We start from the raw sequence: 125,087 nt of genomic DNA on the forward strand, positions 1-125,087 counted from the left end.
TGTAATTAATTATAATTAAAAAAAGGGTGGGCAAAGATCAAGTCAATTTTTTAGGCCCTACCTCCTTTAAAATTTGAACTGAGAAGGCATTATAAAAATAAATGGGAAATTGCCAATTTTTTCGCTATTGAAATCAATATATACCACTTATCTTTATACATTTCTTATAATAGTCAAACCCTCTATTGGCACAAAAAAAATTATGGATAATTCACTTGAAATTTGAAAAACTTTAAAAAATCACAAAAAACATAAGAAAAATATTCTATTATTAATTTTTTATTCACTCTAAACAAATATTTTCTTATTTTTACTACTTAGATTTTTTATTTTTAATGTCATTAATATGTTTATTTTTAATTTATAATAAAGATGAATAAAATTGAATTTAAAAATAAGGTTAATGTTATAAAATTATGCTGACAGAAGAATTATTGGCTATTATGAAAATTATTGGGGAGTAAATGGTATATATTGATTTTAGTAAGGAAGAAATTGACAATCTCCTAAAATAAATTTTACCAACCATAATATAGTTTTATCTATAAATTACTATGAGTTCATACTACTGAGAGTTAGATATCAAGAAATTTCTTGTATGTACCTATTAGTTCTAATTTCTTGTAAAAGTATTTTTTTATATGGCTTATACAATAATTATCTAAAGTATAATATATCTAGTCACAATAAATTATATGAGTTTATTGTTAGTTTATGTCTAAAATAAATATCAAAGGTTTTTCTTTGACTAGAAAAATACTTTTACACAAAAGGTATATGAGATATCAACTACTCTCAAATAAAAATCATAGTTAAACATATATATTAATATCACCATATATTTATATTAAAATGAAATAGTTTAAACTTTCTTCAAACCAAAAAAAAAATTATTGTCCGCTATTTTGGTAGAAATTTTGGCATCCCCATGCATGCATGAAATGTTTGATGCTAAAGAAGAAATTATTTCCATTAACCTTTATTAATGCCAATGTAAAAGTAAGCACCACCATAGTAAAAATCATTGTGAATTTCTGTCAAATGTCAATTGTTGCATTTGTGTTTCCGATGCAGCATCTCTTTGTACATGGTCGTGTATAAACGTTAGTACTTAGCCTAGAAAACTAGGTGGAAATCTCAGACCTTCGTTTCCTCATCATTCTGTTCATTTGCTGCAACTTTAATGTTGGCCTGATTCTGTTTGTTCTTCTCTGGATGTTCAAACTCAGCTAAATTTGCAAGTTCCTCAACAGCTTCAACGATGGATTCAATCCGAGAAGCAATTTCAATCTGAAATGAAGCAAAACTGACCATCGAAATCATTCCCATCAGAGGGATTGCAGCTGCTGGTTTGGAGCTTATTTTCTCCGTTCTCTTATTTTCAGAAGTTCCAGCTTCTGAAAGTGAAAGTGATTTTAAGTCATCTTTAAGCTCCTTCACTCCAGCATTCATTTCTTCAACTAACAAGTCTATGGTTGACGATTTTTTCATTGTCTTGATAATTTTCGCTAGCTCCTTTACGACCCTTGAAGAATTAGAGCTTACTCTCAAGCAAGTATTGCAGAGAAGCTTCTTTATAAACTCCGGAGCCTGCTTGTTGATATTGCAATTGTTAAAGCTTGCATTAGTAATTGTATCAGGTTCTTCAAGAAGTAGTATAATTAATGAATGAATATGAATTGTACTACTAAGCGACTAGGGTTACCTGGTTCTCTGAATTGATGCAGGCATTGAGAGCCTCTATGCAATAAGCACATCTGCGGACTGCTGCTCCAACTTTGAGGTATTGTTTCCAAGGATGTCTGAAGTTGAAGCGGCCATGGGCAGGCTCCCATCTAGCAAAGTTGGCCTATGTCAAAGCAAGGCCATTTTTATAACTTCAGTCAAAGATTATATATAAAAGTAATGAAGTGTATATCCATTTTACCAGTCCTGTCACATACCATAGATTCTTCTGTTGCCTTTGTATTTAGTACACATTTGTAGCCTAGAAATACTTTTTGAGCTTCTCCCTCACAATCAGTTAGTCCCCCACTACGATTAAAATACTCGGCTACAGAACCTGAGATGATAGTGGGAAAGAGGAAAGACATTAGAGATAAATCACATGTACCATTAAAAAACTATTGCAAAGTTCAGAAAAATGTGTATCCAAGTATCCAACAAATTATAGCAAAAGTACCGTCTATGGAATTGGCAAGTTTGTCCATGTTTCGAATGATTAGATTATAGAGATCCTTGCCAGCCCAAATTGGGCGAATAAGCATGCTAACAAGAATGCACAAAGAAGTTCCAATGACAATGGTGGATATTCTTTGATGTGCCATGTTAAATAGTTTATCCACGCGATAACCTGATACTGTGACTAAGCTGAAGGTCAGGATGAAGATCAGAGCACCATAATCAAACCGGGCTTTTACTGTTGGAATAAATCTTGAGAAGGTAGCGGCAGAAGCTGGATTAAGAAAGATGGCACAACTTGAGTCAGTTTAGTTGTTTAGATGCTGCAAAACGAGGTCTTTTATTATGTGTAAACATAAGTAAACACAGACCTAATAGAAATAATGAGGCTCCAGCGATTAGGGGTTCAAGTTTCTCTCCTGATTGACTAGCAATCCAATGGACGCCAAGAGCAAGAAATCCCGCAAGGAGCGTCCCAAATACTCTGTTCAAACATTTAGCTATAGTTGCTCCTGCAATTGGAAAAAGTTTACGTTAGCTGATATTTTCAATGACGTCGAGCCACTTGAGTAGAAGAGACTTACCAACAGTGTTTTCAAACACAACCACAACCGTCATAATTGCCCACATGGCATTTCCTCCAACACCTTCATACAAAGGCCTCGTATAGTAAAACAGTGAGACCACAGTCAGTGCTATCCCCACCTTAAGGCAATGGATCACTTTTCTTGGGTCATCTACTCCTAGATCCCATGCTTTCTCGAGGAATCTCCATACTTTCAAAACCAACCCTCCAATCATGTTCTTCACGCCAAGCCAGAGTCTGCTGGCCAGGCCTGCCTCGGGAACCAACGTCTCCGATGAGCCATCTGCCACCCTTATCTTCCATTCCACTCCATTGAACACTTCCTTCTGACAAGCCATTTTTGAGAGGTGATAGGCTATGTGTGTTAGTTTTCTAACGGGGATGTTGAAGGTTTTAGTCCCCGGACACCCCGATACCATGCAATGGGAGGTTGTTGCTTGTATACTCAGCATGTGTATATATATAAAAAGGAAGTATACGGTATCAAGCACTAGCACTCATTTGTCAAAATAAAAACAAGAATAAAAAAGAGTATTTCAATGGCATGGGGATTCTAGAACCGTTTCTTGTTGTTTTTGGTAGGTAAGTTTGGCATTGTGGGACAGGTGGCCACCATCAATCTCTTGCGAGTCGTGCATACAGCATATGGGCATATGTTAATATAAATATACCTAATTTATCTAAACCGAAATGCAGAGCCAAAAATCCTGCAATTCTCGCTATTTTTAATTGAATCTTTATTCTTTAATATTTGCCTTAGAGCCTGTTTGGTATGACTTATTTAAGAGTCATAAGTGCTTATTTAATCGTATAAGCACTTTTTAAAATTTTTTATGGTGTTTGGTTATTTTTTTAGTTTAAATAAGCTAATTTACCTCTACTAGGAAAAGCCTAAAATTTGAAATTTTGGGAGTAGAGGTTATAAAGCTTTTCTAAATATATATAATATAAAAAATATCACATAGTTTAATGGTTCAAAAGTGCTTTTTTTATTGACAACCAAACACCCAATGACTTTTTGTCCAAAAACTCTATTGGTATAAGCTCTACTGTTATAAGCTCTATTTAATAAGCTGTACCAAACGGAGCCTTAATATAATAATATGTTAGTTTAGCCCAAGAAGGGGTCACTTGTACTTTTCAAAATTTCATGAGGTAATCAATCACCTAATATCCCGGGCAAATCGTAGATTTATGATTTAGTTTCCAAGCAAAATATTTCCGCTGTTCATATATTCCTATATTGCCTGCCTCTAACAGCTAGATAAGGAAATTACGAAGAGCACCGTCTGAAGAAAAGCATTAGGCATGATGATGACAATTCATTGATCTTTGTATGTTATGATAAGAGTTATCTTCTTGTTGCGCCCTATATGTTGATGAACTTGAACATATCTCAATGCCCTTGTGGCCCCGTCTAATTTTCCTCTAACATATGCCCCAGAGTAATTTCGTCCAAGCATTTTATTCATGTGACATAAAAAAGAAAAAAAAATGCTACCTGCATTGATCAGAAATTGAAATGACATTTGTATGTTGTATGATCAATCTTTCCAGCTTCTTATTTGCTTACTATGTTCGATCTTTCTGGCTTCTTATGTTGGTATTTATCTCATGAACAGAAACATATAGATTTTTTCTCCTCTGCACGACAGGTCCTCAACAAATTAGCTCATAAATCCTAATCAAAGCTGGAGAAGCTATTGATTTTCACTAGAAAATTAACTATAAAAGCTCATAACCCACGTGAGCACGCCGTGTGTTTGCACAATAGGGCTAAAATTTTAAGCTAATTTTCTCGAGATTGCTAACTTTAGAACCTCGTCATCTTCAAGTTAAGTGAGGAACCCAAAACGGGTCAGCAATATTTTTATGCACCATTACTTAAGAGGAGTACTGCGTAGACAAAGATGATAAAGTTATTATAAATTTGCTGCATGGAAAGCGTTAAATATTCCTTTGCAAATTAGGTCATGAGTAAGACAATCCAGGAAACCCAACGGTTTGATTTTTTTGGTCCAAGTGGGGGGGGGGGGGCACTATTGTTTAAAATAGCATTTCAGTTGGTCTCTACGCTGATTTCACTTGAAAATGGTCTCTACGCTGATTTCACTTGAAAAAGGAGCACTTATCTCTCTTTACAGTGCTGTGCTGATTTGAAAGGCTAACTCAACTATCAAAAAAATGCCTTTAAAGTTCACAGATTCTCACCAAATGTGATTATCATATGCTTACTATGGTAATTTACCAGAACTCATACATACTTCGGCAAAAGTTGATAATGACACTCAACCCTTATGTCTTAATCAAAGGTTGAATAAGCATTAACTGCCTTCACTGTTTCTGCATTAGCTACATACCTTTTTTTAAATATATTTGCCCTTGTTTCATCTTGCGTCTTAGTCGGCTCTCTTAATAAGCTCAAATTCATATAGTGAAGGCAAGCTGATAAGTATGTGTGTGTGTGTGTGTGTATATATATATATGTGTGTGTGTGTGTGTGTGTAATTTTTTATTTTTTAGTTTTTGACCATGAGGTATCCTGGGGAGGGCCCCAACTGTGGGAGACACCTTTAAGCCCGTACTACAACCCAAACTAGAAGTTCCCGCTCGAACCGAGAGGCACAGGTTCTCCCAACAAAGACGACTTCCCTGCGACTCGAACTGGGGAGCAAACCCAGTCAAGCCACTTAAGGGGATTCCATTGCCAGTGGAGACAACACTTTGTTGGTTGTGTGTGTGTAATTTGGTAAGAAACATTGGTACAAAATGATGAGGCATTTAAAATTGATAAAATTACCAATGCGTATCATTAGACTTGATAAACTTTCCACTAAAGTTTGGAAACTGGAATTGGAACACATTTTGATAATCAATTAATCTAGCATGATTACAAGCTTAGAAGAGTTTCTTTTCATAACAATTTTAGTAAAATGAAATCAAATAAAACAGTATTCGTATGTAACATTCAGATAAGGGAGAGCCTAAAATTTTTCATTTGTACTTATGAAACAACATGTAGGTCAAAATACAATTCCATGGTTAGCCTACAATTAAACTTTGACTATCAGTTACAGCATATAAACACACTATATATGGCAAAAACAACCAAAAAAAAAAACATACTATAAATGTTGCAAGAGAAATTTATATCATGGGTTTTGTTTCTTGTGAAAGGGAGGCTCCAACAAAAACCCCTTCTCCAATCAGGACCATTTGAGTAATCAGATTATATATTTCTTGCTTTTTCTTTGGACGCATTTCCTATACAACAAGACTACATCTTCATTGCCAAGATAGCTGAAATGGAATGAAGAACCACCATTGCCCTCTTCGGCTGCAGCTCTTCAATTTTCAGAACACCAATCACAGCAGGCCCTTAATAAGTGAATGCTCAAGGTGTATCTGAACTGTTTTTTACTTTGCATTTGATCATTGAAGTGTTCAGCTCAACTGATAGGCAGCAAAGGTTGCTGATAACTGTCTAGCAGAGGAATCCTATCATCCATGGCATTATTGGCTTGATTCATTGAGTTCATTCCACTCATGTTTGTTTGTTGTAGAAGCTGGACTAAGGACCAGATTATATCCAGCCTTGTTATATGCTCTACATTCTTGTTTTTCTGTAAAGCATTTTGCAATCAGTTTATGAGAAACTAAATTGAAGCCATGAGCCATATTAAGATGAAAACTTGTTGCTTTCTTGCTTACCTCAACAATGAAACGTGCCCATATCTTATCCTCTCGACGTTCCATCACTCCCTTCCAGATATTCAACCCAAAACCCCTAATCATATCTGTTATTTCAAGAAAGAATCCTCTATCCTCACAAAGCATCTGCATTAAAGTTGAGAAAAACGAAAATCAGTATGCAAGTTTTATGTGTATTAGATAATAAAAATCTTCTTGTCCCTCTCTCATACCTCTATAAGCATTTGGCGGGGTGTGCTGAGGTCCTGAACTATTATTGGGCAACTCAATGTTGGACCCTCAACCTCACATGCCCATGTAGCACAGCCACCGCCACTATGACCCCCTGTGCTGTTGTCTTTCAAAACAACTTCATTCTCCTTGTCAATAAGCTAAAACAGGATGCAAATTTTATTTCGTTAGTGAACAATGGAAACCAGATCTAAGCTTGTTTAAGCCTGTTGTATAGCAAAAATAAACAAACCAATGTTGTATAGCAAAAATAAATAAACTAACCTTCGGTTCTTCAGCTTCTTTAATCTTATCTGCACATTGTGTTATGCTTTTTAAGAAAATCATGTGCTTGATTGTGAGATCCAACAAACAGTCAATGCTACACTGTTACATCAACAAAAATGAAATGCATTAGTTTTCCATTTATACAAAATATAGCAATGTTGTAAAGGAAACAAATTAATTCTATGTAATGGTAGGGCTTCTTTATTTTCCAGACTTTAATATTTGTACCTTTGCACCATTAGGGATGATGTCTCTCAACTCTTTGAGACGATCTTGGATCTGCTGACGGTCTTTGGGCCTTGGCCGTGTACTTTCCCCTGGTCTAGCTCTTTTTTTACTGAGTTTCATGTGTTTCTCAGGCTTCTGAGGTGACACTGCAACAGCATTTTCAGCATTGATGCTATAACTATCATCAATCCATAAGCCAACCTGTGACTTTGGAAGAACATCTTTTTTCCACACAAGATTGTTTGTGTTCTGTTTGTTATGGACATCTTGCACCAAACTAATGCTTCCAGCAGAGCAAGGAAGTTTTATCCGCTGAACTTCATTACCGTTAGAGGAAGAACTTTCCAATTTCCTTCTTTTAGGACTGAAAAATTGATCCTCTAAACTACATTTAGCGATAGTACTAGGATTAGTCGAACTACGTAAAAGCTCTTCAAGCCTTAACTCAGAGAACAATCCTTTGCAGGGGCCAGATGCAGAACCAACATCCAGCTCCGTAATGCACTCTGACATATGAGTGCTAATAGCAGAGTGATCACCGCTTACTGCAGGCTTTATGTAATCTTCCCAACATTCCCCAATATCAGCTTGTGCACAACCAGAATTAAGTCCCAAACCAACAAACAGATCATTTTCCACACTATGAAAAAGCTCAGATTTCGATTGTCCATTGGCTAGGAATGCATCAGTAGTTGAACTTTGCACTGAACTACTCGGATGCATGATTGGATTGACCATTGTAACATCACCCTCAACCATAGCATAGGAAACTGGAACACCTCCTGACAGTAAGAGATTATTACACATAGTGGTCTCCATTCTGTCAAAGCTATGGTCTGGTGAAGGAGCAAACCACTGAGATATATCATCCACTGCATGGGAGCTTGAGAGATCTACTGCAAAATCTGACAATTTAAACTCCTCTGTCAATCTGGGTAGGTTATTTGCAATCTCAGGAAGTACATCTTCAGTTTCAAGAAATATTTGAGAAGAATGCTGGTTGTCCATCATCTCCCCTGAGCTGGCTATAATAGTTTTTCCCTTGCCAACCAATCCCTCTGTGCTATACATTGAAGTGAACATTGACTCCTGGATCACACTTTCAGATATGAATGGTTGCTCAAACGAAGTCAAAATTGAACCTTCATCACTCCATGTACTAATGCAAGGTGTATTGGCAACCGAGTTTTGAACAGAACAAGTAGGCTGTAAAAAAACCTGCTGGCACTGAGTATCGGGATTATATGGTGACAGGACTTGAGCTTCTTGGCCAGCTGTTTGTGGTTTATTATAATTATAAGATGAGTTGATATGAAGGGGACATATCCTTCCATAATCATTCTCTGATGAGCTCTGATCTGCCAATGAGCAAGGGTTTCCCATCACCTCCCTAGAGTTGCCACCATGAGCAGATGCAAGATTCTGAGTATAGGAACTCCCAGGTGACATTAAGGAAGCAAAGATTGCATTTAGATCATAGTTTCCACTGTTTAAAGATTGTGGCGTGTTTTCCAATTGGATAACCCCATCAAAATTTTCCATCTCTTGAAACAATCTTCTTGTCTGATCCAAAAACTCCAAGTTCTCCAACATCTGCAACAGCAACGCCTTTACAATCAATCAATTGCATTCAACCATGCCAGAATTATCTCTGTAGCTTAATTACTGAAAGTGTAAGTTCACATTTGAATCAAAATAACCATATAAACCAGCTGAAAAAATGTACATAGTTCATAATAGGATCTCTCGTAGTAAAGTGCAACCCTCCATCATGCATTAATGACGATAGAATTAAATACACACATCCCAAATTCTGATTATAAATATACTAACCTTTTGGGTGGATCCAAACTGCAGCACTCCTCGTGATTCCACTGGGACTACTGCAATTGTCTGTAAACAGCACATAAATGTAACTAATATTGCTGATGGCATGGATGATCAATATTCAATAATATTATATCATTCTCTTTTGCAACAGAAGCTACCTGTATTCCAAATGAAAATTGGCCATGAAAGTCTGAATCACTCTGTAAATAAGAGGAAAGTTACAATTTAGTACATAAAAACCAGCCAGCATCCACTTTTTCTAAATTGACGGATCGAGTAAAGTAAAGAACAATTTGACAAGAAGTGGTGCTTGTGAGCTAATTGACAATAACTGATTTAATTGCTATTCAAATAGAAGTAATCGCTGAATTACCAGAAATACATCTTGACTTCTAGCAAGGGAGTTCCATCCTCCACCACGAGCATCAGAGAACATCCATTTGTGCTTTCCAGTGATAGCGACTTCACCAATTATTCTGCATTAAGCAATAACATCGAGATCAAGCCTTTGAAAGTCCTTTCAAATGCTACAGCTTCAAAAAAAGTCAAAACCAAATGATCTTGCAAGTGAATTTTTGGGAAATTAATAGTTGAAGAAGTGACCATAAGAAAATTAAACATACCCTTCACCCAGCGCGTGAGCCTGTAGAAGCATACTACTGACAACAGTTGCCATTCGTTCATCATAGTAAGCATCTTCCAGAGTCAATAACCTAAACAATCCAAAGGTGAATACACATTAAAAGATAGAAAATAAAAAAGGAATAAATTTGCTAACAATATTAATCATTAAACAACTTTATGTTTGCTTCGAGAAATTCTTTAATCTTCATAAAAATGGAAGCAGTTGCTTGAAATGTTGAACAAAAAGTATAGTCCTTACTCCTTGGCCATGTTATGCAATCTTATAACAAATATAAAGAAAGCAGTTTTACGTATTTCCTCAGAAAGAAATATATAAAACAAAAAATTTGCTAAGAGATCTGAATCCACAAAGAAGAAAATTAGGGACAGAAAACCAAGTCATAATCAAAGAACACATATCAATTGTTCACGCTCCCATTTTCTCTCCACATTCGAAATTCAGATGAAATTTGTTGACTTGCATACAAAAGTTCAACCTCGCCTCATGACAGCTAAAAATTTAAAACAGTATGCATGTTTTCGGGGGGGGGGGTGTGGGAGGAAAAAACTCGTGTCGTGGTGTCGTAAGAAAAATTAAATATTTGTTACAAACTTGAAGCCAAAAGGCAGCAAAAGTTGGAAGAAAGCGAACAAAAGAAACAAAATTTTGCAAAGACTTACATGGAGTTTCGCTTATCAAAACACCAAAATACACCATAAGACCACCCACTACAGCAACATAAACTCTTAAGCGTCCTCTTTAGAGCCGAACCCATTTCTGCTTCACCCATTACACCAGCAAAATCAAAAGTTCAAGACCCAAAAACTCACTTCTTACAACCCCATTAACCGATTTGACATCCGAGTCAACCAGCCAGCCAGCCTCCTTAATCACAACTGTTTTTTCAAAACAAAGAACACACTTTCCCGCACTAAAAAGATAAAGCCAAGAAGTATGGAACGAGATAAAAAAAGAATGTGGGTTTCTGAAAGTAAGTTGCAGGAAGTTGTTTATGTGAGTAACTAAAGAGTTTGTATGTTCATAATAAAAAGAATATACATATATATATGGATGCATAAAGTGGCTGAACTTAAAAAGCTCGTTTTGTGACACTTTTTTATATACAAGAGCAACTAAGCAAGTGAAGATGAAAAAGCAGAGTTTTCTGGCCTAAATTATTGAGTATGTTTTTCTTTTTTCAATTTTTTTTTGTGGGGGGGGGGGGTTAGTGGACAAAAAATGAAATCTGATCATAACAGTCTCGATCTTTGAAGGGGAAGAACAAGACTGAGATCTTCAACATTTAATATCTCTTGTCTTGTGCTTTGTTGTTGTCCGGTTTGATACTTTGATTTGTCCCACCTCGTATGTTTTTTTACCGGCTAAAACCGGGAATGGCAGTTGGTTTTCTCTTTTGTTCCCGTTTAATATCTCACGATAATTTTATAATCTCTCGAGTCAATTACGTTGGTAGATTGAATAATAATATGTGCAAGATTTGTTATCTTTTTTTTTTGGTCATAATGAGTCGAAATTTGTTTACGTATAATAAGATTTGTTAGCTTTCGATTTACTCCTTCTAAATTAAATGTTGATGATCGGTATTAGATACACTAGATTTCGGATCGATTACGGAAGAATTGCTATGCTTTATAATATATATATTTTTCTTTTATCCACGAGACTTTATTATGTTTAATTATGATTTAAAGATTTTAATAGCCTATTACATTACTTGTTAATTCAGATCTTTGTATTTGTTGCATTTTTACTGTGTAACTTTATGGTTCAAAGATTTTATTTGGGGGTGCTAATGATTTTGTCATAAAAGCTGAAGAATACTAGCTAATTTATGTAATCTAATTATTTGATGGTGTATTTATCATGTTTGATAAAAGACAAATAGATTAAGAAGAATAAAATCTTTATAAAAAAAACAAAATCAGAAAGTATGTTGAATATTTGTTAAGCCAAGATAAATAATCTTTGCTCATTTCTATCACTTTGATATAATAAAGTTCTACACAAAATCTCATCATAATCAAGATAAAAAAAACACTTAAAATCTTCAGCCACTATCTAATCTAAGTTCAAAACAAAATTGTAGTGATAATAAATAAATAAGTTTTAACATTTAATACGAAAAGGTCGAAGCCCTTGCACATGGCTCGGAGTCGCCCATCCGAGCTTTTAACCCCAACAGCGCAACAAATCGAGTGCATGGCTAAGTGCAAGTCAGCAGCTCCGACTCGTGTAAGGCTCTGGGAGTGGGCGGTGGGACTTTGTGGACCCAATTGCTAACTTTTTCTTCTTTGATAGCGCGTGCTCTCACTTTTAACCACTTAGATTTTATAGTAAATCAACCTTCTAAACATTCATTTTCAGATAATATCCACACTTTATAAAATACCAATTTAACCAAAATAAAATAATAATTCTTGTTCAGTGAAACTTTAATCATTCTCTCATCCGTGCATGTATTTTAGTGTTGTTTTGTTGCCAACATATGTGCATATATTTTAAATTTTATAAGATAAAAAATTTTACATAAAAGAATAAAGAAATTCTACAAGGCAAAAAATAAAAAAAGGTAATAAAGTGTATAATAATAATTCACATATTTTTATTTTATTTCCGAACAAATTTTAATTACTAACAGTTTATAGTTGGATTTCAAGAGAAAAAAGAAAAAAAAAATGAGGGCTTGGGCATAAATTTTGTATCTCACGCTCCCAGGAAGGAAGTAGTGGCGGCAAGCGACGGCTAGGGAAGCGTCGCCGCCGAAGAACACAGGAGGCTGGGGTGGTGGGTCCCACAATTGGGGTTGGGGTGGGGGGGTGAAAACAGAGGGACTGGTCCCCACAGAAAGGTTTTTGTGGGGTTTGTAGGGATCATTTTCTGATACCACATTCTGCCATTGCCTCCTTTTCCTTTCATTACCCTGCCCTCCTTGCCATCGATCCATCCCCATTTTTATGTTTTGTGGGAATTTGTAGCCTCCTCCTCCTTTCCTTTTTTTTTTTTTTTTTTTTTTCTTGCTTAAACTTTACTCATTTCCATTTTCCTCCAGTTCGTTCATTATGTATATAAATGTTAAAATCTTAAGTAATAAATAAGAAATGTGGCCAATTGTGGTGCTGCTGGTGGGTGCAAGTCCCTGAGTGGTCTAATGGATGACAACTACGACGGATTGTTCTACCTAAAATGGAAAGCAATGAATTTAGACTGTGACTTTTTGTCTCTGCTGTTCAGCCCTTAAATAAACGGGTAAATTACGCTGTAATCCCTAAAATTTAATCATCAATTGAATTCGTAGTTGCTACATAAAATTTAATATAATAACAAAAATATGTTTCATGTCATTTTTAGGAATAACAGGACGAACTGAGAAGGATATATGCCTTGAAGAATTTATCCTATAAGGCCCTCTTTTGATATATATATGTATATATGTATATATTTATTTATATAAAGAAAAACTAAAAGCAGAGAAATTGTTACTCTCAATTTCCATATATCTAATATCATGATTTTCTTTTAATTAATACCGTGCTTACTAATCTTACGAAAACATATTTGTATTATGATTTATAAAATGAGTAATACCCATTAAAATAGTTTATCCAATCTTCTCAATGTTAATGACATGACAACCAACAAGCGTGTAGATCAATTGGTATGAGAATGTTCTAATTTAATTAATCATTGTCTTTAGTTCGAGACTTGAGAATGCAACTACCTTAAAAAAAAAATGAATGACATAACAAGATTTGAGGTTAAAATTATAAAATGAAATTCAGTGGAGGCCATAATGGAAGCTAGAAGTGAATCATTATTGAGGTTTATGCCCTTTACACCTAGGCAATTAATCGATATCTCAACTTCAAGGGACAAAGCTTTAATCCATCATATTAGCTAGTAATGGTCGTGTTCCTGGACAAAATAGGAAAAGAGTTGCAATGTGGAATGATTTGCCAACTTCTATTAAGTTTGTTAATATAAATCTCCATGGTGTTTTCTTTTTCTTTTTCTTTAATCTCAAATTAAATGGCAGCTGATCATTTAAGTTTTGGGCAGCATGTTTCCAGTTGCAGAACTGATTTCCTAGATAATGAACAAGCAGCTGAATACGAGCTACCATCTTCATAAAAAACCTAAAAGCTCAACTTCTCTTTCTCTCTTTGAAATATATGTAGGGTATCCAAGGTCCCAAAATCCCAAAAAGCTTAGGGGAACATGCATTATTCTTCATAATAGGATGAAAGGAATGTTTGGCACTACTGCAAGAAGTAATGGGTCCCCTTATATATTCCATGATCTTACTCTTAGTCTGAGAATCTTGACTAATTTAACTTCTAATACCAACCCCAATATCCCCTCAATTACTCTATTTCATTTTCTTCTTTTGCTAAGCACCATTCGCGATTTGTCATATCCAAATGATGAAGACGAGTCAAATCCGAACCTGAATTTGATAAACACATTCATTCAGCTGTTAATTTGGTACTTAGCATTTGCAATAATAAGGTCTGGTTTTAAATGCCCTAGCGCTAGTGGTGCGATTGACCCACAAGAGATTGCACCCTGTACAATAATACTTGGGCCCTTAGCAAACACAAACGCTTCAAAATTTTGAGCTATAGCAGAAAGCTTATGATTTTGTCTCCTTGACACTGCACACGCTTCATCATAACCGTTGAGAAATTAAGTCAACTGCGTTAAAAAGCTTTGCTTTCGCTTTTGTTTTCCCACTTTTGTTGTTAAAAAGAGAGATATTAAATCCAGTGGTAAGATTTTATTGTTCAGAAGTTTATTAATTTAACTGTTGGATTGGGGACGATTTAAATCAAGTAGTAAGAGGTCCTACATATATGATATCATTAAAATGAAGAATTGAGAGATTACTTGCTTAAACATATAATACATGCTTTGCCTTATAAAGAAAGGCAAGGGGGCCAGGCCAGCTTAAGGATATATTTGGACGAAAACTATATATAGTTGAGAGCTATTATGTAATGCTATCTCTTTAAACCATCAGCAGCACATCTTATAGCATTTTTCTTCTTTTAATTTACTTTTTGAAAGTTTTGACTTGCAGTAAAAGGATCTCAAGTCTCTTCTGCCACATTTGAATTAACAATCGTATATATAAGATTATTATTATTTTTTGGTTGTAAACCATCCAACGTCCTGCAACCGCATTGGGCCTCGACTAATTCAGATTCAGGGCAAGGCTCTTTACCCCTCTCAAATAGTGTGTTTAGTGGGGATCGAACTTGAAAGCTCTTCCGACAAACTCAGTCTACGCTGCCAACTGAGCCACAACCATTTGGTCGTATATATAAGATTTTAATCAAAGTGCACTCCGTGGCGCATGATCAAGATTTGGGATACGGAGATGCGTTGTGGGATCCACAACATTCTGATTTTTTTTTAAATGTGTGGATAATTATTTTTTAATGAATATATATAATTCTTTTTTAACGAATATATATAATTCAATTTTAATGAATATATATAATTCATTTTAACAAAGTGAAAATATTATTAACAAATAAAAATATAAATTGTAATATACTAACAAACAAAAAAATCTCTAATGAATTGAAATATGTGATTTTTAACATTTTTGTGGCATCCACACTTTTAAAATTGTGAGAATTTCCTCATTAGAGAATAAGAAGAAGATGAAGAAGAAGAAGAAGAAGAAAAATCTCTAACCATATTAAAGTTAGGGATGAGATAAAAGAAAATAATGCAGACTATAATATAATGTATTTTATCTGGTAGTGTATTAAAATATATAAATTTTTTGTCTTTTTTCTTTTTCCTGAATTTAATATACCTAGGGACCCTTGATTTTATATACACATACTTTAATGAATTGGGGGACAAACTAAAAAAATAAGAAAAATACATATTCTAATACGATGTAGGTTGTCTTGTGTGTGTGTGTGTGTGTGTATAGCAATTAACCAATTTTATAATCTAGGAAAATTATCATTGCACCACCTTTATTTTGTCTTATGTTCATCCAACCACTACAAAATTCTAACATGTACTTTGTACCACCTTTCTTTTCACATTTGTATCAACTTGTCACTTTTGCATTAACACTATTAAATAATTTTAATAAAATGACAATTTTACCCCCAAATAAATTAAAAGACCATTTTATTTTATAAAAATTTTAAAAAATAAAAAAATATAATGATAAAAATATCCCTAAATTTAATAAAAATAAATCCCAAAATTAGAATTTTTATTTTTAATAAAAATTATTTTAATTTAAAATTATAATTATAAAAATAATTGCAAAAATTTGGGATTTAATAAAAATCCCCTAAATTATTAAATTTTTAGGATTTATTCTTTTAAGAAATAAATTCAGTTATTTTAATAAAATTTTACAAATTCATAAATTTTTAATAAATAAATTCATTTATTTTTATTAAAATTTTGTAAAATTATAATTTTTTTATAAAAATAATTATTAAAATTTTGTAAAATTATAATTTTTTATAAAAATAATTATTAAAATTGTGTAAAATCTAAATTTAGTAAAAATCAATTGAGCACCTCTATTTGAGATTTATTTTTTATTAAATTTAGAGATATTTTTATAATTTTAATTTTAATTGTAAAAGTTTTTATAAGATAAAATAGTTTTTTAATTTATTTGGGGGTAAATTTATTATTTTATTAAAATTATTTAATAGTGTTAATGCAAAAGTGGATAGTTTATATAAATGTGAAAAAAAATGTGATGCAAAGTACATGTTAAAATTTTGTAGTGGTTGGATGAACATAAAGCAAAATAAAGGTGGTGCAATGGTAATTTCCCTATAATTTAATTATAACATCAACAAACAAATATCAGTATCATCTTTTAGATTAAAACTTAGGGTAAAATGCTTGTCGATCAAAGAATCAATATGTTGACTTTAAAAAGAGAAAAAGGGAAAGAAAACAATATACGTAGCATGCACAAAGTCAAAGGATATATGTGTGTGTGTATAGCTATGATAACAAATAATTATACATCATTTATTTATATTGGATACCATTCAACAAGAATTATAAACCCAGCTTTGCTAAGATCATTAGATTCTCCTGGAGAGTCATCATAATTGGCATTTTCAAATAAACATAAGTATTATTTGCTGCAAAGTCTTACCCATATTAATCGCCAAGTATTGGATAAAAGGTGTTTAGCAACTTTAAAGTGGATGCAAAAGGTATGCATGGTTCAATCTTTATCAGCTAATGTTGATTATTAGCTTTTAATTTTAGTTTGAAATTTTTCTTCTTCTTCATCATAACTAATAATACATTATTATTATTTCGAGTTGTGGCTTCGTATGAAAGGCATTCTCTGTACGTATCATCTGTCCCGAGGAAAAGGGCATAAGGTTTTGTCACTATAGGTGTGGCTTTGTATTCTTTCTCTTGAAAAAAGCTTACAGGGATGACGGAATCTCTCTGTCTGCATTGGAAGCCAAAGCTGACAAGCCCAAGACAGGCTTTAGATTCTGCTTATTATTAAAGTGTATGCATGCCTCAAAATTATTGATCACCTGGAGCACTACACAGTCTTAAGCTAAACTTACGCAAGGCATTTGCCGGATCTTTTTTTCAAGTGTTAAGGGAAGTAGTTGACCGAGTGCACGGCACAGAATTGGGCTTGTAGCTGTCGCAGTACGCACTCGGGAGGGCCAAGGGCAAGAGGAAAGTTATACGTACATTCATCAGTTATCACCCTCAACTTCAATCCAATGGCATTTATTAGCAAAAGTGAAAGAGTTTTAATTTAATGCAGCTATCAACCACTAATGAACCAATCATGACTTTGCTCGAATCAAGGTGAAGGTGGTCTCCTCTTATCTGCACGTCGGCCCACAGATGAATCATAGGTCCCCCAGCTGACGTGGACCCCATCCTCGGAAACAAACAAAAACACTTTACTATTCCCACACCAGAGAATGTCTACGCCTCTAACCTTTGCGATGCAGCACTTGTCGGCTCGAAGTTCTAATCCTCTGCGCTCAGTCACTCCCACTAAAGGTTAAAAACACTTTTGTTCCCTATCATGGCCAAGCCCAAACATCAAATTAATTCTCTAAATAATCTGTGATTACCAAGCTAAATGGGTGCCCCGCCGTTATATTTGATTTGATCATCAATCAAATATAATTATAGGTCTGATGATGAAATTCAGGAGCTTGGTGTCGCAGACGATCATTCCCTGGCTGTGTTGAGCTTGGACACTTCATGAGCCTCCTCGGTATTGATCAGGCACAACAAGCCCTCAACCATTACTTAGTGCACGAGAATCAAGAACTGGACACGTGGATGTTGATATTCGAATGGTGAATGACGGGTCAATCAGACGGCGGTTATTTTGAGGGCTATATGTCGGTGATGAAGGGGACAAGTGGCCGGACGGTTCAGATGTTTGTTTTTTTTTTTTACTGCAGTTGTTTCCTCTAGAGAAGCGAAGCGAGGGGCTCACAGTTGTACATGTGTGTGGGGACCACAGAGCAGTGTTGTGCCCATTTGATGTCCTTTTGCCACGTCATTCGTCATGGTTGGTGATATGATAACCGTGTCAGATTTTGATGATGGCAACCATACGTAATCACTCGCAACTTTCCTGGCTAATCATCCCTATGAGACCGTGACCAACGAAGAGAAGCCTCCTCGAACCAGTTGAAGTTCGGAAACAACTACTTCCACGTATGTAAAATAACATTCATTCGCTAGTCACAACTGCTACCCCAATTGCAACTGGGCCTGATTATAGAGTAGGCCCATGAGAGATTCCATTAGCACCCTCTATCTCTATTGACATCCTTGTAGCCACTTTCTCCCCATTTACAATTTTAACCTTTAATTTGTTTACAGTTTACACCCTATTTTCTTCGGTTTTTTTTATTTTTTTTATTTTCATTGTTAAAACAAAGTGGGGAGAGCTGTTGTTGTAGATGCAATAAGTTCATAAGCCACCGCAAAAAGGTTTTTAATTATTAAGACTGCCATCAAAATGAGATTTGAAAGTGCCTTTTAATTATTTATTTATTTGTTTATTTTTTAAAGGAACATAACCTTTACTAGACGATAAGTTAGAGAGAGAACCCAGTATTAGGGAAACACCATTAACAAATTTCTTTCAAGAATTATTTAATTGATGTTTCAAGAAAAAGAAAATATTTAATTAAGAAATAATTTAATTTTAAAGATATTCAAGACCGATTCCTCATTAGAAATCCGTTTCCATTGCAATAGGTTAGAGAATAAGTTTCTACCCTTCAAAAATAATTCATGGAGTTCTTATTATTAGATAGAAGTTTTATTGAAAATAAGACATATATAAGGAGAAGTTAAATTTAAGAGAACCATGGTTTCAATTTCATCTATCATCATTGATAAAAAAAAAAATGCTAAATTTATGATCATTCCGGAAAATAGCCGATTTACCTTGAAATAAAAATAATAGTGAAGGGTTATTTGTGAAATTAACAATGGGCGTTTTCAGAAAAGATGCATCGTTGAATATTTTTAATGGGTATATTTAGCAAACGGGTTTTGGAGGGATGCTTTCAGCTCCACTCTACGCATAAATGAAACCATTTTAAATAACCCTGTCTGGTTTACTTGAGTGGAAGATCGGATTCTGAGCCCAATGGTATAACTAACTGGGCTTCGCTTCGGCCTTGAATCAACAATTATTATTGAAACTAAAATCGACTTCTCAACGAAGTATTGGGTGCTTTTTTAACCCCCGATGTTCTTTCATTTTTACTAATATTCTCTCATATGAGTCAGTCTTTAAGTTTGATGAATCATAGAGACACGTACAACGTACATTCTTCTCCACATGTGACCAAGAGATCTAGTCGTTGGCGTCACGCTTATCATTTATATGATCAATTATGTTACTTCGTAATTTATTTATTGCTCAGTTTTATTATTTAAAAAATTGAATGCCACGTGATTTGAGAAGGTAATTATTAAAATCCTAATTTGTAAAAAATTATAGCGTTGATTTATGTTTTATTAGTTACGAAATTCTTATTTGTATTTATCTAAGTAAAAGCCCTTATTCAGAGACGATAATTGTTTATTGCGTATTTTATAGAACATTATAGAGGTACGCATTAAAAAAATAATAATAAAATTGATTGACTTCAACTTTTATTTGATTTGTCATTTGATTCATCACTTGTGACTTGTAATATGAACATATCAATTATTTTATTTATAAACGAAAATTAAATAATTTCGGATCCCCTTGCAACTTGTCAAGTTGGTGAAAACTACGAGAGACGTCAACCTTGATGTACTGTAACTTTGATTCTATTAACATAAATTGACTACATTGCTTTGAATCTCCAGTAAATGAAAAAAAAATAATTAAAAAAATCGCTTAAAGAAAAAGGATTCTAAGGTTTGAAACTCGTAATGCTAACACCACAGAGAGTAGTGAAAAGACTAAAACACCAGGTAACTCCAAAAGTGTAATCGAATTTGGCGCGTGATACTTGGGTTTTTTGTGTTATATTTCAAACGAATTGTTTGACTGTGTTATTTCTCTTTACGCGGATTGAAAATGGGTCATTCCCTCGGATAATTCATCCAGTCACTTTCCGACGAACTGGAACTGAACTCAAAATAATCGTCCAAACCAAAACCTAGTATAGCAAGTGTCACTCGTGTTCTTCACATTTTGAGATCACCATCTGGTTATCTTCGACCGTTAGATTTGCTTCTTTACGGTCAGATTCAAATCCGTTAGTGAAGTGAATCCAACTGCAGCCACTCTACGGTGAGTCTCTTTTCTGTGTCTCAGTTATCGGGTTTGTGAATTTCTGGTAATTTCTGTGCCTTTCTATGCTGAACTAATTGGTTAGATAATTTATTTATTTTTTCAAATTCCAGTTTATCTTATTATTTCTAGATTATTTTTTACACATGGCATTTGTTTTCTGTTTAACATTTGGTATCCTCATATTTGTAGCAATATAATATAAGTGTTCTGTGAATTGATGAGTAAATGATAACTTGGGGAGATAATTGCTCCGTTCATCGGCTTTGTAAATGAGAATTCGGCTACTAATCATGTTAGCTAAAAACAGATCGAACTGTTTTCCGATGAAATTTAGAAGATGGTATTGTCATATTGAAGGTAATCGGCTATTCTATGGCGATTGGATTTGTAACTATTAGTTTCCTGTAAATTTCGGGTATTGAGAAAGAGTCTCTGCCTTTGTGGACTGGTGGAATTTAGAAGAATAAGTGTATGAAACCTACCAACGCATGAATGCGCTGCGAGGGATTCAGGATACTTTTGTTTCCCATTCTTCATGTTTGAATTTCATTGAAATTGTTGCATTGATGTCCATGAAGCTTTTATCCAATCTGAATGACTTCATGGGCATGGTATGCGCTAAACTTGAGATAGCTTGAATCTGACTTGAATAGAACTCATTGGCCATTGGGATTTTCACATAATTAAGTAGAATTATCAGAGTACTGTTTGCTTCAACGGCCTTGTACATAAGTTTTTCGCTTAATGTTGTGGTGGTGGGAGTGTCATGCTTCGAGAGTGTGGCTCACATAATTTCCATTCGTATTGTCAAGGTTTGGAATCCTGATATGTTTGCTTGTCCTCCTTTTCAGCTGCTTCTTTATTTGAACATTTGGTCTTTCTGTTCCTGAAGCATGAATTTGTTGTTCTTGTTCTCCACTCATGGACATTACGGAAGTGGCCAAGCCCTGTAAATTCGATGATCGGACTACTAGTGATGTCATCGTACGCCTGAGAAACTGTGAAGGAAGACCTGATAAGTTCTATACTCACTCAAACATTCTTATAAATAAAAGCAAATTCTTTGCAGATCAGCTCACCTGTTTCAAATCTGGTGCATGCATTGAGATTCACTGCTCAAACTCTAATTATGATTATCATGTTAACCTTCTGAGATTGTTGTATCTCCCGTCTGACTTACTTTTAGAGTCTTTGGTATCTGTTAAATCTGCTGTTGAAATTCTTCAGTTAGCAGTTCAATTCGACTGTGAAGAGTTAACAAAAGTCTGTGTTCAGTACTTGGAGGCCATTCCTTGGGAGGACAAGGAAGAGGAGATAATTTTAAAAGCAGTTTCGAAACTGGGACAAGTAGCCATGCCCATATTGGCCAGGATCCAACCTGTTGATCTAAGGGCTACTAAAAATGTGTTTGTTTCAGCAGTTCGCTTTGCCACATCCATTGGTGGGCCAGGTCCCCCATTTGTTGACGATCTTAAAACCTCCGCTCAGGAACAAGTTGAATACATGCTAACCAAAGATGCGGAGACTCCATTAGTTACTGCTGATGATGAAGTAAAATCAGTGATGAAAATGGGCCTTTCACAAATCTGCTCTTCATTCGAAAAGGGACTATCTTCCTTGCTTTTGGAGCCTGACCTCACATCAGGAACATTAGAGGATAAAATAATGCACGGAGTATCTGATGTTGAATGGATATCTAACATACTTCCCAAGATGGATTTAATGAAGGACTTTGTTTCTAGCTGGGCTGAAATCTCTAGTAAGATTTTGGTGGTGGTTGAAGACAAGAAACTCGATTCTTCCATGTGGGGTTTGAAAACAAAGGTAATTGAAATGACTGCCAAAGTTTTGGAAGCAGTTGGTTATGGTAGCGTAATACTCCCTTCACCATGCAGGCTAAGATTGCTAAAGACATGGCTACCTTACATAAGGAAGATGAAGCCTCTTTTAGACTCAAAATGTAGAAAGGAGACAGATTTTCCTTACAAGATGGACGAAGAGCTTTGTGAAAACATAGAGGCAGCAATTGTCCAGCTAATACTGGCATTGCCATCAAACCATCAAGCCGATATACTAGCAGACTGGCTGAAAACCGAGCAGGTTAAATATCCTGATTTGAGTGAGGCCTTTGAAGTGTGGTGTTACAGAACCAAGTCGGCAAAGAGAAGATTGTTAGAAGGAAGCTTGGATAGGGTTGGCAATACCACCCTTAGCCTTTGAGCTATTGTGCTAATGTTGTTGTAAGATTTTTTTTTTTTCCTTTGGTGCAAAGTTTCTTATAATCCCATTCAATGTAGCGGCAACATATTATGTCCTATTTGATTATTTTGTTTCAATTTCAACGTAGTTTCTCCATGCATGAATGATTCTTCCCAACATCATTCAATAGCAGGGCAGTTTTTTGTTGTTCTTTATGTGTTTGTTGTTGGGTGACGGGTGACTGGTGACTGGTGGCAGGGAGTTGCTAAGCCCACCGACCTAATTATGTTTATAAAATTTCAGGTAGGCTCCGGGGTAGAACGATTGCCCCAACCTCTGGTGGCGTCCTACTTGATTCCCTCCAATCCATAGACAACTGGTTGGTAATGGTGCCTTCCTACTCTATTCGTATTGTTGTTGTTCTTGCTCATTAAGTTTTGATTTATGTACATAGAAATATGAATGGGTGCGTGATAAGCTGCTACGTGTTAGCCGATCATTAGTTGGATTGTGGGACGTCAGCCAATGGTCGGGGAATATGTGATCTGTGATGGCCACACCCGATCAAAACTATATATAATATTTAGAACACAACATAGAACAATTGTAATACTCAGTCATTCCTTATTTTACAAACCCGAAAATGCCAAAGGAGCACCACGGGGCGCGGGCGCACACTGCGCACGGCACACGGAAAGGGCAGGAAGGACTATTAATTAAAAAATAATGACTAATGACAAACAAAACAAGGGATATCTGAAATTTTCGGGTTATCTGACGACTGATCCATCTCTTCTCTTCCACCCTTTAGTTTAATCAATCATCCAACTCACCCGTCTCTTAGTCCCTATCTATAGTTCTATATAAATAAATAAAGAAACAACAAATACTTTTGTTTTTATTTTTTCTTTTTCCTCTGAAATCTGAAATCTGAAACGCATACATCATCATCGTCATCAGATTAAAGAAGGAAAGAAAGAAAGAAAGAAAGAAAAAAGCAAAAAGGTATAAATAGTGAGTAAGTAAAGAAGACGAAGAGAGATTGAGTTGATTGTTAGTGAGGAAAGGAGAAGAGAAGATGTACGTAAGGACAGTGCCACCGACGGATCTGAACAGGAACACGGAGTGGTTCACGTATCCAGGCGTATGGACGACATACTTATCCATTCTATTCATATCATGGCTTCTCGTTCTTTCTCTCTTCAATTGCTCTTCCGGCATGGCTTGGACCCTCGTTCATCTCTCTCATTTTTTCGTATGTTCTCTCTCTCTCTCTCTCTCTCTCTCTCTCTCCTTGTAGTAGGTCTTTCAGATCCCCTTGGAATTGTAATTTCTGATTTTCATAAATTCCAAATTATATATTAAATTACTTAGAATATTAATTTTTTTTAAAAAAATTGAAACGAATAGAGCGTATTTGTGATGGATATGACCTAATTGATTGCCTACGCCCGTGAAATTGTTGAAATTATACATATAGGCTGAGGTGATAATTGGATAACAAAACAAATAATTTCTTCTTTGATTATTCGATTCGATGCACACTTTTAATTACATATTGTTGTGCTGCGTAGAAACAAGGGCCTAATGTTGTTTTTGGAACCGAATAAAAGATTGTAGAGGAACTTGATGTGTTTGTCGTCACTTGCATTATTGGTGTTTTTTTTTCAGGTTACTTATCACTTCTTTCACTGGAAGAAGGGGACACCCTTTGCCGATGACCAGGGGATTTACAACGGCTTGACCTGGTGGGAGCAGATTGATAATGGAAAGCAACTCACCCGCAATAGGAAGTTTTTGACTGTTGTACCTGTTGTGCTGTGAGTGCCTCCCTTGTTCTCCTTATCCAACTCTTGGAATTGCATCTCAAACTTGATAAGGAATTATTGGATTTCCATTTTTTAAGATATTTGCGTATTAGAAGATAGACCTGTTGGTTATACTCTATCTCTGTCCCGTCAACTGGTGGTTTCATTAAATGGTTAGAAATACGCATTATTTGATTGCTTCTTCTGGTTCTGCATACCGTTTAGTTTATTTTTATAGTTCATATGAGTTCATCATTGTGTCTGGTTTAAGGATTAGCATCACAGAGAATTTTTCTGTGGTCCAAGGGGCAAGCCACAATTTCTATCACCGGCATCTATCCACCCATTTGGCCTGCCAAGTTGGATTTCTTTACAATAGGAAGATGAAGCTTTATAGGAATCTGAAGGGCATGAGTATTGGGGACTGTTTCTGACATTGGGATAACCTTCAAATAACGCAAGCGTTTGCGTAGATGAATTGAATTTGATCTCTGTTTTTGGCCATTCGTTTGATTTCTAGAACCTTGTTACTCTCAGTCATTTTGACATTTTGACTAATCCCTCATTAGACAAAGCTTCTAGCATCATGCTTTTTATTCAAGAAAAGAATGATTTATCAATGTAATCAGTATTGTAAAAGCTGAAACATCCATGTGGTCCTGCAATTCTTTGCTTTCTTGTGATGAGTTGGTCCTTTTCTGTCTTCTCGAGTGAGTAGAGTAGTAATGGAGAAAAAAGTTTTTGTTGTATGTATATTTTCCTATCTTATAGGTTCTAGCTGAAGTTTTTCAGGAGTTTCTTTTTCTTAAATGAGAACTGTTACAACTGGATGCATAAATAGCTTGCCTTTGGCTTACCTACCTAAATAAAAATTACTCATTCTACTTAAATTGGTTTTGATTGGATTTTTGGCAAAGGAAAATTTTGAATGTGTTGTGTCTATCAAATTGGCCAAAATATATGCATGTATGTATGTATGTATGTATGTATGTATGTATGTATGTATGTATATATTTTTTCCTCACCTCTTGTTTCATTTGGCAGGTATTTGATTGCCTCACACACAACAGACTATCAAAATCCGATGCTCTTCTTCAATACACTGGCAGTTTTTGTACTGGTGGTTGCAAAGTTCCCAAACATGCACAAGGTCCGAATATTCGGGATCAACGCGGATCATTGAACTGCTGAGGGATTTATGTTTCTTTAATTTAGTTGATAGGTTTGATCATTTTGTTGTTCCAATCTAATGGTGAATGGTGATTTCGCAGTAGAGAATCAAAACTGTGAAGGCCGCGGTACTTTTTACATGTGTAGTGAATACATTATACGAATACGTCCCTCCATTACCAAGTGGAAAATTTGGTATACTCGTCTTTATTTCTCTTTGCAACTGATTCATATAGATGGATTTTGGCGTTAAATGATTGTCATCTATTATGAAGTGGTTTTATCCTCAAAATAATGGGCCCTCTTCTTATCTTTTCCTTCCTCTTAGTAGTTAAGCCTCGCATTGTCTATTTGGTCAGCCTTTTACCGTACTAAAAGAGTTTTTTTTTTTTTTCCTCCATTTTTCTTTCTTTTAATATCAATCTTGCCTTCACGAAAAGTTTGGTACGTAACTGATAGTCAGATACCTTGGCATACTTCTAGTAGTTGGTTGGTTGAAGTTGAACATATGTCAAAGTTGGGTGGTTGGCTAATAATTTTCTTTAAAAAATACTCGCACGTTGCTGTTGCTCTTTGTCAACGAGCCTAATTATGCGCTTAGCTAGTTAGCTTCTTGCGTTTGTAGTTCGATTAATAGCCAAAATTAAACAAGGGGACTTAAAACGTTTTTGGCTCTGAGTAACTTGTGAAGGAAGGCTAAACTGGATGCATTTGTCTTCAATTTCACGTTACTCAACTTGGAGGGTGGTCACATACACACTCACACAATTACGGAATTACCCCACGTATCATTTTCAATCTCAACTGAAAAACATGCTGTAAACCAACAGCCTCTCAAAATCGAGTAGCATATATTCTTCTGATGTAAGATTAGATTTCGGCTATTTGGACACTAAGATATTGTTTTCATAAATTAACGCTCCTGATGAAATTTAAGAATTTTCATGCAACACTGTGGCGATTTAAATTAGGTGTTCAATCAGTAAGGTTTGAATAGAATATGTTCCGTGAAAAAGTTGAATAAGACAATGAACGAGAAACTTAAAACTTAATTATAATGTTTTAAACGAAATGGGTAAATAATTACAAAACTGATAAGGTAGTTCAAAGTCATAATTCAGATGAACCATACGGGCAACAACCATATGTATTAAAGGTGCTTTTGCCATATCTTCTTCCACTTCCATTTATGCTAATCTTTTCCATATATAGCAGCCTTAACTTGTTGAATAGTTTTTCTTTCTACTTTGTTATTTATAAGTCTATTATATAATCTTGATCTTTAATATCCAAAATGGTACCTCAAGTTGGACCCAAATGTGTTAGTGTTGGTGGCTGCATATTCAAGTTTCCCAAACAGCTCATAAAGAGAAAGCAAATTAGGATTGGCGAGCAGACTAAAAGAAAAAGACCCCATTATAGAGGGTGGCATTGGTATAGCTAACATATTGCCATGCACACCGAGTGGCTTACAGCGAAGAACAAAAATGAACTAATAATATACAAAAGAAATAAATAAAAAAAGGATCTTTAGATCTGAATAGACGATAAATGTTTGATATTAGAAAATTAGTGGGGTGAATTATTCTTCATCACACTTGCCGAGGGGAATGTTTGTGGGGTCCATTTTTACGACCAAAGCGAGAAGGGTTTGTCAGATCTTTCCCAATCGCTTCATTATTATTTTTTTTTTAAAAACAAAGTGCTGAGGTGGGCATGTAATGCAATGATAGTCTATTTGCAATGATGATGCAATGTGAGGGAGTCTTCAAAACTATTTGGATATAGAAATCAGTAGGTTTCGCTTTTAGGTTGAGGCAGGTTTAGTGGTTCTAATTAACACACAGTTTTGAAGTTGCTTTTAATTCAATTTCAACTAGCTTCCTTTATGGATTATGACAATGTCATGTGCATAGATCAGTTTTCTTACCTGGCCTTCTTCTTCTTAAGCCATAGCCAGCTTCATGAGACTACTAGCTTGTTTTAATGCCTAGAAGAATCTCTGTGCCTGTTTACAAATTAAAAGAAAGGGAAGAATAGCAAAATATGGAGAGCATTCAAACCTAATAAACAAGGCTTATAATTTTCACCCATAAAAGATTTAACTCCTTACAAACTTGAACATAGTACATTATTTTTTGTGCTAATTAAGCCAAGAAGTGACACATGATACTGGGCAGTTGCCCTTCTGCTTGCTTGATCTTTAGACATGAAATTATTAAAGAGCATATTGCATGCCCTAGTCTCTTGATCTACTTGTTGCCCTAAAATTTCTGGACTCAGCTAGCTTGTACGTTGTATCATCATTAACTACACAGTATCTCATGTCACCCCTTCTGAAGCCAACCTAAAATAAGCTTCGAATCCCCACCATTAACAAAGACTAAAGAGAAATTAAGGAAGCGGCTGCACAGAGATTGACAAGGTGAAAGAAAAAGAGAGAAGAAACCCGATGTATCCTATGATCTGTTAGTAACGAAGAAATCCAAACCGAGTCATGCACCCCACCTTAACAATAAATTAATAGAAAGTTAAAAAGAAACCAAATTAAGAAGAAATTAACTTAAATAAAAGAGATCCCCCCAATATATAATTATTTTCCTATCATCATAGTATATATATAAATATATATTGATCATGATGATCATCCTTTTCATTAATTACCATGATCCTCCACCTAACATTCCAGTCCAGTACCCTGAAGAATCTCCATGCTCTCTATTCTGCTCCATATGATCACTTGTGCTTGAAACTTGTTTCAAGTCTTCAAATGGAAACAAAAGCCTTCCATTATTCTCTTGAACACTCTGATGATGAAGACTCCCATATCCACTTCCAAGCCCATCTAAAGAGAAATTTAGGGTTGGTTTGAAATCTTGCATTGGAAACCCTGGTGCGTAAACCGTGTTTGGATCCGGTACCGGCATCGGCATGAAGGAATTCAACCCTCTTGATGAGATTCCAGTTAGCAGCTCCAAAGCTGAAAGCTGCTGGGATGAAGTAGTAGTGGTTGTTGTCGTAGTTGATGAAGATATTGGAATTTGGCTCTTGTTGTCAATATTGGGTAGTTGAACCAGTTCAGAGAAGCTCCTATAACCTTGAGTAGTGGCAGCTGGGAAAGACAGGTTAAGATCTTCGCCATGATCATGGATCTTAGGGTTTTGATGAGGATGATGACTTGGTGGTGTAGCAGGATCAGGAAGCTTTTTAGAAGATGATGAAGATCTTTTGTTCTTCCTTGAACCACCACCTACAGGAATGTTTCTCAAAGACCCACCCTCAGTCCAGTACCTTCTACAAGTCTTGCAAAAATACCTAGGCTGAGTGAGACTATAATTGTTGTAGTAACAAAACTTTGTGTTAGTTGAATTGCACCTTGGGCAGTTCAAAGCTTGTTCCTTTTGGGGCCTTGCTTTCCTCTCTAAAGCAGCAGCAGAAGCAGGCTTTGGGCATGTATTTGTCACTATCTCTTCTATTGGTTTCACCACAATCTCCTTGTTAAAAGGAAAAAAAGAAAAGAAAAAAAAGGGGATCAAACAAAGAAGATGAGCTCTCATAGAAAGATTAAAAAGAATAACAGACAAACGAAACAAACCAGAAACGAGTTAGCTTCTCTTTACACGTTTCAAGATTATATCATCCCAACATAAAGGAGAAAAGAGAGAAAAAAGAAGAAAAAAAACTTTTTTTTTTCCTCCTCCTGGGGCTTATAATAACATAGACAAAAGAGAAAGATAAAGTGCGGGGGAAAAAAAAAAAAAAGGTTGAAGAAACTGATAAAATTACAAAACCCAATTGAGTGGGGACTTGCACTAAGCCATGAACAAAAGAAAAGTAGCAAATAAACAAGAAGAGAGAGACCATACATACAAATTAAGCTTTTTATACCTGTGGCCACTGAGCAGTATCCATGGATGTGAAAGTGAAGAGATTCAAGAGAAGAGCAGAAGAATTAAATGGTAGTTTTGAAACAGAGAAAAATCAAACACTTAATTTTTCTTGAAACTGATTATAAAAGCAGGAAAAGGAATGTTTTGTGATGGATTTTTGTGTATGGAAGTTCTATGTATCTCTCTCAACCTTTGCTTTATGTGCTGTCTGACTCTGAGTGTGTCTGTGTGTGTATATCATATATGAAAGAGAGAGAGAGAGAGAGAGAAAGATGGGGCATTTGTCGCTAATATATATTATATTTGCAAATGTAATATCCCATCTTAATTATTTGTCATTATTTTATTCTGAGTGGGAATATTTGTCCAACTATATATATTATTCTACAAATACACATAATAAATTCAACATGTACATATGCATATGTCTGAAATGAACAAACTTCGAAGGTAGGTTTTTGTGTACGTGTGGTACCAGTGGCTTAATGCAAATCGTATTCTTACTTCTCTGACCAATCCATACATGAATCAGCAACCCGAAGATTTTCTCGCGTCTCCGGTCTCCTGCTTTAATAATTCCCACCTTGTGTTCCATTGAGGCTTCGTTTTTCAGTGTTAGTTTGCCATCTTAGTCGTCAAATTTAAACCTTGTCAGTGCTGGATAGACACTTGCAAATTAGCTTTAGTAATTCGGTATATTAACCATACTCTAAACAATAAAGTCTAACAAATTAAAATAATAACATATAGCTTTTAAGAGGGCCATCACCACCTTACCATAATGCCAAATAGAAGCCTAAGTGGATAGAGTTTCATCTAGCAAGTGGCTAAATTCCAGCAATGATATTATTCGTTAAGTAATTATCATTTGGCTTTAATAGCACAGTTCCTTTTTTTTTCTTCATATTATGGCTTATCTCTAAAAATAATAACAAATAACCAGCCGCAGAGCCACTAAGGGATAAGTGGGGACAATTACCCCCTTTTTATCCAAAAAATTCAGACGACATGTTCTATTAGATTACCTAAAATCATAAAGTTGCCCTCTTATATTGATTAAATACAGTAATTTCAAGTTCAAATTTATTATAAAATTAAACAAATCTCGTCCATGTGTAATTTATCAGTCCCATTGCATAATTGAATGTCCAAAACCCAATTTTATCTATTAAAAACAAAGCATAGAATCTAATTTAGCCAAAATGTCAGACTTAATATTAAGATTCATCTAGTGGATGATAGAAATATTAATTTTATTAGTTATGAAATTTACTTTTCAGTAAATGAATGACTCATAACAGTTGGAACTTATGTTAGGATTCAATAGTTGGGATCCCTAACGTTGTTTTAATATTAAAAATCCATCAAAATTAAATTAGTAATCCAAAAAAAATAACAAAATATCTAAGATCATATGTTTGCTCTTTAATCTTCACGATTTGATTCCATTCTCTGAAAGCTCTGGTTTCTTCAAAAGGTGTACGTAAAGAGTAATACTAATAAGATTTTTTTTTAAAAAAAAAAAGTAGTGAAGTAAGACTGTAAAGTTTTTATTTATTTATATTTTACGTCACTTCTTCTGTCTCCACTGATTTAATTTTTTGGCAACGCCACATCAAATAACTTTTACTTTATAGCTAATGGTATTTACCAAGTACACATAAATTTCCATTCGACTAGTAGAACTTTCATTTCATAATGAAAGGCACCACACTATAATACAAAACGAAATCTAAGTCATAGATAACACATACAATAACAATGGTGGCCTCTTCCCATCTGAAAAATTTTGAGTGACATGAACAAAGTAATTAAACTCAGCAATTATCTGGGCCCCAATGCTTGAATGCTTTCTACCAGATGTGATTTGTCACAAAAATACAAATTAATGTAGTACAAGCGCTTTATGCGCGAGGCATGGAAAGCACACTCATTGCAGCTATGTGCTTTTCCTGGTAACATGCAAGTGAAAGCAAATGAATATAGTACAAAAACAAAACTTGAAAATTCTTCTGATCACATCTCTTAGGAAAAAAATATCTTCAAAAGCAAATGTTCGAGCATGCATGCATGTGCGTTTGCGTGTGTGTGTCTGTGTGTATGCATGCAATTAATATCGTCCGTCAACAAAATTAACAGCAACAAAACAATTATTTAAGCTTATATTAATTATATATGTAGCGTACGGCCGGCCATGACATTAAGTTTCCTAGAAACGAGAATGGCAGCCAAAATCAAACCTAAAATCGTATGCATTTATAGTAGAACACACGGTCGTTGAAAGTGACTTGACTGCGCCAACAACCGGTATTACCGTATTACTTAGCCTTCAAATTAAAAAACGACTTGACAATAAATTGATTCTACGAGCCTAGCCGTGAACCTACCTACTAGGGATGTTAATACCTGGATTCAGACTAGATCCGAATTGATATTTTAATATTTGTATCCGCATTCGGATTCACAAAAAAAAATAAATAAATAAATTCGTATTCGCGTAATATCCGTGCGGATTGCAGACGGATTTTTTATATAATTAGGTTCACATAATAAATTCAAATATAATTTAAAGTCCAATAAATTTATATAAGAAAATCAAATAAAATTCAATTATAATTCAACACCTACAATAATATAAAACAACCATGTAAATCCACAAATAAAAATACACCATAAATCCATAAACAAAAATATCGCAACATAAATCAAATATAAAAAATAATATAAATCACCACAAATCTACAAGTAAAAACACCGCAATTTCATATGGATTTCATTTAAAACTATCACAAATAAAGACACCACAAATCCACATATGTTTTATTTTTTTTTCATTTAACTCGTATTTTTATTCAATCGGATCAAGATATCCGATTTTCGAGATGCACTTGCATCTAAATTGGGGTCCACACAGATATTCAATTTTAATATCTAGGTCCGTATTTTTTAATGTGCGGATCCAGGCTATACCTGAATTTTTTTTGCCATCTCTACTACCTATTTACATTAATATCAGTGCTTATTCATGCTCATATTCTAATTTAAAATCCAAAAGAGTTTTTAGAATATATCAAAAATATCATATCAATTATATAACGAGTAAGAAAAAATATTATGATATATGTATATTTGTTTTGAAAATCACCATTATGGCAAGTAATGATTATATTAAATTTGACTAAACATGTCATACATATATTAATTAGTTGTATTACCTTTGATGTATTCTAGAATTTTCTCAAAAGAGACTGTAGTTTTACATCTAAAAATAAAAAAACTTGTTACTGCACCTTTTTCCATTCACTCATTATCGTGTCTATACTTCAACCAATTATAATAATATGCATACTCATGTGATAAATAGTGAATGAATAAAAAACTATACTCCAAAAGTTAAATATGTTGGGCTCTTATTTTATAGCTCTATTGCGACATAGTCTATATATGTCTGGTCATTTCGTTATGACACACATACGGTTTAAATCCCTAAAATTAAGCCGTATATATTTTCATCACGGTGGAAAGAAGGCTTTTCTCATATTGCACACATTGCTACTTGAACTTATTTACATACGTCAAAAGAGAGATTGTTTACCATCCGATTAAATTTAATGGCGGTTCATCATGATGAGAGATAAAACAAATTATAATCCGACCGATTCAGTTTGTCTCTACTTATATTTATCGGATCAAAATTGAATCGAAGTGAACAAAAAATAAATGTACACTCTAAGCATATACATGCTTGATGACCTTGCAACTGACAAAAATTGATTGATCTCTCTCAGTTATTCAAGAACAATGCCCCCCAAGTTGTCAACAGAAAGGCAACATAAGCACTTCACGAGCTTCGAAAAACTGTACGTACGGACTGTTCTATTAATCTCTACCAAACGTTCCTTAACCGATCACATGCACAGTGTTTTTTTTTTCACTTGTCACTTAAGATTTCAATGGTCTGGGCACAGTGTGCTGCCTATGGCATGCTAAGTCTCCCAAAATTTATGCAGTCACATCGTGCCTGTGCATGATTAAGCGGTCGTGATTGGCTCGGTTACTTCTCGCAATCATGGTGTTGATCAAGTAAATGGGTCCTCCCACCCATCCACCGTAGTAGGGCCACGTGGGTTTCTTTTTTAACAAACCGCTATAATATCAGCTGCAAGTCATGGCCCCTCACTCTTCTATTTATGACCTCTCCAACTTCTCCTTAAACAATATAATTTTAACACGCACACGTGGAGTCCTTGTAATGGCCTGATTCCATCATAATTCTCCAAGCTTTAGGAAAGTAGAAGCATCATTAAAATACATCATTACTCACTCACTAAAGTTTGTTCATCAAGCATTGCCAAACGGTTCGTGAAAATGTTTAAAAGTGCGTTATACAAAAGCATTTTTGAATTTCCAAACTAAATGTCGTCAAGTAATTGTTGCCCTGGACATATGTCGAAGGAGCAATCGATATGTCGAGCACGCAACTCATGAGCGATTTTGATGGCTGAATGACAAACGATTTTATGTATCAATCATTTATCTATTAAAATATATTTTTCGGAACATTTATATTTGAAAGTTGGTAAATGAACTATCTTTATGAATCAATTACAGTTTTTAGCTCTTTGTATAAATTTTTTAAAAGTAATATGTATATGTATGTATGTACGTACGTAGAGTCTTGCTAAGTTACAACTTACAATCCTTATAAAATTCAAGTGGATCTCACTTGAATGCTGCAACTTTTTACATGTTTTGAAGGTATTATAAATTACATGAAATATAATTAACAAAATCCATCTATATATATATATATATATAGAGAGAGAGAGAGAGAGAGAGAGTAATATTCTAGGGAGAATTTCGAATATTAGTAGAGGTAAAATCGGTGGTGCCGTCAGTACAGAACCATTTAGTTGAGTAGAGAATGGCGGCGAATTGAAGCCGTCAGATGTGGGACATCTTTAATGGTGGAGGAGAGGACAGCGTCAACCGCAGCTACGCAACTCGTTCGGCTAACGAAACGTGTCCCACAACAATGTTGACGCTACAGAGAAACCCCAGTCAGACACCCAAACCAAAAACCAAAAAAAAAAAAGCGAAGGTGCAGCAGCGTGTGAAGTGGGCGGTGGTGGTGGCGTCTTCTGGGGACCACATTCAAAAAATTTCATGCGCGTGCCAAATCAAATCAATTTCAATTCCTACCCAACGAAGTAAGGAATCTAATTGCAACCGTCTGATCACAAAAAAATTCCCTTCAATGACCTACCTTCTGCTTCGATGATGTCACGTGATTGGCTCCCTCATTGACGTGGACCGCATGTGCTAGTGCGTTCCACGTCAGCAAAACACAAAATTTAACCCCCCAAATCACCAACTTGATTGGCAGTCCTGTAGACATACATTCTCTCGCCCTTTCACCAGAGTTCCCATACGCGCATCATAAATGGTCAAATTGATTAGATTTATTTCAACCGTTGATCTAGTCTGTGGGAGATTTTGACAGGGTATCCACCAACCGCATGTGTTTGTGTGTGTTTATATACAGGCAGTCTTTAAGGTATATTTGTTATAATTCATTATTAAATAAAAATAACGTGAAAATATAAGTACCAATACCATACAAGTAGGTTATGTATGTAAGACCAAAATTATATTTGTACTTTCTCTGTGTGTGTAGTAGAATACGTTTGTTTTAGTAGAGAGTGTCGCGTAGGGCCATGGAGGGATCAGGGATGTTGTTTCCTGATCGGTTAGATCTACGAACGAGATGAAGGTGGAGTGTGCGTGTGACACGTGGCAAAAAGAATTTTGAATAAGTTTAGTGGAGCCAAACGCGGCTTTAAGAAGCACTATAATTGCAGACTTCCAGTAACCTAAAGGCGGGCGCCTCAGAAAAGGGCCCCATCACATTACCTCCATATTCTGTAAACAGCGCGTAGTTCTTAGGAGAAAGTTAAGGAATTTAAAAGGAACAATCTCCATTTTTGCATCTTAAATTTCGGAAAAGCATAATTGACCAAGTAAAAAATTATCCCAATCAAGTGTTGGGTGTATAAAGAAATGAAATAAAAAGAAATAAAGAGAAAAAGAACAATGAAAAAAGATTACTCGTTAAATTAAATAATAAAATTGAAATCAATTATATTTTTATTTTCTTTCTATCTTTTTTATTTTTTTTATTTCTTTCTTTCTCTCTTCTCTCGTATTTTCTTCCTAACCAAACAAGCAAGAATCTTGAATTATTTGTGAAATTTGTTGGGATTACAAAATTTGAAATCTTGGAAGCACGTGCTGCCTGCAATCAAGTTCATGTGGTGTGTTTTGGTTGTCTTCTTAACAAGTCTAACCATTTATTAGTCCGGTGTTTCTTTTTAGTGTTCTATGTTTTTTTTTTTTTTTTGGTGGAATTGAATTTTTAGAACTCGTATGAAACGCTTTTCTTATATATGTTTATAACTCTCTTTCTGATGAAAAATTACATACAATAGATTTTTAATTAATTTTTATTATCATTTAAAATAAATTAACTAAATTATTTTTCATAATAAAATTCTTATTATTAGGTAATTCATTTCTTTGTTAATTCAAAATTATTTTGATTTTGTTAAAAAAGAAACCATTACATCATATATATTAGAATTTAAAGCTAGTTAAAGTTCATGATTTGTAAAGACATTTTAGTTTAATTAAATTCATATTTTTCCTTTCATTTAATTTCCTCTAGCAATAGAACTTTGATTGCATAAATTGGTATTTATAAGGATATCATAAGGGTGTGAAAATTATTACTCTTGCGTGTGTTGTGGAAGTTCAGATTGTTTAAAGCCCTTATATCCATGCTACACCATAACATAGTCATCAAGATAGTGCGTATAGTACTTTTAATTGTAACAAATAATATTAAGAATCCTAAGGTTAGGACTGTTGTTTGTATCTATACTAATATGGCTGTATTTTTTTGATAAAATAATTAAATTCATCATCAAAAAAATAAGTGATATATATAGTTGAAATACAAATTGAGAACCAAACATTACGATCCCTATCACTATCATATTGTATTATGATTCTTTTAGTATATAATATGTGATGCAAAACGAGTTCAACTGTTCAAACTTCAAATATTTTGGATTGACCGATAATATATTACGACTAATTCAAATTTAAGTCCTATAATAGATATCGGACTAAAATATCACTAATTCAAAAATATAATAAAACCAAGATCCCCACTCTACCACATGGTGTAGGGTGGTGATGTCGACCTCCCAGCAATAGAAGAAAAGCACAGAATCCATAACGATAATGAAATGGTAAGAAATTTAATATATATCGTTAATTTTAGAATTGTTTCTTTTTTCCCCTTTTATAAGGATTGCTTTTGTTAGCCAAACCTAGAGCATAGATGTTAGGCAAAAACTTTCAGCGGTCACTTGGTTTGGTGGTGCTTGATGATGAATTGAATGGATGAAATGCCTTGAGGAAGTGAAATCCATTATCATTCTTCCCAAACAAGGCAATGAATGCCTTTCTGGACCACAAAGACAAAACCCATGTTGCTAGCCCCTCTTCAATGTTGGCAGTTTTAAAACTACAGTGTGTGAATTTCCCATTTCTTTGAATTCTCTCATTGGAATTTGGGAGCAGGAAGACTTTTTTAAAATGCAAGAAGTTTCCTATTCATATTAATGCCCCGGCTCAACGATCCTCTTGCATAATAATCCCAATGTCTCTTTCGTTTCATGGTCCTTTCGAATATCACCATCAAAAAGAATCACGAAACACACCAGACACCACCACTCTCCCATTAATAAGCATAAAGTCAAAGTCAACAGAGTCATCGAATTAACATTTCAAAATGTGGCATTGGATGAAGGAGAGTATCATGCATGATTATCTCCCGGGCCCGATGGGTTTGTGTTTTAGGCTTGAGCCAAGTTTGATCCGGGCCGAAGATTGCGGATCGATAATTTGCACGAAGACCAGCTGCGTGTAGCCATTGGAAGTGAAAAAAAGCCACAGGTAGTGTTGTTCTATCATCTATGGCTTTTGTCATTGTGCGACAGAAAATAACATTTTGGAATGCGACGTTATGTCTTGATAACCACAATAAAATAAAAGCAATTGGTCGGTCGGCACTTGTGAAAAACAAGCACAGGCAGCTGCGCAATTCAAGTCCACACTCCACAGTTGTGTCATCTAATAAGGTGCTCTGTATCGAGTACGAAGCAAAACAATCATCAAAGTCCCACATTCTGGTTTTGCTCCCATGACCCCACTAGCCACCGGCTAGCTCTTCTTTCAACTCTTTTTAGCAATTGGGAAGATTATTCTTACAAATAAGCCAGCCGGGATGCTGTTGAATGAGCCCCGGCCCACGCCACATATATGTATATCCACTTGTGCGTTGTTTATTTCTTTCATCATCATCATCCACAACGTGCTGATTTTTCATCTCTTCATTTCTAGTTGCAAATTGCAACTCTTTGAAGTGCTCTCTTCTTTAATTTTATAATAAGCATACCACCACCTCTTACTTCTACCTAAAAGGATCTTTGATTCATCAAGTCATCTTTCATCAAATAGATTTATAATTGGTCGGTTGCCAATCCAAAGGCAGGAGGTGATGCAATCGATGATGCCAACACAAGCCAGCTCAATATTTTAATTTCCTTTAGGTGCGTTTGGTACATGTATTGTATTATGCTGTATTGCATTATTTTAATGTTGGTGTATTGTATTATATCGTATTGTATTAGCATTGTATTATAATAATACTGCACAATGTTTGGTACTACACTGTACTGTAATAAATTTTTTGATTAATTTAAATTAAATATTATACTATATTATATTATATTAATATACTTAAATTGTATTAATATTTTATATTATTATTAATTTTAAATTAATATTATTCATATTTAACTATTTATTATTAGTTATAATAAATTATAATGTAAAAAATAATATAATATAATAATATTGAATAATAAATTACATGTTTATTAATCTATATTAATAATTATAATATAAAATTATAAAAATAATATTAAATTAAAAGTTATATTTAATAATAATTATTATTATTATTATTATAAAGCAAAAGTCAAAAAGCAAGGCTCCAGCGATAGTTGCAAAAGCAAAAAGGGAGAGAGAAAAAAAAAACAAAACAAAACAAGCAGTAGTTGCCACATTAAGTTAAACCCAACTGTGAGTCGGGTTTAGCTAATGCGGCAACAGCCGCATTAGTTTGGGCTTTTAATGTGGTGGTCCTGTAGTTTTTTATTTGCCAAACATGAACTTGTGTAAAATTAATACAATAAGGTGCTTTAATACAATAACCAAACAAGCCCTTTGTGTATAAATTAAAGACAGGTTATTATAATAAGTATTACATAAATACCCCCAAAGACTTGACACAAATATATACGTGTGCGTGTGTGTATAAGTTCATACAAAAATACTTACTACTGTTTGTATTCAAACTGAGGTTAGAGATGGAGATAGCGGTAGTCGGCAACCACACTCCAATGCTCAAGTAAGATTTTAGGTGATAAAGTAATGGCTTCAAGGTCCAAGGGACCTTAAAGCGTTGGCAATAGCATTTTAAGCTCTTGGGAAGAAGAAGATGACACTAATTTTTTAATAATGAAGAAGTTACTATTTTTTGGAGAAACTCTTGGTCTTTTGTGGGGTGTGTTTGAGGATCCTTTTGGTCCTTTTGGTCCTTTTGAACACTTGGAGTTCATTTAATGGCTAATCATCCCTTAAGTGAGGTTATTTGAGTAATTTGCCTTCTAATCCCTTAATGGTGACACCCATGAGCTTGGGATGTAAGAAAAACTCCAACCGCCTTTTTGTATTTATAGTTGGGCATGTGGTAGTCCTCAACCTTACTGTCCTGCTTTTTTTTCAAAGGATAACAAAGGAGAGCTGAGATGACTTTCTCTCGTTGCTTGGCTAAAGAAGTTTCTTACTAACTCTTTATTCTTAGCCAAAAGAAAGAAATTTTTGTTTTCCCTCTTGATAGTGTGTATTGTTCACGTGTTGGGTTTAGCCATAAAAATCTAGGTTTCACAATATCCCTTGATATTTGGCTTATCTCCTAATTTTCTTAAATGTCGAAGATTGTGGTGCTATATTGTTGAAACCATTGTTCAGCTAGTCCAAAAAAGAAGATGAGGATAGTAATAAATTTGTTGATCATCTTGAGGATTGAGATAGCAAAAATCATCAAATAATCACATGGTTCCATAAACACATCATAACAATCTATTCATGTCTAGTTTGGTTGGTTTGACACAACCAAATTATTCTTGCTCACTGTTATACCACCACAAATCTTTCATATTACTATCAGTTCTTACTTTTAACTCTACATTAGCTTAGACAAGAACATGATCAGTCAATTGATGACTTTCACTCTCCTATGCAATTCATTTGGGATCATTGGCACTTTATAAACTTGAGTGGAATGATTCTATAGATGTAGAAAAACTCTCAAACTACCAGGATCGTCAATGATTAATACAATTTCTCATGGCATTACATAATAATTTTGAACCCACTTGAGTAACCTTACTTCATCATACTACATTGCCAAATCTTGATTATGCTATTGATAAACTTATCTCATATGAAACTTGTCGAGCTAACTTATAGTCTCATCTTATTGATACAACTATGACAACTCATCAATCTAAACCACGTATACTATTGTGAACCTGGTCACATTTTACTTGATTGTCTAACGAAGCATTGGAGATCCTGTTAAAAAATTAGGGTAGGCCATCATGAAAAATATTGTTAAAAATAAAGGTCAACAATTTTCCCCTAAGGATGCACTCTCAAAAGTACCCAACTCTTTGGTTTTGTTGCTAATGATAATTGATCCACTTAAGCAAATTTTGAGTAATCTTTTCTTTCTACATTTATTACTGTTAGTGACTCAAAATTCTTTCTCCAATAATTTTTTCAAAAATCCAATAACACATCTATCTTTACATCATAAATTTTATCAGGTAATTCATCTTGGTACTTTGATTCTACCTGTTGTAATCATATAACTGCTAATCTTACTATATTCACTTCCAAATCTATTGTCTTCAATTTCACATGTTATATATATTGCTAATGGATCCTCATGCCAATAAGTCATATAGGCTATGTCTCTGTTTGTAATTCGTCTTCATCAAACACTTTTCTTAATTGACCTTAAATTTATTATCCATTGTTCAACTATGTGAACTTGGTGTTAATGTCATATGCACTCCATCTGTTTGTTTTGTGCAAGATCCAAAAAATGGGATAAGCTGTAACGTGGCACAATTTCAGTCGTTCAAAATTAATTTAGATCGAAGGACTAGCAATTCTTCCAAAGGCTTATGAGTATCTATAATCCAAATTTAACGGCCCTTTTTTTTTTTTTTTCGATTCAAGCATAATGAATCGAGGTATTTACCTACAAAACACAAAAAAAACATACTTAAAAACAAATAAAAATAGACAATTCAAAAAATAAGTTAGGAATTTATAAATGTAATGAAATCGTTAGTGTTATCAACATTTTAAGTGAAAAATGATAATTTTAACTTTTATTAAATGTAGTGTCAATCAATAGCTCAAATAAATAGTTTTAGTAAAATTATGAAAAGCCAAAAGGAATTATTTAAAAAAATTACCGAAAACCAAAATTAATTATAAAATTTTTCAAAATAACTTTCAAATATCTTAAAATTTCAATAGATTCGCCGCCGCATATATATTTTTATTTATTTATGTACATTTATCCACACCCGTTTGATTTCGGAATCAAAATCCAACGCTTATTATTTCGTGTCTGTTACATACATTTGTATGCAACGTAGCCGCAGCTTCAAAATGAAAAAAAGATAGCTAATTTTGCTGCTGCGTTTAGTTGAATAATACTATTTAACAAACATTCCGAAATGTTTTTATTTGAAGGGTGTAAATGAAAATTGGACAGAAGCTGCCATATTTGAATTTGACCTGCATTGATTGATTAGCAAGTCTCCATGGTTGACCTCAATTTTGCTTAATTCAAATATTATTATCATAATTATTATTGAATGGAGGGAGAAACTCAACCGAGACTCGACTCATAATAACAATTTGATCATCAAACTTAAGCCAAAATTGACTCACGCCCGAGGGCTGCCACTCTTCGTGTTATCATTGATGATGATATTATACTTCCGTGTGATATATCACACTTTAATTATGAGATCGTTACCTTTATTTACAAATACAACACCTCGTTTAAGCCATGATATTCGATCATAATAGCAACAAGAGAGCAACAAAAATGACACCTCCTACTATATTTTTGTCCCACTTATTTATTTTTTTTCGTCACTCTCCTGTGCCGTTACGGTTAAATATCAATTTTCTCTATAATTACCATGAATTAGTCGGTGTAAGCAACAAACTAAGGAAATAATGGCTAGTAATTGAATTTCAACTAAATAGTTCTCTCTTCTTTCTAATTCGAGATATTATTTTTGTTAATGAATTTAAAATTCTTCTTAAATCTTACGAAGTTCTACAAACTACTTGGGAAAGGAAAAAAATTATTAAAAATCAAAAGACCGAGTCCACTGAAAACGCTCAAAGTCAAACCCGCGAGTTGACCTTATACTTTTATTTGTTGATGGGGACATTTTGCTTATTTTCATTTCACGAGCTTCGAGCCGACGCAATTAATTCATTTCACAATTCACAACCTCTAATAAAAGAACCAATTTGAAGTTAAAAATATTATTAATTAATTAATTAATTAATTAATTAAACAGACCGACGGGTAAAGCAATGCACGCTCAAGAGTTATCGGTGAAAACAAAAAAAATTAGAAAAATAAAAACTCCTCTCAAAAGAAAAATAAAAAAAAAGTAAACCAAAAAGTCATGCCCGAATGAGACCAAAAAAGTACCAACCAACCAACTCAACCAACCAAACCAAACCAATCGACAATTACAAAGTACAGCCCAAAGAATTTTCAATTTATATTTGTTTTCGTGTTACGGTAAAGTTGAATGAAATAAAAGAAAAAGAATAAATACTGTCAGTCAATCAATCCATCTTTCACTTCGATGATTTTCTTTTCACCACCATCGTTGAGGACGTTTCCTTTTGCTGTCTTCGCCGTCACCTCGAAACCGAGGCTCTTTGACCTTTCTATTCTTTGATTTTCCAATTAATAAAATCCATACACGGACAGATACAGTGCTGTATTTTTTTTTTTCATTCAATATTTTTTTCTAAGTTCTGTTTTTATGTTATGCTTTGCCTCTTCAAGTGGGAACTGGGGGGGCTTTCTTTTGCAAGGGAGAGGTCATTTCGGAGGTGGGAATGAACCCTTTTAACATTTCCGGTGCGGGGAGCTTGACTAGAATTTTTTGTTGACCCAGGTCAGCAAATCACTTGCTTGTTTTGTTTTTTGATTCGATTTGCTTAGTAATTTTAGTTAGATGCGGTTGAAATTTTTGGTTTTGTCATTCTTGTGAGCTGTTTAATATGTTACAAGATCTGCCTACGTTAGATCGATTTTATTTATTGGGTTGTTTTTCTTCTTTAAGCGACCGTGATATCTGTGTTATTTAATTGGAAAGTTTGTAAATTGATAGATAAAGTTCCCTTTTTTATACATATTTTGATTCAGAAGTTAATGGGTTGAGCCTCAATTGCGCGAAATATGGCGGGTGTGTCTAACGAAGAGGAAGAGGAACAATTCTTTGATACCCTTGAAGAGATCTCTTATGTGTCTGATCGTGATTCGGATTGTTCTGAGGGCTGTAGTTCCAGTGTTGACCACCTGGCCGACAGTGTTCTGTGTTATTCACAGTCTGAAATTTGGACTGGATACCCTCGAAGTGTTAATGAGAGGCGGAGTAAGTTCTTAAAGTTAATGGGCTTTATTTTGGATCAAAGTTTGATGAATGCGGAGGATTCAGAGGATGAATCACGTGTTAGAACTCAGCTGGATGTAGATAGAATTACAGAAAATAGTGGGGCAGTGTTAAGACTTCTGGTTTTGGAGATGACATACACTTCAGTCAATCTTCCATTTCTTCCAAGTTGTGTGAAGCACCCGAAGTATTAGAACATTTTACTTTGAAGGATCATGCTGCGTGTAGAATCGATGACTGGGGCAAGGGAGCGGACTTGGTAGTGAGTGACAATGATCAAGATGAGATAGAGATAGAGAGCAGACTGCAGGAATCAGGTTCAAGTCAATCCGTTAGTTTTGATGAGTTTCTGGGAACACCTGGGTCATCATCATCTTTTGTTCAGCCGCTTCCGAGTAGACAAGATGAGGAGTCAAGGGATTTGGTTGATGCAAAAAGGAAAGTGAAGAGGGGCTGGTTGAAGAAATTAGGTGCCATGGCACGAATTATCGACAGACATGGGAGTGCTACTCTGAAGCCTGGTGACCATGAGTTAACCTTAGGCCAAAGGATGCGAAGAGTTCGTGTACATCCAGTGAAAAAACAATCAAGGGAACTATCATCCCTTTATACAGGACAAGAATTTCTTGCACATGAGGGGTCAATTTTGACTATGAAATTCAGTCTTGATGGACAATACTTGGCAAGTGGCGGGGAAGATGGCACGGTGCGGGTGTGGAAGGTCATTGAGCATGAGAGATTAGACGGATTTGATGTTCAAGACACTGATCCTTCATGTCTATACTTCACAATCAATCACCTTTCCCAACTGATTCCTATAGATGTAGATAAAGAGAAAATAGATAAGACAAAGAGTTTGAGAAAATCATCAGACTTGACATGTGTTGTTTTACCACCAAAGGTCTTCCGCTTATTGGAGAAGCCTTTGCATGAGTTCCAGGGACACAGTAGTGAGGTTTTGGATCTCTCGTGGTCTAAGAATGGGGTCAGTGTTAACTTGACTATATTAATTTTACTGGGCTGATGCATTCTATGATAAAACGTCTAGGATTTTGATGTAATTGAATTATAAGACTAATGTTGCTCATATCTTTGTTGTACTCACTGCAGTTTCTTCTGTCATCCTCTGCTGATAAGACAGTTCGTCTTTGGCAAGTCGGAATTGGCAGATGCCTGAGAGTTTTTTCGCATAATAATTACGGTGAGCCTCTTATACTTTTGTGCACTTCCACCTAAAATGTGTGTGGGAATAGGTTGATGTTAGTCATTTGAATTGCTGCGATATCATTTCTCTCTCATGTTATCAGGTTGATATGTTAACACTGTTGTCATTAATGCAGTGACTAGTGTTGCTTTCAATCCTGTGGATGATAATTATTTCATTAGCGGTTCAATCGATGGGAAAGTTCGCATCTGGGAAGTGCGTCGCTGTCAGGTTGTTGATTACACCGATATAAGAGAGATAGTCTCAGCTGTGTGTTATTGCCCTGATGGAAAGGTTAGGCAAAATTCTGCATGTAATTTCTGTTAAAGAAAGTGAAAAATTAAATAGAAGGTTTTTGTTAAGAAATCTCTTTGCTATATCATGGCAGGGCGGAATTGTGGGTACGATGACTGGCAACTGCCGTTTCTATGATATTAAAGGTATGCAAATATTTGACTTGTCGACAACTGCATATTTGTTTGCATTGTTAGGTCATTGAGTCATCTAAAATAAATCAAAGTAAGATAATGTTATTAGATAAAGAATCAGTAGCTTTTTGCTATCATTTGATCACGTTTTGTGTGGCAGATAATCAATTGTATCAGCAAAATCAAATTTGCTTACAGGGCAAAAAGAAGTTACCAGGCAAGAGGATAACTGGCTTTCAGGTGGTTAAAATCTAGTTTTCTTATTTTATGTCGATGTGAATTAATTTGTCTAAGCTTTTTCTCATTAATTTAGCTGGAGATAAGACATGTGATGGTTATTTCATCTTCTAGTTTTCTCCAAGTGATCCCAGCAAAGTGATTGTCACGTCTGCCGATTCACTGGTCCGAGTACTTTGTGGGGAGAATGTCGTTGGGAAATTTAAGGGTGGGTTATGTTGTTCAGAATTTCACATTCATGAGACCTATAAAAGTTTTACATTTTTAGAGTTCTTTACAACGTGGGTTTCTGATTGTTGACTTTTAATTTGTTTCCTCTTCCAGCATCAGCTTTTCGAGTTGCAGGAAGCCAGATGTTTGCAACTTTTACCTCAGATGGGAAACATGTTGTCTCACCCAGTGAAGATTCCAACATCTACATCTGGAACTACTCGAACCAGGACAAGTCCTCTTCTCGATCAAAGAGCATTTGGTCCTGCGAGAGCTTCCTATCCCACAATGTTTCGGTTGCTATCCCTTGGGTTGGCTTGGAAACCACGGCTGGAGCACTTCCATCCCCAACATTTGGTGAGAAAATGCAGAGAAATAGCCTCAAACAGAATAACCATCAAAATCTAGAAGGAGATTTAGACCAAAACATGCCTCACTCTCCATCGGATTGTTTCTCGCATGCACGTGATTTTTTTTTAGAGTACATGACTAAGAGTGCAGCAACTTGGCCTGAGGAGAAGCTTCCAAATGCAAGTCCAAAGGCGGTTTCCCTTTCACCTCTCTGTAAATCAAAGCTAAAGCTTTTGAAGAGTGCTTGCCAAAGCATTTTAAGCAATCCTCACTTGTGGGGTCTTGTGGTTGTTACGGCAAGCTGGGATGGACGCATTAGAACCTATCTGAATTATGGGTTACCTATTCGTATTTGAGTCCCCTAACATTTAGCAATTCTCTCAGGATTTTGCTTCGGTTGTTGGGCATTTCGAAGACAACAAATGATATATTCATAAGGCTCGTATGTGCATGTGCGGTTCCAGTACAGATGACAGATAAGAGAATATCTTTTTTTCTTTAAGACATCATTAAATGTACAATTTCAATCCCTTCCCCTTTTTCCTCTAAAATGTATTCTGGCCAGTTTTTCAAAAGGTAGCTTCTGTATTCGTAATGAAATGTATCCCCATAGGAAGGTTCATTATATGATTCTTTGATTGGTTGAAAGATTTGTTGGTCTTCAAAGTTTAGAAGCCTGGCTCTCGCATCAGCACACGCACGCAGAGAAAAATGTAAAACAAAAGCCAAAAAAGTAAAAGAAAGAGAAATAAAAGGATGTGGTTAATATTTGATTATGTGGAATGTTTTGGCCTTTATATAACAATACAGCTCTGACGTTTTTGTTTTGTTGCCTACTCGCCTGGCGGTTCAAAAGCGAATCTAGAGTGTTCTGCGTCAAAGTTCAAACTCCATGCACAGACTTGATACCGACAACAATAATGTAAAGACAAATAATTAGACTTATGAAATCCCTACAATTTATTGTAAGTCGACTGACAAGCACTTTGACAAAGAATTGATGTTTCAGAAATTACCAATACGATAACCAATCGATGAATTGACTAAGCTTCAGAATGCTGGAATGGAATTATCCCGAACTTAACGAAGCTCCAACTCGTCTACCAATCAATGTAGAGAATCCTGCTTCATTCATAGACTTTGTTCCTCAAGAAAATAAACTGCTACTGCTAGATGACATTTTTTAGGGGTACCATCAACACAGCAACTTGTCATTCAACTCTGATAAAATTCCCTTCCTTTCAAGTATTATGCATAATGTACTGTTAGTTTCTGTCAAGGGTAAATACTGTCAAGGGTAAATAGTTTACTACGCTCCTTTGCCAATTACCACGACATGGTATCACCATCACATACTATTACTATGGCGGTGGACACATTAGTCTGCCATCGCAGTCCGTCTGACTGCACTGCTAGTTTCTCCATACAAACTAACCAATATTGAATGGGAGAACTTAATAAACAAAATTGCTGGTCTTCTTACATTAAAAAATCTTTGCACCACATAAATCACAAGCCGAAGAGACAGAGACATACAAAATTTCTTATGGAAATAATAAATAATGAGAACAGTATTTACAGACAAGATTCACATAATACACTAGTGAACAAACATGTGGATTTTTTTTCCAACCTAGAACGGCCATAAATCACCCCAGAGAGATTTCTTGGCCAGACGATGTAGAGTAGGATTCTTACTGCGTGTGAAGACCAGATGTTGAAACGAGCCCTCTGACCCATCCCTTTTGATTGATCGACAAACATCCATCGCAACCTGTCTCCCCCTTCGAACAGGACTGAAGATAATCCTTCCCCAGCCACCCCCAAGATCAGCAGGGATTGTTTCTTCTTCTCCCTTCTCTTGATCTTTGTCACTGTCAACAGTGTCATCTTGAACTTCATCGGACTCATAATTAACCAAATCCTCTTTCTTACATGGCTCTACTTCGGCTTCAGCTTGTAGTCTAAGTAGATCCTCTGTCATGGCCAAAAACAAAATATTAAAACTCAAAAAACTTGAAATAGTTGAGTTTACTGAATCACAAAAATTTTTGTGGAGGTGGGAGGGTGTTGTGGTGTCGTGTGGTTGTGCAGAGTGCGTGAAATCTACCATAGTCAATCTCAAGATCTTCTGGATTTCTTTTAGCATGCTGCTCCTTCAAAGTATCAAATTTCATGCCATCAAGAGGCCAACGTTCCCTGATTGAATTAAAAATGAAAGTGAAATCACAAGCAAAATTCAGAAAGGCAATGACTAATGCTAGTGAAAGGGGATCGGGATAAAATGTTTGCAAGAATTACTTAAAGAGAGGTTGTGTTACATTAGAGGATAATACTATTCACAAATTTTGAGCACTGCATTCAAGACTACAAACCTTGGTCTTTCTCCTCGTCTGAAGGCAACAAAACTAAATTTTTCATCCTCAAAGCCACGTAAAGGCTCACTCTTCGAACGCTACCAAAAAAAAAAAAAGAGAACGAAAGAGAGAAAATATCAACAAACAATAAACTCTACAATTTGATGATTTGACATAAAAATAGACAAATAGAAGAGGGAAAATTTTTTGATGTCTTGTGAAATACCCTGACAGATTGGAGAAACCTATCAGCAAAAGGCGGATTATGACAACATTAATCAGTTAGAACACTAATATCACTTTGCAGTGATCTTCCAATCAATTGGCAGGTCACTAATTTGCCATGAATGCTACTTTGTTCTCAATATTGGCGTTTCGACAACATATAAAATATGTGAACCTTGCATGAGTAGAGCACATGAAGAATGGATCAAGAAGACACCTTGTATGCACGCTGTGATGTTGTCCTCTGCAAGCGCTGAACAAAATGACAGTATTTTCCAGAATTCTCCAATGGACAACGCCCCTCATGAGGACACTGCATTAAGAGAACCATTTATTTAACAAAAATGAAAGGGGTGAATAAGTTGAGGACCATAATAGCTTGGGAAAGATGTGTGGGAGACAAAAGTCTATACTCACAGGAGCAACTATATGCACACCACTTCTGAGAGTCACCAAGTCCTTAGAAGTTTCCTTGTTTGTATCTTTAGATTTGCGGGCTTCATATTTGCGACTTTTCTAATAAGCCATAAAAGTTGTGTCAAAATGAATACAGGCAAAAATTGCAAGATCGTAAAGAACAAATACCGGATGCCTTATGCAACAAATAATGAACTCACCCTTTTCTCCATCCATAATATATGAGATCGCATCTGGGATATGATACTCGATCCCTGAGGTGTTCCTGGTTCAACTAAAACCTGCCGCAAATTTGAATGCAGAAAGATAAAATGGTATCAAATCAGACAGAAAACGGAAAACATGTAAACCGAAACAGTCCGCAATAACACATTAACTTCAGCAAGAGCTATGATAAACAAGTACTCCCGCATGTCAAGATGGGACAAACATGAATACGTAAATGCTTTTTATGCACAACATGCTAGTAAATAGTAATGTAAATCATCAAAACTCCTCTGTATCACAGATAATCACACAAAAAAATAAACTCCTTCATAACTTGAAATCATACCAGGACATCCCGAGTAAGGTCCCAAAGCTGGCGCACTATTGTGATTCGGTCCTGCAATGACGGTACCTCCCCAAGCACATAAGACTTGTCCCCATAGCCAAAAAAATCAAAAGTAATTAGAACCAACCAAAGGCCACATATGATGAAGACATGCACAAGTGTAGTAGTTTGACGGAATATTTTACCCTTTACGAAGATGTCACTACAAAGATATAAGCAAAGGCAAAACATAACAACCTCAGGCAAAGGAGTGAGGAATCTTAAAGGATACAACTTACAGCAATTACAAGGTCGTGTTCCCTCTCAGACTTACTGATATCTTTATTTAGTGCTTGTATGCTATTATAACTATGAATCAGAGGCAGATCCTTCAGACCTAAAATAATTGACAGATTAACATCAGAATTTTCGGTTAACTGGTGATTTCTTGTATAAATTTGGGGTTCTTTGGGGGGTGAGGTGTATTGGGCCGCGGGGGTTGTACAAAAAAATATATTCAAACTAACTGCACCGTCGAGTATATATGTCTAGAAATGACTAACAAAAGATGGTTAAAAAATAAATAGCGGATCAGCAAGTACCTTGCATAAGGCTCTGACCTGCACGCTGCATTGATTGGGATGGTTCTACTAAATTCACTTTTTCCAAAGACCGTGGCCAAACCTCTCTCAATGCCCTGATGACATTTCAATCAAATCTCATCAAAGTTCACAACTAATGAAAAAAACTCAAAAGCTCTACATATCTCAATCTGCAGAAACCACTAGACGAAGTCAAACCCAGTTCTCACCAGAAAGCTGAACCAGTTCCAGCACCAAAATCTAATACTTTTGCAGGAGAGAAACCTGGTAGCCTCCTGCGAACCTAATAGTCAAAGGATTAATTATGAATTCACTGTGACTGTCTAAATTAAATTGCCACAGACCTAAAAAATTTTGTGCCCAGATTAGCAGAGTACTATCATAAATAGAAGGCAACCAATATTTTCTAATCCAAAGTTTCAGAATTTCGACTGCGCCCAATACTTCGCACATGAGGCAAGCTGAGCAATCCCTTCATTTGTTGAACATATAATTACAGAGTCAGGAAAAAAATCAAAAATACCAACAAAATTCAATCTTGTATACCTCGCAAAGGACTCTGTAACAAGCAGAGTAAACAGCAGGCATTCTAGAAGCAACATAAGCAATAGTCTCATCGTCTCTGTACTTAAGACCAATATCCCCGTAAGCGCTTTTGATCTTCCACCTCTTAGATTGCTCCACAGACTTCAAAGGGTCCTCAAATAGCTCCTTTGAAGTCGACTCCGTCAGCGTCAAATTGACTCCCTTGATCGCGTTGAAAGATTCCGATAACCTCAGCACTTTCCTCTTCATGTGCGGCTCTTCCTGCTCTAAACAAATTAAAAATAAATTCTAATGTTAATTAGTGTTGTAAATGTCCGTTTTGTTGGTGGGGTTTTTGTATAAGTGTTGAATATAACCTCGGAGGTATCTTTTGATGGCGCGGCGCAGGCGGACGGGGACAATGAGGCATCCCTCCGATTGTTTGGCGGCGGAGCGAAGAGTTTCTGCTGTAAATATTTTCTGTGTGGTTTCAGGGATCAAGCTGACCATTTCTGGCGTTGGTGGTGGCCGAGTGAGTCACCGAGTCAAGTGCGAGTGCGAGTCGAGGTATTGAAGCATTCCTTCGTTTCGTTGGGGGTTTTGCCGATATAAGGGTTTAAGGACTTGTGGTGACTTTAAGGGCTCATGATGAAAGCCCATTTTTCTTGGGCCATTTAGCCGAATTCAGATACATGGGCCATTTTTATTGTATGTTTTAAAACAAGAGTGCTTTCCGCACCCCCATTGATTTCCTTGTAACACCTCTTTTTTTGTTTGTTTGAATCATAGGTCATAGCCGTACTGTTGCTGAAAAAATATATGGAAGGACAGATATAAATTTAATTAAATTAAAGTATCTTTGTAAATCATGAACTCCTAATTATTTTTTTTAATTCTAATACATAATACATTTAATTTTAATGGTGAAATTAAAATAATTTAAAAACAATGAAGAAATAAATTACCTAGTAACTATTTTTATTAAGAAAATATGTTTATAATTTTCTATTTTAAATGATAGTAAAATTTAATTAAAACTTTGTTTTGATTTTGTCTATTTTGTAACTTCACAAAAAAAAAAAAAAATGAAGCCATAAATATGAAACGAGGGGTATATTAAGATCTTTAAAAAGGGGTAAGAAGCTCCACTCTTATACAAATTGTCTATGTTCCACGTAAACAAACAACATTTCGGTTGTATTGTTAACATGAATAAGACTTGTCATTTTTTCCTAATCAAAATGGAAAAATCAAATAAAGTTTTTTTTTTTTTTTTTATCATTGATATGTATAAATATTGCAATTAGATATTCATATTTATAGTATCGCTTAATTTGGTTTTTTATGTCCTTGTCCAAAGTAGTAGTTCTTTTTTTTTTTTTCAAAGATAAAAATATATATTTGTACAATATATAAAAACTTATAAATTTAAAAATTAAGGGTTGTTTTTTGGCTGATATGTGATTAATCACTTATGCATAATCTACAAAAACATCACAATCTAAGTTCATTTGGAAATCTTTATGTGTTTGTAGCCCAACATAAAGGTCTAATCTACTCGTACTAACAACTTTTGAGGAGAACTCTTATCTAAATTTCATTTTTATGAAAAAGAAGAAAAGCCGCGTGGGAGCTGGGACTAATATACCATAATATTATGAGAAGACTAACTCACCATTAAGCACATAGATAACTCGTGGTATTTGCTTCCATAAACTTCTCTAGCTTTTATTGGTAAAACTTTCATTGCACTTGTGGGATTGTCGAGGGGATTTGGCCAAAGGTCAAAAACTTTCCTCGAACATCCATGTTATCCTCATTGGTGTTAATTTTGATTGAAAGAAATAAACAGGACATCCAGATTTTGGCAATCGTATATATTAAGGTAATAATTATTTTTATGTCCATGTGCATGAGTGGGACATGTCACCGAACATTCGTCAATATTATGACATGTGAACCAAACCCACAATGGCCCTAAAGAATCATCATAGCTCTCAAGCAAAAAGAAATAGGAGCACGATGCTCTGTGATCATGAGACATAGACATTGACAAATTGTGAATAGAAGTGGAAAAATATATAGAGAGAGGTCCATGCATTCACCCTAATTGCAATGGGTAGAAAAGAAAACTAGGGTTTCTGTATTAGCTTTAAATGTTTGATGTTTGTCGAGCTTCGCTTAGCAAATGCAAAGAAGTTCATATTCCAACGAAATAAAGGTGGAAAGGTTTCCAAAACACCATAAAAAGATGAGCATTTGCAATGATACCAAATGAGGGAGTAGTAGCTCGTTGCCGATGAATAGTTCCGTAGCTTGAACGCATGTTTCCATCCCACCACCAAACTCCATATATCGGAGCATGTTAGTAGGACCCATGCACTTACCCCAAAGATACTCTTCTAAATTAAAATCAACCACCACATGATACAAACTGACCCCATGTACGTTCTTATTCCCCCACTTATATATTCTTCTCGTATATATTAATTTAGTTAGCTACCTAGTTTTTTTTTTTTTTGTTTTTTTGTTAAATGATCATCTATTAGATCATACTAATTGTTAATAATAAAAATAATGATCATTTTGATTAGCTAGGGTTTCCATGTTCTTTCGCTTCCAATGAAAACACTTGAAAGAAATAAAAATAGAAAAAAAGAACTCTACTCCATAATCATTCTAGCTATAATTATAACAAAAAATGATAGGCTAAGCAATGAGTTCTTTTTTAAGTACACAAACCCATTACATAAAGTAGCTAATTAACTCAGAACTTGCATAACATCTACCAAGCAATAACAAAACATATTAATTAACATGTTTTAATTATCTAAAAAGTTATCTATTATGTCTGCTAATACTATAGCTTTACTCTTAAACTTGTATACGTTTTACAGGGATATAAATTGTTTCTGTTTCTATATAAAGTTCTTTTCTTTTCTTTTCTTTTTTTCTTTTTCCCTCTTTTCTACTAGTTCGATTTAATCATTGGCACTGAGTGGATCAAAAACTGATTTAGGGTCTCTAGAAACTAGAAGTTCAGAGGCAGCCCATAATCTTGAAGCTTCGTTTGAGTTTGACCCCAGCTTGGACGTCCAAGCTTCGTTGCAGTCAGCAAAATATTTTCCAGACACGTTCACCAGTCTTGGATGAATTGCAACGTAACAAGTTGTAGCAGCACCCTACGAAATACGAATACAAATTAAGTACATACTTAACATACTGTACGCTTAATTATTTTCTTTTCTTAGTTTTCTCTTTGGTTAATTTGTTCAATGTAATTAATTAGTTCGTTAGTTAAAGTGACTTGGATTAAAACTTTACCTGAGGAATGGTCTTTAAGAGCTTTGAGGTAAGGAAGAATACAAGATCTGCATATATACACTTGTGTTAAAGAATTTAATTTGAAGAAAATAAACAAATAAAATTGGAGTTATATATATATATATATATATATATATATATATATATATATATATATATATAATGTTGATGATGTGTCACCTGTGATGAAGCCTTCTCGTTCTCTGGTGAGTCGGGTTCTGACGATCCCTGGATGAACGCAATTCACTGTCACATTCGCTTCCATTTGCTGCATTATCATAAACAGATTTTTTTTGGTGGGATAAGATTATCAAATATAATTAAGAAACATTAATTAGTAAAAAGAGACGATTAATAAAGATATATGGACAAGAAAATTAAAAAAGAAAACAAAAAATTTCGGTTTTTTTTAAATTATTGTCTCTTTCTTTAATTAAATAATCATATAAATAATTTAATTATAAGCACGTATAATAAATAATAAATATATAGTAATAGTAGTAGGAGTAATGTACCTTGAGTCTCTGGGCAAGCTCCTTGGTGTGCAAAACGTTAGCGAGCTTCGAGAGAGCATAAGCACGTGTCGCATCGTAATGACTGGAGACACCCAGACAAAAATTTCATAAAATCAATTACAAAAAAAAAAAACGAAAAAGAAAAAGTCAAATCCCGTATCATATGTATCATATATATTATGAATTCATCACCGTGTCCTTGGGCACGGCACGCATGGCCGGTCCAAGTCCAACTATCCCCAACTAGATTAACCAATAATTAACAATCATTAACGCAATTAACAAATAGAATTAATGGTATTATTCCTTTTACCTTTTGTTTCGCGAAATCTGTCCGAGATATCGGATCATATCGCCGGAGAACCAGCTGTGAATGCTCGATGATACGTTCACTATACGCCCTTGAATGCCGGTCGCTTTAGCCGTTTCAATCATCTTCTTTAGCAACAATTTAGTCAGTAAAAAGTGGCCTGAAAATTCATCAAAAATAATATTTGGTTTTACAACTGTCAGACAAATTAATATATATGAGCAAAATTCAATTTTTTTTTTTTTAAAAAAAAATTATTTTAGCAATACTTACCAAGATAATTAGTAGCAAAAGTCATCTCGATTCCATCCTCAGATATTGCATGCTGGTGCGCAAACTTGCCAGCGTTGTTTCTAGATCAAACCCAGAAAAGTGAAAAGTTGATATAGTAATCAATCAAGCCAACCGCAAATTTCTTTTGAAGTTTTCAGTTGGGAGCAAAAAACAATAAGAACGAAACTGAATTTCCATCATTTTCTCAAGAACCAAACAACCATAATAATAAACACATAAACAAAACAATCTTTTTTTTTTTTTGTTTAATATATATACGTACATGAGGAGATTGAGAGGTAAGTTGAGAGAGTGAAACTGAGAAACAAAGTTACGAACAGAGGAGAGGGAGCTAAGATCAAGAGGCAAAACAACAATATCGGAGCCGGGACAGTCGGATGCTAAACGCGCCTTGGCTTCCTCCGCGGCTTTGAGGCTCCGAGCCGGCAGCACTAACCTCGCTCCCCTCTTCGCTAACACGCGGGCCGTCTCTGCTCCTATTCCTGATGTTGCTCCTATATTTAATATTTAATATTTTAATATTCATCAACTTTCTTTGTTTGTACGCTAGCTACAACAAAGTTTGTTAACTAACTCATCCTCCTCTTTAACCCATCGGTAATCAAACTTTAATTATATATATGAATAAGCTTACCGGTAATGATGGCGGTAACTGAACTCAAATTGGGGCAGCCATCCGTGACTTGCTCGGCGGTGGACTTGGAGCCGTAGCCGCTGGCCCCAGCTGAGCCGAGGAGGTATTTGACCGTTTCTAACATATTAATTGCAATGGGTTTAATAACTATATATATTAATGTTGCACGAATTATGAATGCCACCCCCCTCCGTATTTGCAGTTTTCTACTCGATAGTAGCTGTAATAGAGAGCGAGCGAGCAAGCAATAAAAATTAAAAAGCGCTTCATTTGCTGTGTCAGAGTGAAGATATTAAATTTGCTGCCAACGCCGCTTTGCATTTAATAGAAATTAATTAAGGAGGCAATGTTGTTTATGTGGTTAAGGGCTAAAGCAAAACGGAGGGTTCAGATTAGATTTTTCCTTTTGTTTTTACCTTTTTATTGGCGGAGAGGATTGGATATTTGGCATTCATTGATCGATCAAGATAATTAAGGTGTTTGCGTGATTGAAGATGACGACGAGACATGAGAGGGGCCTTCTTAATTAATATTAATTAATTACGGGGCCTAGTTAATCCAACCATTAATTTATAACAGAGGATTAGTTGTTTGTCTAACGTCTATTATTATGGGGTTAAGGATCGGTAAAGACGGAACTTTTATTTGAATAAATCGGCAGGGCATGCAATTCATCGGGGAAAAAAAAAAAACCAAAATTGAGCCCTTGTACGTTTGACCTTCGCGTTGGGAAATGACACCTCAGTGGCCTTTGGATTATTTAGAGTCTTGAGTAAGATTCATTACTCTCCAACTTCAAGATTAACTAATTAGTTTATGATTTTAGTTTAAATTTTTAAAGTATCCGATTTTTATTTTTTATACATTGGTAGACTATTACTAAAATTAATATATAAATTTTTATGAAGAAATTAAATTTTGATAATGCTCTATACGGGCACGATATTTAAAATTGAACAAAAACTTAATATAAATTTGATGAATTACCTAATAAGAACACGAGCACCATCGATTATTCACCGAATATTAATTTTTTCTTATTCTTCCCTGATAAGATGTAGATGATTTATTCTTTTATTTTGTGTGATTTTACTTGTATGAGGAAAAATTAATATCTTTGTTTTGTCAAGTGATAGGTGTCATTGGCAAGTGAACAATAATAATGATAATAATAAGATTAATTAGTTGATTGGGCTTGGGCTTGGGAAAGAGTCGGCGATTAAATGAAATGAAAATAAATAAATAAATATTATAGGGCTAATGGTGCATCCAGATCCAGACAAGCAGTAAAAAATCGTCAAAGGGAATCGCACGTGAGGCGTTGCAGATCGGTCAATCCTGCGGCCTCGAATCCGGCATTTCGTTGGGATGCAAAACCTTACCTTGCTTTTACCCGCTCAATCATTCATTCCCGTTGAAGCCCCACACGCACACACACGTATATATATTATTTATTTATTTGAAAAAATTAATTAATTAAGCTCACTAATTGGACTTAATCACATCGAATCAAATTTTGTGTGGTGGGTTGTGGAAGTTTCTTTTCTATTTCTTTGGATTAAAAAAAATTAATTAGACGCCAATTTGTCAGTCTCTTCCGTTGGTTTACTCACTTGATTTCATTAAAAAATTTGTAATGTCATAAAAAAACATAATACAGACACATGTGGTGTTGTTGGTTTCATATTTATCATTCATCATATTTATAAGAGACTTAGACAAACTTCTAGAAGATAAATTATTTTTATATTTTTTAGACAATGATTATGAACTTGCGTATTACCTTTCTTTTTCAATCATGGGACTTAATGTTAATTAATAATCCTCTCAAAATTATTTAGACAGCCCCATTTGTTACAAATCTGGACTAGATTTTATAAACATAAAAGTAAACTAGTTAACTATGATAAAACTAAGGACTATACATGTGTGTGTGTGTTTGTGTGTGTGTGTATATATATATATATATATATATATATATATGATTTGTTAAGGCATGTTTGGTAGCGAAGTCTTGTCAAAAAGGGTTGGTACTTGGTAGGGCCTTTATTAAAAGCCAAAAGTTTAATTAGTAATAGATAAAAAGGAAAAGAAGCCACGAAAATTTAGCTTTTTGAGGCACTTCTACAGGCCCCGTGCCCCATGCGGGGACCGATTTACATTATATTCCCAACTCCATAGTCCCATACCAACATTTTCTTTATCAATTACAAATTTTGACATCATATATCAATCATCTTTCATCATCCTTTTATATATATATATATCCATCCAAGATCTTAAACTTTATTAACGTCTGTAAAAACTATTAAAATTTGAATACAGCTTTCTTTTTAGGTTATACAAGTAAATTTTTGATCGATCATCTGTAAAATTCGGATCTAATAAAGTCAGTATAAAGTTTTAATAGAATTGAGTAAAATTTGAGTAGATAAAGATTGAACTAATTAAATATTAAAAAATAATTGAGATACATTGAACATACGGAAATTCAAACATAATGTTTTGACTCCAATACTATAAGAAGAAAATTGCTATAGCTAAAAAGGTTAAAATCTAAATACTGAACGGCGACATTAATTCATTGTTTGTGTGGACGTTGCTTTGAAGATCATTGACTATGAGTTGTATTAGGAAACAAGAAAAGAAGTTAACTATTGAAGCAATAAATTAAAAGGGCAAAAGGATAGGGATTAGAAAAGTTGAACAGCGGGATGGATGAAGCAAATTGAATGATTTTTGGTGAAATGGGCAAAGAGCAAAATGTAGGGCTTCCTTATCAAGTTGACAGCTGGGTGTGGAGGAGCAAAGGAAAAGTGAAAGCAGTGCATGAACTGTATCTATATGGTCTACTTACCACTAATATTTCTCACACAAAGATTTTGCTAAATAATATGCTACTGAACTATATATACGGTCCAATTGCCTATCACAAGGGCTCCGGCTAGCTATTATTAATTAATTAATTACTTTTTTTTTCCATATGTAAGGGTTATTTTCTTTAATGATGAATGGACACACGAATGCTGTGCATTTGTTTGGTAATAAAAATGCATGGCCGCCGGTGACTGGTGAGACCAAAGTACAACAAATTGAGGTCCCAACTAAAATTTGTTCAAACCATGCACATGGAGAAGACACTGACGTAACAATAGATTCCGCCAGGCAGACACTCGATGCAGTACATCGAGCTCAGATCCTAATCCTGCAATTTCCAGTACATCGATCAGCAGCAGCCCCCACAAACCCTTTTATTATTATTATTATTATTTTTATGTTATTCTGTTTACAGAAAATGAAAATCTACTCAAATTAATGAACAAGGGGTTGATTAAAAGATAGATAGAATTTTCCCATAAATCAGTCTTAATTAAATCTTAATGAAGGAGGGATATTGTACACAGATTGTTAATTATGATTCTGCTTGGGACTTGTCTTAATAATTTAATGTTGCCCATTTAAAGTTGGTCCCAAAAGTTTACTCAAAAGGAAATTTATTTTCACAACCTGATCATGATCACATGGAAAGGCTCGAGACTTATAACTCAGGATTAATGATGGAGGGTTTGGTTCAACTTTAAAGCTTTCTATTATTAAACTTGATCTGCAAAGCAAATTTATTTTCGTTGTCTGTTTAGTCTTCTCTTCTATTTTGTTATTTAATTAGTCTTTTTCTTTAGTAAAGGATCCTCCGAGCAAAGCAAAAAGAAAGGCCTCCCCTTTTATCCTTCTCGCGCGTACACATGTCAGTTTCTTTCTTTTTCGTTTCTGGTTTTCAATTATCTATTGTCACCTTTCGACACAAATTTTTTTTTTTTTTTACCCCGCAATCTTCTTTCAAAAACGGGCGGTATTATTGTTTTCTATTGTTAATCGGTTGAGTGAAGGTAATCTGGGACTCTACACATACCAATATATATAGTTTAATTCAAAAATCTATAAAGAATTAGTCCAAATTAAAATCTACTCTTACTAATAATTTCTTTTAAAAAAAATCCACCATTATTCCATATTTTTGTGAGGAAAAAAAAGAGAGAAAAGAACTCTTAAAAGAACTTGAGTTAGTACCTTTAAAATTATTTAAAGCAACCAACAAAGTATTGGCTCCACTGGCAATGGAGTCCCCTTAAGTGGCTTGACTGGATTTCCTCCCCAGTTCAAGTCGCAGGGAAGTCGCCTTTGTTGGGAGAACCCGTGCCTCTTGGTTCGAGTGGGGACTTCTAGTCTGGGCTATGATACAGGCTTAAAGGTGCCTCCCACAATTGGGGAGGTTCGAGCGGGGACGTCTAGTCTGGGTTGTGGTACGGGCTTAAAGGTGCCTCCCACAATTGAAGCCCTCCCCAGGATACCTCCTGGTAAAAAAAAAAATAATTATTTAAAGCACCCGTTTGCGATAAGGCTGTAAGCTTAATATCGAGTGAAAGCAGTGTTAAATCATTCAGTCAACACCAATTAATACATTCAAAGATGGGAGTAAAAAATGCCTCACTCTTTCAAAGAAGGATATGCATGCATGGGTTTCATTTGTCCGAAAATTTATGAATGAATATACCAATTTACGAGTTATAGAGAATAGGGAAAATTCTAACAATCTGAAAGTCATTAACCCTGGATACACCCTCTCTAGCCAAAAAGTTGTGTAGGTTCCCAATTGGATTCGTCTTTCACTAATAAAATGCAGAATAAGATCAAGCATTAGGATATTGTTTGTGAGATTGTGTTAATTATTGAGGCTCAGGCTCTTCTTTTCCCATCTCATTTCCGTGTTCATTTGGCCAACTCTATTTGACTAATAAGATGCTTTGAAAGGGAAGCTGCACCCTATGACACTATATTTTTATGCACACAATTGCTCATCTCTAGTCATTACTTCCCACTAACTCATTTCCCAATCTCAAAATAAAACACAAATATATTCTTTTAATACCAAAAAGCACTTGTGAATGGTGTCATGTGAATAACCCCACTCTTAAATGATTGCCACTCTTTTGTGTGGGAGCCCCGAATCTTGCAGGGTCCATATCCCTTAAAATTAGGGTTTATGGTTTCCAATCTCTTTGTCTAAGTTAATATTTGGCTTGCTGATGCTATAATCATCCTTCCACCTCCTTCATTTGAATATTCTTTCAGCTGGAATTTTAAATGTTATTGCATATATATCTTGATAATGGGTTTCTTTAATAATAATTAAGGTTGGCAAAGAAATAATAAAAGAAACTGAAAATTGGCAACATTCCAAATTAATTAGTGAAACAAAAGGCACTAATAATCAAAAAGCACTTTAGAAAAGTTATAATGTATGCATGGTACAAATAATTTGAGCTACATATATATATATATATATATATGGTAGTTTTCAAGTCCGGAATATTAAAGTGTGGGAAAAGTTTGGGAAAACTTTAAAACTCCACGGGTTTAAATACTTAAAATTTAAAGCGTTTAAACCGCACGGTTTATGTGTTTTTCCGAACGATCCCGCACTTTAAAATTTCGGATTGGATATATATATATATATATATATATATATATATATATATATATATATATATATTTATTTATTTATTTATATTTATCATATGATTAATTATCATTATGCATGCTCAAAATGATTGAATTTGATAGAATATGGCTCGCAGAAAAAGTAGGTTTTGTTGTTGTTAACAAATGGTATCACAAATAGGAATCCAATTGATACCTTGTGGATTTCTTAATCATGCCTAATAAGTTTTGGCTTTATGTTCTCATTTTCTCAAGAAAATTACAAACAAGATACCCATAATGCTAACCTTACTAAGCTACACACTTAAATTAGAATATTGTTGCTATTCTCTATGATTAGAGAGGATCTATTAGTGGAAAAATTAAAAAGAAAAGAGATCGTTATCTCTCATTGACCCACCATCACCCACTAAGTAGGCCCTTAATTACAAAATATCTTTGTGATGAAATGAATCATATATAAAGATGCCATATATGAGTTGGAGTCTGAGTAGTTTCTATGAAATCTTATGTTAAATAAATTTTATTTTTTTAACCTTTAATTTGTCAGTTCCTTCATCAAGATTGTGACAGAAACTTATTAACAATTAGGCAACTAAATCCACCTGCTTTGGAATGGAACATTATTTAGCTATCAATGCTCCCAATGATCAAACTAGTCCGAGAAGTAAATCCAGGATAAATTAGTGTCATAATCGAAAGCCTAATCTTTACTACTTAAAATTTATTAGTTCGAGAAAAGCACTAGCAAGCTCTAAAAGATTATGGAGATCATACATGCGAAATACGATCACTTTTATTCGAATTTTGAAACCTCGTCTGCATTGATAATGATTCATGCGTTGCTAATTAACAAAAGATAGAGAATGTGTGGATTCTGATTATGCAATATTAGTCTAATTCACAACAAAAACAATGAAAGCTCTTCCCTTCCCATTCAGAAAATTAGTATTTGAAAAAATTGAAGTTGAGCCAGAAAGGACGCGATTAATTAACTTGATTAATCGACAGGTTAATTACGTATAGATCACTCCACTTTGGTGCCCCAACATTAGTTTTCGTTATGCTAAGCTTATTCCAAAATTTTATTTTAGGGCATGAAGGAATATCCAACTTCAAGGTAATGATTTACTATAATGTGGGTTGAATTTGAGATTAACCATTTAGAAAGTCCCTGTTTGTCTTTGTATTGCTGATCCATATGAAGTGATGCAAATGCACAAGAAACATATAATTCAACGTGAATGTTGCAGGTGTTACTAATTACCGCCGTTGGTCTGTTATTCTGATTCTACTGCTAAACAAGTTGCAATTCCAGCAGCACAAATTAACAAGGCCACAAATTTGAAATTTTATTAATTTCCTTAGCTTCTCCATAAACCATGAGATAAGAATAGTTTGCTTTCGTTTGCTAGAAAATGCATAATATGAATGTACATATTAAACCCAGTTCCCACGGTCAATAGAATTGACAAGACAGGAAAAAGAAGGGAGAGAATCCAGGATAATTAAGTTGGTAATTATAAACCAAGTCAAAGCTCATCTCCGCAGTGCATAACCCAATTGCAACCTATCTTCAGATCTTTTGGCCATCCAAACTCCTCCAAGAACGCCAATACGACTCCATTTGACCAACCAAAACCAGTCTGTAATTCATCAGAGCAAATGAGGTACATAGATGGCCATTGTTAAGACATTAGGCACCTAAGTTTAATAGATACACTTGAAAGAATAAACAATTATATACTACCTGGGGTATGTATTCACCACCACCTCCAATATCTCCACATTTTTCTACATCATATTTTTCATGTATAGCACCGGTTTCTTTGTATGCAACATAATTGCTATTGATCCACCTCATAACAATGTCTTGAGCCATTGACTTTGCTTCTTGTGATCCTGACTTAGCAAAACCTTCTACTATCATGTGTTGAAGTGGCGCCCAGCCGTTAGGAAAGTCCCTGTGTCATATTGGTAACATTAAGTAACAGCCAACAAATATAAAGAAAAATCTAATTCAAATGTCAATATTGAATTTGTTACTAATTAATGATTACCATTGTTCTCCTGATCTTGTCAAAGAAGTTGCAATTCCAGCAGCACCGAGTAAGCCTGAACTTTGAAAGCTTTTTCTAACTTTCTCCACTATACAAGTATCTGGATAACATAAAAGGCTTCAGAATAAACAATATTCTCAATAAAGCATTCTCAGTATTCATCAACTATTCAACTTAAGAATCCCTATTTATTAAAAGGCATACTTCTATAGCCAGTTAGGGTTACAAACCAGAGTTGAATAAATCAATCCATATGGGTACAAAGTTTGAGGCAAATGCATTATTATTTTGGTTTGAAGCTTTCCATCTTCGGCATTCCTACAACAAACGTATTAAAGTGATATAATTCGGGGAAAAATAAAAAAACACAGCTGAGGAAGTTATGTCTTAGCTAATAAATGTCACATTCGGGCAATTACCTGGCTACTAGTTCCATTACTTATCCAGTAATCCAGCCATTGCCCCTTTTCTTCATTCCAGAAAACAGAGTTTATTGCTTGTTTTCTTGCTTGAGCAGCTTTCAAGAAACTCTCAGCAGTTCTATTGTCTCCAACAATTTGTGCCATGGAGGCAATGTCAAGTTCCATCTGGATCAACATACAAACATCACTTAAATATGGGGGAAAAAAATGGATGGACTTCCAAGTCTCTAGACTTACTAAGAAGGCAAAGACTTTTACCTTGAGTATAAATATATTTAAATCAACAGGTAATATTGATGTTATTGCCAATGTGCTGAAATCTGAAGTATTCCTGCAAGAAGGCAATTAAACTCCAGAAATTTGTCAACTGAGTTTTGTCTGATAATTAATTAATTGAATCACACAGTAAAGGAAATGACTTTTTCTCCAACTGATCTTAATTATGTCGTTTTTTTCCGAACGGATACTGGTTTGATGCAAGATAATTAATTACCTCATCCATCTGGTACTAAAATCCCATCCCGATTCAGCAGTGGAAGCCAATTCCCGATAAAATTGCTCTTTCTCATAAGCATTCAAGTGCTTAGAAGCATGCGCCTTATCCTGGTAGAGGAAAGAAGTTAAAACTTATCCTAACAAAATTTCTTTTCGCACCTCATGCTCAGGTAATTCTGATGGAAAGAAGAATATAGAATGGTTGAAGATTCAGGCCTCGGTTTGTTCCACATTGCATAATACCGACTCAATGTATGATTTCTACCATGATCCTCTTGGACGTTGACCTTATGTATTCCTACAATACATTAACATGTATATCAGCTACATAATTACGTTCAAGCAAACAAAGAAACAAATCTTGCACAAGGGAGGATACTATTCATGTAAATAGTAAGTATTTAGTATACCTGAATTCCAAAATTGATGTTCTTTGAGCAGGGCAGGGAGAGCCTTTTTTACCAAATCTAAGTCACCAGTTCGATTGTAAATATCATAAACCATTGCACTGAAAATGGGAGGCTGGCTACAAGACATGAACCCATGCCATGTCAATAGCAAGCATGGCGCACATATTCAAAAGAAAGCATATACGATACATGGTCAGAAAGATGGGAACATTTTACATGTATTCAATGCAGAAGATACTGCAGAAGATATGCCTAAAACTTAGGTCTGATGGGAAACAAAATGACGAAGAAGCATGATCTGACAGTTGTAACTAATACAATAGATGTTGGAGCCAAAATAAGTAAGATAACACAAGAAGAAGCATTACCTCCTATTGGTGCAATAAGCTCTCGCACAATTAAGAACATAACCATATGTATCAATAAGAGAAATGAGATTGGTCACAATTGCCTTCGCTGTCATATACATCTTACTTGCTAGCAAAGCCCTTATACGCACATTGAATCACACCCATAAAAAAATTTAGCAGCACAAAAGCACTTGACATTAGAGAAAAAAAAAATGTCTTCAACGTCACTGAACTGGCATTGAAAAAAAAAATAGAACAAATACAAAAAACTAACCTAATAACCCAGTATTAATCTCAATAGTAGACCTCTGTAAACCGGGAACCTGGAATAACAAACGGTCGAGGCAGGGGAAGCAAAGTGTGAAACTCAGGCCGGTTCAATACCGAACCAGAAACTCTCAGAGACAAATTCTTCCACAAAGCATGCACCTCAAGAGCCCATGCTCTCACTTGAGGGTTCTTCACCTTAGGCAAGAACCCATCCGGTTCGGGCACAAAATCTGGTGGTTCAGCGTACACAAGATCGTCTCCTACACCATCAAAATATTCGTGCAAGAACTCCTTGAAATCAGGAACCAAAACTGACCCAGTTGCATTTCTCGGTAGCTTGTGAAAAGCGGTAACAGTTGTGGAAAGATTGGACTTCAACGACAAATCAACGTAAAGTTTTGGATCAAAGTCTTTTTGTCCGAAAGTTGCGAGAGCAGTTTCTTGTACACACTCCAAGAAAGTGACCAATGGGGTTGTGGGTACGACGGGGCCTCTGTCAAAATTGCCTGTGGCTGGCTATGAGATAGCTTTTGCGACAGTCCCTGATGCTGATACTGATGCAAGCAACAAAAACAACAACAAAAGAGAGAAAGAGGACGCGGGGTGGTTACCGTTACTGTTACTGCTACGAGAATGAAAAGACGCCATGCGCATGATTGGAGATGAATGAAGAGAGGGATTGTTGCTTAGGAGACATGGTGGGTTTCTACGTAAAAGGAATGTCAACTGAAGTAAACGGGTTTTGTTCGTTTTGTGGAAAGATTAGTCACTAGAATTGAATTGACTCTAATTTCTGATTCCAAACGGCTAATTTTGTTCTATCATTTGTTTGTTAGCATTCGTGATCAGACATTGACATATTAAACTGAAACTTTCTTTGGCTATTAATTTTGTTTATTTATTATTTAAGAAATGCTATTGCCCAAGTCAACGACTCATCAGTTAACTTTTTCACTATTAAAAAAAATAAAAATAAAAGTTTTACAACCATACTCTTGTGAGTTGGAACATTTAGAGGTAAGTTGAAATAACTTATTTCAATCGTAAAAATTCGACTTAAAATATACTAATGTTTGCTAACAGAAAATCACATGACAAAAATAAGCCATCTACCAATATACACTGCCAGAAAATCACATGGTAAAAATAGCCGTAAGATTTTAATAATATGTATGCTTATTAACAAATAATGTTAAAATTTAGTGTATTTACTTAATTTTTTTTTTTTTACAAAATTAACTTTAAATAAACTTATATAAAGTTATAAAAACTCTAATTCGTCATTTATTATAAAAGTTGAACCGTTAATTTATGATTCACACGAAGCGTTAGCCAATTTTCTTCCATGAACATGAATTCCTCCCAGGGGGATTTTTTGCTTTTAAATCATTAATTTCGAAAAACAATCGCGCAAAAATTTTAGGACTGAAAAATAACACATAAGTGGTATTGCGAATGTAAGATAGGCTGGCCAAGCCCAACTACAACCAGTTCCTGCACAGACCAATATTGCGGATTGCATTCTTTTAATATTTGGCCGAGTTCAAACAAGAAGAAGAACACCTCCTACCTGTTGTATGTTGCCAAAAATTAAGGTTGTATTAATGAATTTTTTATAAAGTCACAATTATCTTGTATAAATTTGTCCGTAAAAATTAATGTAATATGAAAAAATTAATTGTATAAAATTATTATCAACCTATAAAATTTTAAAAATTAAAAATTAACTATTATCATTTTCTGTCAATTTTTTCGTGTTTGTCTGCGACTCTATCATCATGAACTTATTATCTTATATTATTATGTAAGATACATAATTGTCCTGTAACCATTTGATAAAAATCTAACTGCTGTAAAAAAAAAAAAATTCTATTATTTTATATTTTTACAGTCATTGAATTTTTATCGAACAATTGTATACCTTACATCATTATATAAGGTAACAAATGTATTATCACCAATTCATCATGGTATTGAACGGGCATTCAGCAGTAATAGGAAAACAGCTCATAAAATCCCAACACCCCCCCCCAAAAAAAAACACAAAAAGAAAAAAAAGAGAAACGGAGAACGAAAGAAAGAAAAAACGAAGAGGGAAATATAAGGTGAAGAAAGCTCCTCAGAATCTCTTCGGTTCCACTTCCACACATATAATATATAAAAAGATTTGGAAATTGGAACGTTATGGGCTTCTGATCAAAAAAAGATTTGGAAATTGGAACGTTATGGGCTTCTGATCAAAGTCATCACCGGAGCAAAAGCACCTAATATAAAATACACACACACACACACACACACACCGAGCGTGGGGTTCTCAGGGCTGCTGGCCAGGGCTAGGACTAACAAACTTCCATAAAGGCCAAAGGAAGGGCATACATACTTTTAGTCCTTTCCGTTGTTCTATATAATTCATCATGGGAAAGGAGAGTTCTGAACCCTAGTAGACTGAATTCAATACGCAGGGGCATGAGTTTAGAGGAATCTTGAGTTTATTCATGGCAAAATGCAATCTATGGACATGAGGAATACAGATGGTCAATGGAAACACGCAACCCAACAATTGGAAAGCCTGAGTCGGGAGCCCAAAACTTGGGTGCTGGGTGGGGGCAGTTCCTTACTCATTCGATACATCTCCTCTCTCTCTTACTTGAGAAATTGAAGAGAACACCAAAAAAAAAACAAAACTGGTTGCTTCTTTCTTATGGTCTTTTCAAACATGTCTAATAAATAATCTGAACAGCTGAAATTTGAAAAGAGAGTTAGAGAGTTAAATACGAAATCAGAAGCAAAGATACCAAAAATTATGAAGGGACTTGATATACGACCAAACCAGCCACATTCACATCTCAGGGTCAGCTGAGGTTCTATTGTGTGTAGATGGGGGTGTGGTTCAGTAAGACAGTAACCATTATCATTATTATCATTATTATTATTTTTCAGAAATTTATAGGTAAGTGATACCCGCATCTGACCTTTTGTTGATATGTCTCTATGGGGCTAGGTGGTCCATTTGTCTTTTCGTCAATAAATCCTGGGAGCAGAGCACTAATATGGTCGGTCAGAAGACAATTAACCAGGAAGTCCGGGTATTGAATCAATGTAGAAAACTGCAAAAGACAGCCTTTTGAGAGCAGAAAACCAGCTTCCTGGTTGACTGCCTTAGGAAAGCGGAGCCAAGCATCAAGGCCCCTACTGGTATATTTGACCATCTATTTACTGACATCAAAGAAAGCTGAAACAAACTCTACCAGCCCCCTACAAAATATTCCACAAGGGGAAGACACTCCTTATAATCTGAGAAGTTACTGATTGTGAAGCAGAAGAAGGGACATACCAGAGAGCCATAAGGTCATCAAGAATGTCTACTTCCCAATCCCAGCCAAAGCAAGCCAAAGTTTCAGCACCCAAGAGTAGAGTTTTGAAGGAAAAGAAAGCGAGGTTCTACATAATCCGTCGTTGCGTGTTCATGTTACTTTGTTGGAGGAAGGATGGAGATTAATCATCTATGCTACTTTTGCTCTTATACTTGGGCATTAGTTTAGTTAACTCAAAAAACATGAAGCTCTTGCGCTCATAAAACTTAGGGATAGTGATGTATGTATTATAAGGGGAGAAAGCGAGAGAGGTAAGAGTATGTGAGAATGGGGAGTTGTGCATGTGTTAGGAAGGGGGAGGGGTTAAGCTAGTCCTCCTTCCATATAAGTTTTAAAAATGCAATGCAAATTCAGGCTTCCTTTTTTTTTTTTTTTTTTTGGTTCTAAAATTTTTTATCTCCTGAATCTTTTTACTTTTTGTTTGGGCAAGCTTCCAGCTTCATATTTGATGGAAACAGAAAGCAGGATCACTCTACTAGGTGGTGCTTCATTATCTATGTTTCCTCAATAAATATTCTGGAAAAAGAATGTGAGACAACTGACAAGCACGCCTATATAAATCAAGAGTTCTCAAGGGCCAGCCTAGGTTGAGATATCCATTGTCTTAGCCCAAGAGTCACAAGCTTAGAATTTATTCAGTTGTTCCTACTTGTTATGCATAGTCATAACCTAGAGATTTTTACAACACTTCATATGGTGATAAAACAAATAGAGTAGTTCCTACTTGCCAACCATATTCATAACCTAGAGATTTTAAAAACACCTCATATGGTGATAAAACTAACAGAAGATATGCACTTGTCGGCTGCACAAAAGGTTTATTCATGCCAAAGAGCTTGTGTTGGAGATACTGATAATGCTAAATTGAGAGTTCTTTATTTTTTTTTGTTTTGGGGGGGGAAGCAATAGAACAACTCAAAGAAAGATGATACCGAATGGACATTAGGACAAATTGGAAACAGCACCAAAGAAGAGGTTACTGCACAATCAGCTTTAGCATTATTGCAAGGCTTCTTCACTTAAGCAAATGATGAGGTATCACTTGCATAGAAAATTAGAAATAGAGTTAAGATAACATCGCCAGGCCCAGTAAAAGCAACAAATACTCAAAATGATATGAAATACACTACTCAAAAAGCATCTTGACCATTACTATGTCCAGGTGGGTTAAAATCAGCCCTAATCTCAGTGATAATGATCCATAGAGGCCCAGCCAACAGTCAGCTGTGTGCGATGCCAGAGCGATCCTCTAGCTACAGGCATGAAAATGAACTAGAAACTTTTTGCCATGTCCCTGAAACTACATCTCCATAAAAAGTAACATTGTTTCTAGTTTCAGTCTAGCAAAACTCTACTCTGAAAACAAGCGTCAAAACTATGGAGATTCATTCCTAGCAATTTTGATCAATTAGATTAAGCAGATGAATATGCCAATTTCTGGTGGTATACATGGTCTTATGCACTGCAAGTATATATCTACAGAAAACTCTATTAATAAGCCAGAGCAATAAAGTTATTTGCAGCAGCAAATTGGTTATTGAGCCAGCCAATAAGAGATGGCAAAGTTGAATTCCCCCAGATAAAGATTTATCATGGAATTCAATAGCAAAAACGTTGGGGGTGGTGGGGGGGCGCAAAAAAAAAACACATTCCAGTGATATCCTTGTAAAAACAAACAATCAAAAATATTAATATTGACCAAGGATCTTGCAGCAAGAACAATAATCAAATAAGAAAAAACTTAGTTTCGTTCATACCAAGACAACTTCAGAGAGGATAAGGACTTGCATATCTTCAAATTGTGCTGGAAATTAGAAAACCCAAAAATATCCTCACAAAATACAGCAAATATTTGTTCAGCATTCACAAAATCGAATTGAAAACGAAACACAGCCAAACGAACCAGCTCCAACAATTTCAACACCGTTATTACACATTAACTGAGATTTGATTATCCACATGAAAGCCCTAAACGACATATAAAACGCAGCGTTTTTTTGTTGTTGTAAGAAAAGAAAAGAGGTAAAAGGAATTGATTAATATAACAATTCAGATACCAAAGGAAGGGCAGGCGATGGATCAAACGATGTCGTCGGGAGCGTGGGAGTTGCTGGTGAGCGTAAGAGGGCGATCCTTCGCCTCATCCTCCTCGTCGTCGTCGGGATCGGTTGTAGTGAGATTGACGCAAGAGCATCGTTCGAGGGACGCGAAGAAGGCGGAGACTACAGTGGCGCTCACCCAGCTCGCCACGTTGCCCAAGCTGTCTCGCGATATTATGCTGTTACTGGGGTTGTTATCTTCCATTACGAATTAGATTTTAGAATTTTGTGAGATATGAAAATGAAAATTGGGTATTTGCTTTTTGATTTGGGATTTGGATGAATTGTTTGGAATTGCGGATAAAATAAGAACGGACCCAATTGTCAAAGACTTGAAATTAGACCCTGAGATTTGTGATTTCATTATTTATATATATATATATAGATTTTACGTAACTCTCCCTCATCCACTGTCCAATCATAAATCATATAAATACTCTATGCATAATTTAAGCCTGACTCACGCTCATTACAATCCTAATTCATTATAATCTTAATTAATGTGATATTTACTTCTGATGAGTCGCATATTTTAATTGTAACCGATGACCAGGTTCGATTCCTTCCCACGGCACTGACCGATTCCACGGATGCACAGAGCAGAGTCACACTCAAATTTGTTTTATTTATTTATTTCGAAGTTTTACCATTAATGCTACAATAATTCCTTTTCATTCAATTTAATATTTATTGTTAAATTCATAAAAAAGAGAAAATTAGATATACTTGCAAAAGAAAATTACTTTTTAGCTGAATTAATAAACACCTCTGTTTCAACTTTCAAATAAAATAAAATAAAAGAAACACCTCCTGTTCGAGACTTCCCTTGTGAGAGCATATCTCTAAGCTCCAACAAATATATTAGACTGAATTATGTTTTAATTAATTGTATAATAATAGTTTCTATTTGATATTAATAAATAAATAAATAAAAAGTACAGTGGCAAGAGTGAGCAGAAAAGCTCCCCCGCAAGCCTCATTCTCGAAAAAACATTTTTTTTTTAATAGCATAAACAGACTTGCATATCCCATTCAGTATAACTGAGAAAAACTCAACTGTTCTGTAATTGTAAGTGTCAAAATCCCTCTGATTTCCCGCAATAAACCTCTATAGTATTTAACGAGACTGAAGCATCTTCTTGTAATCGTGGAACGTCCCATGGAACGGTGTCGCCTTGCCTTCTGATACAACCCATAGCTCCTCTACACTTCCAGATATCAGATGTTCGTCGTGACTAACCTGCGCGGTAGAAACAGGCGCATTTTACAACAAAATGTTTGATAAAACATGATATAGTTCAATAAGCTTAATGAATTATATTTATATCATTGATTAAGTTTCGTGAACTACAATCATGAAGAGAACAAGCAAAATACCATGAGAATCCCTCCTTGGAACAAAACGAGGCCTTGAATTAGTGCCTCCACTGCATCCAAATCCTACATTTTGAAACATCAGTATGTCAATCAAAATAGCTGAAATTTTTCACCATTGCAATAGTGGATAATAGAGTTAAAATAGCATCAAAAACTCTGTTTCAAAATATATACATATATCCAAACTCTATTTCCAACATAAATTCCACCTCCTTACCCCAGCAAAATCTCAAATCATATCTTAGCATCCCGACTTTCTAGAGCATGTTGGACATTACTAAAAGACAAAAGAGATGCAAAGAGAAGATTGCAACTTACAAGGTGATTAGATGGCTCATCAAGCAATATTATGTGTGGCTTTTTGAATGTAATCTTTGCAAAAGCAACTCTGCTTTTCTGGCCACCTAATATAGAAATTGTAAATGCAAAGACACATGAGAACCTGTACATAAAAACCTAAAACCTTATCATTGTGAAGACTGGTGGTGCACAGATGACACCACACACAACATATGGCTTGTGTGTTAGTCATGACAATAACATATAGCTTGCATTTTAGTCATGACTATAACATGGCTTGCATGCTACTTGTGGCAAGCCTTCAATCCAATAAACAATGCAAAAAGTCAATTCAGACAAAAGTCAAACTGCAGTTCTACAAGATCATTAAATAACCAATGTAATGTATCAATGACATAAGAAGATAAAAAAGGAAGCATACCAGACAAAGTGTACATTGGTTGAAGAGCAAGATTTCCAGTTACACCAAAAGAACCCAAGTGAGCTCGAAGCTTCTGCTCAGGCACCCCCTGCAGGAAGAAAACTTCAAATAAGGGATTTGATTACATGATATTCTTTGAACAATGGTATTCTGAGATCCAGGATAACAACAAATTATGACTGCCATATGAACTTGACACTACAGATTGTTTTCCACAAGGTGCACGAATGTATCCATAGATGCATAAATGTAATGCGAAAAGGAAGAGGAGAGTACAATAGCTTACAGGGAAGCAGCGCATCATGTACAAGAGGGGATTTGAAGATAGGTCTAGCCCATCAACATGGTGCTGACTGAACACAGCTATGCGAACCTGTTGAGACAGAAATGACAATCCATTATATCAAAGTATACAAGACCCAGACCAATTATTCCAAGAATAAAATAAAACTTTTACAAAGATATTAAGTGGAACAATAAGTAATGTATAAAAGAGAATCTGATAAATCCTACTGCACAGGGAATGAAGGTCATGACAGAAATACAATTGGCAAGTGAAACTTATTTTAGATACATGATAGACAAGAATCTGAGTTAAAATTGCAATTACTATATGAAACTTCTAGAAAACAAGAATAAGATACCTTAGCTGAACGGAAAACTGTTCCAGAGCTTGGTTGTAGCTCACCAGCAATAAGTTTGAGTATAGTTGATTTGCCGATCCCATTTGGCCCAACCACTGCAAAACAATACAAACACCCAGATAAAAACTGTCATCAGCATACAAGTAATACACAAAGATAGCACCATGTATTCCATTTATAGAATAATGACCTTGTGTATACAAATTCATTAATGTAAAGCATGAAAGATACATGATGTAATTAACTAATGCATAATCAAAAGCAAAAAGAGGGACAGGCATGCCTACTTGCTATCCTGCTGTCCAAATCAATCCCAAAATTCAAATTCTTAAATAATATAGGCCCACCAGGGTAACCAAATGATGCATCGCTGCAATCACATTCAAGAAGATTATTAGATTCCAACAAGCTTGGGATAAAATTCAAGATCCAAATGTAATTTTAACAGGGGATAAATTGGCATTCTGAATTTAAAGAAAATTTGGTAATGCATAGACATATACTGCTAGTTGAAAATAATTACAGCCACACAGCAAGGAACTTGTACTACTAGCAGAAGTGGAAAAATTAATTGCAAACCAATAATGCCTTTGATACTCAAAACACAAAAGCACAGCTTAAAAACATTTGTTCAACATTCCCCCAGATTAGCTGCAAAATATAACCTGAAACTTATTATAGGGGGCCCAGGTCTATCGTCCGGAGTTGGGAACTCAAATTTGTAGCTGCATTGTAAAAACAAAAAAATCATTGGTATAAGAGTAAATCCAAAAGAGGAAATTTGAAGCAAAAATATGCAAAGTCTAAACTTTAGAAATTCTGGAAAAAGTTATTGTCAACAGGAGAGCAGTACTTACTCAGGATCATTTACAACTTCATCTACATGACCCATCCGCTCTAATGCCTGACAAAGTCCAAGGGAACCAAAAGGCAAATTATTCAGCAACATAGCTGGACTAGGAATCAAGTCGAGATCAACATCGAAGTCAAAGACGTATAAGTTAATGAGAAAACCTTGATTCTTGACTGAACAAGGGATGCCCTCTTTGCATTATATCGGAACTTATCAATAAAGGACTGCATAATCAAGGAAAAGCATTTGCATGTTAGATACAAGTCAATATAATCTGTGAAACAAGGTGGACAATAGAAATAAAAAGTAAATTGCTTTCAATGCTTTTTGGATGAAGTGCAGCTAAGAAGACCTGCATATGTGCTCTTGATCGTTCATTAGACTCAAATGCTTTCACTTGGTTTTTAATCTGTTCCTCCCGGGTCCTCTCAAATGTATCATAATTCCCTTTGTATGCAGTCAGTTTTTGACCATGTAGATGAAGAATATCTGTGACCACCTGAAAATAATAATGAATTGACAAGAACTATCAGAATAAATATATTACTCGAGTATATTTTATCCCTAACAGAGAAGAAAAATAGCTCAAAAGAGTTACCGTGTTTAAAAACTCTCTAGCATGAGAAACAACTATGAATGTTTTTGGCCATTTCACTAGATAAGATTCCAGCCATAGGACAGCATGAAGATCAAGGTGATTCTGCCACAAAAACACTTTATATATAAAGCAAATTCAACTGCAACAATTCATTCCATAGAGAGCACAAACATAACACACCGTAGGTTCATCAAGCAGCAACAAATCAGGCTCTATAAAAAGAGCACGAGCCAAAGCAATTCGCATTCGCCACCCTCCTGAAAACGCTTTTGTTGCCCTGTGCTGCATTTCTGGAGAGAAACTCAGACCCTGCAAATGTCTGGTTAGTTAGATAAAGATTCAAAATGACCAAGACAACAATCAAGACTACTGTGCGTATAAATAGAACTCATTTAAAGTAGCTCCACATGCATGACATATGACAACAGCATGGTCAATTGATCCACATTTTACTCCAATTCCTAGGCTCCCATGTTACGTAGCTAAATATCTTCATTAGTTTCATTTAGGGAAAAAGCCATCTCCACTATTAACAACTATATATGAGCGGCAAATGTCTTTTCAAATAAAATTTCAAGCTCAAATCAGCAGACAGCATAAACTCAGCAAGAGAGAAAGAAAGTTTGAGAACTAACTGCAAGAATAGAAGCTGCACGTGCTTCTGCAGAATCTGCATCAATGAGCTCGAGCCTCTTGTATATTTCTTGAAGCCTTTGAGCAATAGCATCTTTGTCAATTGAACCATTGCTCTTTTCAGTAGTCTCCTCAAAATCCAATTCTCTCTTAAAAACAGTCACAAAATTGTCAGTAGGATGAATATACAGTAACTACACCAAGGACAATACAGAAAATTAAAAGGGAACAAAAGATAACAAGGCCAGGAACTGAAAACAAGAATTTTCGCTGTTATACAATAGAACAGTAAATATTCTACCTGCAGTGCCAGCAGACGAGCTTCTTCTTCCAAAAGCTGAGTTCTTTCAATATCAGTGTTAAGAACGCATTGCAAGGCTGTTGTGTCATCACCTTCCACTTCTTGCTCAACATGTAATATCTGGCAATTTGGAGGAATACCATCAATAGCATGCAGAGCCATGTGCCTGAGGAAAGTTGTTTTCCCAGTACCGTTTCTCCCGACAAGCCCTGCATACAATTGAAGTGAGGTTTTGTACATTAAACCCACCCAGCCACCAAACAACCGTCTCAATTGAAAACAAATATAAGCATTAGAACAAGAGCATCAATAAAAAAAATGGAAACAAACCCACCATAATGCCTTCCAAAAGATAGTGTGAGTGAACCATCAACGATGAGATCACGTCCACCTACAGAAACATTAAAGTTGTCCATATGTATATCCTTCACGGCAGGTCCACCATGTCTATCATGATTCACACACACAACAGGCATTCCAGCTCTAACTGCTTCCATCTCTGCCAGATGCATTTGGTATTGCGACTACATGCATAAATTCAAAAGAACAAGTCAAATAAAAACAACTAAGATATTCATTGACACTAAACTAATTAAAATTAACCTCAATCTAATCAAATACCCAGTGTAAAATGTCTCACCTCTCGTTGGCGTTCCTCCTTCCTCTTTTTCCTCTCTATCTTGGCTCTATCACGTTCAGACAGCAAGGGACTATCAGTCACCTCAGGCTTCTTCTTCGGAGCTTCCTCATCCATTCCATCATTCATTCTCAATGGCGTCGTGAGGCTGCGCACAGTTGGTTGCGGCTTTACCAACCCGTGCTTTCCAAACTTCTCATTCAACTTACCACAAACCTATCACAGATAGGAGGCACTCTTCAAATAATATTCAGAACAATTTTCTTCTTTTATTTAAAAAAAGAAAAGAAAAGAATGTAAATAGAACTAGTATAATCTTACCAGGCGGCATTCGTCGAAGTCGGATACGCATCCAGCGTTGACGAGGAGCTCGCCGATGGCGTCGAACGCGCCCTCGCCTTCCTCGCCAAAATCGAAGTCCTCATCGGCGAGGACGTTGACGATGTAATCAATAATCGGCTGGTCTACCTCCTGGACTCTCCCTCCCAGTACGTCGAGAACAACTGAGCTCGCAACTTCGGTCATCGGGCTCACTCAATACTCTAACTAACGTATTGCTATGAGAAAAATGTCGCGATAAAAGGGTTTTTGTCCTGTGAAAGCAGATGTGAAGCAAACCAACAGAACAGGGTTGGGCAAAATAACACGGGACCCGCCGATGAATGACGATGATACGTTTATTTGGTTTTTAACTTTATATTATACCCCTGTTGTTTATTGAAACGTTATTTCTCCGGTGCGAACTTCGGTATTTTTTTAATACGAACACATTTTTAATCTTACGGTTTAAAAAAATTAATTATTAAATAAATTATAAAATCATGTGATTTTATAAATTCTGTAATTTTAAAATGTCCGCGTATAAAATAAATGGAAATGTCCGCATTAAAAAAATTATATTTATATATTAAATTCCTCCCGTCCGGTACTAAAAGAATTCGGCCCATACTCTAAATCTCTCACTCATCTTTAGGGATGGCAATGGGGAGGGGAGGGGAGGGGACCAATCTCCCCGTATTCATCCCCGATATTTTGCGTATGTCCCCGTCCCCTCCACGTCCCCGTCAGAATTACTTGAAAGAATTCTTATCCCCTCCTCGAATAATAACAGGGGATCCCCGAGGGTCCCCGATCCCCAAATAATTAATACATTTTTTTTCGATTTTGAGTTAATCATATTAAAATAAAAAATTCAAATAAAAATAAAGTTTGAAATATATCTTACATTAACATTTATTACAAAAGTCACATACAGTAAATTAGTAAGTAACGCAACATGCAAGGGATACAAACTTCTTTTATAAACTATCATGAACAAATTAATAGTCTAATACAAAATTGTTACAAATAAAATTGAATTCAGATTCAAAATTAACTTTTTCAATGGTGGCGTGAGCACTTTATAAATGTGGACTATTCCTTTTACAACACAATAGTTAAATCGGAGCAAATCAAAAGTAAATATTAGATTAGATTAGATTAGATATTAAAATTGTAATTCGTTGTGGGCAATTATAATATCTAAATATAAATAAAAAATAGATTTAAGTTTAAAATATTTAAAGAATATTAAAATTTAAAAAAAAAATGTTTGGCTATTAAAATCTACTCGATCTTTTTAATATCCTAAATAAAAATTTAGAACTTTAATTAGTTAATTAGGCCTAAAAGTTTAATAATATAAATATTTTGATATTTTTTATTTTTACCAATATTTATAATTTTATAATTTAAACTTTATAATTTATTTACTAGTAATTTTAAAAAATTAAAATGGGGAAATAGGTAGGGGATGGGGATTCCACCTCATCCTCGTCCCCTCCCCGAATAAAAAATTGGGTATGAAATTATTCCCATACCCTCCCCGAATGGGGAAAATCCCCGAGGGTACCCGTCCCCGTGGGGATTTTTGCCATCCCTACTCATCTTCCCAAATCATCTTCACCTTCGTCTCATCTCCATTTCATCTTTTGCCCTAATTCCCCCCAAAATTCGCATCTTGTTATTGTTCATTGTACGGACGCTCTTAGTCTCTTCTCTTTAAATCTAAGATGTTAAAAAAAATAAAATAATCAATTAAAGGCTTAAGAGTCAATTTCGTTGCCCACCAATCTTAGTCCTTGAAAAAAAGATACTTCGATTGAGTCCTGCAATAACTCGTGATTTTCCTCCCCTACAACAATACAACTTCCCACTTGAGAAGTCGAACTATTTACGCACATTGGCACGCCCATGCCCTCAACATCGCAAGACTCAATTGGGATAGCCCAAGTCCCAACACCGATCGACTTGCCTCCTTATATAATGAGAGTTAGTTAGCTTCCCACATTGGGATATGATCGATTTTCCTCTAATATTAATAATGAGGACAAATCTTCCTCTAATTTAGTAAGAATTAATATTCAGATTGTGCTGTAATAAAATTATTCAAAACAATTCTGATAAATTTTTAATTATAAATGTCAAGATTGTAATACATCATTATATCAAAAAAACTTTTTACTTCGGCGCTTAGTAGAAGTGGGGTAAAAAATTAAGAAAAAGAATGGTGCCACATGATTACACTTGACGTGATGTGCATCTTGTCCTGGAATGTTTAACCATTTGCATTTTCTTTTTCTTTCAAGATCCGCGTGGTGTAAAAAACATGAAAATACAAGTCAGGTAGATTCCCATCAGAATCAGACTACCACACCCAAGGCAACTGCAATCTCTTATCTGCCTCCAAATTGTGAGCTACATAATACATTGCATCCTGAGCCTGGTCGCCAATCATTATGCTGTCTGTCAAGAATTTTGATGGTGACACAGTCACACTTTACCTAAAATGGATAATTATACATACAATACAGATGTGATGTAATAGCAGGATCTATATCTAGATAAACAAAATTTGCTCTCCAAAACTAATAACTTCAGGGTGCGTTTGATACATGTATTGTATTATGTTGTATTGTATTATTTTAATGTTGATGTATTGTATTATGCTGTATTGCATTAGCACTATATTATAATAATATTGTACAATGTTTGATGCTACACAATACTGTATTAATTTTTAGTAATGTTATGTTTGGTGTTGCACTGTACTGTATTAATTTCTTTTGGTGATTAATTTTAATTATATATTTAGAAAATAATATTTACTAGTACTTAGAAAAATACTAAATATAGAAGTGTTAAATTTAAGAATTTTTACATCAATTTTTTTGTTTAAATAAAAGAATCATAATTCTTTTATTTAAACTAACAAATTGTAGAAGAAGAAAGAGAAAATAAATAAAAGTGGGAAATTATATTAATAACTAAAAAGAAGGTTACGGTCGAGGCTGAACTGCCAATTGCGACAAACAAAAATGTAACCTCACAATATGTAATTTCAGTCATCCAGTTTGTTGCCAAGCGCCAAAACAGGGCTGTAATTTCAGTTACTCTTGTTGAATTTTGCAACTTCCTTTCTAATGTAACCCCTGTAATTGATTATGCCTTACCTCATTATTAACATGTTCTCCCAAACAAACAAACAAAATCCATTTTCATAGACAGCTAAATAGGTTACCAGCTTTAACAAGTTTCTAATTGCAGAGGGTTAATTGATTTATGACTCGATATTATAATTCGATTTTAATCACTAATTTATTGTATTATTGTATTAATTGTCGTATGAATAAATTGTGTAACAATAATGATATTGCTCAAATTGCCAATCATACACTATGAACCAAACTACTTTTTCATATGAACCTAACAAAAAAATTGACAGGAAAAGCATGATTTGAACAAATGGATGACCAACTTTCTAAAAAGAAAGAAAAGGAAAAGAACAATAAAAACTAAAAGCAAACGGATGATCAGGACCACAACTTTTCCATTTTACTGCAGCATTTCACACACACATATATAAAGTATATGCAGAGATGTTATTCCTCTGTTCTCATATAATCCAAACAGGGGCAATTTTCTGCACTTGGCTAAAAACCCAGCCCCAGCAATTAGCCCCTTATTTTCCATAAAAATCAATTGCTACGAATGTTTGATTATAACGGAAAAATATGATTAAATTGAAAGCAAATAAAATAAAATCCTAATCTAGAAATTAAACCTAAATTAAAAAATTAAACCCAAATGAAATATCAAACCTTAGGTGGTGAAGGACAGGGAGAACAATTGTACTGCACAGTACAGATGGTGTTGCAGCGGAGGTGGTGTCACGCCGTGGGGTGCAGTGGAGGTGGTATCACGCAGTGGGTGGGTGTCGCACGATGAGGTTACGGTGGAGTTGGTGTCGCACGGCAAAGGCTGTTGATGTGGTGGTGGAGCATCGTGGAGTTGGCTCTTGTTAAGCCACTACACAGGAGAAATCACAGATTGAACAAGGAGAGCTATTTTGGTTTATTTGAGGACAAGGTGAGAACGAGAGCGAAGTCTAATTTTTTTGGTCTGAAATAGTTGCAAAACCCGCTTAAACCCGACCCCCCCCCTCGGGTTTAGTTTATGCGTGTTTGACCGCATAAAATTTGGAGTTGACCACATTGTAATACTATGTGATGTAAGTACCAAACATGGTATAATAATATTCTAATACAATGAGGAGCTCTTATACCATAACCAAACATGCCCTCATTGCATTGGGTGCAGCCCATAGTAACAGCATCACCCTCTTAGTAAGAGAAACTACATGGAAAAGTATTGTTGTTGACAATTAACAGCACAATCTTTCCAAGAGCTGTATCCCTGTGGAGGACATGGAAAAGGTATAAGATCATTCGCTGTTAAGCATCAAAATGAGAATAAAAATAATCACCATTACAAGTGATTCTATAATAACACAAGACACAGACAGCAAGATTTAACCAAAACTTTCTTTCACTGACAAAGCAAATTAGTTGAAGCCCAACAGCAAAATTTAATGGCTCAACAGGTGTTCAAAGAGCCACAAGACCAAAGCAACAAAATTCCATATCAACACAGAGTAACTAATAACATATATCACTATTCTAAGCAAGTACGAAGAAATAAGGATTCATGAGATTACCTCACCGCACATGCATCATATAATTTAAGAATACATGGTGAGTAAACGAAACTTGAATTACACCCTATACTATGCCTTTGCTCGGTAAAAGTTGAATAAAATCATTGGCTACACTGGCACTTCTGGCTAAGCTCTCAAACAAACCATCTACTTCTAGTCTTTATTCCTCTCCCCGCTCTTTCGAGAATCGGTGGCGAGGCTCTAAATGTACTTCCGCAAGCATTTTTGACCAAAGCTCTTCAAATTTATTGTGGAAACCCTTCTGAAACCATTCCAAAATTTCCGAATGCAGAACCCTGGGATTCTCCTCCCATGCCTTCTTTAACATTGCACAGCTGTCAATTGACTTGGTCTTTAACTTGTTCAGAAGTTTGCCAACCCGTCTTTGACCAGATTCCTCTGTCTTTAAAATGCTACGAGGATGAGCTACCAAAAACTTCTGAACATATCTTAAACACGGCAACACCCAACCTTCAAGCAAAGCACATGCAAATACTGCCACGCGATGCTCATCATCTCTACTAACTGGCAGACTATGCAATGGGAGTTCCCATTGATGAGGCCCGAATAATGGATTGACCCAATATAATACTTGGTCTTTATAACAGTCGTAATTATATTTGGAGCCTTCGAGGGACTTTGAAAAATGGCACAGAGGTCGAGCATACTCAACCAGCCAATCTGCTTTCACCCTTGTTGCTCCATGCATGTATGGCCGTTTTGTATGTAACAGTTCACTGTACACCAAGAACTCAGGGGCTGAGTTAGCAACAGATGACCTACGATGAAGGAACACATCTTCTTTAACCATGCAGGCTTGATAACGAACTGCATTAACTTTTCTCTCTCCTGCCGATGATCCTGACTTTGCCCTAATGCGCTTTGCAACTCTATCAGCCCAGCCAGCACAAACAGCTCGGCACAAGAGCTCTTCCTCATTTTGTAAAAGAACGTTCTTACTAGAGGAAATCCTCCAAGAGTGTTCTACATCACCCAAAGTTCCATGAGTCCATGAGAAATCCTGATCTGAATTCACATTTTGATTAAAGAGCAAATGAAGAAGCTGCTTTCTCAGCTTGGACATTTCCTCCATGGTTTTTAAATGTAAAGCATATTCATTGCAGAATTCCACTGGGCTTTTAGAAAGCTCAAAGCACTGTAATGCATAAGCAACAGTCAAAACATCACTGGTAGGATTGGAAAATTTTGCATGAGACAGTTTAGCAACTTCTTTTAATTTCCTTTTCCCCAACTTTTCTTGCCTGCACATAGGATCCTCACTATCTAGAGCGTTATCTCTCTCCTCGAGCTCTGAGTCATTGCTATTAGTTTGGGTTCCTTCCAACTGCAAGACAAAAGGATTTGACACGCTCAAAGCTGCTGCTGCTGCAACTCCATATCCCAAAACTAGATTCGCTCGGGCATAACTTTTCACTTTCATAGTTTGGATAAGTGTAAGGAGCATCCGGGAGTGGCGAGGACTCATGGGGTAGTGAGCCATTGCCTTTCCCAGGGCTGTCAGTCTTCCATTGCTATCAAGAGCTTCGAGAGCCTTCAGGCAGCGTTCTGCTTCAACCAAAGCAGTTGCCTCAGGGGGAGTTGGAAATGGGAAATTTGAAACCTGTATACATATACAAGAAAAACATAAGTACTTTTAACAGTTAAAAATGAGGAAAAGTCTCATTCTAAAGTAAAAGAAACTTTACATTGACTGGGTAGATGACAATAACCAAGACAACCAAAGCTTTTAGTTCTAGATTTGGTTATCTATAAGAAAAATATATTGTTTCCCATCTATCAACTAACTGGTCAAGCACCACAGAGCAGTACTGTGCACTATGTGCAGGCGGCTAGATAACTACCTTGTGCAGTTTGTAGCTTATACAGCACACCTTTCACCCAGTGATAAAAATTATTTAGCCAAGAAATTGCTAGATTTTAAAGCTGTAAAAGAAAGATGCCTTCAAAAGAAACCACCTATCCCCCAAGAAAAGAACATGCGGCCACCACTAATACAACTAATTGTTTCATCAATCCAATACGAAACAAATAAAAGAGTTTACTAAGCAGTAGTACAAGCACCATATTACGTACAATACACACCTTATCAATGTTCATGGATTTCATGAGAAGAACCACACCATCAACAGGTACTTTAGATATTTCAGCACAAGAGAAGTCAGGAAGTATGTTGTTGAAGACCGCAGAAGAATACAGACGATAGCAATGGCCAGGCGCAGTTCTTCCAGCTCTTCCTGCACGTTGAGCAGCTGAGGCCTTACTTATCCACTGAATCTCATATGATTCAATACCATTAGCAGAGTTATATTTCTTCACTTTCTCTCTTCCCGTATCAACCACATACTTTATGCCTGGGATCGTCAAGGAGGTTTCAGCCACATTGGTAGAAACAACAACAAGCCGCTCCCCTTCTTTAACATCTTCAAATACACGAAGCTGTGCTGCAGCAGGTAGCATGGCATAAAGAGGCAGAACACACAATGCACCAACACCGGCCCTTTTATTATCTCCCATCTTCTCCACATCAGGAGAAGACAGCTCTGGGCATTGTTCTGGTGTAGGAGTAGGTGGCAGCTCTGTGCATTGTTCTGGAATAGCAGGAGTAGACAGCTTCATCTGAGAACTAGGGCCTGATGCATTTTTCCCAGACAAAGCTTCAAAAGCAAGCTTAAGAGAACCAAGACTCCAGTTCTCTTTTAACACATCTACAGGATCATCACCATCCATTGGGCATTTTTGTTCCACCAATTTTTCATCCTCCCCAAGTATTTCTGTTTCACTTTCAGTTTCTGAATCAGACAAAGCATCCAACTCATTGTCATCAATATCAAACTGATCTTCATCATAAGAACTAAACCTGTCAGTTTGCTGCTCAGTTGAATATCCTTGAATCTCAAATGCTTCATTGATCTCTTTCATATTAATGTCCTTGGTGGCATTTGGTTCAGAGTCAGCAACTACCTGATTCCCTTTATTCTCTTTAGAAGAATTTACCAGCAGCTGCTTTGAAGCTTTACGTAACTTAGAGCATAAGTATTCTACCTCCCTCTGCCCAGTGACAAATACAAGTATGCCACCTTGTGGCAGCCTCTTGTGAATGGACATGACTTTTTTGTAGGCTTGGCCAATATAATCAACAATCTCCGTTCTCTTTGAAAAATGTACAGTCACTGGAAACTGTCTGGTAGGGACTTCTATAATAGGAGGATTACGGAATAATCTTCCTCCAGAAATAAAGTCTTCTACTCGCAAGGTAGCACTCATCAGAATAAGTTTTAATGGGAAAACCCTATCTTTAGGTTGTATACATTGTCCTGAACACAACAACTGTTGCTGCTTCTCATATAGAACCTGACACCAAAAGTAACATCATATATATTAAGGATAAAAAGAAAAGAGTAATAGCCATAAGTTTTGTTTACTAAGAGGCAAAGACATCTGTTTTTAAGCTTCACCTGCCGAGGCTGAATTATACGAGAAAGCATTCCAATAAGTATGTCTGTATTCAAGCTCCTCTCATGAGCCTCATCCAGAATTATAACCGAGTATTGTCTCAATAAAACATCATACTGCAGCATGCAATCAAGCAATGTGTTTAATCAACCATATCCAAGTAAATTTGGTAATCAAATACCATAACACATACATCTGTTGTAAAATGTGACAGTTACATGCAGCGCATTATTCTTTAAAACAAGCCTCGATAACTGTAGTGTTAATATGCCCGAAGTACAATTCTCCATTACCATGATCCAGACACATAATTCAAGAAGAAGATTTGAATATTAAATAGGAAAACCTGATAGTACCAAAAATTCATAGCTACCATAAACTAAACCCTAACATTTTTCTGTCTTTCTTTTCCTTTCCTTTTCCTAATACAGATAACTATTAAAGGTGCACTGTCCAGTAGTCAGCTGGAGCTTAGCAGCAAGGTTTAGCACAGAGTTAAGAGTCTAAAGAAGATAATGCAAACATTCACCAGAAATGTTGATAAAATATTCAAGGCACATATTTAATGAAATTCAATAAAATTACATATTCTATTAGCAAACTAGATATAACGAATATATTAAACGTATTTCAAAGGGACCAAAAAAAGATATATATATATATATATATGTGTGTGTGTGTGTGTGTGTGTGTGTCAACTACATTGGTAGTTATTAGCATCCACTGAACAAAGAATTGGTCAAGAAATCATAAGAGGAAAAACTATTCTATTGTAAACACTATCACTATTGAATAGATACCTAAAGGATATTTTATGATCATCATATCAGCAATACTTTACATGAGCTATTTCAGTTTTAATATTACTTGCAAAAGATTGTAATATTTGGGAAAAGCAAAACCTTAAGTTCTCGTAGTAATATTCCATCAGTCATAAACTTGATTGAGCAACTGTCTCCAATTTTCTTGTCATGCCTAACTTGAAATCCAACCTCTTTGCCCAGATGAAGTCCAAGCTCAAATGCCACTCGCTTGGCAGTGGCAAGCACCGCAACACGACGTGGTTGCGTAACACCAATTCTGCCACTTCGACTGCTACACCGATTGGAACCAAAGCCAGCTTCAAAAAGGAACTTAAACATACAAAAGAAAAAGAAAAGGAAGGAAGAAATTAGGCTTCCTGGAAACCAAAAAAAAAAAAAGATTTTATATCCCAGCATTTATCTATGACCATTGACCAAGCATCATTCAAACCCACCTGAGGCACTTGTGTAGTCTTCCCACACCCAGTTTCTCCACATATAATAACTGCAGAATTGTCATTTACAGCTTCCATTATCTCCTGCTCCATCATGACTATAGGAAGATCTTTCCTATTGGTTTCAACCTCATTTGGCCTTGATACATGCACCACAATTGGGGCTGCAAGAGGTCTTTGCAAGGAACTTGGAAGATTGCCAGTCATGCTAGCATTTATATTTAAGCTCTTATATGGTCCATCCTGTCCCAATCAAACCCACAGCATCTGATTATAGGATAAGAATAAAGTGATGTATAATAGAGAAAGAAAATATTTCTATCACTTTATATGATACAATAAATCAAACATTACAGCATGCTGCAAATTAAGTGTAACAAATGCATATCACTTGTGCAAATAAGTTCAAAGTTTGACTTTAATGGCATTCAATGAATCTAATTATAAACCTTTCTGACGGTGGTATTTTATAATAGTCAATACCTATATAAAGCAATTCCCATTCCCTTTCGTTTTCCCCTTACCCAGGCTTCTAAAGATCCATATACTGTTTAGAGGGGCACTAAAGTTATAGTGAAATCCTATACTTTAGAAGTTACTTTCACTAACACAATATCGTCATGAAGGCACAACAGACATTCATTATCTATATTAACCTAAAATATTCCAATGTCCAACTTAGAGGAATAAAATTTGAGAAACGAATTTCTCAAATAAATCAGAAAATAATCAGAAATAAACATTACTGGATATATAAAAATTATTTATGTACTTTCTATTTCTTTCCCATATCCAGAAACTAAAGTGGAATTCATGATAGCACAAAACACATAATACTACACAACTGTTGATCTAAGAAGCCAAAACACAAGCACAACACCCCCCCCACACCCCAACCCCAACCGGGGGGGGGGGTGAAGAAAACGAGTTCCTTTCATGAAAAATATATATTCATCAAGTTCTATTCTCTACAGATAAGTAACATACCGTTGACTTAGAACTGTTTCCACCATCATAAATGGACAAAGCTGCAGTACTATTTCTAATGTCATATTCCATACCCGTACTGTTGTCCTTGTTTGAAACCTCTTCAGGTGGTAGGGCAGCAACAATTTCATTGTTTGAACCAAGTTCATCATCGGGAAGCAACTCTTGAAATGAGCCTAATGAAATAGATGCACCATCTACTTCTTTATTACCAATCATTGGTTGCAGTGGTTCATTTTCATCAATATGTTGTCTTTGGATTTTGACCAAGTCAGGTTCAGTTTCACCATAAGCATCACTTCCATGCCTTTTCTTTGGAGCTCGGTCACTTTGTGGATCTTCTAAACCTTCCTTGGAAAATAGCACGACATTTCTTCTCTTTTCAAGCCTAGTTTTAGCCTACAAGATGAATTGCCAAATAAGTAAACTAATATAACCTTAATTTAAATATAATGTCAAAAGTTAGCATCGATTCCATCATACAAACCTTACCAATATCTTTAGATGCCTCCAGAACATTATAAAGACCAGTTGAAATCTTGTATTTCCTGAAATTTTAAAGTTTAAGGTATTTCTCAACTATTCTAAGCTTTTTTTTTTCTGTAAAGGTAAAATCTCAAATATATTAACATATAAAAGAGAGGATACGGTGACATACTCTAGGTTTTCTTGGGCTTTCGAAAACATGTAAGCTTTCTCCTTCTCCTCCTGCATTAATTAAAAGCAAATCAATCATGGTAAAGTGCAATTAGAAAACAATGGAAGCAAGTAGCCAGAGAAAGGGTCACCTCCAACTTTTTCAATTTTCTTTGCTGGGATTTGCTTTGATTTGGATATTGCTTAGTTGTAGCCTTTTCCTGCTCCAGCAAAAAGGAATTTTAAACAAAAAAGCTCTAACAGTATATAGAAGGAAAGAACTATAGAGCTAATAAATTAGCTGCATACCTTATTCATGCGTTTCTTTCGATCAGTTTTATTCACTGTAAAAATCATTGCATTGCAATCAACACCCTCCAAGCTACAAAATGCAAGAAAAAAACATGCATGGTCATAAATTTAAATAGCTAAAAAAATAATAGATATATCAGCTCAACAGTCAACACAAACCACCCAATAGGCCAATACAATGAATTTCACAACAGGAAGAAATATAGATGATTTTCTCCATTATTTGCCCATGAATCTATTTACATAAATAGTTAATTTCATTAGATAGTTCATTTCATTAGCCTGTAAAGGTAACATGCCACATGTGATCATTATTAAAGATAGCCAAAAAAATTAAAAGGAAAAGAAAAAGATTAAAATTTAACTTGTGTGCCAATACTCTCAAAGCTAAAACTTACACTAGCAGCTTCTGTTATAAAAAAATAACATGTTATTCACCTGCATGAGCTCGGTCCACGCTTCGGTTTGCTCCTCTGCTTCCTTTTTGCCATAATTAGTTTGTTCTTCAAACTTGAATCAACTAAAACTGGAAAAAGAAAATGACACCACCAACTATAAAAATAGCTTAACCTAAACCTTTTTGGTGTAATAAATTTAACTCTCTGTTTGTCTCCAGGAAGAAGACTTTCAATCCCTAGAAATATTTATTTCAATATAACAGCAACAAAATTGCAATCCCTAGAATTACTTATTTGAGTACAATGGCAACAAATCACAAGAGATTGCTGCCGGTGCCAGGTAGGGGTGACTAAATCGGATTTCGGTTCAGGTTGTTCGGTTTGCGTTACAACCCAATCGTGTTGAAAACGCAAATTAATTCGCTTCAGTTCAGTTTGGATTCATACTTCGGATTGGTTTGGGTTGGTAATTTCGGTTCAAATTTCGGTTAGGGTTAATTCGAGTTGGAACAGTTCAATTCAAAAAATTTGGGTTAATTCGGGTTAGAGGTAATAATAATGTAAAAAAAATGGTTTGCTGATTCATAATTTTGACTCATTTGCTAATAATAATAATAATAATAATAATAATGTAAAAAAATGGTTTCAATTGAACTGTATTGGCACGCCTGGGGTTACTCACATTTACTAACAGCTACTTACAATATGGCATTATTTACAACTCAATGGTGATTGACTGATTGCTTTGATAGTTGATTGAGAGCGTAAAGATTTGGCAATTGGCAGAATTATAGAGCATGGAAGAGAGCTTAAGACCAAATAATTACTGACCTTGATGTTGATGAGTTGATGGATCGGATGGATTGGAAGCTAGGCAGAGATGGAAGTGAGTCAAGAGATGGCAGCTAGTTTGGAAGCGAACGGCACAGGGTGAACGGCTTTGGGCTGCGAGCATGTAGAGGGCGTGCTGAGGGCGAGCGTGAATTAACTACGAAAAGTGAATTAACTACAATGCTGAGTGGGGCCTTCTACGATGATAGGCGTGTCGTCTGTCTGAACGCAATCTTAAACCGTCGGTGAAACGTAAAGCTAATCGTACGGCTGCGGCACGGGTACCTTCCCATATCAGAAAGATTTTGCAAATTTGATGAAGTGGACCGGTCAAAATATGGGCCGTGTGGGGCCGACGGCCATGGTGTTTGCGATGTAGCAGTCAAAGGACGCTGCCGTTCGGAACTTTGAAATTTGTATTAGTCCCCGACGTGCGTACACCATCTGTCCACTCAACACAAGTTGCCTAAAGACAGGGAATCGAAAAGGAATAAAAATATAAATATAAATAAAAACCAATTACTAGATGTTATTTCGTCATGCCATTTGGTGATGTACATATATATTAAGTTCATCAAATTTATAATTAGGCATGAATGACAGTACCCTCAGCCACGGACAAATAATTAAATTTTATTAAAATAACTGAATTTATTTCTTTAAAAAATAAATCCTAAAATTTTAATAATTTAGGAGATTTTTATTAAATTACAAAATTTTACAATTATTTTTATAATTATAATTTTATATTAAAATCATTTTTATTAAAAATAAAAATTCTAATTTTAGGATTTATTTTTATTAAATTTTGGGATATTTTTATGATTATAATTTTTAATTTTAAAAGTTTTTATAAGATAAAATAATCTTTTAATTTATTTAGGGGTAAAATTATAATTTTATTAAAATAATTTAATAGTGTTAATGTAAAAGTAGCTAGTTGATACAAATATGAAAAGAAATGAAGTGCAAAGTACATGTTAAAATTTTGTAGTGATTGGATGAACATAAGGCAAAATAAAAGTGGTGCAATGATAATTTCCCATTTTTTATTTTGACAGTTGTTCTAAATTACATAAATATTTTTCCTTGTAATTTTTAATTGACAAATTGAACATCTTTGGTATTTTTGGCTTTCAATTATATTAGGGTTGATAATTTTTTTTAATTATGTTATTTACAGATTGTTACTGACATTACAATTAATATTTACAATCATACTGCACAATTGGGACTATCGCCATACATTAACACACTGAAACACTTGCCCAAATACTTTAAACTCTCTCTAATATTCGAGAGGTGCCTACTCCACTCACATTTCGTAATGGAGAGACTGTCTCCATTCAATTATATTGATAATTGAGAGAATATTAAAACTAACTTTCATAAAGCTCTTATGGAGGCTTTATACTCTTGCACTCAACATTATAAATGTAAAATTTCTCCTATTGGACCAAAGGCCCATTGATGGGTCGATAAGTTCAAAGCTTTTCTCTTTTGTTGTTAACATGATTTTCATTATCCTTTTTTTGACTCAGCGATTTTCAAGAATTACACATAATAGGGGGAACTATTTGTGGGGTGAATTTGCAAGATGTATTGCACCTTTTTTTTCTTTTTTCTTTTTTTTTAATGTGTGGTTTTGCTTTTGATTCTAGCACCAAGCGAGGCTCTTACAAATCATCTAAAAGAAACTCTTGGACGTTGCAAATATGCTAGGCCTTAGGAATCGAGACCTCAGAGTGTGTCCATTTTAGAATTTGGAACTGTTGGTGATGGCAAGACACTTAACACAGTTGCGTTTCAAAATGCCATCTTATCAAGTCCTTTGCAGATAAGGGTGGTGCTTATCTCTATGTTCCACTGGGCAGGTGGCTTACAAGCAACCTCACGCTCTTCCTCGAAAGAGGTGCTACCATTCTTGGATTCCAAATGCCTGTAAGAAAATTGTTTCCAGTTCACATACATATATTCGAGCCTTGGAAAGAAGCCCCTAACTTTGCCTAATTTCTCACTCGCTCATTTTCCTCGTTTTTAAGTGCATAACATTCTCCTTTTGCTGATAAAGTAATTTTCGCGAACTAAAAGAAGAAAATTTGGGTGAATTTTCAGATATCGTGCTAACTGTTATAGATTTTACAGGATTATACACTCAAGAAAGGAGTTGAACCTTTCCATCTTATGCATGGTGGGAGATACCATAGCTTGATTAACAGGCATAACGTAACTAACGTGGTGACAATAGGCATGGATTTTCTCTCTCTATTTTTGGTTTATTTGCTAACTTTGTTCCCTTTGTAGGCTTTTGATATATTCCTTGTCTCATGCTTACATTCAACTGTACCACTGCCAGGTAATGATGCAAGTATTGATGGGTAGGGTACTATCTGTCAGGAGCTGTTTGATTCTCATAACTTAAAATCATAGCCAGTCACATCTTGCGGAGTTTATATGTTGCAATGATGTCACTATTTCAAACTTAACCTTCTTAAACTCCCCTGCTTGGAACATTCATTCGGTATATTGCAGGTGCTTGCAGTCATTTGTTCCATATATTCATGTTCGGCTGTTCAGTCCAATATATGAAAGATAGAGTTCGGAATGATGAATTGATACTAACTGTTGTTTTATATATGCAGTAATGTGCAAGTTCAGAACGCAACAGCTCATGCTCCACAAGAATCTCCTTACACTATTCTTGTGGTGTAATTCCACCTACGTTGTCAGTGTTATGTTTGAGTACTTTTATAAAGGGAAAATATATTATGTCCATCCGTTTTTTTTTTAATTTTTTTAAAAATACATAATTTTTTTTTGTTGCTGAAATCCACCTAAAGTTACATTTTGTTTTCACTTTTCCACTTCCGTTTGGAATCCATTAAGAAAACTAACGGGAACTTAAGCAAATGACCATTTTACCCCCCAAAACTCAATGAATAATAAAACTAACGAAAAATTCCGTTTGTAATTTTTGTTTGATGAATATCATTATTGATACGTTAATAAAGTACAAAAAAATCTTAACTACTAGAGATTATAACTCAATGAATAATAAAACTTTACTTATCTTAAATTTAATTGGTGGTTTGTGAGATTGAGTTATTTTTAATATTACTTTTATAATTTAGCATTCTAATTACAAACATATTTAAAAAAAATATGCATTTGATGGTTGTGGAATTAATTTTTTTATTGACCGATGGGAGAAATAATCATATTTAATCTGATTATTTTTAGCATTTTTTAGGGTGAAATTGTAATTTTCATTTAGGGGTAAAATGGTCCCTTGGTTAAGTTTCTGTTAGTTTTCTTAACGGATTCCAAACGGAAATAGAAAAGTAAAATAAAATATAACTTTAGGTGGATTTAAAAAAAAAATTATGTATTTTTAAAAAAGTTAGAAAAAACGGATGGACGATGGATATTTTCGCTTACTTGTATCAATCTTACTGAATGCATGTTGTCGCTTGAGCCATGTTCCAATCTTCAAAGCTCTTTTCCAAATTCCGTGCTTCTCTTCTTCACATCGCAACACTCTTGTTACATCCTTATAAATAACTTTTTTATCATCATACCTGGTTTCAAAACATTCTCAATCTCCCAAGCAATTCTAGTGCGGTGCCACATGCTCGAGCAAAGCTTCATTCACTAGTTCGTTAATAGCAAATTCACAGCCCTTTTAACGTTTGATTTGTTAGTTTCGTCAATAAAACCACTATTTTACATTGTAAAGTTTTGTCAGCATACTGTTATTTTACATTTGTTAGTTTTGTCAGTTTTCTCTGTTGCTCCAGTGCCGTGATATTCTGTTAAATTTGTCAGCATACTGTCAAAACTTTGAATTTTCAACCTGTGGAATCCTTCCGTCTTACACGCGTCAACCTCGTACCTATTTTACCAAAAGAGTGAAGGAAAATTCTCAAGTCCTCGGCCCCGTCCAACAATCCTGGCGGTTTAACGACGTTAGACCAAAAAAAATATATTAAAAAAAAAACAACAGCAACAATTAAATTAAACCACAGTATATATATATATATATATATAAACACCGCCAAAGCTGTAGATTCCTAACAGAAGGCGAAAAATATTATCCACTCTCGACGTCGCAAAGGTAGAATGATTCCCTTCTTCTCTACGCACAAAATTGTTCAGTATCTGAAATATATGTAAGAGTGCCCCAGATTTGATCAATGTAGTTGGTTTGTTCGTTCGTTCGTTCGTTGTTGTAGGATTTGAAAGATGAGGCTGTTAAAGGTGGCCACGTGTAACTTGAACAACTGGGCGATGGACTTTGACTGTAATTTGAAGAACATTAAGGAGTCAATTGGTAGAGCAAAAGAAGCCGGCGCCGTCATTCGGCTCGGTCCTGAGCTTGAAATCACTGGCTACGGCTGTGAAGATCACTTCTTGGAACTCGATACCGTCACTCACGCGTGAGCTCTTAGTTCAATTTCTTTCTTTTTTTTTTCTTTTTTTTTTGATAAATGTAATTTATTTGTGATAAAAAAAAATTAGTTTTTAAAACTGGAACTAGAATGCTTGCTTTCAATGTTAAGGTAATTGAAGTTTTTTTGTGCTGCTTGCAGATGGGAGTGCTTGAAAGATTTATTGCTTGGTGATTGGACAGATGGAATATTATGTAGCTTTGGAATGCCAGTGATTAAAGGATCAGAGCGTTATAATTGTCAAGTATTGTGTTTGAACAGGAAAATTATAATGATCCGTCCTAAACTGTGGCTTGCGAATGATGGAAATTACAGGGAGTTGCGGTGGTTTACTGCGTGGAAGCAAAAAGATCAACTTGAGGACTTCCAGCTTCCAAATGAAATTTATGTGGCTTTAAAGCAGAAATCAGTTCCTTTTGGTTATGGATTCATTCAGTTTTTAGACACGTAAGTTGTAAGCATTTATATACCTGATGTATTGATTGTTTTGCAAGTGAATGCTATTTAAACCAATATATATATATATATTCTTATTAGGGCTGTTGCAGCTGAAATTTGTGAAGAGCTTTTTACTCCTATTCCCCCTCACGCTGACCTTGCATTGAATGGGGTTGAAGTGTTTATGAATGCCAGTGGAAGCCACCACCAGTTAAGAAAGCTTGATTACCGTATCCGTGCTTTTATAAGTGCTACTCATAGTCGTGGAGGAGTTTACATGTACAGTAATCATCAAGGATGTGATGGTGGCCGCCTTTATTTTGGTACATAACATGCTCTTGATAGAGCAGACATGCTGTCCTATATTTTTTTCCCCCCTTGTTTTTGTTCGAATATATACCTTTACTTCACTGTAATGGAGTTAAATAAGTCACTCGTTGCAGATGGATGTTCCTGTGTTGTTGTGAATGGAGATATGATTGCTCAAGGCTCACAATTTTCCTTGAAGGATGTTGAGATTGTGGTTGCTCAAGTAGATCTTGACGCGGTATGTTATGATCTTTTATTACTTCAGTGTTTATTTGTGTATGTTATGCATCTAGTGCCTCATAATTTTTTGACTGTTAGTCCACTCATTTCTTAGAAAATCTTTTATCAATACAAAGTTGTCACATTATACAAATCAGTATTATGTAACTCATGTTCCATTCCAAACAAGAGGGAATTGGGGGAAAAAAAAAAGGCCTTTCATTTTCTCCCTTCGTCAGCCCTTGCCGCCTTCCTTAACAATCCCCGAGCCTCCTTTGCGCCACCTTCCTCACAGAAGCCGCCCTGTCTGTATCTAATTTCTTGTCTGTTTAATTGCAGGTTGCTGGTTTTAGAGGGTCTATAAGCAGTTTTCAAGAACAAGCAAGTTGCAAAACCAAAATATCATCTGTAGCAGTGCCATACAATCTTTGTCAACCTTTTAACCTGAAGATGTCACTTTCGAGTCCACTTAAGGTCAGTAAGGCATTTATTCAGTCAAGATAATGTGATCTTAAGACAAAATTTCTGCTACAGTCAATTGCTTTTCCTAACCTAGGGGCCAGAGGATTCTTTATATATATTTGAAATCTTCTGGTATAAATCAGTCGTTAAAACTTAGTCCTAGATAAAGTTGAATTGTATTCAGAGATCTATGCAGCTGATGAAAATGGCACGGTGAGTAAGTTGCTGAGTATAATATTGTGTAGTTTGATGCCAGTATGGTCATCTCCAAGGAATTTACTAAAAGCATGAGTTTTCCATTGAGACGTTTGAATTTTGCTAAATCAGCCATGATTGATTAACTGTAGATCAATTATCACTCTCCCGAGGAGGAAATAGCGTTTGGGCCTGGTTGCTGGCTGTGGGACTATTTAAGAAGAAGCGGGGCTTCTGGATTTTTGCTTCCTCTTTCTGGTGGTGCTGATAGTTCCTCTGTGGCTGCTATAGTTGGCTGCATGTGCCAACTTGTTGTAAAAGGTCAGTTTATCTTTCATGTCTCTCTACACCCACACACCATAGTAATCAGCTAGGATTTAGTTAATTCAGGTATGAATGGTTCAGTTTTTATTAGAAATAGTTATTCTGCTGTTAGCATATATAGACAGAGTTCCTTGGTCCCTTTCATTTGCTTGCTTCACTGTAAATCAGTATCCTCTTCAGATTAACCATATAAAGGATGCTTTCAAAGGATAGGATATTCTGGCCCATGCAGTGGGTTATTTGAAGCAAAGATGATGGTGTTCACACACATTGACCTTCGATAGTGATACATAAAGATGGAAGTCTGAACTACTGGGATATACCAATTGTTTGCCTAAATTGATCTAGTTTGACTTCCAGCATTTTTTGGGGCAAGCTTTTTAGTTGATGGTCTTACATTTCTCATGACAATAAAATTCATTTTGGAGGTCTTGTGGGGGACACACACCTGCCAGATAGCTAAGTTCTTTGAATAAAGCAAAGCAGAATAATAGTTATTACCATATCTCATGAACATGAACTAGAGAGATGAGTATGATCTTCTAATTATAGCTCATTTTGGTTTTAATGCAGAGATTTCAAATGGGGATGAACAAGTCAAAGCTGATGCTATACGAATTGGACATTATGCTAATGGAGAATTTCCCACTGACAGCAGAGAATTTGCCAAACGCATATTTTATACAGTGTTTATGGGATCCGAAAACAGGTGGGTACATGCATCAGGACCACTTCATGCTATTGTCGTAAAGTCATCTTATACTAGTATACGAAACCTAGGTCTCAACTGATCTCCTCTAGTCTGCATTTAGTCCCCATCTAACACACTACAATTGCTAAGACGTGTATATTTGGGGAGGAATCCTTGTAAAAGAGTTAGGGCAAATAATTTTGAGATCTTTATTAGCTTAGTTTCCTAATGATGTTGTTCAAATAAGCTGATTAGTAACTTAACTGAATCTTACAGATTATTTGCAAGTTTTATTACAGATTATTAGCTTCGGTTAAGTTACTAATTAAGTTTTATTATAATAAAAAAAATAAATGAAGTTATCTTACAGATTATTTGGAAGTTTAAATGCTGAAAAATCAGCCATGAATATGGTATATTAAGAGGGCTTGTTTCTTGTAGTTCTCAAGAAACAAGAATGCTGGCAAAGAAGCTAGCAGATGAGATTGGCTCGTGGCATCTTGATGTTTCCATAGACACTGTTGTTTCTGCATTTTTATCTTTATTCCAAACCCTTACAGGAAAGAGACCATGTTATAAGGTAAGGATGGTTGAAAACTCAGTTTAGTTCTTTTTGTTTTCTCATTCTATTCAACACTGTGATGGCTCAAAAGATTAGGGCATTCATTTTGTCTGGAGTATTAAATTCCTATGATCCAGCTGTACATTTAGCTTGTCGTTGGCTGGTCAAGTGGGATTACTGAAACCATAGTTATCAGCTTGTTCTTTTAGACTAACTATTTAATTTGGTGTCAATTTCACAGGTAGATGGGGGTTCTAATGTTGAGAACCTAGGTTTACAAAACATCCAAGCTCGAATCAGAATGGTGTTGGCATTTATGTTAGCATCTTTGTTGCCTTGGGTTCATAATAAACCAGGGTTTTATCTTGTTTTAGGTAGCTCCAATGTTGATGAAGGCTTGCGTGGTTATCTAACAAAGGTATTTGATCTTTAACATATGTTGGAAATCAAATATTGCATGATTATAAAATTAAATTGTGGTTCTAAATCAAGGAAAACCATTTTTATTCGCAAACCTTATTCATCCCTTTATGAAGTAGCTGAATTAGCCTTCACCTTTTATTTTGGTATTAGTTCCATCTTCCTCTTACTGTTCCACAGTTATGATTCAGCTTAGAAACCTATAGAGATGTTGTGACTAATGGCTTTATGTGGATTAATGACTTTCATTTGGTAACAGACTTTCAATCTCTTTACAGTATGATTGCAGTTCAGCAGATATAAATCCCATTGGAAGCATTAGTAAACAGGATCTACGGACATTTCTGCGATGGGCTGCAACCCATCTTGGTTACTCATCCTTGGCAGAAATAGAAGCAGCGCCACCTACTGCCGAACTGGAGCCTATACGTTCGAACTACAGCCAAGTACACAAATCTATTTGGTGTTAATTTCATTAATTTACTCCTTTTTGTGAGTTTCTGGCATACTTTTTGAATGGTATAATTTAACATGAAAATTTTTTATGCTACAATATGCATAATGTTTCCTCAAGCCATTGACATCTCTAATACAAATACACGGTCTTCTCTTTTATGAATATTTTCATTTTGATTTATCTCTCGAATTAATTTGCAGGGCAAATTCTTTTTTATCTGCCTATAATATCTACCAATTTTCTCTGCCGTTCCCATTTTTTACTTTTTATCATTTTCCGTTTTTAATGTTTGGAGTTGCTTTCTAATATTCCTTTGACATCATTTTTTCTTTTTCCCCCTTTAGTTCTGTATTGTACGCTTTCACATTCAGACCTGCCTTTCTATTAGCATTTTTTTTTCCTTTTTCTTTATTTTATTGTAGTATTTCAATTATATTATGTTGATCAGCCCAAACAGAAAGTAACCCAACATTGTGCATGAAACAGCTGGATGAAGTAGACATGGGGATGACATATGAGGAACTCTCTGTGTATGGAAGGTTGCGGAAAGTTTTCCATTGTGGTCCGGTAACAATGTTCAAGGTTCGATTTTGAACTGCTAGATTAAGTTTGCCATTTATGGAACTTGCCTTTAGACATATAAATACTTATACCTCTGTTTTTAAGTAATGATCTGCATTATGCATATAAACAATCATGGAGAAAAATAAAGAATGAAACCACCGTGATAAGAAAATTTTTTCTTGTAAATTCCCAATTCTGCTTGTAAGAAATTATTACAGTATTACTATGCTTGTGCAGAATCTCTGCTACAGATGGGGTGCTCGATTAACGCCATCAGAGGTAGCTGAGAAAGTTAAACAGTTTTTCAAGTACTATTCCATTAATCGGCACAAAATGACCGTGTTAACTCCTTCATATCATGCTGAGGTACATGAACTTAAACTTGCCAAGACAGTAGAATATTGTTCCAGCATGAATTTCCTATAGCCTTTTTTTCTTTTAACTTGAAGGAAAAAGCTAACTTTCCTGACTTCCTGCAGAGTTATTCACCAGACGATAACAGGTTTGATCTCCGGCAATTCCTCTATAATGCAAGATGGCCATACCAATTCCGCAAAATTGATGAACTTGTTAAGGAGCTGGATGGTGAGAAAGTTCCTTTTAGTGAATCAGGTGACCATGAAAAAATGGGTACTACACTGGATGGTGGAGGCGGAATGGGAGTTATAGCAGCAGGTTCAGGCAATCCCAAATCTGGCCATTAGTTTGCATTTTAAACGAAAGCTTCGATTGATTTGTTTCACTGTCATGTTAATTATGTGATCAAAATAGTGTAATAACGTGTCCATTGATTAGTTTCGACGAGTATAATATCCTTGATTTGTTTATAACAGGGAACTGTTCCAGGTTCTAGTCCAAGTTTTGAAATGTCCATTCATCGACTTCAAAGGAAAATATGTAATTAGCAATAAGCAGTCAAGCATGCACATTTTACAAGATTAATAATATTCACAAATTTTAGTTGTTTCTGCGCCAAAAAGCAGGGTGAAGTTGTTGGAACGGGGAATCCAAAAGTCGAAGGAAAATGGAAGTATATAAAATAAAAAGCATTACTAAATCTTGGGACTAATTGAACACATGAAAATACTCTTAAAGCTCACATTTTGATTTATTTTTTATTACTAAAATGTGCAGTACATAAAAATTTTCTCTGTACCCATGTATGAATCTTTATCTAAATTACACTGATTCAACACAACTCATATATTTTTAAACTTCTTTTTTGTGTGCTTTATTCGTATTAATTATCAAAGCTATACAAACAAGTTAATCAATACCACAACTCAGAATATCGACTTCAAAGTTGCGATTTTCCTTTTATTTGATCTTTCAAATCTAAACTGTCATTAGATTTGTACTTCAAATTACATGGAAGTGCGTTATTCCTTGCTCTTCATTCTCAACACACATGCGAAAGCCAACAATGGATTTTGGATCTTGATTTCAATAACCAAAATAGACAAGTGTAGCAAAGTGTAAAAATTAATAACAATATTAATATTCCTTAATTAATTTCAAAGAAAAGTCAAACAATAGACTTTGATTGCTAAGTGTGATCCAAATCGATTTTGTTCTTAAAGAGGAAAAAAAATTAACACAGAAAGAAAAGAAAATTATATCCATTAAATAAACCCTCTTTCAATAAATAAATAACATGGTGACATATTTAGTAGGGATGGCAAAAATTCCCACGGGAACGGGTATCTTCGGGGATTTTCCCCATTCGGGGCGGGTACATGGATAATTTTATACCCAATTTTTTATTCGGGGAGGGGACGGGGATGAGGTGGAATCCCCATCCCCTACCCATTTCCCCATTTTAATTTTTAATTTTATTTTTATTTTTAAAATTACTAATAAATAAATAACAAAATTATAAATATTGTTAAAAATAATAAATATCAAAATATTTATATTATTAAATGCTAATAGGTATCCTACATTAGCTCGAATTGCTAGAGATATTTTGGTAATTCCAATTACAACAGTTGCTTTTGAATCAACTTTTAGCACCGGTGGTAGAGTTGTGAGCCCACACCGTAACAAACTTCATCCAAGCACATTGGAGGTCTTAATGTGCTGTCAAAGTTGGTTACGAGCTTACAATAACAGTATGAGTTTATTTTACATTGTGATTATATTATACAGTTATTAATATTTGCACTTATAAGTTACTTTACTTATATTATTTTCATTGTTTTATAATTATTTTAATAATTTATATTTTGAATGTGACTTTGTAATGGATCAATATTAATGTAACATATATTTTGAACTTTATTTTTATCTGAATTTTTTATTTTAATATGATTAATTTAAAATCAAAAATAAAAATAATGTATTAGACTATTAGTTATTCGGGGACCGGGGACCCTCGGGGATCCCCTGTTATTATTCGGGGAGGGAATGTGGATTCTCTCAAGTAATTCTGACGGGGACGGGGACATACGCAAAATATTGGGGATGGGTATGGGGAGATTGGTCCCCTCCCCTCCCCTCCCCATTGCCATCCCTAATATTTAGCATTTAAGTGGGGTGTGTATAGAGTATAATCCTAATTTTTAAATTTTAACATTAGGTTTATTAAGTAAATGAGTAAGAAGAATATTTTGGTTGGTTCAAAGTTTCAAATATCCTCCCCCTAATATTAAGACAGACACTCGCCATGAAAATTAAGACAAGCTTATCCCCCATTGAATGGGTTTTGCCCTGGTCAGGACATTTATGCATGCTGTAAATTTCTAAATGGGGTTCTTTATTTTGTTTAAAGCAAATCCATGCCAATAATGAACTCCTGAAGTAATGGAGTGCCATATCTAAAATCAGCCATTTGGGCCGCTATAGCTTCGGCTTAATGTTTTGCCGTGTTTACTGGCGGCACAGATCTCTAACTTAAAACACAAACATGCATCAATAATGTGCTTCATAAATAATAATAATGACTTTGAAGAACGTTCATTAATATTGAAGGAAACACTAGTAATGAAATAAGAAAAGATCCTTTAAAGTATCTTCACATCCAAAAAAACACGCGAAGAAAGGGAAATTCCGCCTCCCTTTTACTTCTCCTACCACGAGAAAAATTACAGTAAGTACCCTCAGATAATCTAAAAAGCCTATTTTACTCAATTTTAGCCTCTTGACAGTTTTGGCAATATGGTCAATCGAAGTAAAAATTCTTTAGAGCTCATCGTGTGAATCATCATCATCCGATGATTCAGTGCCAGCACCGGGGGCTCCGCCAGATCTCTGATATACAGCAGTGATGATGGGGTTGCAAACGGCTTCAACCTCCTTGAGCTTCTCTTCATAGTCCTCTTTCTCTGCGCTCTGGTTGTCATCGAGCCATTCAAGGGCTTCCTTTACAGCAGTTTCAATCTTGTCCTTCTCATCAGATTCGAGCTTGTCGGCAAGCTTGTCCTTGTCATTAATCTGGTTTTTCATGTTATAGACATAGGTCTCAAGGCTGTTGCGAGCATCGATCTTCTCCTTTACTTTCTTGTCCTCCTCGGCAAATTCTTCAGCCTCACGAACCATACGCTCAATCTCCTCCTGGCTCAGGCGACCCTTGTCATTTGTGATGGTAATTTTCTCTGATTTGCCTGTGCCCTTGTCTTCTGCCTTTACATTTAAGATACCATTTGCATCAACTTCAAATGTGACTTCAATTTGAGGGGTTCCCCTGTTCAATCAAAAGAGAACTTCATTAGCTCTAAGGAAAGAGTGGAAGCAAACTAATGAATGAAATTAATTGAAGGCAGACACAAACCTAGGAGCTGGAGGAATTCCAGAAAGATCGAATTTCCCAAGCAATCTGCAATCCTTTGTGAGACTCCTTTCACCTTCAAAAACCTAGTTTGAAATATAAATAAATTCATGTGAGTTTAATCATTTCCATAAATGCAAAAGACTAGATCTTGATTCAGGAAGTACTTAAAACCAAGCCTCAACAAATAAGAAAGTAAATAGAAAAGATACCTGAATGGAAACTGTAGTCTGCTGGTCTTGATAAGTGGTGAAAACTTGAGATTTCTTGGTTGGAATGACCGTGTTTCTTGGGATCAACTTGGTCATCACCCCACCAACTGTCTCGATACCAAGGGTGAGTGGAGCCACATCCAAGAGAAGGATATCTGCATTTCAAGCAACATACAAGTTGTCAGTTTCTCAGTTGGAATCGGCCCTCTATTATCACTGAATATCATGATAGTGTGCAAGTTATCATACCTTTGGTTTCATCACCACCTTCACCACTCAAGATGCCACCTTGTACAGCAGCACCATAAGCAACTGCCTCATCTGGGTTCACACCCTTGTTAGGCTCTTTACCATCAAAATAGTCTTTGAGAAGCTGTTGAACCTTGGGAATCCTAGTACTACCACCAACAAGAACAATCTCATCAATCTGATTCTTCTCTAATCCAGCATCTTCCATGGCCTTCTTCACAGGTCCCATGGTCTTTCTGAACAAGTCATTATTCAACTCCTCAAAGCGAGCCCTAGTAAGTGGCTCGGAGAAGTCAATGCCATCGAAAAGTGACTCAATTTCAACACGGACCTGGTGCTGGCTGCTGAGAGCTCTCTTAGCACGTTCAGCTTCCCTCCTGAGCTTGCCAATAGCCCTTTTGTCCTTGCTGATATCCTTTCCATGCTTCTTCTTGATCAATTTAATAAAGTACTCCATAACCCTCTGATCAAAGTCCTCACCTGCAAGAAAATGACCCATAAGCATACTTGCAAGATAAGCCGTATAAAATCATTATCAATAAAATTCTTAATCTCTACCGTGGTATCAGATAAAATGAATTCAACTGATACACCCAAAGCCATCAAAGAATGGAACAGAAAAAAAAAGATACACTTACCTCCCAAATGAGTGTCTCCATTTGTGGAAAGAACCTCGAAAACACCATTGTCAATTGTCAAGATACTGACATCAAATGTACCACCACCAAGGTCAAAGACAAGAATGTTCTTCTCACCACCTTTCTTGTCCAATCCATAGGCAATGGCAGCGGCTGTTGGTTCATTGATAATCCTAGCAACATTTAGCCCAGCAATAATACCAGCATCCTTGGTGGCCTGCCTCTGGGCATCGTTAAAGTAAGCTGTATATCAAATAAAGAATAATGAGTGAAGTTGAACCATCATTGAATAAACATTGCCTAAATTAGGCATGCTTTTACTAACCAGGAACAGTGACAACAGCATCCTTAATTTTCTTCCCAAGGAATGCCTCGGCTGTCTCCTTCATCTTAGTCAGTATCATAGCACTGATTTCCTCAGGACTGAAGACCTTGGTCTCGCCGTCCCTAATCTGAACCTGAATATAAGGCTTTCCATCCCTATTCACAATCTTGTAAGGAGCAAGCTTCATGTCCCTCTGAACCTCCTTGTCCTCAAACCTAGCAAAAACAAACTCTATTAACCGCCATCCCCCTTTCTTTTTTAAAGGAGAAAAATCAACACAAATAAACAAACACTTAAAAAATGATGCATTACTTTCTTCCAATAAGTCTCTTGACATCAAAGATGGTCCTGTCAGGATTGACAGCAGCCTGATTCTTTGCTGCCTCACCGATCAACCTCTCACTGTCAGTGAATGCAACCCATGATGGAGTAATACGGTTTCCTTGATCATTGGCTATGATTTCGACATGACCATTCTTGTAAACACCAACACAAGAATAAGTTGTACCAAGATCTATCCCAATCACCGTTCCCAACTTCGTAGCTTCCTCTTTTGCAATTGAAATTGCAAAAAGACCTCCTGTCATACACCGTTTACTTAGACATTAATACCGTCACCACATAGCTCTAAAAAAATATATATATAAAATAAAATAAATAAACTATTTGCAATGAAATAACCAATTGAATACTGTCAATTTTATTTTCTTAATATTTTGTTTAATAAAAATATATCATATCAAATTATTAAATTAAACTAGAACGAGCGCTAAAATCAAAACATTACTATTTACAACTTTTCAGCTGATCAAGTTAGTCAAATTTTGACTTGCAGATCTAGAGCATCATCAATATTTGCTAAGGAAATGACCGGACGCTAACATTTTCAGATCTAATTCATCATAATCACCGAAATTGATCAGATCTAAAACAGCATTAAAACAATCAAACACATGTCCATATACCATCTGAAATCAAATCAGATCTACTGCATTTTCATCTCAAACGATAATAAATCAGATCTAATCCAAGTATTTAAAACAAGTACAAAGAAACTTGATACTATACTCACCGAAGAAGACAATCGCCAGCACAACGAGGGACCCGCGTGCTCTCCACGAGCCAGCCATCGCGCGTACTGCAGCAATTATACCCTGCTTCAAACTCCTTTCTGAGAGAGCTTCGTTCAATTGAGGAGGTTTCGATGTTTGAAGTGTGTTTTTTTGCTTTCGAAAGGCCTTCTGGTTTCAGTGAAATATCGCGCGTGAATGATAGCACTTTATAGACCGATGGTTTACGTGTAAATAGGGTGCACGTTTGTTATTGAATGGAAGCGATACAAGAGAACATGTCATCGTTGATGACGTGGACCAATCGGGTTTTGGAGATGAATGTGTTGAGCCAATGAAATTAGATCTCGTGTTGGGACAATCCTGGCCGTTCGTTCTTCCAGATCTTCGTGTGTCTGCTTTACTTTTTCTATTCAAGCCCTTTCTTTTGGGCCGAAAAATATATTTTGACTTCGGCGACTTAGCCCGGCATTTAAACGGCATGTCGTTGTTTCAATTTACGAGGTTCGTTTTGACTTGATGCACAATTAACTAAGGAGGATAAAACTATATAAAACGAACGAGCAAACAAACAAACAAACAAAGGGGGCTAGGTAAAACAATTTTTTTTATTAAGAAAAACACACACTAAAAAGCATTATTAAAGACTCTTTTAATTTGATTTTTTAATATTTATTTATTTATGTTTTAAATAGAAGAGTAAAAAAAATAAATTCTCTCCTAAAAACTATTCAATTAAAATAAATTTATATTATTTTAATCAAACTTTTTCCTCCACTAAAATAGTAAGAATTATAACACTTCTCTTTCTTTGAGGATAATAAAATGAAAAATAATATAATATTAAATAAAAGACTTCAAAAAACTCTCTAAATAAAAATTTTCAAATAAGATAGTACATTTTTTTTAGTATTGAGAAGAAAAAAGGATAATCTTATTTAAAAATCTCAATTATATTTCTAAGTAAAATTTAAATATCAACACCACTATCATCTTGAGTAATTTTTATAAATAACTATGAAATTTTTATCATGTTTGCCTCTCAAAAATAATGAATGAGCCATATAACCTAAATAGTTAATTGATAACTTGATATTAAAAATATGAGTGATGATAGAGTTACAAACTCTTGTACAAACTTATCTTGTACAAAATGATGTGACATTAATTTATTGGTTGAATGAAAATACAAAATAACAAAAATAAATCATGTGGGCCAAGAGATATTTAATTCAACCAATTTTATTATGCCACGTCAGTTTGTAAAATAGTTTATGACTGTGTCATTACTATATATATATCATCATCATCAATGTTTTTAGCTTGTTATTCACGTTCCAAACTATTAGATACGATATCTTAAAATACTATAGTCGCAATCTATCCTAAATGAAAAGTATAAAAATAACTTGACTCAATCTTTGCCAATTCTTTTTGTTGGTAAATTTTAACCAACTTGCCAAGGAAAATTTGCACAACTGGCCCTAAAACATTTATGATTTTTAATATTAACCCCTTTAGTTTTTCTAGCATAACCAACCAACCATAACACTATTTGGACTAAAATGCCATTGCCACTCTCAAAATCCCTTAGGATGAATTTGATATTGTATTCAAACCTCATTTTTTGTTTTCTAAATTCAGGAAACACCAAACACATGATCGATAGGTCAAGTCTAAAAACATTTTTAGAAATATAAAATTTATTCTACACTTTTGACAAAGGAAATAGGAAAATAACTTTTTGTTATTTTCCTTATTTCCCAATACAATATTAAGTTCTAAAATAAATTTTTCTTCCACCGTCTCTCAAAATAATAATAATAATAACAATATATTATCGTCGTCGTTGTTGTTATCATCATTATTTCTAAAAAAACTAATAATAAAAACAACATTATTGTTGTTGTTGTCGTCGTTGTTGTCCAAAAAACCAATTCCCCTCGCAATAATCTTTTCTTTTTTTATACATTAGGATATTTATGTATTTATATATTATTAATTAAATCAAATATGTATGCTTTATCATTTTTCTTTAAACAAATAAATTTAACAAGATCACCTAATTTATCCTTAAAAATTAAAATAATCAAAACTAATTAAATAGTAAAAATAATTAAGAATTAATTGATATTTAGTTAATAAAAATTATTCCAATAACACATTTTTAAATTTAAAAATAACATTTTCATTTTCATTTTTTATTTCATGAAAACAACAAATTAAAAATAATAACAAGCACGTCCTTTAACGTCTAAACTCAAAATCCCTAGAACTTAGTGAGGTAAAATTCATGATCACACAAGACCCGTAACCAACCAAACTCGATGACCACATGACCGCGACCATGATGGCGACAGCGAAGGAAATCAAACCATGATGCTTCTCTCGCGCACTCTTCACCCTTCTCTTTTTGTGTTCAAATCCATTGTCTTTGACTCTCATCCCTACGCATGGATTGGGCATATGTGTTTTTTGCGCCCCCGTTAAATTGAAGACTTGTCCGAGGATTGTCGAGAGATGCGAAGCCAGGAACTGATTTCAACCAGGGCCAAGCTAAACTAAAGTAATGGGTACAAACTGTTATTATACATAAGGGAATTATCTTAAGGATTAATATGAACATTGTTTATTATATTATGGATTATAAAAAATTTGGTTGAGGACCAATATGAGAAGTGTTTATCTAATAGAATACAGGAGAAATAGCTGTAAAATCACTAAGCCTAAGAGATGAGCGGAAAGGGAAAGATTAACAACTGGGGAGTGGGGAACATCATTCTCCATATGGACCCGACGGCGGCACCAGGATCCCCAATCCACTCTCCCACAATTACTCAACAACAGAAAATCAAAAGAAAAGCAAAAACGTATGGTCATTAATCATTTGTCCCTACTCCGTTGCTTCCTGCAAGTCAGATCAAGAGAGTAGCATTTTCGACTTTGATGAAATCGACATCATGCCTCGACATGCTTCTTGGATATGCATTTTATAAATCAGATTCAAGAAAATGGGGACATCAATATGGATTTCATTGCCGATGGTGTTGATTTGATGATTTTATAGTTAATTTTGTGAATCAGTTGAAGAAATCCACATGGTTTCGGCGATAATGTCCATGATTTTTCAAAGTTTGGATTTGCAATTTTTCTTTTCATGTTAATACAATTTGAATTTGCAGCAGTTATCCCATTTTTTTTTTTGTAATTTTTTTTTAAGAATAATTATTACCCCAGTTAAAAAGAAAAAGAACATAAAATATTTATTATTAACTTTATACATTTTTAATATTGTAAATTGTGAAGATAGAAAATAAAGGGATGTTTTTTTTTTTTTTTGAGTTTCTTTATATCTGGTAAAAAAAAAAGATTTATTTCTAAAAAAAATTGTCATATTTTCTATTTCAGAGAAATAAAAAACAGCTAATTTATTTAGAGCCATTAAACCGGCCCAACCCGCAACCGGGCCTATATACGTTATACGGGCTGCAGTCGAATGACCAGGATTTAAAAATCTGGCTTCACAGCTTCTGATATAATTAGGGTAATATTGTACTTCTGTTAGTCCACGGTAGTCGTCAACCGTCAATGTTCGTAGAGTTTGGGGTGTGTTGAGGTTTCAAAATATTGAGGGTATTTTGAAGTATGTGAAAACATCGGGGGTGGGTAAAAATTTACCTTTTTTCATTTTTTCCCCCCAAAGAGAGAATGATTTTCCCCGAGCAAAAATGAAAGTTCTGTAATTACAGGCTTCTGGCAAATTTAACCCGTAAAAAATAAATCAACTGTTGCAATAATAGCTGTGATGATAACACTTCCGTTCTCCAATCCCACCAACCACAACCGCCCGTGCTTGCCACTAACCAATAAAATCTAACTCTTCATAGGCGGGGGACGCAAGAAACCGTGATAGAGCAATTTCCAGTTTAATTTTTCAACTGTTGGATTGTTTTCCTCACCATCTAATGGTCATTTCACCATAAAACAAAAGAGATGTGGTCATTTACCATTATGGCCAACTAGCTGGACACAAAACCTTAATATACAAACATATCCTAGCATCCAAACGGAAGAATCTCCTTGCTTTTGTTGTCACTCTGCTAGGGTTTCAGAGTCGCCGCTTCTGTTTTTTTCTTGTCCCGGAATAGATCGGTCACTCGCTTGTATTCCTGAGTCAACTCATCAACTCAGCCTGAGTAAGTATCTCTTGATCTGGATGTTTTATTTGTTCACCACGTTGATTATCTACATGTATATATATTTTTCAGATCACAATTCATTTTTTTTGTTAATTTTTTTCTTAAATATTTATTTGTATTTATTACTGCTGTTTGGTTACTGGGATTAACTTTCGGAAATTAGTTACTTGTTTAGTTAGTTATGTTTTCGAGATCATAGTGAGTTTGACCAGAGTTTTGATTATATAGTTTCGTTTAGTTTTAATAAATTAGTTTCAAGTGGAATCGAAATAAAGCGAATGAATAACTGCAATCAAAGGAAATTAGAATGTGTGATATGTGATTGTTTTGTACTAAGACTGTAGAATCTATTCACAGCCAAGTTTGGTAGAGTTATTGTGTGGCTCAATTAAATTAACTTTTCATTACTATCTGAAGAGAGGAGACAATATGAACTCATTTTTGCTGTTTGTTTGCTGAGGAGAAGTGGGAAAATTAAAGAAAGTCGAATCTATTGTATTGCATTAATTGTAAGCCAGCTATCTTTAAAAGCAGTTTTCTTTTACAAAAAAGGGATTTCCAGTTTTCTTCTACCTTTTTTTTACACCTATGAATTTGGAGTTTTAGCTCTCTGTTTATAAAATTATTCGTTTTATACTTCTGTTCTAAATCCAAACTTAAATTAATTGCTTGATGTTCTGACCTCTACTGTAATGCCATTTGCTATGGCCCATGTAAAATGCCATGGCTTTCTTGATTTTAGTTTTGTAGGCTATAATTACTTTTAGTTATTTTAGCTGTATTTTACCAGCTTTATTATGTCTGGTGCTACTTGGCAAGAGTTGTAAAACTGGGTTCACTGTTTGTTTCATTTTGTAACCAAAGTTTTAATGCATGATATTTTACATATATTTGATTTACAATCTGTCAACTTCAGATTCAAATGTCTGCGGAAGTCACTCAAATTCTCCTAAATGCACAATCAGTAGATGGCACCGTGCGTAAGCAAGCAGAAGAAAGCCTAAAACAATATCAGGAGCAAAATCTCCCAGGGTTTTTGCTTTCTCTGGCAGGAGAATTGGTTAATGATGAGAAGCCTGTTGAGAGTCGTAAATTAGCAGGTTTGATCCTGAAGAATGCATTGGATGCCAAAGAACAGCATCGGAAGTTTGAGCTTGTACAGAGATGGTTGTCATTGGATTCCTCTGTGAAGGCCCAGATCAAATCGTTCATACTGAAGACCCTCTCTTCTCCTGCTCATGATGCACGGTCAACAGCGTCTCAAGTTGTTGCAAAGGTAGCAGGTATTGAGTTGCCTCATAAGCAGTGGCCTGAACTAATTGGAGCTCTTTTATCAAATATTCATCAGCTCCCACCCCATACCAAACAAGCCACCCTTGAAACTCTTGGATATATTTGTGAAGAAGTTTCCTCAGATGCGGTGGAACAGGATCATGTAAATAAGATACTTACAGCTGTAGTCCAAGGTATGAATGCTTCTGAGAGTAACAATGATGTCAGACTGGCTGCTACCCGAGCATTGTATAATGCTTTGGGTTTTGCTCAGGCAAATTTCTCTAATGATATGGAACGCGACTACATCATGAGAGTTGTCTGTGAGGCAACCCTTTCTCCGGAAGTGAAGATTCGACAGGCAGCTTTTGAGTGTTTGGTTGCGATCTCTTCAACCTACTATGAGAAATTGGCCCCTTACATTCAAGATATATTCAACATCACTGCAAAAGCTGTGAGGGAAGATGAGGAACCTGTAGCCCTTCAGGCCATTGAGTTCTGGAGCTCTGTTTGTGATGAGGAAATAGATATATTAGAAGAATATGGAGGAGATTTCAGCGGGGATTCTGATATTCCTTGCTTTTACTTTATTAAGCATGCACTTCCTGTTCTTGTCCCCTTGTTATTGGAAACACTACTAAAGCAGGAAGAGGATCAGGATCAGGATGAAGGGGCATGGAATATTGCAATGGCTGGAGGCACGTGCTTGGGTTTGGTTGCAAGGACTGTTGGAGATGATATTGTACCACTTGTTATGCCATTTGTTGAAGAGAATATAACAAAACAAGAATGGAGGCAAAGGGAGGCAGCCACTTATGCATTCGGTTCCATTCTCGAAGGCCCGTCTCCTGAGAAACTTGTCCCTCTTGTTAATATTGCTCTGAACTTCATGCTTACTGCTCTAATGCAAGATCCAAATAACCATGTGAAGGACACTACTGCATGGACCCTTGGAAGAATGTTTGAATTTTTGCATGGGTCAACTTTGGAGACACCCATAATTAACCAAGGGAATTGCCAACAGATCATTAGCGTTCTGCTTCAGAGCATGAAAGATGTTCCAAATGTTGCCGAGAAAGCCTGTGGTGCTCTTTATTTCCTTGCCCAAGGTTTTGAGGATGCAATATCACCGTCGTCCCCACTAACTCCATTTTTCCAGGAAATTGTTCAGGCCCTTCTCACTGTGACTCACCGAGAAGATGCTGGAGAATCACGCCTCCGAACTGCAGCTTACGAAACTCTGAATGAAGTTGTAAGGTGTTCTACTGACGAGACAGCTCCTATGGTCATGCAACTAGTTCCGCTCATTATGATGGAGCTCCACCAAACTCTTGAGGCACAAAAGCTTTCATCTGATGAGAGGGAGAAGCAGAATGAAATACAGGGCCTCCTTTGCGGTTGCTTGCAGGTCATTATACAAAAGCTAGGATCATCTGAGCAAACCAAGTACGTTTTCATGCAGTATGCTGACCAGATGATGGGACTTTTCTTAAGAGTGTTTGCTATTCGGAGTGCCACAGCTCATGAGGAGGCTATGCTTGCCATTGGAGCTCTTGCCTATGCAACAGGTCAAGATTTTCTTAAATACATGCCAGAGTTTTACAAGTATGTAGAAATGGGTCTTCAAAATTTTGAGGATTACCAGGTTTGTGCCATCACCGTAGGTGTTGTTGGGGACTTATGCAGGGCTCTGGAGGATAAGATATTGCCTTATTGTGATGGGATTATGACTCAACTTCTCAAGGATTTGTCCAGCAATCAGTTGCATAGATCTGTGAAGCCTCCTATCTTTTCATGCTTTGGCGACATTGCTTTGGCCATTGGGGAGAACTTTGAGAAGTACTTGATGTATGCTATGCCCATGCTTCAGAGTGCAGCAGAGCTATCAGTCCATACATCTGGTGTTGATGATGACATGACGGAGTACACCAATTCTTTGAGAAATGGAATCTTGGAGGCATTCTCTGGGATCTTTCAAGGTTTTAAGGGCTCGCCAAAAACCCAGCTGTTGATGCCTTATGCTCCTCATATTCTTCAGTTCTTAGATAGTTTGTACATGGAGAAAGACATGTAAGCTCTTCTGGAACCCAGATCTTTCGTTTATTGCCTGACTTTTTAAATTAATGATGATGTTATCTGACTGTTTCTTTGTCATCTTTTAGGGATGATGTGGTGACTAAGACAGCAATTGGGGTTCTTGGAGATCTAGCAGATACCCTGGGTAGCAATGCTGGTCCCTTGATTCAGCAGTCTGTGTCAAGCAAAGACTTTCTAAATGAATGTTTATCGTCGGATGATCATATGATTAAGGAATCTGCTGAATGGGCCAAGTTGGCCATCAGTAAAGCAATTTCTTTTTGAAGCCTGTGCCACCGCATTTATTCTAGTACTTGCATGCATTTGGGTGTGTCGAGTTGGATCATCGATTTGCATACCCCGAGTCAGGTCACCACCATTTTTGAGTACAGATGTTTGGGTTGTTTTGCTGTCAATTTCTCACCAGCTGGAATGGAGTCTTTTCCTTTCAATTTTTTCATTTCATTGTTTCCTTTTGCCATCGAGGAAGTTGGTGGTGATGACTTGTATATCTGTCTGCTCAGTTGGCAGAAAATAGATGAAGTTTTACAAATGGAGGAAATGGAACAAGTACTGTGGGAGGATTGAGATAGGATAGAGACCCTGATCACAGCTGCCAGTGTCTCTCTGGTGGGTCAGCAATAGCAGTTTATGGAGTGAATGGTGCTGTAAGTTTGGATTTAGAAACTGGGGTACGTTTGCAGCAGTGGTAATAATACCACATTTTTCCCCTCTTTATTGTCTTCCCCCCCCCCCCCCCCCCCCTTTTTTTCCTTCACCAAAACATGGAGTCAGTTGAAGTATTGCATTATTACATGTCAATTGTCATAGAGTTCGGTATCTTTCCATATGTACTCAACCTATATACTTGCTCTTTATGTGGATTGGTGACAACCACATAATATTAGGGCTTTCAAATCATGCATTTGTCATATTTAATATTAGCTGTTCATTCAGTCTCATGTGCTTTTTCTCAGCCATTCTTTTTCAAGTTCTTTTTGGTTGCTTCAGTATGCAAATATAGGATTTTTAGTTTACATGGCCTAAATCTCGATTCTTGAATCTTGAGTCGTCCAAGAAATGCCTTTCTGTGATCTTGTCGTGTAAATTAAATGTTTTAATTAATCCTCTTTCATTCCTCTAATTAGGCAATTAGCTTGATATTCTCGATGAAAACTTCTTATGAATTGTTGATTGGCGGTGCTGTGTGGCTGGTGCTTTAAGACTGTTGCATGTAACGTATTACGTATGCAACGAGAGCAATGATGCTGATTGTTTCCTCTTGGACTTGCCAAATATAGGCTTTTTTCTGTAAAATAAAATATTAAAAAAAAAAAACTTTGCACCTGTGAATAAAAACAGATGTCGAAAGGGGTGAAGGCCATTTTAGTCTTCCCGATATAGACCTTATTTAAAATATAGACGTCCCCGAAATTGACACAACGGTTTTAGGTCCTAGTTCCCTCATACGATCATGATCGTTGAATTTATTGCTCAAGTAAAGACGATGACGACGTCAAGTACGATTCCGAACTATCAACCAATCATATGACTTTGCAGTGACCAATCAAATGAGGCCACGTTGGCTGTTCAAGAAGGCATGCTTTACTGCAATCCAATTAGCCCACAACAAAAATGTGATTGCAGTTGCTCTACACCCTCATTCATTCCGTTAACGAACTCGCACGTTCTGTTTCTTTTTGCTTTTTCATTTTTACCTCCTCCTCTCGCTCTCTCTTCTAAGTTTCTGCAAAAACATTTTAATTCGATTTTAATTCGAAAACCCAACCCTAACATTAAAACAATGGCAATTGCAACGTTTGCCCCATCGTTCTGCTGTACTCGGACCGAGCCAACTCAGTTGCCTCGGTTCCGCTTAACTCACTCACACAAACTCCAGAGCCAAACGCGAAGACTCAGCGTCTCCTGCCGTCTCAATTCATCCAATTCGTTATCTCCGGCCGATAACAACAACAACAATAGATACAAACTCCACGATGGCGCCTCGTCGCAGGGCCGTCGGAACGGTTCACCAGTCTTCGTGAAGCTTCCGGAAGATTCTACAATGATAGGAGGAAAAGTGAAGCGACGGAAGGCGATGGCGCAGTCGTTCAAGGCTCTGGCAGCGGCCGGCGTGGAGGGCGTCGTGGTGGAGGTGTGGTGGGGCGTCGTGGAGAGGGATCGGCCGGGCGTTTATGATTGGAGAGGTTATTTTGACTTGATTGTTTTGGCCAGCAATTGTGGTTTGAAAGTTCGAGCCCTTTTGGCGTTTCATCAGTGTGGTTCTGGCCCCGGCGACCCCAAATGGTAATATTTTATTAATGCGATCTTTTTCTTGTTTTTCACCTACAATGAGATTGGTAATTAGGTTTAATTATAAAAGATAATGGCTTACATTACAAAACTCATCTATCTATATGTATATATGCGCCTTTCTTACTCTTTTTAAATGCTTGGGTGATTGGGACTTGGAAATAGATACTCTGGATGCCCATGGTCTAATTTATAAGCTCAACTTCTTTTAGATTTTTAGTTAGGGGGAAGAAAAATTGATAGAGGGATATATAATATATTTTTACAGAGAGGAAGGAAATTGAAAGGAGGAAACAAATTATTTGGGCCTTTTTGCCTGAAAAAATTGATTTTGGCAAGCATGCATTTTCAAGTTTTAACCATTTTATTGATGCTTTATCAAGTGTGATTGAAGATAGAGAATTGTCAGTGGATCTTGAATAAGAATATAATCCTGGAAAGTATGCCCGCCATATAAGCGACACAAGAATGAGATTTAAGATATAAATGACGTAAACTGACAAGAATTTTTTGCTTTGGTTCAGAACTATTCACCTATTGAGGTCTATTCATTTGTGGCAGTACACTAGTTAAAGGTTTTTTTTTTCCCCCATTTATTGTGTGCCTTTGTAGTCAAAGAACATGTTTTAAGGACTATTGGGGGATTCATCGATTTGGTTTTTGAAAATGTTGCTTGTAGGTTCTCATATTTTACTCATGTAACTAGGACATTTTTTGTTGTTTTTTAATAGACCAGATCAACTTTGGTTTACACAGTTTCTGTTGGGTTATTTTATTAGATTCCAGAAGTCTTTTGTCACATATTCGAAGATAGCCCCATGCAATGCAATATAGGACTTTATCTTGACATTTCTTCATTGATTTTTCAGTGTGACAATAATTACATAAGCTGGTCTAATTCACTTCTATGTAGTTCTAGGCCAACATGGTGATTTCTAGCTGGTCTTTCTGCATTTGTTCAAGTGCCCTGGATTGTCTTGCACCTTTCTGTTAGGTGATAGTGGCTCTAAAGCTTCTTCTTTTGTGTCTTGTAGGGTTCCTCTTCCCCAATGGGTGCTTGAAGAAATTGATAAAGATCCAGATTTAGCATATTCTGACAGATTTGGAAGAAGAAATATGGAATACATTTCCCTGGGATGTGATATTCTACCTGTCCTGCGGGGACGATCACCAATCCAAGCTTATACAGATTTTATGAGGAACTTCAGAGACACTTTTAGACCTCTACTTGGAGCTATTATAACTGTGAGCTACCAATTATAGCTAGTTTACACTGTCTTGGTCATTGATGCTAAACTGCTAATCATTTTATAAATCAGGTTTTGTCATTGTAATTGTTCATATTATAGGGAGTCCAAGTTGGTATGGGTCCTGCTGGTGAACTAAGATATCCTTCACTTCCTTCCCAGAAGCTAATGTGGTCTTGGCGCTCACGTGAACTTGGAGAGTTTCAATGCTACGATAAGGTAGGCAGCAAGGTTCAGCATTACAAACTTACCTGCATCCAATGACAAGTTTTACTCTTAAATTAATGTGTTTTTGGATTTGGATGGCATGTTTAATCTAGTTAACTTCTGTTTTGATTTGCTTTCTGTTTCATTGGTTGAGGCAGTATATGCTTGCTTCTTTGAATGCCTGTGCTCGAGAGATTGGGATGCGTGAATGGGGAGATGGGGGTCCTATTGGTGCTAGCAATTTGATGCAAGATCCTGAACATACTGAATTTTTTAGAACTGACAACGGTTTATGGAATACAGCATATGGTAATTTTTTCCTTGAATGGTACTCAGGTATGTTGCTTCTTCATGGGGAAAGAATATGCAGGGAAGCTGAGACCATTTTTCGGGGTACTAGAGTAAATACCTCTGCAAAAGTAGGTGGAATTCACTGGCATTATGGCACACCATCACATCCCTCTGAGCTAACGGCTGGCTATTACAATACTTCAACTAGAGATGGGTTTTTACCGATTGCTCGCATATTTGGTAGGTATGGTTTTACTTTGTGCTGCTCATGTTTTGAAATGCGAGATGTGGATGAGAAACAGATGAACCCTTTTAGTAGCCCAGAGGGCTTTCTTAGACAGCTTTTATTGGCTGCACGGATTTGTGAGATTCCACTTGAAGGTGAAAATTCTGCAACCAGTCTAGATGATGCAGCATTTCAACAGGTGATAAAGATGTCAAAATTTTATTCGGAGGGTCTTGAAAAGCCTTCATTCTCATTCAACTTTCTGAGGATGGACAAAAATATGTTTGAATACCACAACTGGGTCCGTTTTACTCGTTTTGTGAGGCAATTGTCTGGTTCCAGTATTTTTCGAGCTAAGTTAGATTTTAGAGGGGATATTCGGCCATCTTCTGCATCAGATTTTGCCAAAGTTGGACTGGCTTTTGCATATTGCTAGTTAAGGAATATAGGCCATCATGCAAACCTTACACTTCCACCCCTTCAATTGCTGTGTAAAGCCTATACATAATACGATGATCTCTGATCCTCTGTTGTGAAATGTGTAGTAATGCCTCATTTTTTTATTTTCCCCCTGCGTCCTGAGCTTTTCTGGGACCTATATTATTACCAGGTAGTTTTTTACATGGTTGGCAATATCTTCTGCTTCAACTGGTAAATACCTGCGATCCTTGTTAAATTGTAACGGAATACAAACTGAAGAAACAGACACCCAGAGAAAACACAAAGATACCAATGAAAAGGAGACGAACGCTCAGTGAAACCTGTAGCTAGGGAATCCATTTAGTATCTTTTTTTAAAGAGTTGGGTGATCTCAGAAGGTGTAGACGACCATCAAGGGAACTCGGTACGGCCAATGCTTAAGTTAGCCATAAGATCCGCCACACTATTATTTTCTCGATAAGTATGAGAGTTAAACGAAAGTTCATACCGTCGGACATTTGACAGCAATTGTATTAATGATTCTGAATGACCCAGAAGCCCCATGTGTAGTAGGTGATTTCATAATCCATACATCTTAATCCAGCTAAGCACCCTTCTAATGCATGCTCCTTCTGGGGTAAGTATAAGCTAGTATTTGCTTAGTAACTACTAATTTTTCATCTAAAACTGCTTTGTAAATAATAATAAAGGGTAAATGCTCGTTTAGTTTCTATATTTTAATTTAAGTACTTATTTTGTCTTTATATTTTAAAAAATACATTAAGATGTCCTTCCTTTACAATAGTACTCTTGTAATAATATTCCTGAAGATATTAATAAAAAGAAAAATAATAATTTATTAAATTAACCTAAAAAGTAACATAAAAATTTACAAAATTTTTATATTATTATTTTATTTTTAGGATTAATTTAGTTAATTAATTTTTTCTAAAATAATTATTCGTAAGATTGATGTAAATAAATTTTAAAAAATTTTAAGTTGATCGATATTAATTTATTTATAAATAATTACTACTAAGATTATTGTACATGTGCAAAAAATATTAATTTTTTTAGACTGATATTTATTGGTTAATTTGTTAATAAATAATTATTGGTTAATTTGTTAATAAATAATTATTACTTAATTTACTAATTAACTTTTTACAAATAAATTAATTAATATCAAGAGTATGGCTGAAATGATATTATTGAAAAAAGGAAAAAAAAAATAAGGGTAAGAATGTAATATATATTAATTATAAGATATTTTAAAGTATTCTTTAAAATATAAAAATTAAACAAATACTTGAATCAAAATATAAGAACAAACAATTATTTGCCCTAATATATAAAGCACACTTTTTCCCTTAGGTGGAGGTGAGTAGGAAAACAGTAACCCTCCTCATTTCATTTGCATAGGTAGAGCTCGAATTAGGGATGGCAATTGTACCCGCAAACCCGCCCAAACTCACCTGCCAAAACCCGCCCGTTGCAGGTAATTTTACCCATTGCGGGCGGGTTTAGTATTATAAATAAAAACCCGCACATGGATGCGGGTGGGTTTGGTATTAACCTTATATCCGGTGGATACCCGCATGGATATCCACCAAACCCGCAATATTTTTTTCAAATATTTTTAATTTAATTTAAATCTAAAAATGTATAAAAAAAATAATGTCATTAATTAAATTACCAAATAGCCAAAGGCTCAAAGTTGTGTATGTGTGTATGTGGCCTATATCCTATTCTAAAGTCATAATTTAAAGAAAACTAAATGCATTTTCCTTCGAATTAGTATTTGAAAATATTAATCTTAATTATTATTATAGGCATTGTGTTGGATGGGTGCTTATGGTGGTGAATGAAATGAATATCTTCTCTTGGAGCTTGTTTTAAATGATAATATGAAATGTAATTATTATTTTTAGATACTAGTTTGTGTTTTTTAAATGGATTTGTGTAATTTATACTTAAATTTGAGAATTTGTGTTGAATTGATGTGGAAATTTTAATTTTTCATTTACATTATTTAAATATAAAATTGAGTATATTATATGGAATTTGAGGTTATTATTATAAATTTATATATTAAACATTTGTGATTTTAAATACGAAAACCCGCAAAAAATCCGCCGGATACCATTGCGGGTTTGGTAATTGTTAAAACCCGCTGCGGGTGGGTTTTTGTAAAAAAATTAAAACCCACTGCAGGTTACGGGTGAATTTGATAATTTAAATTTTGTGCGGGTTTGGGTTTGGTAATGGCAAACCCGCTGCGGGCGGTGCCCATTGCCATCCCTAGCTCGAATAGCCTCAACGTCGTGTTCTAAGAAAGTAATCTTGGGCTTAACTAGTTACGTGGCTTGTCTAAAGATGAGGCCGAGCTTGGTTGTCAAAACTAAATCACCACAACAATGGCTTGAAAACAAAGTAACACCAATTACTAATCTATGACAACGAACCATCTTTCAAAAAGAGAGCTTCTGGTACATCATAATTCAGGAATTGCATTAAAGGAAATATAAACTCTCTTGTGCAGTATCTTCTGCGGTACTCGAAGCGCAAGAGGACAGCTCGATCGTGATCAAGTCACAGTACGTAAAATGTTGTGGCTACAACCAGAATGATAATAATTAGGGTGCGTTAAGTTAGCTGTCATTGAAGCTTGTTAAAGAGATTAAATAGAGATTATTAATCAAGAAAAAGTTGAGAAGGTTGAGTAGTCTACTTTAAGAAGGTGCTGTGACATGACTGCCGCCATTACATAATCATAATTTGGGTGGCAACAAAACATGATGGCCTGGCAGATAAGCCTTCATTACTATATCCTATATATGGGAAATCCTTTTGTTCGAAGTGGCCATTGTTTACCCGTTCAATATGACATTAACTGGTTGAGAATGGTACTCAAATTTAGAAAATTCAACTGTAACTGTGAGTAGTAATGTAGATACTAGAGATCATGATACAGTGAGCATGGAACACGTAGTACTACTACAAGCAATATTGTTTCACATCGTGTGCATGAGAATTGAGATTCTAACTAATTATTAGTGTAGTACGTACAATGATCATCATACAATTTTCACTATTAATGGTTGGAGAGGATGTCATTAAAATAATATATATATATATATATATATATATATATATATATATATATATATATTAATACGTTAAAAATTATATATTTTAAAGTAAGGATGGGCTCATTAGAGAAAGTATATATATAAGTCATGTTAAGTTATAACATAGTAACTTATAACCCAACATTTTGTGTCAATATAAGTAATAAGAGTGGGGTCAATACCTTCTAAGTAGTTGGATTGGAAGTTACTCGCGCTATAATTTAGCAAAAGCCTATATATATACATACCCAGGATTCTAGATTTCTTAAAATCTAGAAAAATTATTAAAACATTTGGTTTAATAGTGTAGTGTCATATACTATTAAACTATATAACTTAATAACTTTCTCAAAGTTAAATAAAGTCCAGGATCCTGGACAAGATTAATATTCTCTCTCTCTCTCTCTCTCTATATATATATATACATATATATCTACTAAGGAGTATACTAAGTTATTAAAATAAAGAATAAATTAAAAGACAAGTAAAACACACACTCAAGTGTAGTACATTTTGTCTTGTAATCTATTGCAGTATGCGTTTTTTTAATATTTTAATTTATCCTTTACTTTAATAACGTAAAAAAAAATCTATGCATACATATATGTGCATTCTTTCTAGAGATGCCCACGTGAAGTGTGGAACATGGGTTTCACAACAGTGTGTTTGACTGTTGTATTAAAACCTCTTATTGCATTAAATTTATACAAGTACATGTTTGGCAAACAAAAAATTACAGTAGCACTGCATTAATGGCCCAAGCTGATGCGGCAACTGCCACTTGTTTTTTTTTTGGTTTTGCCCCTTTCGCTTTTGCAACTGCCACTTGACTTTTGCTTAATAATATATATATATATATAACTTTTAATTTAATATAATATTATATAATTTTTTATTTTTACATTACAATTATTAAGATAAATTAATAAATATGTAATTTTTTATTCAATATTATTATATTATATTTTTTATTTTTACATTATAATTTATTAATAAATTTATAATTAATTATAACTAATAATAAATAGTTAAATATGAATAATATTAATTTAAAATTAATAATAGTATAAAATATTAATACAATTTAAATATATTAATATAATATATTATAATATTTAATTTAAATTAATTACAAAAAAATTATTACAGTATAGTGTAGTACCAAATATTGTATAATATTGTTATAATACACTACTAATGTAATACAATATAATACAATACAAAAGTATTAAAATAATATAATATAACATAATATAATACAATGTGTCAAACACACCTTTACAATATTGTAAAATGATTTATAATGTTGTAAAAGGCTTATACATTGTCATGAAATCTCAATTCGCACTTGAAAATTTTTCTCTATATATAATCTTTCTTAGATGCAGATGTCTGCATCTTTTAAAATATGGGCTTGTTGTGTGTATTATATAGTGTATTAGTTAATTGAAAAAATTTAACAAAAGCACTAATACACTATATGATGTAGATGGATAATTTCTCTCTCTCTCTCTCTCTCTCTCTCTCTCTATATATATATATGTATGTATGTATGTATGTATATAGCGTGAGCTTTCAATAAGAAATCTTTGATCATATTAAAAGTCAAATCAAGTTAAAGGATAAAAAAAAATCACATATTTTAATATAATTAATAATTTTTAATTAAAAAATTAATATATGTATATACACACACGCACAAGAACGCGTGGGCCAAATGCCATACGCTTTGGGCTTTGACTTTAATCAGCATAATTAATTTTACTCGTTGATAGAGAATCGAAGAGATGAGCTGCTTGGCTTAGACAATCAATTGGTCTAGAATTGCATGCTGGTTATTTTCCTGTGAGCATGGCTGTGTGGAGATAACCGCAAGTGCTGTGAAATGAAAGCTTGAAATAAAAGTGGATTATACTCAATAAATAAATATGAGTTTTTAAATAATAATTTTTATAAACATATCAACAATATTATAGATTTTTTCTTCAAATAAATGTGAGTTGAAACATCATAAATTAACTTCTAAACTACAATTACATGTCCTCCCCCCCCCCCCCCAAAAGATTAAAAAAAAAAACACACAGCTGCTAGCTAGACAGTCTCTGTATATTAGTGTTGAAAGATGAAGCAATTTTGTCTTAGTAGTTGAATGGTTTGAATCCAGTGGTAAATTAACCCTTGTCAAAGCTAATAACCTTTGCGATTGTGCACCTTTGAGAAAAATACATGCATGGAATTTAACTGAACGCTTTCATAACCATTGGTCGAGACTTTGTGGGCAAAACCTATATATATACACCAGCCAATCTGGGTATCCGTAGAATTTTAAATTTTGAAATTTGAACCTTTGCATGCAAGTAATAAGTAGCAACAACAAATTGAGGTGACATTATAGAAAAGTTAGTACAGTTGACTTCGCTATCGGACGCATGCAATAGCCAATATGAATAGTAGACTTCATGTTCCCCATCTACTATCGGTAAGAGAAACAACGTATAGCACAAGTCTCTTGCTTAAAAGTTAAAAAGTTAAAATCAGGGATTAATGTTCTCTCATAATCTAATCATGTTCTGAGCAAATAATTCAATCACTGATTGGTTGTTAATAAATAAAAATATAAAAAAAATTAAATATTACCTATACACTAACACTAAAAGACACATGGCAAAAGATTTTTAAAATTTCAGTAGATGATCATGTTCCTAAAATCATATGCAACGTATCATTTTATTATTAAAAAATAATTTCACCATTATTTTTTTACTCTTATGATATCAGTAATTTCTTAACGCAGTTATTGATTTGGTAATAAAATGATAAAGATTGAAACATTAAGTTTGCCAAAAAAAATTGATGATAAAATGATATGTCAAAAAAAGAAAAAAAAAAGTGATAAAATAATAGTAGCCCGAAGTTAAAACTATCATCATCGTAGTCTCATTCTTATGTTAAATCGCTTCCTCTAAGTGAATGTGATGATATATATCTTATCAGCCGCTTGCTTCTAGTATTAGTATTACATACCTAGCTATCCGTCAAAATAAATTATTATTATTATCATTTCATAGTCTCAAATTAAACTAATTAATATTCACAACTACGTATATACGTTTCCATTATATTTCTGTAGGCAGCACGGTCAAAATTAAACTAATTAATTTTACATAACCAATCTAACAATAACATTAGTTAATTAGTTGCATACATACATATCTTCATGAACTAATGATACATAATTAGCTATAAACCTTAATTTGAAAGGGCGCCATTGAAGTGAATCTGATAAAACTTGTAGAGTTAAAAACACCGCATACTATGAACCTTAATTGAAAGGGTCCTAATTTTCTTTTTATCCAGACACTCTATTAAACCAACCAATTTTCAATTTAATAGAGCAACTTTAACTAATTATTAAACTACATGGTTTAATAGCGTGCCCACACAAAAAGAAAAAAAGAAAAAAATGAAGTCATCCACACCTGTGAATGATGTATACACACACACACACACACCATTCATAGGGAAATATGTTATATTTTTAATCTTACTTTTTCTTTCCTTTTATAATAATGCTTTTCCAACAACATTCTTTGTATTAATTAATTTATGTATAGAAAAGTTGATTAGTAAATTAACCAATAAGTATAAGTGTGAAAGAACTAGTATTTTTTTGTACTTGTGCAACATCTTACTAATAATCATTTATTAGGAAAATTAATATAAGCCAACTTAAAGCAATGTTTAATATCGTTACGATAATCTTATTAATGATTATTTTATAAAAATTTAATTTACCAAATTAATTCTAAAAATATATATATTCATCATTTAAAAGTAAAGATAAACCAAAGGACAATAAAATATACATTCTAATGCAATGTATTTTATCATATAATATAGTGGAATGTGTTTCTTTCTTATCTTTTAATGTATTAGGATGTTATCAGATAAAGAGAAAGAGTAAAGAAAAGTTAATTATTTTTTCAAGTGAAACTGTTTGGCCATTTCACTTAACCTATTAATTGTGGGCATTCGCAAAAGAAAATAACTACACACATAGAGATGGCAATGGGCACCGCCCGCAACGGGTTTGTCATTACCAAACCCAAACCCGCATAAAATTTAAATTACCAAATCCACCCGCAACCCACAGCGGGTTTTAATTTTTTTAAAAAAATCCACCCGCAGCGGGTTTTAACAATTACCAAACTTGCAATGGTACCCAATGGATTTTTTGCGGGTTTCCGTATTTAAAATCACAAATGTTTAATATATAAATTTATAATAATAACCTCAAATTTCATATAACATACTCAATTTTATATTTAAACAATGTAAATGAAAAATTAAAATTTCAACATCAATCCAACACAAATTCTCAAATTTAAGTATAAATTACACAAATCCATTAAAAAAACACAAACTAGTATCTAAAAATAATAATTACATTTCATATTATCATTTAAAACAAGCTCTGAGAGAAGATATTCATTTCATTCACCACCATAAGCACCCATCCAACACAATGCCTATAATAGTAATTAAGATTAATATTTTCAAATACTAATTCGAAGGGAAATGCCTTTAGTTTTCTTTAAGTTATGACTTTAGAATGGGAGATGGGCCACATACACAACTTTAAACCTTTGGCTATTTGGTAGTTTGAATAATGACATTATTTTCTTTATACATTTTTAGATTTAAATTAAATTAAAAATATTTGAAAAAAATATTGTGGGTTTGGTGGATATTCATGCGGGTATCCACTGAATATAAGGTTAATACCAAACCCACCCACATCCATGTGTGGGTTTTAGTTTATAATACTAAACCCGCCTGCTACAGGTAAAATTACCCGTAGCGGGCGGGTTTTGGCAGGTGGATTTGAGCGGGTTTGTGAGTTTGCGGATACAATTGCCATCTCTATACACACACACCCCTAGTTGGGTAGCTACATGTTCAAAAAAAGTTGCAATGTCAATAAGAAATCATCCGTGATAGTGGAGGATATTGTGTGGTATAAATCACTAGAAAC

General features: G+C 35.0%; 15 protein-coding genes across 20 annotated transcripts; 6 read left to right on the forward strand and 9 right to left on the reverse strand.

Moving 5' to 3' along the window:
* Nucleotides 1-1,137: 1,137 nt before the first annotated feature.
* Nucleotides 1,138-3,105, reverse strand: LOC18050267 (aluminum-activated malate transporter 10). Its single transcript, XM_006439198.1, has 6 exons — nt 2,766-3,105; nt 2,553-2,693; nt 2,183-2,455; nt 1,944-2,062; nt 1,706-1,849; nt 1,138-1,590 (listed from the first exon to the last, which is right to left on the reverse strand). Exons 1-6 carry the CDS (start codon nt 3,103-3,105, stop codon nt 1,138-1,140), a joined length of 1,470 nt encoding a protein of 489 aa, XP_006439261.1.
* Nucleotides 3,106-5,749: 2,644 nt separating this feature from the next.
* LOC18050266 (transcription factor LHW) lies at nt 5,750-10,834 on the reverse strand. Its single transcript, XM_006439199.2, has 10 exons — nt 10,340-10,834; nt 9,658-9,747; nt 9,408-9,510; nt 9,193-9,234; nt 9,038-9,097; nt 7,205-8,797; nt 6,974-7,075; nt 6,691-6,849; nt 6,479-6,604; nt 5,750-6,390 (listed from the first exon to the last, which is right to left on the reverse strand). The coding sequence occupies exons 1-10, from the start codon at nt 10,447-10,449 to the stop codon at nt 6,217-6,219; spliced, it is 2,559 nt and encodes an 852-aa protein (XP_006439262.2). The 5' UTR covers nt 10,450-10,834; the 3' UTR covers nt 5,750-6,216.
* A 9,412-nt stretch (nt 10,835-20,246) lies between these two features.
* Nucleotides 20,247-22,967, forward strand: LOC18050268 (BTB/POZ domain-containing protein At3g05675). Its single transcript, XM_006439201.2, has 2 exons — nt 20,247-20,484; nt 21,339-22,967. The coding sequence occupies exon 2, from the start codon at nt 21,409-21,411 to the stop codon at nt 22,705-22,707; it is 1,299 nt and encodes a 432-aa protein (XP_006439264.1). The 5' UTR covers nt 20,247-20,484; nt 21,339-21,408; the 3' UTR covers nt 22,708-22,967.
* Nucleotides 22,968-23,410: 443 nt separating this feature from the next.
* On the forward strand, nt 23,411-25,918 carry LOC18050269 (ORM1-like protein 2). The gene is made up of 3 exons (XM_006439203.2): nt 23,411-23,941; nt 24,358-24,506; nt 25,539-25,918. The coding sequence occupies exons 1-3, from the start codon at nt 23,765-23,767 to the stop codon at nt 25,675-25,677; spliced, it is 465 nt and encodes a 154-aa protein (XP_006439266.1). The 5' UTR covers nt 23,411-23,764; the 3' UTR covers nt 25,678-25,918.
* A 1,742-nt stretch (nt 25,919-27,660) lies between these two features.
* Nucleotides 27,661-29,819, reverse strand: LOC18050270 (dof zinc finger protein DOF4.6). The gene is made up of 3 exons (XM_024189805.1): nt 29,553-29,819; nt 28,329-29,158; nt 27,661-28,172 (listed from the first exon to the last, which is right to left on the reverse strand). The coding sequence occupies exons 1-3, from the start codon at nt 29,574-29,576 to the stop codon at nt 28,160-28,162; spliced, it is 867 nt and encodes a 288-aa protein (XP_024045573.1). The 5' UTR covers nt 29,577-29,819; the 3' UTR covers nt 27,661-28,159.
* Nucleotides 29,820-42,540: 12,721 nt separating this feature from the next.
* On the forward strand, nt 42,541-46,414 carry LOC18046829 (WD repeat-containing protein YMR102C). Its single transcript, XM_024188242.1, is given in 9 exon segments — nt 42,541-42,984; nt 43,239-43,593; nt 43,596-44,467; nt 44,593-44,683; nt 44,823-44,980; nt 45,075-45,126; nt 45,275-45,354; nt 45,466-45,559; nt 45,676-46,414. Coding segments are annotated over 8 exon segments (2,265 nt in total). The 5' UTR covers nt 42,541-42,984; nt 43,239-43,268; the 3' UTR covers nt 46,269-46,414.
* A 956-nt stretch (nt 46,415-47,370) lies between these two features.
* Nucleotides 47,371-51,156, reverse strand: LOC18046830 (methyltransferase-like protein 17, mitochondrial). The gene is made up of 12 exons (XM_006439210.2): nt 50,948-51,156; nt 50,592-50,857; nt 50,255-50,328; nt 50,046-50,140; nt 49,743-49,840; nt 49,465-49,548; nt 49,112-49,192; nt 48,912-49,010; nt 48,712-48,807; nt 48,288-48,367; nt 48,023-48,111; nt 47,371-47,889 (listed from the first exon to the last, which is right to left on the reverse strand). The coding sequence occupies exons 1-12, from the start codon at nt 51,078-51,080 to the stop codon at nt 47,546-47,548; spliced, it is 1,539 nt and encodes a 512-aa protein (XP_006439273.1). The 5' UTR covers nt 51,081-51,156; the 3' UTR covers nt 47,371-47,545.
* A 2,127-nt stretch (nt 51,157-53,283) lies between these two features.
* On the reverse strand, nt 53,284-56,089 carry LOC18046831 (short-chain dehydrogenase TIC 32, chloroplastic). Its single transcript, XM_006439211.2, has 8 exons — nt 55,648-56,089; nt 55,276-55,507; nt 54,993-55,072; nt 54,723-54,879; nt 54,410-54,491; nt 54,075-54,162; nt 53,895-53,941; nt 53,284-53,752 (listed from the first exon to the last, which is right to left on the reverse strand). Exons 1-8 carry the CDS (start codon nt 55,769-55,771, stop codon nt 53,552-53,554), a joined length of 1,011 nt encoding a protein of 336 aa, XP_006439274.1. The 5' UTR covers nt 55,772-56,089; the 3' UTR covers nt 53,284-53,551.
* Nucleotides 56,090-62,488: 6,399 nt separating this feature from the next.
* LOC18046833 (trehalase) lies at nt 62,489-65,030 on the reverse strand. The gene is made up of 10 exons (XM_024186907.1): nt 64,902-65,030; nt 64,534-64,649; nt 64,321-64,421; nt 64,122-64,231; nt 63,887-63,959; nt 63,626-63,793; nt 63,437-63,524; nt 63,207-63,306; nt 62,897-63,110; nt 62,489-62,792 (listed from the first exon to the last, which is right to left on the reverse strand). Exons 1-10 carry the CDS (start codon nt 65,000-65,002, stop codon nt 62,679-62,681), a joined length of 1,185 nt encoding a protein of 394 aa, XP_024042675.1. The 5' UTR covers nt 65,003-65,030; the 3' UTR covers nt 62,489-62,678.
* A 6,417-nt stretch (nt 65,031-71,447) lies between these two features.
* On the reverse strand, nt 71,448-77,109 carry LOC18046836 (ABC transporter F family member 3). 2 transcript variants are annotated; one of them, XM_006439216.2, is made up of 18 exons: nt 76,712-77,109; nt 76,394-76,606; nt 76,088-76,277; nt 75,754-75,962; nt 75,455-75,601; nt 75,000-75,128; nt 74,820-74,921; nt 74,574-74,720; nt 74,383-74,445; nt 74,226-74,272; nt 74,034-74,093; nt 73,656-73,738; nt 73,369-73,463; nt 73,011-73,097; nt 72,725-72,812; nt 72,322-72,407; nt 72,004-72,066; nt 71,448-71,866 (listed from the first exon to the last, which is right to left on the reverse strand). In XM_006439216.2, exons 1-18 carry the CDS (start codon nt 76,913-76,915, stop codon nt 71,744-71,746), a joined length of 2,136 nt encoding a protein of 711 aa, XP_006439279.1. In that variant the 5' UTR covers nt 76,916-77,109; the 3' UTR covers nt 71,448-71,743. The 2 variants fall into 2 exon arrangements, with proteins under 2 accessions (XP_006439279.1, XP_024044544.1); XM_024188776.1 differs by lacking the exons at nt 71,448-71,866; nt 72,004-72,066 and having other exon boundaries at nt 72,725-72,826.
* A 3,622-nt stretch (nt 77,110-80,731) lies between these two features.
* Nucleotides 80,732-89,812, reverse strand: LOC18046837 (ATP-dependent RNA helicase DEAH13). 4 transcript variants are annotated; one of them, XR_002906332.1, is made up of 13 exons: nt 89,322-89,812; nt 88,531-88,618; nt 88,090-88,162; nt 87,933-88,001; nt 87,803-87,852; nt 87,632-87,692; nt 87,145-87,543; nt 86,158-86,400; nt 85,802-86,032; nt 84,902-85,015; nt 83,529-84,797; nt 81,426-83,046; nt 80,732-81,124 (listed from the first exon to the last, which is right to left on the reverse strand). XR_002906332.1 is itself a non-coding variant. In XM_024187756.1 (12 exons), exons 1-12 carry the CDS (start codon nt 89,443-89,445, stop codon nt 81,586-81,588), a joined length of 4,182 nt encoding a protein of 1,393 aa, XP_024043524.1. In that variant the 5' UTR covers nt 89,446-89,812; the 3' UTR covers nt 81,239-81,585. The 4 variants fall into 4 exon arrangements, 1 of the variants encoding a protein (XP_024043524.1); XR_002906334.1 differs by having other exon boundaries at nt 87,637-87,692; nt 89,322-89,445; XR_002906333.1 differs by lacking the exon at nt 89,322-89,812 and having other exon boundaries at nt 88,090-88,124; nt 88,531-88,595.
* A 3,538-nt stretch (nt 89,813-93,350) lies between these two features.
* On the forward strand, nt 93,351-99,262 carry LOC18046838 (glutamine-dependent NAD(+) synthetase). The gene is made up of 14 exons (XM_006439219.2): nt 93,351-93,435; nt 93,554-93,757; nt 93,911-94,216; nt 94,307-94,530; nt 94,651-94,754; nt 95,075-95,209; nt 95,545-95,713; nt 96,290-96,425; nt 96,849-96,987; nt 97,211-97,387; nt 97,668-97,835; nt 98,333-98,428; nt 98,648-98,776; nt 98,890-99,262. The coding sequence occupies exons 2-14, from the start codon at nt 93,564-93,566 to the stop codon at nt 99,112-99,114; spliced, it is 2,202 nt and encodes a 733-aa protein (XP_006439282.1). The 5' UTR covers nt 93,351-93,435; nt 93,554-93,563; the 3' UTR covers nt 99,115-99,262.
* A 2,106-nt stretch (nt 99,263-101,368) lies between these two features.
* Nucleotides 101,369-104,915, reverse strand: LOC18047468 (luminal-binding protein 5). Its single transcript, XM_006439220.2, has 8 exons — nt 104,673-104,915; nt 103,913-104,180; nt 103,601-103,815; nt 103,276-103,518; nt 102,638-103,117; nt 102,389-102,543; nt 102,180-102,262; nt 101,369-102,092 (listed from the first exon to the last, which is right to left on the reverse strand). The coding sequence occupies exons 1-8, from the start codon at nt 104,728-104,730 to the stop codon at nt 101,591-101,593; spliced, it is 2,004 nt and encodes a 667-aa protein (XP_006439283.1). The 5' UTR covers nt 104,731-104,915; the 3' UTR covers nt 101,369-101,590.
* Nucleotides 104,916-108,745: 3,830 nt separating this feature from the next.
* LOC18047469 (importin subunit beta-1) lies at nt 108,746-113,179 on the forward strand. The gene is made up of 3 exons (XM_006439221.2): nt 108,746-108,866; nt 109,786-112,211; nt 112,304-113,179. Exons 2-3 carry the CDS (start codon nt 109,792-109,794, stop codon nt 112,500-112,502), a joined length of 2,619 nt encoding a protein of 872 aa, XP_006439284.1. The 5' UTR covers nt 108,746-108,866; nt 109,786-109,791; the 3' UTR covers nt 112,503-113,179.
* A 415-nt stretch (nt 113,180-113,594) lies between these two features.
* On the forward strand, nt 113,595-117,122 carry LOC18047470 (beta-amylase 1, chloroplastic). 2 transcript variants are annotated; one of them, XM_006439223.2, is made up of 4 exons: nt 113,595-114,524; nt 115,565-115,775; nt 115,880-115,996; nt 116,143-117,122. In XM_006439223.2, exons 1-4 carry the CDS (start codon nt 113,818-113,820, stop codon nt 116,935-116,937), a joined length of 1,830 nt encoding a protein of 609 aa, XP_006439286.1. In that variant the 5' UTR covers nt 113,595-113,817; the 3' UTR covers nt 116,938-117,122. The 2 variants fall into 2 exon arrangements, with proteins under 2 accessions (XP_006439286.1, XP_006439285.1); XM_006439222.2 differs by having other exon boundaries at nt 113,597-114,524; nt 115,940-115,996.
* Nucleotides 117,123-125,087: the final 7,965 nt, after the last annotated feature.

This window comes from Citrus clementina, unplaced genomic scaffold, assembly GCF_000493195.1.
Source record: "Citrus clementina cultivar Clemenules unplaced genomic scaffold, Citrus_clementina_v1.0 scaffold_3, whole genome shotgun sequence".
NCBI lineage: Eukaryota > Viridiplantae > Streptophyta > Magnoliopsida > Sapindales > Rutaceae > Citrus > Citrus x clementina.

Excerpts from the sequence above, each read along its gene's own strand:
- LOC18050267 (XM_006439198.1), bottom strand. The coding sequence starts at position 3,105 with ATGGCTTGTCAGAAGGAAGTGTTCAATGGAGTGGAATGGAAGATAAGG. Across the intron at positions 2,694-2,765 it reads TGTGTTTGAAAACACTGTTG|GAGCAACTATAGCTAAATGT; the intron begins GTAAGTCTCTTC and ends TTCCAATTGCAG. Across the intron at positions 1,591-1,705 it reads GCATCAATTCAGAGAACCAG|GCTCCGGAGTTTATAAAGAA; the intron begins GTAACCCTAGTC and ends ATCAACAAGCAG.
- LOC18050266 (XM_006439199.2), bottom strand. The coding sequence starts at position 10,449 with ATGGGTGAAGCAGAAATGGGTTCGGCTCTAAAGAGGACGCTTAAGAGT. Across the intron at positions 9,748-10,339 it reads TTTGATAAGCGAAACTCCAT|GTTATTGACTCTGGAAGATG; the intron begins GTAAGTCTTTGC and ends TGGATTGTTTAG. Across the intron at positions 6,605-6,690 it reads CCCGCCAAATGCTTATAGAG|ATGCTTTGTGAGGATAGAGG; the intron begins GTATGAGAGAGG and ends ACTTTAATGCAG.
- LOC18050268 (XM_006439201.2), top strand. The coding sequence starts at position 21,409 with ATGGACATTACGGAAGTGGCCAAGCCCTGTAAATTCGATGATCGGACT.
- LOC18050269 (XM_006439203.2), top strand. The coding sequence starts at position 23,765 with ATGTACGTAAGGACAGTGCCACCGACGGATCTGAACAGGAACACGGAG. Across the intron at positions 23,942-24,357 it reads TTCATCTCTCTCATTTTTTC|GTTACTTATCACTTCTTTCA; the intron begins GTATGTTCTCTC and ends TTTTTTTTTCAG. Across the intron at positions 24,507-25,538 it reads ACTGTTGTACCTGTTGTGCT|GTATTTGATTGCCTCACACA; the intron begins GTGAGTGCCTCC and ends TTCATTTGGCAG.
- LOC18050270 (XM_024189805.1), bottom strand. The coding sequence starts at position 29,576 with ATGGATACTGCTCAGTGGCCACAG. Across the intron at positions 29,159-29,552 it reads ATACTGCTCAGTGGCCACAG|GAGATTGTGGTGAAACCAAT; the intron begins GTATAAAAAGCT and ends CCTTTTAACAAG.
- LOC18046830 (XM_006439210.2), bottom strand. The coding sequence starts at position 51,080 with ATGGTCAGCTTGATCCCTGAAACCACACAGAAAATATTTACAGCAGAA. Across the intron at positions 49,841-50,045 it reads AGGTCAGAGCCTTATGCAAG|GTCTGAAGGATCTGCCTCTG; the intron begins GTACTTGCTGAT and ends CAATTATTTTAG. Across the intron at positions 47,890-48,022 it reads AGATCTTGAGATTGACTATG|AGGATCTACTTAGACTACAA; the intron begins GTAGATTTCACG and ends TGGCCATGACAG.
- LOC18046831 (XM_006439211.2), bottom strand. The coding sequence starts at position 55,771 with ATGTTAGAAACGGTCAAATACCTCCTCGGCTCAGCTGGGGCCAGCGGC. Across the intron at positions 55,073-55,275 it reads TTACCTCTCAATCTCCTCAT|AAACAACGCTGGCAAGTTTG; the intron begins GTACGTATATAT and ends GGTTTGATCTAG. Across the intron at positions 53,753-53,894 it reads TCTTAAAGACCATTCCTCAG|GGTGCTGCTACAACTTGTTA; the intron begins GTAAAGTTTTAA and ends CGTATTTCGTAG.
- LOC18046833 (XM_024186907.1), bottom strand. The coding sequence starts at position 65,002 with ATGTATATGACAGCGAAGGCAATTGTGACCAATCTCATTTCTCTTATT. Across the intron at positions 64,422-64,533 it reads ACATCAATTTTGGAATTCAG|GAATACATAAGGTCAACGTC; the intron begins GTATACTAAATA and ends AATGTATTGTAG. Across the intron at positions 64,232-64,320 it reads GGCCTGAATCTTCAACCATT|GATAAGGCGCATGCTTCTAA; the intron begins CTATATTCTTCT and ends TTCCTCTACCAG.
- LOC18046836 (XM_006439216.2), bottom strand. The coding sequence starts at position 76,915 with ATGACCGAAGTTGCGAGCTCAGTTGTTCTCGACGTACTGGGAGGGAGA. Across the intron at positions 75,602-75,753 it reads CTCGTCTGCTGGCACTGCAG|AGAGAATTGGATTTTGAGGA; the intron begins GTAGAATATTTA and ends ACTGTTTTTAAG. Across the intron at positions 74,721-74,819 it reads CTAGAGAGTTTTTAAACACG|GTGGTCACAGATATTCTTCA; the intron begins GTAACTCTTTTG and ends TATTATTTTCAG.
- LOC18046837 (XM_024187756.1), bottom strand. The coding sequence starts at position 89,445 with ATGCTCGCAGCCCAAAGCCGTTCACCCTGTGCCGTTCGCTTCCAAACT. Across the intron at positions 88,619-89,321 it reads ATCAACTCATCAACATCAAG|TTTTAGTTGATTCAAGTTTG; the intron begins GTCAGTAATTAT and ends TTCTTTTTCCAG. Across the intron at positions 87,853-87,932 it reads GAAAATTGAAAAAGTTGGAG|GAGGAGAAGGAGAAAGCTTA; the intron begins GTGACCCTTTCT and ends TAATTAATGCAG.
- LOC18046838 (XM_006439219.2), top strand. The coding sequence starts at position 93,564 with ATGAGGCTGTTAAAGGTGGCCACGTGTAACTTGAACAACTGGGCGATG. Across the intron at positions 94,217-94,306 it reads TTCATTCAGTTTTTAGACAC|GGCTGTTGCAGCTGAAATTT; the intron begins GTAAGTTGTAAG and ends TATTCTTATTAG. Across the intron at positions 97,388-97,667 it reads TGCGTGGTTATCTAACAAAG|TATGATTGCAGTTCAGCAGA; the intron begins GTATTTGATCTT and ends ATCTCTTTACAG.
- LOC18047468 (XM_006439220.2), bottom strand. The coding sequence starts at position 104,730 with ATGGCTGGCTCGTGGAGAGCACGCGGGTCCCTCGTTGTGCTGGCGATT. Across the intron at positions 103,519-103,600 it reads TGCTGTTGTCACTGTTCCTG|CTTACTTTAACGATGCCCAG; the intron begins GTTAGTAAAAGC and ends TTTGATATACAG. Across the intron at positions 103,118-103,275 it reads TGGAGACACTCATTTGGGAG|GTGAGGACTTTGATCAGAGG; the intron begins GTAAGTGTATCT and ends ATTTTCTTGCAG.
- LOC18047469 (XM_006439221.2), top strand. The coding sequence starts at position 109,792 with ATGTCTGCGGAAGTCACTCAAATTCTCCTAAATGCACAATCAGTAGAT. Across the intron at positions 112,212-112,303 it reads TTGTACATGGAGAAAGACAT|GGATGATGTGGTGACTAAGA; the intron begins GTAAGCTCTTCT and ends GTCATCTTTTAG.
- LOC18047470 (XM_006439223.2), top strand. The coding sequence starts at position 113,818 with ATGCTTTACTGCAATCCAATTAGCCCACAACAAAAATGTGATTGCAGT. Across the intron at positions 114,525-115,564 it reads GGCCCCGGCGACCCCAAATG|GGTTCCTCTTCCCCAATGGG; the intron begins GTAATATTTTAT and ends TGTGTCTTGTAG. Across the intron at positions 115,776-115,879 it reads TACTTGGAGCTATTATAACT|GGAGTCCAAGTTGGTATGGG; the intron begins GTGAGCTACCAA and ends TTCATATTATAG.